This window comes from Lagenorhynchus albirostris, chromosome X, assembly GCF_949774975.1.
Source record: "Lagenorhynchus albirostris chromosome X, mLagAlb1.1, whole genome shotgun sequence".
NCBI lineage: Eukaryota > Metazoa > Chordata > Mammalia > Artiodactyla > Delphinidae > Lagenorhynchus > Lagenorhynchus albirostris.
The window spans coordinates 132,113,671-132,254,443 of NC_083116.1; the positions used below are offsets into that span (position 1 = coordinate 132,113,671).

The 140,773-nt window shown below is 56.2% G+C and overlaps 2 protein-coding genes and 1 pseudogene across 6 annotated transcripts; all 3 read left to right on the plus strand.

Moving 5' to 3' along the window:
• Positions 1-51,986: 51,986 nt before the first annotated feature.
• Positions 51,987-105,047, plus strand: PPP2R3B (protein phosphatase 2 regulatory subunit B''beta). 5 transcript variants are annotated; one of them, XM_060138821.1, is made up of 13 exons: positions 51,987-52,697; positions 75,444-75,629; positions 89,801-89,904; positions 90,143-90,245; positions 90,964-91,038; positions 92,555-92,641; positions 93,754-93,952; positions 98,244-98,292; positions 98,832-98,921; positions 99,875-100,050; positions 100,684-100,802; positions 100,890-100,996; positions 104,272-105,047. In XM_060138821.1, exons 1-13 carry the CDS (start codon positions 52,365-52,367, stop codon positions 104,420-104,422), a joined length of 1,779 nt encoding a protein of 592 aa, XP_059994804.1. In that variant the 5' UTR covers positions 51,987-52,364; the 3' UTR covers positions 104,423-105,047. The 5 variants fall into 5 exon arrangements, with proteins under 5 accessions (XP_059994804.1, XP_059994805.1, XP_059994806.1 ...); XM_060138822.1 differs by having other exon boundaries at positions 51,989-52,697; positions 93,796-93,952; XM_060138823.1 differs by lacking the exon at positions 51,987-52,697 and adding an exon at positions 67,801-68,060.
• Positions 105,048-123,438: 18,391 nt separating this feature from the next.
• Positions 123,439-136,361, plus strand: GTPBP6 (GTP binding protein 6 (putative)). Its single transcript, XM_060137422.1, has 10 exons — positions 123,439-123,799; positions 128,976-129,113; positions 129,669-129,739; positions 129,867-129,997; positions 130,324-130,394; positions 131,535-131,693; positions 133,107-133,315; positions 135,049-135,197; positions 135,516-135,668; positions 135,965-136,361. Exons 1-10 carry the CDS (start codon positions 123,439-123,441, stop codon positions 136,086-136,088), a joined length of 1,566 nt encoding a protein of 521 aa, XP_059993405.1. The 3' UTR covers positions 136,089-136,361.
• Positions 136,362-138,383: 2,022 nt separating this feature from the next.
• The window catches only part of LOC132513233 (phosphoethanolamine/phosphocholine phosphatase-like), a 3,877-nt pseudogene continuing 1,487 nt past the window's right edge, over positions 138,384-140,773 (plus strand).

Consider the following 140,773-nt stretch of genomic DNA (forward strand, 5'->3'; position numbering starts at 1 on the left):
CAGACATTTATTTCCCACAGTCCTGGAGGCTGGACGTCCAACATCCCAGCGAGGGCAGATTTAGTGTCTGGTGAGGACCCTCTTCCTGTTTCCTAGATGGGCATCTTCTTGCTGTGTCTTTACCTGATGGAAGGGGATACGGGAGCTCCCTGGGTTCTCTTTTAGAAGGACAGTCATCCCATCATGGGTTCTCTTTTAGAAGGACACTTATCCCATCATGGGTTCTCTTTTAGAAGGACACTTATCCCGTCATGGGTTCTCTTTTAGAAGGACACTTATCCCGTCATGGGTTCTCTTTTAGAAGGACACTTATCCCGTCATGGGTTCTCTTTTAGAAGGACACTTATCCCGTCATGGGTTCTCTTTTAGAAGGACACTTATCCCATCATGGGTTCTCTTTTAGAAGGACACTTATCCTGTCATGGGTTCTCTTTTAGAAGGACACTTATCCCGTCATGGGTTCTCTTTTAGAAGGACACTTATCCCGTCATGGGTTCTCTTTCAGAAGGACACTTATCCCGTCATGGGTTCTCTTTTAGAAGGACAGTTATCCCGTCATGGGTTCTCTTTTAGAAGGACAGTTATCCCGTCATGGGTTCTCTTTTAGAAGGACACTTATCCCGTCATGGGTTCTCTTTTAGAAGGACAGTTATCCCGTCATGGGTTCTCTTTTAGAAGGACACTTATCCCACCATGGGTTCTCTTTTAGAAGGACACTTATCCCATCATGGGTTCTCTTTTAGAAGGACACTTATCCCGTCATGGGGGCTCCACCCTCATGACCTCATCACCTCCCCAAAGCCCCACCTCCTGATACCATCACCTTGGGGGTTACCTTTCAGCATAAGCTTTTTGGGGGCACACGGACAGCCTGTCCATACCAGGGAAACACATTTCAACCCACCCACAGTGTCCACTTTCTACAGGCCTGGCTGATGGGGAGGGATCCCTTGTGACTTTTTTGTTTGTGAATTCCCTTTTAAGTCACTTTGGGGATAATCTGTGGACTCCAGGTACCTGCCTCAGCTCATAGCCATGTGGGATTGGCCCTAATCATCTTCAATGCCTGGGCCAAGCTGCCTCAATGGAGGAAAAGAAATGAAATTTCGAGCAGGTGAATAACAAACACGGCGTGTGTGCTCCCAAAATCTGTGTGTCGTGCACACGACCCCATCTTTCTCTCGATCACAGATCCTCAGAAGCAACAGTGTAAGCAGGTTTTCCATGGGATGTAGTTGTACCCAATCAATCCATGACCCAAACCTTCTACCAATCAACCCAAATGGGTCCCTGACAATTAGCAATTAGTGCGTTTTCCCAACTTTGCTACAGTAATTCTCTCTACATGTTCCAGAAAGACTCATACACGCCTGAGAAGAAAAATGTTGAAAATGCATTTCTGAATTGGAAATATTAACATTGCCTCATCGTCCGATGGCCTATGTAGCTGGTGGGTTTTCTTTAAAAGGCTCCCCCTCCTGATTTCTCCCTGTTTCCACCTGTTACTGAGAGGAAGGGGAAGATGGACCCTGTTTCCACCCAAGTTGCCCCCTTTGGGTGCCCCAGAGATGAACACTCACTCACCCTTCCTTCCTCCTTTCCTTCCTTCCTTCCTCCCTCCCTCCTCCCTTCCTCCTCCCTTCCTTCCTTCCTTCCCTCCTCCCTTCCGTCCTTCCTTCTTCCCTCTTTCCTCCTCCCTCCCCCTAAGCTCCATCTCCTGCTCCACCAGAAGCCCCTCCAGAAACTTCGTTTGAGGTCCTGGAGAAGTGGCTCCATCTCCACCCTTTTTCAGCAAAGTTGCCAACATGATCAACTCTTTCCCCAACTTGATTCCTGTATGAACCCCTTTAAAGGAAGGGGTTTCCTTAACCCTCCGGGACCAGAAAGTAATGTTGACGGTAACATGTAACACGAGTTAGATCTGCACAAACATGAAAACAACCACCTACGTCTGACACTGATAACGGCCCAGGCATGGCAGGTGGACAGAGCATGTCTTCTTATTTTCTGGATCCTGGATGCTCTGGAGTCTTCGGACCTTGATGATTCAGGGACTGTTTGCAACTTCCTAGAGCGCACCTTTGACTTGCAAACAACCCACCCAGCGCCCACACCCTGTGACCCCTATGAGGAACCTTCACGCTCTGGGCCTCCATCCACCTGCCCTCATCCCCCCAGGGCCAGGTACAGACAACTGGAGCCAGCCCTGCACCCCAGCATCTGCAGAAATATCCCCGCCAGCCAACCCCACCCTTCTCAGCTTCCTCACCCGGCCTCCCCATCCCTCCCATGGACGGACAACCATGTCCCACCTGCAATGCCTCCTCCCTGGCACTCCCCCGAGGGGCCCTGCACAGCAGGCCTCCCATTTCCGGGGGACTGTGAATTCTTTCCCGAGCATCACCTCTGCATTCGTGTGTCTCACTGGGTACAATGACAGCGACCCCCCGATCCCTGGTCACGGTCACGGCTCCCTTGCAGATGCATGAAGCTGCCCAGATTCTGGACCTGCCCTGGGGGGGGTCGCCGGGCACTCAGCGGCCCAGGCCCTGTGTGGTGTGGACAGGACCCTGGGCGCCCCCCATGGGCTGCAGCAGACACCTACTGGACCCCCGGTGGGTGCCGGCCCTGGGCATCTCGGGCATGTCCGCCGCCCCTTCAGAGGAGCCGGCTGCGTGCCTATGAAGCCAGCCAGCCCATCGCCCGGAGTCGGTCCTGACGTCCAAGCCTAATTAGTGCTGCTTACTGACCTCCACGTGTCCCCTTACCAGGCGGCCGCAGCCTGGCTGACGCACCCGGAGCCCAGACCAGACAGGCCCAAGCTGGGGAATACTAATCAGTGTTAATTACCAGCACTGAGGCTATTGGGCCCCATGCTGGCGGCCCCCCGGGGCCCCTTGGGCTGCTCAGACTCCAAGGCCCAGAAGCCGATCCCTCACCCTGCCTGCAGACCCTGCCCCATGGCCATCCCACGCTGGTCCAGGCAGGAATCGGGCATCCCGTGCACAGCTGGTCCCCGCCCTTCTGAACACACAGGTGTGCACACCCAGATGTCCACTCTGCCCAGCCCCAGGAGGGGTCCGGGCCCAGGGCCCTCCCCATGTAACCTGCCCCTCCGTCTCCCCAGGACACCCTGATCACCTTCCCTCCAGACATCATGGCTCATACAGTGTTGGTGTCATGAGCTCCAGTCTCCCCTGGCACCCACGGTTGCCAAGGCCACGTCCCTGCCAGCCACGCAGATCCCCTGACTCCTGCCATGCACTGGTCCAGGGCTGTGGTCACCTTGTACTGAAGTGGGGGCCATGTTCCCCCAGAGGCTGTCAATTTCATTTTTACTCTTTGGTCCTGAGACGGGGTATGAGGACTGTATGTTCCTGTAATGGGCTGAAAAATGTCCCCAAAATTCATATGTAGAATCCCTGACCCCCAAGACCTCAAGATGTGATGTATTTGAAGACACGGTCTTTAAAGAGGGGATGAAGGCAAAATGAGGTCATTAGGGTGGGTCCTGATCCCAAAGGTCAGGTTTCCTTATAAGAAGAGGAGATCAGGACACAGACACACACAGAGGGACGACCCTGTGAGGACACAGGGAGGAGAGGGCCGTCTACACAGCCAGGAGCGAGGCCTCAGGAGGAAACAGCCCTGCCCATACCTGGATCTCAGATTCTAGCCTCCAGGACTGGAGAAAATCAACGTCTGCTGTTTGAGCTACCCCGTCTGTGGTATTCCAGCATCAGGAAAGTACTACAGCCCCTTGTAACCACTGGCAAATTACTTTACTGTTTCTCAAATGATTACAGACGTAAAAATAATCATATACGCTTCATGCTTAGAGTTCTGAGACGTTGCAAATATGAAAACAAATTTGCAGATTGAACCCCAGCCAAACAAGAAAGGCTTTCAAGTCCACATTCCCCCTCGAGGTCAGAGCCCCTCCTCCCACAAGTGGGGGAGACTCCAGCTTCCCGGGAGGCCGTCCCATGATTCTTATTCCTCCAGAGACCTTTCCATGCTTGCGTCCTGTGTCAAATTTCTGTTGTGTTTTTTGAATTTCCCCAGTCAGAAGCTATGTCCCAAAGCATTCATGGAGCAAAATAAAGGGAATTATTTCTGCATTGCGTATTTTGGGTATACTCACTCTGATGGGGTCAGAGTGACTATCCTGGCAAAGCAAAGGAAATCAGAGTTTGGATTCCCACACAGGACATGCTTGGGCCAAGCCAAGTCCGAGGCAAGATGGTGGACCCGACACACACAGCTGGGGCCAGTTCTTCCAGACCCAACACAAGTTCTGCATGGAGGCCCTGCACGGTCTGAGAATGTCCAGGAGTGGAAAGAAGGATCTTGTATCTATCACATGGTGTAGGGTGGGGAGTAAGCCATCTACAAATGAGGTGAGGGGGCAAGGGGTGGATCTCCAGGCTGAGGAAGTGAAACTCCCCTACAAAAGAAAACAGATGCCCAAGATGGCAGCCCAGACCACCGTGGTGCTATCGTCCATCTTAAACATTTTCTTGGTGAAAGTTTCAACATAATCAACTGTTTCTCCAATTGATTGATGGATAAACCCTTTTTTAAGAAAGAGTTATCGTGACCCCCTGGAGCTAGTAAACTTTTTTTCCTGTCATGTCACTTAAGCACAAATGTAAAAATAATCACACGTGGCATTCTGATACATCAGTGATCGCCTATGCAAATTGATAAATTGAATCCCAGCAAAGCAATGAACCCTTGACATTCAAACCTAACACACCCATTTATTGTAACCAGCGATGTTGATTCAATGTCAGGTTTGCTGGAGAAATATTCATCTTCAAACTTCCATATTGAATCTACTTTGGTATTTTTATATCAGTGGTCTTCCTACAGAAAATGCCTTTTTGAATAAACATGTAAAATCAGTACCTGACTGTCAAGATTTGGTTTGCCAGCCCAGAAGAGGGAGACCTCACAGGTCAGAAAGACTGAAGTGCTCACGTCAAGGCCGTGGGGACTCGGAGGCCCTGGGAAGGCTTGGCCGAGGAGGGGTTTATCCAGTGGGGACATAGCTCCACCTGTGCAGTGACCTGTCACGGGAAATGCCGTTCACTTTGTCCCAACTGTGTGGAAATAAAGGTATGGTGTAAAGGACAAGCTGGCCATCAATGCCGTATTTTCTTCCAATGTTTATATTTGTGAAAAGCAATGAGCAGTAGGCAAATGCATACACATGCACGTCTAGGAATGTGTATAGTGACATCGGAACATGTAGGAACCCGCCGTGCCCCGTCTGCATGTATTTATTTGACAGGAACTGTGTTCAATGTATGGGTTTCCTGGGGCAGCTGTAACAAATGACCCCAAACCAGGTGGCTTAAACAACACGAATCCATCCCCTCCCAGCCTGAAGTCAAGATGTCTGAGATCAAGGTGTCCCAGGGCTAAGCTCCCTCCAGAGGCTCCAGAGGAGGGTCCTTCCTGCCTCTTCCAGCTCCTGGGGGCTCCAGGCGTCCCTGGGCTTGTGGCTGCATCCCTCCTGTCTCTGCCTCTGTCTTCATGTGGCTTCTCCTCTGTGTCTGTGTCTCTCCTCTTCTGTCTCATAGAAGGACCCTGACATTGGGCCAGGGCCACCGTCCTCCAGGGGGACCTCATCCATCGCTCAACTTCTGGCCTCTGAAACAGTGATAAAATAAATTTCTGTTGCTTGAAGACACTGGGTTGGGTGACTTGTTACAGCAGCCCCCAGACACTCAGATGCACCGTTATGGGGTCTACCTGGGGGTTGCCACTTGCAATTTCCTGAGGCCCCTGTTCTCCCGTGGAAGGTATTTTTTATTTTCTGGGCCCCCCATGGCCCCCATCCCTGCAGTTTTGACCCCATGCTCCCCCATAAATTTTGCCCCTCGCTTGGGACTCACCAGAACCATAGCCCAAGCCCATGGCCCCGTCCACTCCCTCCCCGCAGCACCCATTTTGCAGACCGCAGCCTGGTTTCTACCACTGGCAGACTAGACAGTGCAGGGTGGACCCTTGTGCCCACACACGCACACCCAGGGGAGTGGGTATCTCGGAGCAGCCTGGATTCTCACTCATCTTAGACAGCCCCCAGACGCCCAGTCATCCAGCAGAGCCCCATCCGGCATTCTGGGGGCGGGGGGGGGAGGTGTCTGGAAGCATTTCCTCCACCAAGAAGGTCTCAGGAAATCGCTTCTTTCATTAGATATTTGATCCGCAAATCCCCTTCCCCATTCACGGTTGGATGGAGAGGTTTTTTCCCCTCATCCAGCCCTAATTTATTTATCTTAAGGCTGGCGATGCACTGTAATTCCATCATGAAGGGCTCCCAATCAAAGTTTACCTTATCCAGAGGTAATTAATACAAAGATTGTTGAATTAAAGATGTGAGTCTTGACACTTTGGCAGGGGGTTAGGGACATGGTCTCCAGGGCCCACATTATGCCTGAGACAGACCAATTAACACCATGCATCTTCTTTTATGTTAACTCCAATTAAGGTTTCTTAAAAATTTTAAAGTTATTTTCTTCCTCACCGTCTCCGAGTGTCAGACAGTACATCAAAGGCCGTTGGTGGAACACTGCAGGTAATGCTGATTGGCAGGCAGATCTGGAGGGGACCGGCTCTCAGCGCCCGGGTGTGAGGCACAGCAGGCTCTGTGTCTGGGCATCAAGGGGCTTGGGAAAGAGCCGTTCCCGTGAGGGCCTGGGGTCAGGTTACTCTCACAACCCAGATTCCAACCAGCAAGGGCTCTGGGGGTACCTGCAGCTCAGGCTTGTTCTGCCCTCGAGGTCGGCAGGAATAGCAACCTTCTTTCCCTGCATGGTTGTATCCTATCCGAGAACTAAGGCTGTCCATCCAGGGAGCAGTTGAGGGCCTAGGAGGACCTGGGGCTGGTTGCAGCCTGTGTGAGTCTCCTGAGGCTGAAGTAACAAAGAACCACAGCCTGGGGACTTAAAACTCCAGAAATGCATCCTCCCCCATCCTGGAGACCAGACCCCTAAGGTCAAGGTGACCCAGGGCTGAGCTCCCTCCAGAGGTTCCAGGGGAGGGTCCTTCCTGCCTCTTCCAGCTTCTGGGGGCTCCAGGCATCCCTGGGCTCGTGGCCGCCTCCCTCCCATCTCTGCCTCTTGTCTTCACCGGGCTTCTCCTCTGTGTCTGTGTTTCTCCTCTTCTGTGTCTTAGAAGGACCCTGTTATTGAACGTAGGGCCACCCTCATCCAGGAGAACCTCATCTCAGACCCTTCACTTCATCACATCTGCAAAGGCCCTGTTTCCAAATAAGGTCCCGTTCCCAGATTCCTGGTGGACGTGAATTTGGGGGGATACAGTCACCCCCTAGGTGGGCTTTTTGCTCCCATGGTAGTCTCTTGTCCTGCAAGATCAGGAAAAGACTTGTCCCCTCCCTTCTCACAGGGAGGGGCAGGGGTTCCCACGAAAGTGCAAAAAGAGGGGACACCCTGGGTGTCTCGGCCTCAGGAACAGAAACACTGGAAAGAACTCTTCTCCACGTCAAGGCCGAGGTAGGAGACTGGGGTCCGTGGGGGTCTCGGTGGAGACACGGCACCAGGATTGACTGCAGGGTCTGTCCTGGTTTCCACCAGGATCTGCACAGACAAACAGGCTCCTCTGAGGAGAGCTGAGTGGGGCAGACCACCCGTCATCCAGTCTGTGGGCGACCAGACTCGGAGTCAGCTGGACAGGCTATCCCTGTTGACACTGCAGCCTGGGGTCCTGGGGGAGGTCACTCGAGGGACCTTGGTGAGATGTGACAGCAGGTGCACCTCCGTGCACAGCGACCGGGCACAAGACTGCTCTCCGGGGGTCCTCTTCCCACTGTTCCTTCACCCTCCACGACTGACCGGGGTGGGCCGTGAGCTGTGAGCTGTGGGGCAGGAGCAAGATGGAGAGAGAGAGAGAGAGAGGGGACAGGTAACGTGTACACGGATAGACACGATAGGGAGATGATTGATAGATGGATTGATAGATTGATCGATAGATGAATTGATCGATAGATGATTAGACAGACATAGGTGAGAGATACATGTTGATAAAAATGGATGACATATAGATACATAAATAGATATGTCAACGGATTGATAGATGATTAGATAGATATAGATAATAGATATGATTGGTAGATTGATGATAGAGGGATACATAGATATAAATAGATGATAGATCAAAAGTGAACAGATGTGATATAGATAGATTCTAGATAGACAGATAAATAGATTCTAGATAGAAAGAAATACATGACAGATATATAGGTAGATACAGAAATGGATAGAGGCATAGACTGATTGATAGATAATCAACGATCAGATATGGATGTTAGGTTAATAGATATGATAGATAGATTAATGATAGATGGATACATAGATATAGATAGATGATAAAGTTAGTTTGATATTAGCTAGATACGCTAGATGGATGAATATATTTTTTGGTTCATGACAGACAGATAGACAGAGATTTTCACACTGTCGGATGACGACCGACAGCAGCTCTGATCTGGAAGAGAATGATTTGTGTAGGGTTTGTCACCCTCGCACTGTGGGCACCTGGGGCTGGACGACTCTCGGATTCCACAGAGCGTGCCCCATGTCCGTCTTTGAGCAGACAGCCCGGAGGGACACAGTGCCACGAGTCTGGGCTGGGATCCGATGACACACCCTGCGGAGAACTTGTCTCTCCAACCACTGCTGGCCACGTGGACCGATGTCTGCAGGTTTACCCCCCTTCACACAGGTAACTCTAGGTTTCCACAAAATGCGTGTTAGGGGACAAAAATTCTCTTTGCACAACACATGCAGCGTGTAACACGTCTGGAATCAGCAAACTGTGTCTTGAGTACAATTGAATCTCGAATTATGTGGCTCCCGTGGGGATCTCGACACAGCAGACAGACCAACAGAAAGGGTTGAAGGTGGCATTGGTGGGTCTGATGAGCTCCACAACCTACCTGTGGCCTGTTTGGAGAACCTTCCAGGTGTACGTACAATAGGTCTCCATCCCTGACTCAAAACTGGATGCCAAACTGTTGCCTACAGAGTAGCCATGTGACCCAGCAATTCCACTCCTAAGTATGTGCCCAAAAGAGGTGACAACAGGGTCTCAAACACACGCGTTCACAGCAGCGCTACTCAAAACAGCCAAAGGTGGGAATACCCCAAGTGACCGTGGATGGACAGATGGATGGACAGGTGGATGGATGGATACACAGCATGGGGTCCATCCACACAGTGGAATATGACTCAGCCAGGACAAGGAGTGAAGCTCTGACACAGGCTACCACGTGGATGGACCTTGAACACAGGATGCTCAGTGAGAGAAGCAGACACAGGAGGACACACAGTGTGTGATTCCATTGATAGGAAACGTCCAGAACATGCAAATCCATAGAGACAGAAAGTGGGTTCGTGGTGCCAGGGGCTGGGGAGGGGGATGGGGTGTGACGGCTCATGGGGTTGGGGTCTCCTCTGCAGAATGGGAAGGTCCTGGAACCAGATAGAGGTGGCGGTCAGACAACATTGTGCTAATGTTAGCACATCGTGAAGATGCTAAATGCCCCTGAAGTGCCCACTTTAACATGGTTGGTTTTACGTAGCGTAAACTTTACCTCAATCTACGGAAACAAGGCTCTTTTCTGAAAGCCACGTCACCTCTAAAAACGTAATGAGTCTTCTGGAAGCTCTTTATAAACTGTAATGTTAGCTGTTATCACCCGCATAGTAAAACATCCCTCTAATTCCAGCCAAGTGTCTGGCATCTGAGGATTTATAACAAAGGCACCTACAACAGGGGATAAACTCTCCACAAGGGTAACTCGTGACTACATCCCTCTAAGATTTTAAACCAACAGAAGAAACACCTCCCGCCAGCAAAGGCGTCTCTCATACCTTTGAAAATGATTCATCCAGAGAAACCCTCTTCTAGCATCTTGCTAGTTCCCTCTCCACCTGAGATGATAAATATAACATCAGCCTGACCCTGCGTTCCCACATAGCAGACCCTCAACCTCTTGGCCCAAGGATGGAGACAGATCCTCTGGGTCCTGAGACAGTGCTTCGCACCGTCCCAGGGATCCCACTCAGAACATTTATCAAAGATTTCCAGCATCACGTTTGCTGTCTCCGCCTCACGCTTTGTTTTCATTAAAAAAACCTGAAAACCCACGGTGTTTTCTAGACTGAAAGAAAAACAGGAGAATCAAAGGAGAAAAGGGAGGGGTAAGTCAACGTCCTAGGGAAGCCGAGCACGCGCCCCACCCGCGCGGCCTCATCACCTAGGCATCCGGCTAGCTGCAGAAGACGGCGTGATCAACCTGACCTCTGATCCGCAGCACTGGACTTTGACCTCAGGCCTGTGACTCTGTGTTGCCTTCAGTCAGCCTGGTGCTGGGAGAGTCAGAGGAGGCCAGAGCAGGAAGAAGACCACAGAGGACTCTGCATCCTTCCCTTTTCAGGGTCAAGCCTCCTTCCTTCTGATGAGCAAATGCACCACAATCACCACGGACGAGCCAGCTCCCAAAGAGCATCGCCCCAGGAACTCAAGACAAGCACTGGAAACAAGATCAGTCTGTCCGGTCGCCTGTCCTCTTCCCTCTGAGAAAATCGATGCTCCACCCTTGGTGTGATCAGGCATGAAGGTGGGATGTGGCTCCACAGAGAACGTTTCTGCATCTCTCCACGCGGGCAATGCGGGGAGGCACCACACCAGCATCACCCCCGAAACACACCTTAGGGTCAGCTCAACTATCATAACGAAGATTCGCCTCAACTTCAGCACAAAGGAATCAACACAACAGCTCAAGGTTACACCCCAGCTTAGCGGGCGGCGGGGCGGTCGTTCGGGGATGCTGGCTGCCTGGGCTGTGCTCCCCGCCGCACGTGGCCTCCCAGGTTGAGTCCACTTGAGCTGGAATGGGGAAGAGCTCAGGCTTGTAAGCAAGTAATGTGGTAGGTGCTCAAGTCCGCTGGCTGGGGTGTAGACCCTCTGCCCCACCAGGCTACAGAGGGTCTAGGAAATAGAGCCCCAGGCTGGTCACCCACCTCCACACACACGGCCAGTACAACGGGAGAAGGGAGAAAGGATTTACATGGGCAGCTAGCAGCCCCCTTGCCATGAGCCAAGTTCCCACATGGGTCCCTACCACCGTCTGACTTCTGCTCGCTGCCTTGTGGCTCTTCTCCTGGTTCAAAACCACACAAAAGGCTGCTCGTGTGGAAGAATAATCATCAAAGTACTTAAAGAGGAATTGTTTTCAGCAGGGATAAATAAGACTGCAAATGGATAAGCAGAATGGGGTCCATGCACACAGTGGAATATTATGCGGCCATGAAAAGGAGTGAAGCTCTGATACAGGCTACAACGTGGATGGACCTTGAATACACAATGCTCAATGAGAGAAGCAGACACAGAAGGACACACAGTGTGTGATTCCATTGACAGCAAACGTCCAGAACAGGCAAATCCACAGAGACAGAGGCAGATTTGTGGGGCATTGGCCACCTTGACCTTGAGGGTCCTTGGAGACATCCAGGTGACCCTCTTAGGGAGGATTTGGGGAATGTGAGAGCAGGGCGAGGATGAGTCTCAGGTTCAGGAATGCGGGGCGCACGATGCACAGGTCCTAACAGAGCCAAGGGCGTGCAGGGGAGTGTGTGGGGGAGGGACCAGGCAGACGTCCACGGCCAGAGAGAGGAGGACGTGCCAGGCCTGGAGAGGGAGGCACACCTGGATGGTGCAGGTGAGACCCTGGGGGAGGGCGCAGCACAGAAGACGGGGGGAGTCCACCCCAAGCAGAAACACTGAGGAGATCCACGAAGTGTTGGTTTTATGCTTAAAAACAGCTCACGTAAGTAATAATTTCCCAAGATAAATAAGAGCACAGGGAAACAGAAGTCACGTGAACACCGGCAGAAGCATCATCTTTAAAACAATCCTGAATGAAGGATGGGCGGGCGGTGACGCTGACAGGCAGGCGTGAATAGACCAGCCTTGTGCCCTTTATTGCCTCCTATTCAGTTGTTTTCCAGCGTGCCATAGGTGAGTAGACTTTCTCCCAGAACGTGTCCCTGACCCCGAGAAGGCTGGGGTGCCCGAGGTGGAAGGGACAGTGGTGCTTGCGGTGGAGGCCGCGGTGGAGGCAGTGGTGGTGGACATGATGCTGGCGGGGCTGTCAGGTGAGTTGAGCTGGTTCCTGTCTGTGTACCTTACTCCAGGGGGTCTGGCTCCTCGATCCCAATAGAAGCTACACTGGGATGTCATCTTTCCAAGCAGCCTCGACAGCTGGACTTTTAAATTTCACGAAGAGTTACCGGGGCCAAGATGACGACCTTGAACCTCTCCGTTCACGGCTTTCTAGGGTCCGTTGAAAGACTGGAGAGAGTCCCCTTTGCTTGCTGCTTTCCCTGCCACCTGCTGCCACACCAGGCCCCCGCTCCTGCCCCAAATGCCCCGTCCCTCCCCTCACCCATCCCGGGCTGGGAGCTGGGCGCAGAAGTGGCCTCTTTGCAGCCCAGCCTTCCTCGCCCACCAGCACATCAGAGCGTCTCAACATCCCCGCAGAACCACTCCCCCTCCGAGGCCCTGGCTACACGGGGCTACTTTGCAGAAGTTGTTCCAATGCTTCATCATCACCTCCCCGACGTGTGTCAAAACCCAGGAGCTGCTGCGTGCGGAATTGTTGCAGGGCCTGCAGAAAAGGGAGTGCCCAGCCAGCAGGACAAGAGCAGGTAATAACGGACCAGACCTCTGAGGTCATGGTCTCCATGGCAGTAGGAGACCCTTCCCCAACCATGTGACAGGCAGCTTCGGGCTGGCCCATCAGTGGGCCCCTGAACTCCTAGAACCACCAGTGGGCAGCCATCGGCGGCCCTCACGGCTGTTTAAACGGGGGGTCTGCGCACCTCACGTCAGTTCTGGACAAGCCTCTTCGTGCATCTGATCCTAGTGCAAACGAACCACAAAGGACGCCCCACTTCCAGAAACTTCCATTCATTCTTCTTAGAAATTAGAAGAGCAGGATCTGTCTAAACACCAAGAAATCCCGGTTGTGACCCTAAATAATTTACACGGGCATCAAGAGATCCTTACGCACCCACAGAACGTGAGTCTCCACGGAGGATGACAGCAGGGCATTTCATGCACTTTTGTTGGCTCTTAAAAGATTTCTGCCAAAAGAAAAATTTCTCAGGGAAACTCCAAAAGGCTGACAGTTCCCGGCGAAGCTGCTGGGAAAGCAGTGTTTCCAGGGCAAGGCTGGGTAAGACCGTCTCCAGCAGGGAGGCCAGGGGACACCCACACACTCAGCCGTGCCCGTGGCCATCAGCGGCCCGCGTGTGAATGGGGTGACGTGAGAACAGCGCCGGACGCCCTGCACATGTCTGGAAGCAGTGAGAACTCTGCTCAGCGTGTTCTGGACAATTTCACGCCACCCGGGTTTTTGACGTTTTCTTCTCTGGGACCACTGGCTGGCCGGCGCAGACACGGGGCCTTAAGGGAACCTGTCTTCCCCGTCGGTTTTCATCAGATCTGCACCATGACCCTTAAATGCAGAGAAGCCGGGAGAAGTCAGAAAGGTGGCCGAGGGGATGGGTTTGTTAGCAGCAGCCTGCAGGCATGCCAACGTCAGTTCTGAATTAGTCGGTTTGCAGTGTATCCTGGACCAAGTTAGGAACCCCCGTCGGGATGGGGGAGGGTTGATGCTGGTTTATAATGAACTTCAAAAAACAACCCGGAAACACCAGCCTCCTTAAACACAGAAACGTGGGGAAGGCTCCCGCTGGTCAGCAGAGAAAAATTTAAAAGCCTTTCGTAAAGGAAATAAGTATTTCAAAACTCTGCAGAAGCCAGGAAGGCTCTGCATTTCCGTGGGTGACAGCGCCATCGTGTGGCTTCACGGGGAACGGGCACCCAGATTCTGGGCTCTGACCCAGAGTCAGTGGCACCTGCCTTCCTGCCGGCCCAGGGAGCGCCCTTCAGGACAGGCCGCCTCGCAGGCCTCCACACGAACCTGGATGGGGGAGAAGCTAACACGCCGCGCATCTGGCGGGGAGAACTGTAGGTACTGGAATACGAGCTGGAGTCCTGCGTTTAGGGGATGGTTAATTATCTTAGAGGTCCTGGGGACTTGTTTTTGGGAGATGCATCCTGGAACATTCGAGCCATGTTGTGTGTTTTGCCATCCAGCTCCACAGACAGACAGAAGGCCCCGGCCCCAAGATCCCAGGACCTGCGTGCCCCGGCTGCAGGCTCCTTGACCCCCCTCTGTTCTCTCCCCACTCCTGCAGGCTTGTGAGTCTGTGTCCTACATTTCCACGGGTTGAAAACAGCCTCAGCAAACGATACCTGAGTGATGGCTCTTCTGCCCTGTATGGGTCTCATAATTGCCCCATTTTACAGATGAGGAAACTGAGGCACAGAGAGAGCAAGACACCTGCCCTTGGTCACACAGCTGACAGTGGCCGGGCTCCGGCTTTTGTGCTCCAGACACCTTGTTATGAAACAAAAGCCTCTGAATGGCCCTAGGAAGCCAGGAGCGGTACGGCCCTGTCCCCACCACGCTAGCACAGACCTTTGCCCCCCTCGCACTGCCCAGGTGGCCCCCACGAGTCCAGGGCTCCCCAGCCCCCAAGCTATTGCCTGAGCTGCTCCCGCCCCCCCCAGGCCCTTCCTCATCCCTTCTCTGCAGACATCGGCCCCCCCCCCCCACCTGCCCTGCTCGCTCCCGTCAGCGGCCCCTGCCTCTTACAGTCGGTCTGATGTCCTGGGTCACCTTGTCCACCAAGCAGCATGGTCCCCGGGGGCAGGCTGCCTGCGATCGGTGCTGCTAGGAGAGAGAGCCCGGGGTTGTGAGCCTCCCAGGGTGCCTGGGGCTGTCTCCTGAGAGAGATGAAGAGGTGAGGAAAGAAGGAAGGAAGGAGGGAGGGAGGGAGGGAGGGAGACCCTTGCCTTCTGTCTATGCCCTTCAGGCTGACTCCATTGTAGGCGGAGTCCAGGAAATCACCGTGTATGATCCCTCCATGCACACAGACACCCCCAGCCCTGCCAGCCTCCTCGGGAGCCCCCATCTCCCCTTCCCTGTGGTCCCCAGAGCCTCAGGAAGCAGAGGGTCCCAGGTCTCCATCTACACCAGCCGACCGTGTGTGGCCATCAGCCGTCCAAATGCTTGCTAATTCTGCTGGAAGGGGGCTGAGGCCACCCCCACTTCTCCGAATCCCACCACGAGCATCCCCTTTCAGATGGCTGACTGGCCTCCGTCCCCAGTACTGCCGTGCAGGTAAACTGAGTCACAGCAGAGGAAACTCAGGAGCCATGCACAACCTGTTGTCCTCTAGGGTATCCCAATAGTGCCTGGTGCCCAGAAAGCCATCCAGCCCCTGGGACCCCAGTAGCACAAAGCTCTGCAGGAAAGCATCTGTAGGGCTCCCCTGGGGTGGACACCGGGGCACCTGGAGGGACTATGCTGTCTGGGTGCTGGGGGACCATGTGCTGATGCCTGGGCTCCTCTCTGGGAGGGGGGATGAGGCCACTGGCAGACCTCAGCCCCAGGGTTTCATCCACAGTGGAGCAAAGGGACCAGTGTAGGTGCCATGCAGGTGAGAGTCACCCACACACCTGGGCACACAGGTGAGTCCACAGCAGAGAAGGGAAAATGGTTTGGTGGTTTGTCAATCAGTGAAACAGGATTACTATACAACCCAGCAATTCTGCTTCCAGGTATGTCCCCAAAATAACTGGAAACAAGTGTTCAAACAAATACTTGTACCTGAACGCTCACGGTAGCACTATTCACAGCAGCCAAGTGTCCACAGATGGATGGATAAATGAATGGTTGGATGGATGGTTGGAATGAGTGGATGGATGGATGGATCCTTGGATGGATGGGTGGAATGAGTAGATGGATGGATGGATGGAAGGACGGACAGACAGATGGATGATGGATAAACAGAATGTGGTCCATCCACACAGTGGAATATGACTCAACCATGAAAAGGTGTGAAACTCTGACAGGCTACAGAGTGGATGGACTTTGAATACATGATGCTCAGTGAGAGAAGCAGGTTTAGAAGGCCGCTTATTGTATGATTCTATTTATAGGAAACGTGCAGAGCAGACAAATCCACAGACGCAGGATGTAGACTAGTGATTGTGGGGTTGCAGGGAAGAAGGCCTGGACGGATTGAGATTCACCTCTGAGGATAGGGTTACTTCCATTCTCTCACGACCTTCCACATGGTGGGCTGCACAGCCCCAAGAGAACCCTGTGTGGGCGTGAGAAGCTGGACTCTGGGTCTGAGAGCCTTGAGTGGGTCAGAGCGACGGGACACAGCTGGACACCAACACCTTCTTCTGCTTCCCTTTGTCCTTTGAGTGGACTCTGGGCCCCTCACCAGGCCTGCAAGCCTCCATGACAGGGTCTCTGACTGCCTGTAAACACCCCCAACCCCCAGGAATTCTCCCCGTGGCCCTTAGACCACCCTGACGGCCTTGAGATCTCAGGACACGCCAGGCTCCTTCCCAGTTCACACCCTGACGGCCTTGAGATCTCAGGACACGCCAAGCTCCTTCCCAGTTCACACCCTGACGGCCTTGAGATCTCAGGACACGCCAGGCTCCTTCCCAGTTCACACCCTGACGGCCTTGAGATCTCAGGACACGCCAGGCTCCTTCCCAGTTCACACCCTGACGGCCTTGAGATCTCAGGACACGCCAGGCTCCTTCCCAGTTCACACCCTGACAGCCTTGAGATCTCAGGACACGCCAAGCTCCTTCCCAGTTCATAGTCTTTGCACACGCTGATGCCTCTGCCTGCTTGCTGTTCCCTGCACATGGCTGGCTTCTCCTGGCCCTTTAGGTGTTGGTTTACATGTTGTTCCCTCTTCCTGGGCAGCTCTATCACCAGCCTGAGTTGACATCTTCACTCTTCCCTTCTGCACACCCTGCGAGGTCACTTCCCCCCAGGGAACTCCCCACAAGCAGCAGTTATATATTATTTTGTTTGTCTATGCACTTTTAGTGTTCATAGCGGATGCTCAGCCAGCATCTACTAAGGTGAATTCACGGGCAGCCCTGGGTTGTCTGCTTGGTGGGTGTTCGCGGCCCTTCTGTGTTGGCTCCTGTGTTGGCCTCCCTGCCCACACATAGGCTGCTCAGATGTAGGGGGCAGTGGGTTTGAGTTCAGTCTTGGTGGTACTCACAGATTTCCTCCTAAAACCACCCTCTGGGCGCTGGCGTCCACACTGACGAAGATGGCCGGGAAGGAGGGTCTCTTCGGACCTCACTGAACCCACTCTATGTTGGGGAGCAGCTTCTCCTCTGTGTCAGGCACAGTGCTTTATTCGGTGGACATTTGATACCAGATGGATGGGCAGTTGGTCAGGTAAAGCAGAGCGTTCAAGATAAGCTAGGGGCTGGGGACAGAGGTCGAGAGCAGCAGGACAGAATCAGACGTCGGCACAAGTGCGCGTGGTCTACAAACCTAAGTCCCAGCGTCTGGGTCTGTGGGTAAATGCCGGCTCTTCCCCAACCGGACGCTTCCTTTTGCCTCAAGAAAAGGCAACCCCCCCAATGAGACATCACCTCACACCCAGCAGGACGGCGATGATCATGAAGCAGAACTTCGCGGCTGGTGAGGATGCGGACAGAGGGGAGCCCAGGGATGCCGAAGGTGGGAATGCGCAATGGGGCAGCCACGCTGGAAAACAGTGCGGCAGTTCCTCAAAATACTAAACATTGAATTCGCATATTATCCAGAAATTCTCCTCTGAAATTCCCCCCAAATCATGGAAAGCAGGGACTCAAAGAGACAGTTGTACACCCAGGTTCACAGCAGCATTATTCACAAACGGCTAAGAGGTCAACATACCCGAAGTCCATGGATGGATGGATGGATGGACAGACGGATACACGAAATGGGGTCCATCCACACAGTGGAAAATGACTCAGCCATTAGAAAGGAGTGAAGCTCTGACACAGGCTGCCACGTGGAAGGACCTTGGGGCCATTACACTAAGTGACATAAGCCAGACCCAGGACAAATACTGTGATTCCACCAGTAGGAGGTGCCTAGAGGAGTGAAATCCACAGAGGCAGAGAGCAAGAGGGTGGGGCCAGGGGCTGGGTTGGGGGGGGAGTGAGTGTTTCAAGGAGACAGAGTCTCAGTTTGGGAAGATGAGAAAGTTCTGGAGACGGACGGTGGGGATGGCTGTACAACGTGAACGTACTGGAGCTGTGCATTTAAAATAGTTAAAAACCAGGGAATTCCATGCCGGTCCAGTGGTTAGGACTCAGCTCTTTCACTGCCATGGGCCCAGGTTCAACCCCTGCTCAGGGAACTAAGATCCCACAGCACGTGCAGCATGGCCCCCCCAAAATAGTTACAATAGAAAATGTTATGTTATGTATATTTTACCACAATCAACAAAGGATAAACAGCGTTAGTTAACCAGCCGCACGTGCAGACCTGGCCCACCTCACGGACCTCGATTCCTTTGTGTAATTACTTTCAGCCAGATGCTTCCGACGCCCAAAAACTAGGTACTTGGTGTGAGATGTGCGTGAATTTGTGCTACCGGGGGCGCCCAGATCCTGAGCTGCAAAAATAATTAGAGACAATTGCTGACCTCTCTTTATCTGTGTCTGATCCTAACGAAAGGTCTGCAGCACCCAGGGTCAAAGTTAACACGCATGGGCTCTGGGTCATATTCTAATGATGCTCGCTAACACGCGCCAAGGTTCAATAAATAAAGCAGGTGGAATGTTTTGTAACGCTGGGATTTTTTTTAATTCAATAAGGGAAGTTTCATTTCTTTCAATTAAATGCTTTTAAAAAGTCCATCCCTTTCATTGCTGGGCAAGGTATAGTAAAAAAAGTACCAATGTTATTTCTACTTGTAATAAACTCAAAAAAGTAAAGAAAACCTCAAAACTGGTGAAATGCTCTGGCAGGCTTGTACAAAATTAAGTTTCTACGTAAACGTCAATCATGTCCTATTACATCTCAAAACACAGAGCATAAGACTGTAGACAAAAATCATTTGCTATTTGAATGATGTGTAAATGGATATCCTTTTCCAGCTACGGTTAATTATATAACATCTGCTAATGTAACGTTTAAGAAACTGTGGGAAACCCCAAAGCAATTATGATCACTGTCAAGAAAGTTAACCCTTCACGGAAAGCAGTTTTTTTTATTGTTCACGATCTTGTTGCTTTTCAAACCTGTGCCATAAAGATCTCCGGTCCAAACACATAAATTGGTAAACTTGGGGTGATTCTCTTAAAAAGTAAAACAAAGGGTATTACACGCCACCCTGGCATGAAGGCAGAGACCCGTGTAATCCACAAACCTACACTCAAAACCACCCACATGTCCAGAGGTGCCCCCCACGGCTCTTAACTCCCTTGACGTTTATTTTTTGCAGAAAAAAAAAACCCCAAACTGTCACAGGTGGGTTGTGTCCCCCAAATGAGGTATGTTGAAGCCCTTACCCCCAGGACCCCATCATGAGACTGTATTTGGAAATAGGGTCTTTACAGAGGTGGGTAGGATGAGGTGCTTGGGGGTGGCGGTGACGCCCATGTACTTACAGGACAGGGTGGTGACATGGGACCGTCTCTCCAGTGGCTGCGCAGGGAGGCCTCATCTTCATTTTTCACCCTGAAGCGTAGGAGCGCCATTTCCTTTCTGGATAACATTTCTGATTATAATGCAGACGTTCACGGGTGAAACACTTGAGCTGAGCTGGAAACTGGGTGGGGCTGTGACCCCAGTAAGTTAGGACCTCAGCTTAGTAAAGAGACTCCCTCCCTGACCCCAGATGATTGAAAACTTACCCTTCTTACCTGCAGTCCCGGAGCAACTAGAGGACTGGACCCCATCTGTACAGCAAAGCAGAGGAGCCAGCAAGGGAACAGGGCCCCTGCCCCCTCCTGGGCCTCCCTCAAGCCCTGGGCGACGGGCGAGTCAGCCATACATACGGGGACACGCCTCTGTTTGCAAATGATCGTGCTTCCATCGCTGTGCTGTGTCTACTCTCTCGAAGGCCCACCGTACTGTTACTGGGGAGAACGCATTTGAGCGCCAGCTCCTGGATCAGACAGGAGACCCAGCCCTGGGTAGGATCTGAATCTCAAAGGCACGTCTCATTGCCCAGGGTCTAGAGGAGGACCTCTTTGCCCGGATCACCGAGGTTCTCCATCCTGAAGCAGAGTGCTCCGAGGACCTCACTCTCAGCCATCGTGGGACAGAGGAGACCGGCCCGGGCGGCCCCGGACGTCCGCCCCGCCTCCAGCAGGTGGTGATGAATGTCCGCCTGTCTTCATCCAATGCGCCCCGGCCCTGGGCAGCTGCAGACCTGAGCTGACGGGCCCGCGGCCTGGACCACATCCTCAGCAGAGACTCCTCCGCGGTCAGACGTGCAAACCCCCCGCCCCCGCAGGCCCCCAGCTCTGCCCCTGCGGCGGTCCTTCTGCGACAACCTCACGTTCCGGGAGCCGGGGGCCGTCCAGAGCCCCCCACACTGTCCTCTTATGCATACGTTTACACCCGATAGACAAACAACACTTTCCCAGGGCCTCTGTGGCTCGCGGACGCAGGGGGACGGGCCTTCACCAGCACGGAGAGGAATGAGGACCCCCAGCCGGTGCGTAGAGCCATCCGGGCTTATAAGCGCGGCAGACCTGGATGTCTGGTCCGCATGGTCATATTTCACTGTAAGGCTTATAGATGGTCCGACCTCCGACGAGGCAGCTTGCGCTCAGCCCCAGGACAGCGTTCCGGGGGGGGGGGGCGGAGAAGAGGGGGACAGTACAGCCCCGTGAGCTGCCGGCGGTCTTGGGTCCCCAGGGCAGCAGAGTCAGCCCTTCCAGTCCCGTTTCACAGGAAAGGAAAGGGAGGGAGCAGGTATTACAGGCTGATGTCTGTGAGGGAGATGGTGCCTCTGGGACATCATGAGGTCATGAGTGTGGTCGTAAGGGTTAGTGTCCTTATGAAAGAGACCCCAGCTTCCTGGCCACCTGGGAAAGGGACCTTATGTGGAAACAGGGTCCTTGCAGATGAGATGAAGTGAAGGTCTGAGATGAGGTCCCCCTGGATGAGGGTGGCCCTACATCCAATGACAGGGTCCTTCTAAGACACAGAAGAGGAGAGACACAGACACAGAGGAGAAGCCCCGTGAAGACAGAAGCAGAGACGGGAGGGATGCGGCCACGAGCCCAGGGACGCCTGGAGCCCCCAGAAGCTGGAAGGGGCGGGAAGGACCCTCCCCTGGAGCATCTGAGGGAAGCGCGGCCCTGGAACATCTTGACCTCAGACGTCTGGTCTCCAGGATGCGGGAGGATGGATTCCTGTGCTTTTAAATTCCCGGTTGGTGTCATTTGTTACGAAAAACCCCAGGAAACTCACCACCCGAATTTAGTCCTGACCAAGCCGAGGAGGCTTGGTTGCCATGACCCTTTGCAGGAAAAGCCGTAAATTGTGGCCTGTTAGGGCCACCCGTTCCACCATACACGGCACCTCCATACCCCCATTCCCTCTCATTTTGGAAACATGAAGCAGCAATTCTGGACTGTTTTGCGGCGTGGCTAGTCTGACCGTCGGCACCACCGATGCGTGAAGTTCTGTGGCCGGTGGACTCCCGATGAGCAGGGACCCTCAGGTCCAGCCTGGAGTCCCCCAGCCCCGGGGAGCACTCCAGGCCCCGGCAAGTGGTGGGGTTCCTTCTGGGCTCCTTATACAGCGTCCCAATTCCCATCCCAGCTTTGCCTAACCCTGACATGGGGCGTCTCCACCCTCCGTGGCCCCAACAGCGCCACACGCCGGTGGTCCCGCGTCCTCCTCCCCGAAACGAGGGCACCATCACCTGAGCCGGGGCGAGCGCGCTCCTGGAGGTGAGGATGCCGACGGCTGATCCGACCCGACGGGTCAGCGTCCTGCAGCAGACGCGCCAGCTTTGCGAGAAGGACAAGACCACATGCCCTGGGTGGGGGGCAGCGTCCCCTCCGGAGCACTCACCCAGCCCTGCTGGACGGGTCCCTGGGGGCAGCACAGCTGCATTCTTTCTCCTGGGGCCTTAGTTACTCCAGGGCCACGTCCCATTCTGCAGGACAGGGGCCTGGTCGTTGCAACCTCGGCGCCAGGGAGACTCAGAGGGGTTGGGGTCCCCCCAGGATCCTTGGGGTGATGGGCAGGGATGGCAGCTCCTCCCCTTTGCACAAAGCCCCCAGTGCCTCCCAGGTGACGTTTCAGGGTTGATTTCCCCCCCTTTCCACACCCACGTCCACTGCTCTCGAACAAACGCCCCGATGACCGGACTCTCGAGAGGTCCCTCTTACCGTCTTCAGGTTTTCTCTGAACTCCTCCACTTCCTACCCGACACCCTCCAGCTCATAAGCATCCGTATCTCCTAGAATTCAGACTTTGGGAAATCCTGTGTGCTTTTCAAAGGACACTGAAGCTGCTTCATTCACGCAGGCAACACTGCAGAAAAAGACAGAGATCTTCTCTGAAGCCACGGTGCACGCCCGGGGGTCGGCCCGCCTGTGAGTTGCTCCTGCAAAGACAACCAGGCAGCAGAGGCGGGCGCCTGACCCCTCCGGGCTGGTGCCGTATCTTGGGCAAAGTGACTCAAAACTGTGTGTCCTAAAAGCAGCATAGACCTCGCCAGCCAGACCCCTGCCCGTGTTTCTGAAAACGGAGATCAGACAAGGAAGCGTTTGGCCCTCACACCCTGGGGTCCGCAGAGCTGCTGTCACTGTGTGCGCGCGGCATCACGAAGCCCCGGCGCAATCTGTGAAGGCGCCGTGTCCCCCGTGACCCACCGCATCGAGAGGCCAGGCCCGGCTGTCCCTGTTTACAGCAGCCTGTCCTGGCGGCCCACGCCTGGCTTTGACCCTGGCTGACCCCCTATTTATAACCCTGCACGTCCCAGCAACCACACAGACACAGCCCCCGTGACAGCTGAGGGGCAAAGGCGCGGCCCCGAGGCCTTAGGTGCACAGATCCTGTTACACGGGCCCAGAAAAGACCTGAGCCCAAGGCGTCCGGGGTCCCCACCCCTGAGCTGACCCCCCAGCACGGGGGCGGCTGGATTCTCTGCGTGAGCCCAGCTGCCAGCCAGGACCCGGAGGGGGAGAGGCTGTGACATCTCCCCAACGTGTGGGTTCAGGTCTTCTCTCACTCGGAGGGAGGGGGCCATGGTCCCCAAGGCTGAGGGCAGTGCTGGCCGGGCTCGGGCCGGAGGGTGTGGCATGGATGGGGCCACAGCCAGGGAAGGCATTCATGGAGATTTGCGAGCCCAGGTGCCTCTAGGTCTGAGCCGCTCTGGGTGCCTTTAAAGGAGAGTGACCACATGGATGGACCTAGAGGGCATAATGCCAGGTGAAATGAGTCAGAGAAAGACAAATACTGTGTGATCTCACTTACATGTGGAATAGAAAAGACAAACGCACAAATACAACAAAACAGAGGCAGACTCACAGATATAGAGGACAAACTCGTGGTGACCAGTGGGGAGAGGGAAGGGGGGAGGGGCAAGATAGGGGGAGGGGAGTAACAGATACAAACTACTAGGCGTAAACTAAAGAAGCTACTAAATTCCCTGGGTACAGCACAGGGAATACGGCGAAAATTGTATAACCACTGTAAATGGAATACAGTCTTTAAAAATAGTAAAGACTATTCATGTTTTTAAAGACTATTTACCTATGTTGTACACCTGAAACTAATACAATATTGTAAATCAACTATACTTTAATTTAAAAAGAGGAATCAGGGGCTTTCCTGGTGGCACAGTGGTTGAGAGTCCGCCTGCCGATGCAGGGGACACGGGTTCGTGCCCCGGTCCGGGAAGATCCCATGTGCCGCGGAGCGGCTGGGCCCGTGAGCCATGGCCGCTGAGCCTGCGTGTCCAGAGCCTGTGCTCCGCAACGGGAGAGGCCACAACAGTGAGAGGTCCGCATACCGCAAAAAAAAAAAAAGAAAGAAAAAAAAAAGAAAAGAAAAATCACCAAAAAGGTACATTATTTTATAAGTGTGCTTTATTGTACAGTTTTCATATTTTTAGAATCGCATTATTTTTATACAGTTTACCCTTTTAAGGAAAAGAAAAAGATGTTGCTTACTGAACATAATGGTTATATTTGGTCATATCATTTAAAACCATGATTTATTGTTAGGCTATTTAACTTGAGTGCAATGCTTCCTTCCCACAGACAGATAGGTAGGTGTCTGGACCCAACAGCCCACAGCCTGGGAGAATGAGCTCGGTATCTCCGTACCCCAGCCCCCCACTTCCAAACATTTCACCCCCGAGCTCCCTGACCAAGCCCCTCAACCTCCCTCCCATCCCCTGGCATCCCTTTCCTCCAGCAGGTCCAGAGTGGGGAGGTCTTCTGGGAGAGGGAGGGCGTCCAGTCATCCCTGCAGGATAGAAAGCCCACTCCCCTGGGGGACAAGGCAGGAAATGTCACACTGGGCGGCCATAGCGACGCACACGGAGACGGAGACGGGTAAACAGACCCGCCAGCCCTGCCAAGCGGAAGGAGGCCACCTCGCCAGGCAGGAGGCCATGCCCAGCTGTCCCCCTCCCCCAGCGGCAGCTGCTCACCCCCGCCCCCGAGGCCGCGACCAGGCGAAGGATGGCCGTGTGACATGGAACAGACACACCAGAGAGGGGGCCACGTCCCAGCTTACGGTTCTGGATAAACTGACATGCGGGGCAGGGTTTGCAGAGACCAGCATTTCCGTGCTGTCAGGCAAGGTTTGGGCTCCTGTGTGCGGCGAGGCTTCCGTGTTCAAGCCGAGAACCCTTGAAGACCTTGTTGCGAGAAGAGGTTGGAAGGGCTCGGCCGCGATAGTCATTTCCCTCTGGCCCACCAGGTGGCGCGAATCGCCACCAGCCTCCGCTTTAGAACGCATTGATTCCCAGCACAGATATAGGTTGGGGCCATATTTTCACCCCTAGCAGATCCCACGTCCCCAGAGCTCCCAGGAAATCAAGTGAGATAATGTATAAGTCACACACCGCGTGAAATACCCACAAATACACGTGACACAAAAAAAGAAGCCTGCAGTCCCGCAATTGTTAACAGAACTTTTCACGGGGAAGGTTTATCCGTGTTGGTGGGAATGTAAATTGGTGCAGCTGCTGCGGAAAAAATTAACATAGATCTACCATGTGACCCAGCAATCCCACTTCTGGGGGTTTGCCCCAAAGAACTGAAAGCAGGGTCTCAAAGACATATTTGCACAGCCATGCTCACAGGGGCACTGGGTGTAAACCCAAGTGTCCACGGATGGATGGATGGATAAACAACAGTAGAATATTATTCAGCGTTAAAAAGGAAAGGAATTCGGACACATGGTACAACCCAGACAGACCTTGAGGACATGATGCTGAGTGAAAAAAGCCAGACACAAAAGGACAAATAGTGCGTGAGTCTCCTCATATGAGGTCCCTGGAGGAGTCCGATTCCTAGAGTCGGAAGGTAGAAGGGTGGTTTCCAGGGACTGGGCAGGGGGATGGGGAGTGAGTGTTTAACCACAGCAGAGTCTCAGTGCGGGAAGATGGAGTGGTTCTGGGAATGCTGCTGCAGACGCTTGCATGACCCCATGAGTGTGCTTAATGCCCCAAAGCGTGTACTTAAACATGCTTAAGATGGTCATGTTCACGTGATGTGTAGTTTACCACAATTTTTAAAAGTCTTACTACATGTTTTCTTTCTACAATAAAGTTCATCGAACTATACGAAACTGTAAAGACTTCAGAAACCATAGCAAAAAAAAGTCGAGTGCGGGTCTCTACCCAGGAGCCCTACGCCAGCTCCACCGGGCACATGCCTCCCGGAGAGGCGGATCGCCCCTTCTCCTGACCTTCGGCAGAAGCTGAGCTTCAGGCCCCAAATCCCAAAGACAACCCCATCTTCCTCTGCAGAATGCCCCGGTGTCACCCACCCCACCCACAAACCTGCGGGTGTGTGAGGGAGGGTCTCAAAGATGGTCTGCCCTGCAACTTCCCACCCTCTCTGTAAGCCTCCCCGAAGCGAGCCTTTGGAGAAGGTTCTCTAAAATCCAAAAGGTGATTCACCTCCGAGGGTCATCTCTGTAGGACATTTACACTCAATATAGCTGCACAGCTGCCCACCGGTGTGAGGCCGGGTCCAGGACAGTCTTAGGAGGAATGACCACGGACCACGGCTTGGGTATCTTTGTTTTTTTGGCTGTACCACGAGGCATGCGGGACCTTAGTTCCCCAACCAGGGATGGGACCCGTGCCCCTGCAGTGGAAGTCTTAAGCACTGGGCCAGCAAGGAGTTCCCTGGGGAAGCTTTTAAAAATCCCAAGAGGTACATCTGAGTTCCATAGTTTTGCCAAGTAGGTGGACCCCAGCAGCGGCTCCGATCCCATTTTTTCAGGGATTAACTAACCAGCACACGGTCCCCTGGTTACGCAGATGGCAGCTATGCCAACCTCAGCCCCAGATTCCAACTCAGGGCCGGTTCTGGCCTGAACAAGTACAAGACAAGCATCGGTTAATAAGGTGGGACCAGGAAATACAGGACAGAGGAAGAGGGACCCCTCCGTCCTGGCCGGGGTGGGTTACGTATGCCGAGGATGAGGGGTCTGCTCTCTGTGAGAGGGAGCTTTCCAGGCAGATACTCCTCCACCGTGCAGCCCGTGGGCTGGACTCTGAACCACCACCCACCCAGACCCCACAGTTGTGGCCTGTCTGAGGGGTGCGTCATTCATTAGAATGCAAATGAGATGAGACGGCTTTTTCTGAAGACACCCTTTTCCATAATTTTCACAAGCATTTGGTACCAAGGCAATGTCCCCCCAAAGGACTAAATCACAGCACCGCCAGTTCCTTTATCTCCTTTCTGTCTTATTTCTGCCCACCGTCGCTGAGGAAAGGTCCTTCTGGAATCTTCTGGAATCAGCAGGGAGACAGCTGTGTGCTCTTCAGCCAGCTCACCGGTGTCTCTTTGTTCTGTGTGGGGCTTTCCTCTTCCTCGGCGTCTCGTGTTCATTTCTACGAGCTGCTCCCGGGACTCGGCCACACCAGGACCCGCATCAGCTGGAGCTAGAGCTGCAAGAGTCCTTCCGTTTGTGTTGAGATGATGGTGCTGATTTGGGGACCCCAGAGGAGCAAAGAGGTGGGTTTGCCGCATCCAAGGGTCATAATTACGCTCTTCACACCAAGATTGCCTACTTTTCACACCTCGCCAAACGCGGCTCCATGACAAGCCTTAGTACAACTGCCTTAGTGTCCTTACATCACATTTATGCGTCTGGATAGAAGGCACCTTGGCCAACTGAGTCAGCAGATTTCCAGATAAAAAATTCGGGCCCAGAGCTCTCTTCCAGAGATCAACATGGAGCCAGTTCTGATGCCTGCAACCCCCCGCCTGCCAGATACTCACACCCACAACCAAGACGGCGCCCTGGGTCTGAGGGCTGTGGATTCTCCAGGTGTGCCAATCGTCTGTCCCATGGTGGTTCTTCCCAGCAAACCCTCGGGGACCCTCTCCCATCAGTCCAGCTGCTGTGGTACAGAGGGCAGGATGTGTCCCTGAGGCCACTGCAGCGACAGCAAAGCCGATTCTTGGATAAAGGACACCTAGGTGCCTTGTTCTCAACAGTCTGGAGACCCCTACTCAGGGCCCTGCATACAAGTTAGCTGGTACCCAAAAGAATCGAAACCAGGTTTACAAAACTTTGTACACGCATGTTCATAGCAGCACAAGTCACAATCAGCAAAAGGTGGAAACAACCCAAGTGTCCACAGATGGATGGATGGATGGATGGATGGATGGATGGATGGATGGATGGATAAACAGCATGGGGTCCATCCACACGTGGAATATGACTCAGCCGTGAAAAGGAGTGAAGCTCTGACACAGGCTACCACATGGATGGACCTTGAACACAGGATGCTCAGTGAGAGAAGCAGACACAGAAGGACACACAGTGTGTGATTCCATTGATAGGAAACGTCCAGAACACGCAAATCCACAGACACAGAAAGTGGGTTAGTGGTGCTGTTACAGAGTCCAGGCTCACTTTGCTTGCCGCACGACAGGTCAATAAATCAGAGACGAGGTGTTGAGGCAGGGAATATGACTTTATTTGGAAAGCCTGAGAAGATGGCAGACTAATGCCTCAAAATAACCATCTTGTCGGGGTTTGGATGCCAGCTTCTTTTATAGCACAGAGAGGGGCAGGAGATGAGGAAGTAAAGTAAAAAGGCCGTAAGCTTTGCAAATATCCCCTAGAATGGCCAGCCTCGGGGAGGGGATGTGTTAATTTCTTCTTTCTTGCAGCCGTGCACAGGTGGACAGAGTCTGGATGCTTCCCTGAACAAAGACACTTTGGTTTAACATTCAGGCAGAGCGGCAGGGTTCCCTGAGGCAGACCACTGTGTATAGACAGTATCCTTTTCGTGAGAAAAGCAGTGGGAAGCAAAGGTTATGGTGAAAGAAACAGATCCAATGTGGAGTCAGAATTGGCTCTTCCCTCTTACAGTGCCAAGGGCTGGGGTATTGGGGGAGGGTTTGGGGTTCATAGCAAAGGGATGTGGAGTTTTTTCCTAAGGTGATGAAAATGGTCTAAAATTGACTGGGGTGATGACTGTCCACTCTGAACACATTAAAACAGCCCTGAATAGAACAGTTTAAATGGGTCAATTGTGTTATGTGAACTATATCTCAATAAAGCCCCTTTTTTACAAAATCAATCCATGTCATCCGCTATATGAATAGGATAAAGGACCAAAAAAACACACGATCATCGCAATGGATGCAGAAAAAGCATTTAAAAAAAAAATCCAACACCTTTCATGATAAAAACTCAATACACGAGGAACAGAAAGATCTTCCTTAACCTGATTAAGGGCGGAAAAACGTTTCTGTGACTTTTACCTCAATTTGAAAACAAAAGCTTGATGGGAAAAAAAAACTCTCAAGGCCAAAGGAAACATAGACCTTCAATGTCTGAGTTTACCAAACACCAGGGAAAGAGCAGGGACGGGACGGGAGGGGTCGCAGTGGACCCCCAATCTGGCGCCCTACCCAGCCTGGCGTGGCCCAGAAAGACGAGGAGACTTTGGCAGGTACCCAGCCTCAGGAGCATCCTTCACTCCCCCTCCCAGGAAGAGCGGAGACAGCCCACAAAGGAGGTGGCACAGGCAGTGACACAAAACTACGGTTTATTTAAAAATAGGTAACAAAGCAAATGTTCCAACAGACTATTTACAACCAAGCACTCTTTTGTTCCTTTGAAAAAGAGATTACCCGGCCGCATCGTTTGAGATCAAAGGTGCACATACATGCATAAATGTCGGTGAACGGTTTGGGGTTTTCTTCTTATTTTTTGGTAGAACTTTTTTGCATTAAAACGGTGACGTTTTGTCCAGAATTATTACCTGCTTGAACAAAAAGCCCATTTTTTTTTTGTCTGGGGAAGAGAAAACAATTATGCTATTCAATTAGTGGCTCCAACAATGTACTGTCATATGAAGTAATAAAAGAAAAAAAAATACAAAGTAAGAGTTTAGATTAAATTACCCCACAGAAACCTGAGGGAAGGAAGGAAGTCTAATCCTACGAGCATGTAATCAATAATGGAGTTTATGCACCCCGTCTTATGACTTGATTAAAAAATTCTTCCATTTATAAAATAAGTCCACATCCTTTTGAGAAGTCATGAAACAGCTGCCGCGGATCTAGGGCTGTTTTCTTCAGAGAACGGTCAGCGCTCCGCGCGACCCTCCTGCTTTTCTCTTTAGACTCTGATGACTCAGGGTTGTCTCAGAGATGACTTAAGTCCATCAGCACTTACTGTGTATGAAGGATGGGGGTCATGGAGGAGGGGTTTCTGCCAGAAGTCGGAGTCCTGCGTCCTCCAAAACGTGTCGTTTCTGGAATGAAATCGCAGGCTATGATTGAGGGCAGTTTTTGTCTCCAAACTGGAGGAAAATAACAAAGAGCTTTAATAACAGGGAGTCGATATCTGAGCTGGGAGCCTCTGGGACAGGAGGTCCGAACTGAGCCCTGATCCCCCAACTGGAATATGCTCATCTTGCTTTTTTTTTTTTTTTTTTGAAGTGGCCAAAGGCATGATGCCCTCAGGTGGTTCCTGCCCTGCAGTGCACATGGGGCTTTCAGAGTGAACGGCGGGTGCAAGTTGGAAGGTACAAGAGGGGGAGTGTCCATCTGCCCGCGAGTCGTCTCGGCTCCGCCGCGCGTACCCCAACTCCGTGGTGCCCCAGGTCCCTCTGCTTTAAACGGAGAAGGATGACACCCCCACACACAAAGAAGTGCATCGTCCATTCAAGTGTCAGGTGTCCACCAGGTGGAGAAAACCCTGCTGCTACCTCCTGCCTGACCCCCTCGCGTCCTGCCCTTCACGCCCCCTCCTGAGCATGGAGGCAGAGAAGAAGGGGCAGGAAGGAAGTTCACTCCCCCCACCCCCGTGTCATGGCCCGTTCCTGCCAGCCTCAGCAACCACACACACACACACACACACACACACACACACACACACACACACACACACCCCATCTCTCCACAGATATTTTATTCCTAAATCGCGGTTGCAGACACACAGCAGTGCTGAGCAATGGGATTCTGGGGTGATATTTCCCCAACTAGGAAAATACTGACGCCCAAAACATCAGGCCCACGACTCACCCCCTCCCTTTCCTGCCCAAGGGGGCAGGGCTTTGTTCTGACAGCTCCACCTAGCATCGGAATATTCCACAATGCTCAGAACTACATCCTGTAATAGAAGTTCCTTAATATTCACGGGCGAGGACACGGCGAAAAACATGCTGCGTTAACTTGTGAACAAACCTCCCTTTTTCTCCAACTCACCGCTACTCCAAACTGATGTAGCGTAAAGGAATAGTAAGGGGTGGGATCCACAGTGTTGGTTTTCAGCACTGAAAAGCACGCCTATTCCCTGTGCAAACAGCTTCGATGGGGCATGGTGTCCGTGCTCTTCTGAGACAGGGAGGGGGGCTGCTAGAGAAACCCCACCTAAGCTCATCTTTTCTCATTCTCAACAGAACATGCTGTCTCACCAGCTCATCCACTCGTGTACTGATCACACAAACCTTATGTAGACACCGACCCAGTGCCAGGCAAGATCTAGGAGCTGGGGGTCCCCGCGATGGGTGAAACAGACTTGTTCCCTGTCCTCAGGGGTATATGTTCTAATGGGGCCTGGGGGCTGCTCCAATGGGGACATGACATCCAGACAGTCCAAAAGCAGCTTATTTTATGTCACAGCATCAACATCCTTCCCTATAAAATCTTCCCCCGGGACTTGAAACATGAAGGCCAAAACCAAAGATGTTTCAGGGGCAGGACCACGGAAAGAATTTATCTCTAGCTCATCCACATTCCAGAAACATTAAAGGACTTCCTTCAGGCAGAAGGAAAATGGCATCAGGGGGAAATAAGGATCTAGTTGAAGGAATTCAGAGTTTCAGAAATGTCAGTGATTTTGGTGATTACATATCCCACATTCTTATTATTTAAATCTCTTTAAAACTTTCACTAGCATAGCTGTAATGGACTGAGTGTATCCCCCCAAAATTCATATGTTGAAGCCTCGACCCCCAATGGGAAGGTGTTAGGAGGCAGGGCCTTTGGGGGGTGATTAAGGTTAGATGAGGTCATGGAGGGTGGGACCCCCAAGATGGGATTAGTGTCCTTTTAGGAAGAGGAATAGACCAGAGCTCTCTCTCTATCATGTGAGGACACAGCAAGAAGGTGGTTGTCTGCAAACCAGGAAGAGAGCCTCACCAGGAACTACATCTGCCCACACCATGATCTCAGACTCCCAGTCTCCAGGACTGCGAGAAACAAATGTCTGTTGTTTAAGCCCCCAGCCTGGGGTATTTTGTTACAGCAGTCCCAGCAGACTAAGACAATGGCTTTAAAACAAATCTGGGAGAAAATAAGTGATCAAAAGAAGAACTTTTCTCAGCACCTCTCTTTTCTCTGAAGTTGTTAGCGCGCAGTAAGACGGCCGCCAAATCTGTCCGAAACGTGAGAATCAAATGTCAGGCGTAAATAAAAGAGCCAGGGCTGACTCATTCCTGGTCAGGAGTATGACATACGTGGTGGATTTGCCAGGAGCGGGACGTGTTCCCTGGAGCGCTCCCAGCAAGGGGCTGTCACTGGCCATTTCTGGGTTTGCCTGGTCCTTTCATGGTGTCCCCACAGATGCTTCATTCAGCGCCCCTGCCCCGTGCGGCTCTGTATGAGTGTCCTGGGGCTGGTCTAACAAAGTGCTGCTAACTGAGGGGCTTAAAGAGCAGGAGTCTATCCTCTCTCAGTTCTGGAGACCAGAGGTCTGAGGTCAGGGCTGGTTCCTCCTAGGCGCTCTGAGCGAGAAGCTGCTCAGGCCCCAGGGTCTTTTCATACAGGCCCCAGGCGTAGCGGATCCTGCCCCGTCTGAACAACCTCATCTTAACTGATTATCTCTATAAAGATCCCCATCTCCAAACACAGTCAGACTTTGAGGTCCTGGGGGTCACGGATGAGTTTGGGGGACACAATTCAGCTCATCACAGGTGTCAGCCACACCGGCCTCCCACTTCCTGCTTCTCTTCTGTCTGGGAGGCCCTCACCTTGCTCCCCAATCCCCCAGGCTCCCTCACCCACCTTCTCCAGCCCCCCACCCTGAAGGCACATCTCACCCACTGCCGCAACCTCAGGACTCAGCACACAGCACCCGAGCCATGGGAGTATCCAGATGCCTTGAGACCACAGCCAGCTATGGGGTCATCTTATTCCTTTATGACAAGGAAGAAGGTTCACGCACGCTTCCCTTAAACAAGCCAGCCTCTGAGAACCCAGGAGGCTAGCTCCTAGGGGTGTTGGGGGGATGGATTCAATACACAAGGAAGGAGGGCAGGGAGTAGTGGGATCCTTGAGGCTTCATATTTAAAAATCATACACTTGGGACTTCCCTGAAGGTCCAGTGGTTAAGACTCCGAGCTTCCAGTGCGGGGGGCACGGGTTTGATCCCCAGCTGGAGAACTAAGATTCCGCATGCCGCATGGCACGGCCAAAAAAAATAATATAAGAAAAAAATTTTAATTAAGAAACTAAAAATCATACACTGCTGCAGGAAAAGAAGACTATGCACAACAACCCCTCCACTGCCCTGCTTGTCCCAGGGAAGCTGCTCCCTGCTCTTGCTTGGATTTGCTTTCCTGGGGCTTCAGCCAAAATGTAAGTGCGTCTCTGAAATCCCGTTGGGGCCACCACAGAGCTGCAGGGAGACCAGGAGGAGAATCTAGACCCACAGAGGGAAGCTTGTGTGGGGAACTGCAGGCCATCAGAAGCACCAGCTGTGCTATCAACCTGGAGAACCTGGACCACGAGTTCCTGCAGAGCCAAAGGCTTGCAGACGCGAGTGGGGGAATTAACTACGAACATAGGGTCAGGCTCCACGAGACGCACTGAATGACAAAAAGGGTGCCCCCCAAAAGCGAGCTGGCATGGCAGGAAAAGCGTGAGAACCCGCCGCCGCAAGGCACAGCCTTTGCAACCAAGAGGGCAAACCTCTAATCTCTGCCACGAGACAGAGCACCCCATCGCAGACACCCTGTTGAGGCTGTCACTCCCTGCTGGGGCTGTCGTTCCCTGCTGAGGCTGTCATTCCCTCCTGGCCCCCAAGCCCTTCATTCGGATGTTTCAACCCCTCTTTCATAAGCTGAGTGGAGGAAGCCCAAAGAATAAAAATGTTAGCCAGGCTAGGAATCCCTCGGTCGTCCCCCACCCCACACGGTTTCATCCTTCCTGCAGCTGCCCTCCAAAAATAGAGCTGCCCAGGACGCCCGGTATCAGGTGTCGGGTGGAGAGGTATGCGGACAGATGGCCCCTGCAAACTCGCAGGGATGTTTTTAGAGTGTCGGAATCTAGTCCACTTGTGCTGTGGCCAGAAATAAACTCTCCCACTCCGGCGGGTCAGGCGTCCAGGAGACGCGGGCCTGGCGACATCTGGTCTACTTCCCTGCTCTGCAGAGATGGCCCAGGAGGAGCCCGGAGAGACCATCCTGGTCCCGCGGGCTCCCGTCCACGCCTTGACGTTCGCTGGCTCACCCCGAGGATTCACGCTAGCGCTGTCCTTGCTTAGAATACACAGTGTTCTCTCTCCGGGTCCTCACTCTGGTTGTGTACCTGTGTCTCCACCACACTCCTATTCACGAGCTAAAGTACCAGCCCAGGCGTCCTCCTGGCTCTTGGCGTCTGTCTGGGGGGTCCCTCCTCCGAGCTGTAACAACACAGTCAGCTTGGATCGCGCCCTCAGTGGCTCCATAACTGTGCGTTATTGACCTACAGCCGCGGCCAGGCGAGCAGCTCTGAGCTGCAGGGGGCGTTTGGCTGACACCTCCACTGGGGCGTTTATCCCATCCAAGGGGACACGGCTATGCCTCCCCAAGGGATGGGTGGGGGGACACAGAGTCTTCCCTGTGCATGCAGACCCTACAGGTCGGGGTCCATCAAGGGCTTGTGGGTGCAGCCTTCTAAAAGCGTGAGCGGATGATGGACCCTGCCTACGAGGGATGGATTCCAGCTTTTAATGAGAAAACCTAACTGCTAATAAAAGAGGTGAACACACAAACCTATTAACAGAGGAGCCTGGCTCCCAGCCTTGCACAGCCCCCAGGTGTGGGGTGGAAGATCCCAGGCACATAGGGTGAGAGGTCGTGGGGATCTTCCCCAGGTGCATGGGGTGGCAGTTCCCAGGGACACTCCCTGAGGTCATGGGGTGACAGGTCTTGCGGACCCTCCCTGGGCACATGGGGTGACAGGTTGTGACCTGAGCCCGTAGCCTCTGAAGTCGGTACTCCCCCCACCCCGGCCAGCTGAGGCCTGTGACCCCTCAGCTGCTGTAAGGTCAGGTCCGCTCTCCCACACCTAGAGATGGGGCACAGCCAGCACTTTAAGTCTACAGGCTCAAGGGGGAAAGAGAAAGATGGGAAACCTGCCCACAGGTGAGTTCTGTGGACCTCAGTGCTCGTGGCGCACCAGTGTGGGTAAGCTGCTCTGGCATCCAGGCGGGGGGACCTGGGCCACGCCTGACAGCAGGTGAGAAGCGCAGCTGGGGACCCGCAGCCTCTGGGACCCAGGCCATCCAGGCAGGGGCTGTCCTGAATCCCTGTCTGGCCAGACACAGATCTGACCCCAGTGGGAAGGCAGCACCTGTCCACAAAACCCCACCGCACGGCTGCCCTGGGGAGGTTCCAGGTAGGAAGACTCCAGAGAATTCACTCCGGGGGGTGGACACAAGGTTGGAATCCATGTGTAAAACTTCAAAGCCATCTTAATAATTTGATGCAAAAAAGAAGTCAAATTATATATAATATAGCATACTACTGTATTGTATAATAAGATATGCACGCGCCATGTGCATATGAAACGTATAGTGTATAGTGTTATTATACTGCACTATGTTAATTATATAACATATATACTATGTAATAATATAAAGCATCTAATACTATATTGTTATATGATATGTACACAAATTAAAGTTATGTTACATAAGATGTATACATATGTATTATATGTATGTAATAGATGACTACGTATTGTACAATTTTACATGATACACATTGTATGCATATTATAGAATACTATAGACTATAATATATAATTTTATAATTTTAATACACATTATATATATATTCATGTATCTCATAAACTCTTTGTTTATTTCCAAGTGGCATATGTGTATGTATCTTAAAGGAAATACATATCACCTATCTATCTATCATCTACATATCATCGCCTATCCATCACCTATCTATCCATCCATCTATCTATCTGGCATCTATCTACCAATCTAACCTAATCTAATCTAGCTATCATTTATCTACTTACCTATTTATCATCTGCCTGTCTATCTAATCTATACATCCATCTAATTGAATCTAATCTATCTATCTATCTACTGTCTATTTCCCTTTCATCACATGTCTAGAAGGAAACTGAAGCTCAATACGTGAGTTACTTTTCAAAGCGTCAAGTGTCCACCCTCTCAGTGCATTTGCACAGAAAGAATTTAATTGGCTTGGGCAACACGATGAGGTTTGGGTTTAAAGTGGGTCAGAAACAAATCCCCAGTGAATAAACCACTTCCTCCCTGAAACCCAGTTCTGACTCTGCCACGCTCCCTGTGGCCAGAACACGGCAATTCAGCAGAGAAGTTCAGACACCGCAGAAGCAAGAGCTGTCTGACCCTTCGCATTCCTGACCATGGTGGGGGACTTTCTTCAGGTCCCACTGACGGTGTTTGCTCTGTTTGAACATCAGAACAGCCACCAGCCTGGGACTTTCCTGGTGGTCCAGTGGTAGAGACTCCGCCTTCCAATGCAGGGGACGTGCGTTCGATCCCTGGTCAGGGAACTAAGATCCCACATGCCGCGGGGCAACTAAGCCTGCACGCCACAACTACTGAGCTCGCGCGCCTCAACTAGAGAGCCCACGTGCCGCAAACTACAGAGTGCCCTGGAGCCCGCAGGCCACAATTAGAGAAGAGAAAACCTGCACGCCACAACTAGAGTGGAGCCCGCGTGCCGCAACAAAGGATCCCACATGCCTCAACGAAGAGCCTGCACGCCACAACTAAGACCCGACGCAGCCGGAAAAAAATAAGGAAAATAAATAAAATAAATATATATTTTAAAAAAATTTTAAAAAACCAAAGAACTGCCACCAGCCCTGTGAGAGCGTGCCTGTGACGTCACCAGAAAAGCCCATCAGAAGGTGGACGAAGGCTCTTCTTGTTGCTATGGAACAATCCTGTCCCATCCCAACACCCAGTCCCGTGCACGCAGCACCAACTACCACGCCCGCCGAACCCACACGGGTTCTGCATCCCCTCCATCCAGCGAAAGCCCACCGCTCAGTGTGTCTCTGTCCTTGAAGAGCCTGACCGAGGTCACCGCTGAGGTTTAGAAGCTAATGACATTCTTCAGATTCCAGGGCCGGACAGTAATGCAGCCTTAATGCCATGCGTGGCTGTGATTTCCTGAGATTTGCTGAACGTAACCCCTGGGGCATGAACGAGAGCCCTTAAAATAACCCGAGTTATGTGCTGCCAACACAAGCCTGTGCTCAGCTGTCGCCACGAGGAAATGCCTTTCCCGAGGCTCCTGGGGGGATGTGGCGCACGGCCAGAGCAGCTGAGCGTGTGGCCTCTTCAACCTTGGGGGCAGTGGCCAGAGACAGAGCATGGTGTCGGGGCAGCCTCGTTTGAATGGTTTGTCACGAGATGCCACCCTGTGCTGTTTAAGATGGTCATCGGGACTTCTGCCCACACCCAGGCACCAGGCTGACAGGCTGTGCTCAGTTTCCGATGTCTCCCACTCTGTGGGTTCCTAAAGGTGGCAGATGACTGCAAAGTGGGGGGTTTAAAAGCACAGACATTCATCCTCCCCCAGTCCTGGGGACCAGACGTCTGAGGTCAGGGTGTCCCAGGACTGCGCTCCCTCCAGAGGCTCCAGGGGAGGGTCCCTCCTGCCTCTTCCAGCTTCTGGGGGCTCCGGGCTTCCCTGGGCTTGTGGCCGCGTCCCTCCCGTCTCTGCCTCTGTCTTCTCGGAGCTTCTCCTCTGTGTCTGTGTCTCTCCTATTCCGTGTCTTAGAAGGACCCTGTCACTGGATGTAGGGCCACCTTCCTCCAGGAGGACCTCATCTCAGACCCTTCACTGCATCACATCTGCAGAGATCCCATTTCCAAATAACGTCCCGTTCACAAGTCCCAGGGGTGAGGATGCAGATGCATCTCCTAGAGATGCAATTCAGCCCACGATACCCACTTGGCCTTCAGTAACATTCATTAATTAGGTCTTGACCAGGTGAAGATGCATAGACACACACACACACACACACACACACAGAGCTAAGTGACCCCCCCCCCGGGGACTCAAGCACTGACCTCACATCAGTCGTTCCGTCCGTCCACGGCCTTGAGTGACTCATACACACTCATTCGTGCTGTATTCATGGAACCCTACACCCTGGCTCAAATCACAAGGTTGGGGTGATCCAAGATCCCTTTGTTCCTCTTTCAGTGACCCTGAGCCCAGCATGCACTGTCCCCTGGTCCCCTCCCCGTGACAACTCCGTGTCCCAGGCCACCGCCCCCTTCCCAGGACCCCTACAGCCGCCTCCTTGCCCCCTACCCATCCCCATTTCTCCGCCCAGCAGCTCTCGTCCCCTCGTTTTCTGGTGTCTTTCTTTAGTGGCTTTACTGAGATGTTAATTCACATCCTATACAATTTATCTACTTAAAGTGTATAATTAGGTGGCTTTTAGTGTTTTCACAGAGTTGTGCAATCACCGCTGAGTTTGTTTTAAAGCATTTCATCCCCAAAAGAGAAACCCCACACCCATCAGCTATCATGTCCGTGTAAACCCCTGAGAAATCACGAACCCACTTTCTGTCTGTGGATTTGTCTGTTCTGGATGTTTCCTGTCAATGGAATCACACACTGTGTGTCCTTCTGGGTCTGCTTCTCTCACTGAGCATCGTGTGTTCAAGGTCCATCCACGTTGTAGCCTGTGTCAGAGCTTCACTCCTTTTCATGGCTGAGTCATATTCTACTGTATGGATGGACCCCGTGCTGTTTATCCAACACCCATCCACCCATCCACCCACCCATCCATCCATCCATCCATCCATCCGTCCATCCATCCAAGGATCCGTCCATCCATCCATCCATCCACCCACCCATCCATCCATCCATCCATCCATCCATCCATCCATCCACCCACCCACCACCCATGCATCCATCCATGGACACTTGGGTTATTTCCACCTTTTGTCTGTTGTGAATCCCGCTGCTGTGAGCACTGCGTGTGAGGTTTTCTGTGGATGGCTGTTTTCTTCTCTCTCGGGTACACGCCCAGGAGTGGAATTGCAGGGTCACATGGTCACCCTGTGTTTAACCCTTGGAGGAATGGCCGGACCGTTTCTCGACCCCTCTGTACGCAGCAGACAGTGCCCCCTTGTGTAAGACCTCCCTCCCGGTGGCTGGCTGTGACTCCAGGACCTGCTGGCTGGCCCTGGTCACCCACTGCCATCAGCTCAGCTCAGCACCCATGGCCCATGGGCTCCAGCTGGGCCTTGGTCCCCCTGGACACACGCAGCTTCTCCCTGCCCTGGGACCCTCACCCTGGGTGTTTTCTCTGCCCAGGACCCTTCCCCACATTTGCAGGGCTGACTCCAGTGCCTGTGTCTCCCGACCATGAAGCTGAGAGGGGACACCAGGACCCTCTCAAACACACAACACGGATCCCCGTTCTCTGCAGAACCCTTCTGACCACCCATGTGGGCATCGGCCTTCTCCCCAAGAAAGGGGAGCCCCATTACCACCTTCACGAGGGTACAGTTACCTGTCCTCCTGAGCATGGCCATCCACACCTGGACCCAGAGGCACGTGCACACACTGGGTCCACTCTGTGTGGGTGGGATGATGACCCTCAAGTTCTGTGTTCTTTATATTTTCCTTAGATTTCCCCATGTTCTCCCATCGCTACCTATCACTTTTACGGTCATAAATATAACCAGATGTCTGGAATATGGTGATCTAAATCACTAACCTTGGCCCTCAGAAATACAGCCCCATATCATTTAGAAAAGTGTGCACTCTACACTCCGAGTCAAATGTACATCTTGAACAGGAAAAAAACTAGTTTCTATCACCAGCATCCTTAAAATTGTGCTCACTGAAAGAAAAGAATATCACATCTGAGTTTCCACCTGCTTTAAGTTCAGGGGAAAGTGTATGTCATAGCAGAAGAGCTATAGCTAAGGCTTTCGTTAACCAAAGAAGCATCCAGAAAACATCCTCTTTCTCTCCTTAAAGAAGAATTTGTGAGTGATTTTCTAGAGCCACACATTCCTGGGAACAGTACAACTGTTCTCTCTTCCATTATCACCTAAGCTTTTTTATAGCCTTGCGCTTCCCAGAAATAATTCCAACACGCATGTAATTTTAACGCATGTGGGTCTCACTATTTGAAATTTGGAAGATAGAGGAAATATTTTTAAGTCACTTATTATCCACATCTGTTTAACAAGCATGAGTTTCCTTTTGTGTATTCCTTCCCCGTCCTCTTCAAGGCTCCTTTTACAGAAAGTGCATCCTGCTTCACGTGTAGCTCTTTCTGCTGACGTGACAGGCGCACTCACTGCGGTCCTCGTTCGTCGCGGCCTTCTGTTGACCATGCGCAGTGCTGCCCAGTATCTTGAGGAAATGCGCCGTGACTTACGGGTCCCTCCTGCTGTTCTTGGGCATGGAGACAGCTTTCATGTTTCCGTTTTTGTGGGTCTTGCAGGGATGAAGATCTGTGCTTGCTTTGGGAGACTGTTTTCTTTTTCTTTTTTAAATTGAGGTATAACTCATTTACAATATTATATTAGTTGAAGGTGTACAACATAGCGATTCAAAATTTTTACAGTTTATACTCCATTGTAGCTTATTACAAGATAATGGCTATATTCCCTGTGTTGCACAACATATCCTTGTAGATTACTTATCTTATACATAGTAACTTGTACCTCTTAATCCCCTACCCCTATCTTGCCCCTCTCCCCACTGGTAACCACTAGTTTGTTCTCTTTATCTGTGAGCCTGCTTCTGTTTTGTTATATTCACCAGCTTGTTGCATTTTTTAGATTCCACAGATAAGTGATAAAATACTGTATTTGTCTTTCTCTGTCTGACTTATTTCACTTAGCATCATGCCCTCCAAGTCCATCCATGTTGCTGCAAATGGCATTATTTCCTTCTTTTTTACGGCTGAGTAGTATTCCATTGTACATATGTACCACATCTTAATCCATTCATTTGTTGATGGACATTTATGTTGCTTGCATGTCTTCAGTATTGTAAATAGTGCTGCTGTGAACACTGGGGTCTACATACCTTTCAAATTAATGTTTTCATTTTCTTTGACTTAAGGGATCTACCAAAAGAGCCCCAGGGGTCCAGAGCAGTGTCTCTTGTCTTCTCAGGGGGACGAAGGGCCGCAGGTGATGGTCAGTGGGGGCTGTGGGTCTGCAGCCCGCGGCCCCGTGGAGGCGGTGGTATGCCAGTGCCCTGGGGTGGCCGCCAGGTGGCCACCAACCAGGGGCGTCAAACATCTCAAACCCGCCCTCCCCGTCCCGGAGACCGGACGTGTGAGGTCAGGGTGTCCCAGGGCCGCGCCCCCTCCAGAGGCTCCCGGGGAGGGTCCTTCCCGCCCCTTCCAGCTTCCGGGGGCTCCGGGCGTCCCTGGGCTCGTGGCCGCGTCCCTCCCGTCTCTGCCTCCGTCTTCCCGGGACTTCTCCTCTGTGTCTGTGTCTCTCCTCTTCTGTCTCTTAGAAGGACCCTGTCATTGTGTAGGGCCACCCTCCTCCAGGAGGACCTCAGCTCAGACCCTTCACTGCATCACCTCTGCAGAGACCCTGTTTCCACATAAGGCCTCATTCCCATATTTGGGGGTCAGGGCATGCACATATCTTTTTGGGGCCACTGTTCAGCCCATAACCATGGTCTGTGCCCGGTGGGGGCAGGGCAGGGTCTGTGTGGGTGTCCGAACGTGGGCAGGGCTCGCGTGACCCCAGCGAGGGCCACACCGCATCCCCAGCCCTCGTTGCGAGGTTCCAGAATGGCTCCGAGTGCCTCTCCCACATCAGCTCATCTAATGTGTGTCAGAATCTGCCAGGTGAGGGCTGTGATGGAGGCGACGCTGCCAAGGAGGCAACTGAGGGTCAGAGTGGGTGAGTCGATGCTCTGGTCCCCGAGTAAACCTCAGTGACACAGCGAATGGTAAACATTTTCCCTTACAACATGAAGGCTTTCTAGCATTACGACAGATAGCAGGTACGAAGCAGAAACCACCCAAGTGTCCATGGATGGATGGATGATGGATGGGTGGATGGATTGATGGATGGATGGATGGACAGATGGATACACAGAATGGGGTCCATCCACACAGTGGAATATGACTCAGCCGTGAAAAGGAGTGAAGCTCTGACACAGGCTATAACGCAGTTGGACCTTGAACACAGGATGCTCAGTGAGAGAAGTCAGACACAGAAGGACACACAGTGTGATCCCATTGATAGGAAACGTCCAGAACAGGCAAATCCACAGACAGAAAGTGGGTTCATGGTTGTCAGGGGCTGGGGGAAGGGGATGGGCAGTGACAGCTGATGGGGACGGGGTCTCCTTGGGGGGATGAGAAGAAGATAGAGGTGGTGGTTGTGCAACACGGTGAATGTGCTAAATGCCACCGACTTGCCCACTTTCCAATGGTTAATTTTATGTTATTTCACCTGAATAAATTAAAAACTAAATTTTATAAAATGGAACAGTTGTGTGCAGGCATGTGACATTCTGGATCATAGACCAAAGGAAGGGGTTCCGGTAGCTCTGGGAACCACCAGAGCGACAGAGCGGCTCTGCCAGGTGACCATCGGAGACCACCTGGTTCCCCCAGCAGCGGGGCTGGGGGCGCGGCCAGGGGCTGGACAGAGCCTCCTACAGCAGGGCCCTCTGCACAGCCCCACTCCCTGCTCTACTGCCCATGAGTCAAGCCCAGGAGATCAGTGTGATGGGCAGGGCGGGGCCACCTGGATTCCCACCTGTGCCCAGGTGAGGAGGGGCTGGCGAAGTGGTGACCTGAGAGAAAAAAAGTGGGTGTAGCTGGGGTCACTGGGGTCATCCAAGGACAGGGCCCACATCCAGGTCATGCCTGAGAGCAGACCAGGGGATGGCTCAGTCACAGAGATTACCTGGGGGATGGCGACGTCAAGGTCACCCAGAGGATGGTGAGGTCACAGGGGTCACCTAGGATGACGTCTATGTCCAGGGCACTGTGAGGTCGTGTCTGTGACAGATCAGGGATGGTGGGGTCTCAGAGGTCTCCCAGGGGATGGTTTTGGGGTCATGGATGTCACTCTGACATGTCAGTCCCCTAGGCCCTGCTGGTCCAGCCCCGTGTCTAGGCATCTAACGATCGGCTTCACCGTCCAGTCCACACAAGGACGGTGCTGAGCCCCTTCTTGTATCTGGGACCCTGTGGAAATCGCACGTGTCTCACGGGGACTTTGACGGGAAGGCAGAGTCTTCCTCCCCTAAATACTTTCCAGGAAGACATGTCCCCACCCTAAGGCCCCCGAATCTCCCTCTACAACGTCCCTGCCTTGGTGACCAAGGAAGAAACAAAGTAAACACCTAACGTTCGCAGCATAAATAGAAGACAGAAAACACATTCCCCATGCGCTCCTCATGGGCACGTCTCATTGGACCACGGTGACTATGACCACACTCCCCACCAAAGCAGGCTGAGTGACAGGGGCGCCTGGGGCAGCAAGGAACATTCCCGTACGTGCTTTTCCAGAACATTAAAGCACAGGGCCCAGCAGCCTAGGACCTGGGCTGCTCCTTCCAGGCTCCAAATCTCTTCATTTTCAGCCTGATTTCTCACCCCGAAGCACCTCTATGCCCGAGAACCCCAGTCCTGCCTCTGGTGTTGGGATGGGCCAGGGCTCGACCTTCCAGGCTGTCCGTCCTGTGAATTCCCATGCTCGTCTCTAACGAGGTGCTTCCAATTCTCTGCAGCCCCCGCAGATTCATCTTCTCCTTTGAATCCTTCGGAAACGCGTCAAGGTCTGGCGAGACCCACAGCTTCTGTTCATTTCCCGCGAGGACACCTGTCCTTCCCCACGAACGCGGTGGCAGGCGGCTGCTGCCTTGCCCAGCCCAGCAGATGCATTTCCATGTGCTCTCATACATTAAGTCCTAATTTGTGACCTACCATTTTTTCCCCTGTGACAGAGCTGTTATTGGTACAGTAATAGGAGGACGCGGGCTCTCGCAGTGTAATGTGCATTTTTGCACTTTGCGGGGATATTCAATCGACTTCATTATTTCCAGCACTCCCGCCGTGCATTCTCCCATTTGATTACCTGCCCCAGAAGCATTTCCATATGCCATCCATCACCCTGACCCGTGCAGAGTGCTGCATATTCAGATTAAATTGGAGCTTTTTCCCCATGAATAAGGAATTTGATTCTATTCTATCATACACATCGTCTCCAGGGACGGGAAATTGAGTTGAAGGTGGCGGAAGGCAAGTCAGAAAATTTTATTATCCAAATACGAGATTCTTTCCCTTATCATCAAAACCTTGAAATGGCGCCGTGGGGAACTGGGGGGTCAGGGAGAGAATTCAATTAGACGTGAAAGTGGAAAAGGAGCCTTTTTCAACGGACCTTTTATGTTGCCAAACAAGTGGCAGTGAGAGGGCCCAGGACAAAGAGGTGTTTGTCAGGGTCTCCTTGCGATGGATCAGGACACAGGCCTGAGAAGTTATAGGGGAGGGAGAAGCCACCTCTGTGCTCTCTTGTGAGACGCGGTGCCGGCCATTCTTGGCTTCTTCTGCTTCTTCTTTTTCCTCTCCTCTGACTTGAGACACGCAAAATTGACACAGTGTACTTATTAGAGTTTCACAGAGCATCTCGGACAAAGGGGCTGGATTAAAGCTCAGATTTCTGGACTTTCCCTCCAGGACCACCCCATTTTCACAAGGACCCAGAGTGTGAATGTCCCGGGGCTGCCGTAACACATCACCCAAAACTGGGGGCCTTAAAACCACGGGAATTCATCCTCCCCCAGTCCTGGAGACCAGACATCTGAGGTCAGGGTGTGGACAGGGCTGCGCTTCCTCCAGAGGCTCCAGGGGAGGGTCCTTCCCGCCTCTTCCAGCTTCTGGGGGCTCCAGGAGTCCCTGGGCTTGTGGCCGCCTCCCTCCCGTCTCTGCCTCTGTCTTCCAGGGGCTTCTCCTCTGTGTCTGTGTCTCTTCTCTTCTGTGCCTTAGAAGGACCCTGTCACTGGATGTAGGGCCAGCCTCCTCCAGGAGGACCTCATCTCAGACCCTTCACTTCATCACACCTGCAAAGACCCTGTTTCCTAATGAGGTCCCATTCATAGGTTCTGGGGTCAAGATGAGGGCATAACTTTTGGGGGCCCCCTTTGAATCACTTACACCGGGGTGATGAGGGAATAGTCATCTCCATCAGAACAGGGTTTCCCTTTTCAGAGGCCACACGAAGCTTGGGATGACTTTGCCGGGTTTTCGTTCTCCAAACTTCTCCCGCCACTGGTCAACTTGCTTCAAATGCCTCCGTCAGTTACACACGGCTGGCTAATCAGACCTACATCACCAAGCGGTTTTAAGGCAAAACGAGAAGCAGCGCTTGCCTTAGTGCTGAGTCTGCTCGGAAGCCTCAAGTATTCAGGGGACGGCAGAGGAAGCACTCCACCACGTCTAGTCTTCCGGCTCCTGACCTGGGATCCCTCTCTGGGCTGTTTCTCGGTTTTTCTCTACCTGTGTGCTTTCTTTTCTTTTCTCTTTTTTAAATTAAGGTGAAATTCACATGATATAAAAATGAGCATTTAAACTGGACAACTCAGTGACATTAAGCCCATTCACAATATTGTGCAACCACCACTTCTGTCTGGTTCCAGAACATTCTATCATGCCAAAAGGAGACCCCGTCCCCATGAGCTGTCACTCTCCGTCCCCCTCCACCAGCCCCTGGCAACCACTGATCTGCCTTCTGTCTCCATGGATTTGCCCGTTCTGGACATCTCACGTAAAAGGAATCACACAGTATGTGCCCAGACATTGCACGCACTCAACAGACTTTATTTTGTTGTTGTTTTGTTTGCCTGCTTGTTGTTGGCCATGGCGCATGGCTTGTTGGATCTTAGGTCCCCGACCAGGGATTGAACCCGAACCCCCTGCAGTGGAAGCACGGAGTTCTAACCACTGGACCGCCAGGGAAATCCCCAACAGACTTTAAATGGATGCTTAAAATAAGCTCAAAGAGCTAAAGGAGACCAAGAGAATTTCAATAAAGAGACAGAAATTATAAAGAGGAAGCGAGAAGAAGCAGTCTTTTCTCTGCTTCTGAGTTCTTTGCTGCTTTTTGGACAGGTGAGGGTCCCAGGCAATAGTCATGGCTACCGTTCACGATGTCTCATGTTCCCAAGGCCCCTCCCCAGCCCACCCTTTCACCTGTTACGGGCTGAACCGTGTCATCGAAATTCCTATGTTGAAGTCTTGACCCCCAGGACCTCAGAATGGGGCTGTATTTGGAGATGTTGTCTTTAAAGACGTGATTAAGGTAAAATGAAGTCTCTAGGGTGGGTCCTGATCCCATAGGACTTCTGTCCTTATAAGAAGAGGAGATCAGGACCCAGACACACACACAGGGATGACCCCGTGAAGACACAGGGAGGAGATGGCCATCTACACGCCCAGGAGAGAGGCCTCAGTAGGGACCAGCCCTGCCCACACCTGGATCTCAGATTCCAGCCTCTAGGACTGGGAAATACATGTCTGTTGTTTAAGCCTCCAGCTGTGCTACTTCCTTATGGCAGCCCCAGGAAATTAACACCAGTGGTAAAAGTGACTTCGCAGATGTCATAAAATCAATGGTGTTGAGATGGGAGGTGATTCTGGATTATCTGGGTGGCCCCAATGCCACCACAAGTGTCCGTTTTGGAGGAGGCAGCAGGAAATTTGAAGGCAGAAGAGGTGAAGGCTGTGCGACTACAGCAACAGAGATTGGAGTGATGAGATTTGAGGCTGGAGCTAGGGGCCACGGGCCCAGGAAGCCAGCTGTCTCCAGAAGCTGGAAAAGACACGGTGCAGATTCTCCCCTGGAGACCCCAGAAGGAACCAGCCCTTGACTGCGGCCAGTGAAACTGATTTTGGACTTCTGACCTCCACAACCATGAGAGAGGACATTTGGGTTGTTTTTAGCCACTGAGTTTGTGGCTTTTTGTTACAGCCGACCTAGGCAACTAATGCACCCACTAAAATCCCTTACAGCCTTGGAATCGTTGTCTAGATTCCCATGCCTGTAACTCATCTTCCTCCTCGCTGTCAGAGTTAAAGGCCTCAGACATACTGGATCATTTCAATCCCTGCCTTTTGCGTTTCAACGGTCTGCCTTTTGTGTATCAGGCAGTTAGTCGTGTGTAATGACCATCCCCAAACTCCGTGGTTACAATAACATCATTTCTTCTCCCTTGTGCATCTGTATCCATGGCTGGGAGTTGGCTGACATGGGCTGGCCCTTCTCTCTAAACTCAGTGACAAGGATTCTGGGCTCTTTCTCAGAGTCCTCCACCCCCAATTTGCTCGCTCTAGTTCTTTCAAGTCTTCATAAAGGGAATCAAACCTGCATTAGGTCTTTTCTCCAAGGTTGTGTTATAGTGGACACACTTCTGATTGGATGAAAGAAAATGGGTTCAATTTCTAACCTGGCAATTTGGGGGCTTGCCCTTATTCTCTGTCAAATTCTGGTGGCAAATTGGCCCATTCTTTTCTTTTCTTTCATGTAGAAATTGATGGAATATAGTTGGTCACAACCAGCCTGCAGTCTTGTTTTCAGATGGTTTCCCAGAGCTGCCGGTGTACAAGGCACATGTTTTGCCTCCCAGGTTAATGCAAGTCATGGTTTTACCAACTACCCCACCATAACTTAACATGATCACTATGTTTCCTCATGGTTTTACCAACTACCCCACCATAACTTAACATGATCACTATTTTCCCAGCCTCCTAATTTAAGGTATTTGTGCATGAGAACGTCCAAAGTCTCTGCCTGGCACAGAAGCCCCTCATGACAGACCCTCAAACAATGGTTCCAGCTTCAATTCTTGTGTGTTCTTTCCACGCAGCCTGCTTTCCACTATTAATTATCCTTAACAACTCTGCTTAAATAGCACTCCCCTCGACCCCCTGCAAGCCTGTCCTGTCTCCCCACGTTCACTTTTCTATCATCCTTCTGCATCATACTGTATAATTGAATGTTGAATTATCTAATTAAATAATTCCCCTCTCCCACCTCATTCCGCTTCCGGATCTCTGAGATCATGAGTTGTATTTATCTATGTCCTCAGGCGTATCGCACACACTCAGATGACCCAATACTAACCCGTTTAATTATGCTGCGTCCCAGCATAACAAATAAATTGTTAGTAAATTAAAAGACAAGGGATTGATAGAGGCGGGCGAGCTGATGTCATGAAGTTACAGCAGATCACAACAATTACAGCTGACAGCCGGACAAATGCAACAAAAAATGGGGCAGAGTCAAAGGTCATTTAGAGGATGGGGTCCTGAGCCAGCATTTAGAACTGGGATGTTGAATCAAGACCATCAGTGGATGTCTGGAAAGTTTCGTTATAAACTGTGCAAAACCATATGCACATACACAACTTCTGTAAAACTCTTTCTTGTGGATAAAAGGGCATATTATATGCATACTCCCCATTTTTTTTCTTTTTAGTTTTTATTGGAGTATAGTTGATTTACAATGTTGTGTTAGTTTCAGGTGTACAGCAAAGTGAATCAGTTTTATATATACACTTTTTTTTTCATATTCTTTTCCCATATAGGCCATGACAGAGTATTGAGTAGAGTTCCCTGTGCTATACAGTAGGTTCTTATTAGTTATCTATTTGATGTATAGTACTGTGTGTATGTCAATCCCAATCTCCCAATTTATCCCTCCCCCCTCCAATCTTTAAAATTTTTTTTTTTTAGCATTTGAGATTTTTCAGTTCTCTTTAGTTTGCTTAGAACTGCTATGAATTCGTTTCATTTTCCCTCTTTTGTTCAACATTCTTATTCTTTGAAAGCTTATCAAAATGAGTGCTAACAAAAAAAAATTTTTTTTTAACTATCAGGTCCATATCGCATTTTACCTAAAATGCTACTACTTATATAGGAAACGTTCAATGGATTTCCCCCTCCTTTTTGTCCTGGCTGCAGGAAAACCTTAGCACATAAGGAATGCTGAAAAAATGTTCAAAGGCCATTTGACTCCTGGTTCTGTGTCTGGAAACCTTTCCCCGAAACCACTTTGCTTTCAATGGAGGGAAACTCGGGGGCACTGGGTCCGGGGTTTGTCTGAGTCCCACAAGTTAGAGGGTGCAGGGGTGAGCGAGGTTCACAGGAAGAAAATGGTTCCTCGACAATCAGGGAATGTGCAGTATTCCCGTAACGGGATGTGTCTGCCGGGGCTGCCCCACAGTGATGGGATGCACCAGCCACTTCCTCCACTTTCACATGGTCTGAAAGGAAGTCTTATCCAGCAAGAAACCAAGGCTGAAAAGGAAATCAGCCGGGAATAAAGCAAAGCAAATAAAGACAAGGAAGGGAAAAGACAGAGATGGAAAAGACACGCCAGTCAGAAAAGAGCCCCCACTGTACTTGATGGAACTCCCCATTAAGTACTTTGAGAGGAAGTCACTTGAAATCAAACACATGTACCCTCATGGCTGTTCAGGAGTCCTTTCTCACGAGAAAGACAAAGACCAAAAAAAAAAAAAGAAAGAAAGAAAGAGAGAGAGAGAGGGAGGGAGGGAGGAAGAGAGGAAGATGGAAGGAGAGAAAGAAAGGAAGAAAGGCAGGAGGGAAGAAAGAAGAAACTCAGGTGGAACAGCCGTGGCAGATATCAACTTGATCACTCCGACCTCTAGCTGCACAGAACACGTATATTTGGAGCTCAGGGTCAGCCCAGGACCAGTGAGACTGACCACATAGGACACTCTGTCCAGGGCATCTTCATGCCTCACGCCTGAGTATGCAATCAACCACCCGACCTGGGCTTTGGTGATAGGCAGGTGTGACTCAGAGCCACAGGGTGTTCTGAGCGCCTGCCTTTCCGAGCAGCTCTACCTGGGGCTGAAGCTGGTGTGTCCCACCGGCTTTGAGTTGATGGCCACAGAAGGGCCCTGGGCTCCTGTGGACGAAGGAAGGACTGCCCTCCCTCCCACTCGCCTGGATAAGCTCCGCCCTCCCACATGGGGAGCATGCGCAGTGCATGCCCTCCCACAGGGGGCCCTCTGGGATCTTCCTCTCCACTTGCACGCTGTCCACACACACCCCCACACCCCGCCCCACCGCCCTGAAACCTCCGCCACCCCTGGAAGGCAGATGCAGCCAGCAGTGCTTCCATTCCTGCCATCAGCAGAGTCCTGCCTCTGTTCAGGGGTGGGCGGTGCACATCCCAGGCCCCTCCGGCCTCTGCCCCGCCGTCCTCGGGCCACACAGCACCTCTCTGTCCTCTGCGGCAGGATCCACCGCACAGACTGAAGGAGGTTCTGTTTCATTCCCGGAGCTTGTTGCTGTCCCGTTGGCAGACGCACAGACCTTTCTTTAGGCCCCGCCGAGCCCCGGCGTATAAAGCCGTCTTGTGCAGGGACTCAAAAAGACCATTCCCCTCCCACCCCCCACCCAAAACCACGTGGATGAATGGCAGCTCGTTTACAGACCCCGAGTGAAAAGCACATTTGTTCTTGGACAAGATGTCTGTATGTGATAAACTCAGAGACGTGTATTAATATTTACTTCTCTCCAGAAGTCACAGCCTGTGCACACAAGCATTAGCTTCCCAATGAATAGAAATAACCGCACAGACTTCCTGCATTATGGCCCTGTCCTGACACAGGATACTCGGATTTTTATCTTCAAGCCATATCAGTAAACAAAGGATATTGCATCCATCAAGCTCTCAGCCACTGCAGGCACCCTGGACTGTGCACCCTGGGGGGACTCAGGATGGAGAAAAGCAGGATACTGGTCCCAGATAGCTACGGTGCATATCAAAAGAGTGATTTCCTATCTTTAGCATCTTCCCATCCATAGAAAAGTGCTAAATTCATTAACTTGAGATGTCTGTTTTTCTTTCATTAACAGTAACCTTCCAACTATCTTATTTTTTGTTGCAAAAAAGGCCTCTGTACTCTGGCTCCTCCCTGACCTCTTGGAAGAAGTCCCTCAGAGCCATCTGAGAGGCTACCTCCCTGGCTTAAGTCCTCAGCAAGTCCACGGAATAAAACATAATTCTCAACTCTCAGGCTGTGCATTTTCCTTCAGTCAACAAACACAAATGAAGTTTGAAATCATTGTAGGCACAAAATAAAACCATAGTTTAAGAGTTATTTAGTGAGTCTAGCTATATTTATACTCCTGAGAAATAGGAGAGCCCAGCTCATAAGACCTCGAAATTACCTCCTAAAAGAGAGCAAACCCAAGTGAAACCTCATAATGTTAAGAGAAAAAAAAAAACTTAGAAAAGAAAAAAGAAATCAAGGCATTAAAAAAAAAGAGGTGCACGTGTGCTGTGTGGATGATTTATCGACACTATTAAAAGGATAAACTGAAATAAGCTAGTCATGGGGCCAAAGTCATTTAAGTAATTACTTCCACTTCCATCAAAATAAACTTATTATTTTTGCAATTACAAAAGCAATTCATTCTCAGCCTGAAAGGCCAGCTTTAAAGCAGCTGCACGCCTCCAACCCGTCACTATCATTTAACAAATTTAAGGCAACCGCGACCATTGCGGTCTGAAGGGGCCCCGTTTTATCTAAAATGTGCATTTCCCCGCAACCGCCGCCACGCCCGCCTCCCGCTCGCTCCAGCGGTCGGCGGGCACGCACTGCGCATACTCCTCCCCTGTACCGCGCCCTCTCCGCGCACAATGTCCGGCCTCCGACTAGCTCCCGGCGGGCACGCACTGCTCATGCTCCACCGACGGGCCTCCCGAGCGTCGCCACTACAGGCATGCACTGCGAATGCCCAACAGACCGGCCAACTAACCCCGCCCATCCCGGCGAGATGGCACCGCGCATGCTTGCACTTCCGCGGACAAAAGGGCACGTCGCTGGTGCGGGCCGCACCCCAAGAAAGCCTAAAAGCTGAAAGACATGGGGTGGGGTGCCCGCCATCCCCCGCCCCCGTCCCCACTCCAGCTCCTGAGCGCTGTCCAGCCCACTGAAACGCCCCGGCACAGCCACGGCTGGAGTCGTGGGCGCCGACGGGCGGCGCCGTGATGACGCCACGTGTCACGGTGACGCACGACATAGGCGACCTTCTTTGGGAGCGCAGCCGGCGCGCCCGTTTTGAAGCTTCCCTGAGCTGGGCGGGCCCCGCCGCGGTCCGGCCTTCCGCCTCCGCCGAGCCCCCGAGTCCGCGCAGCCCCTGGGCGGGGCGCCGCCCTACCCCTGACCCATGACCCCGGGCCAGCGACGCCCGCCGGGCAGTTGACTCCACACCGGACCCCGGGCCCGCGACGCCCGCCGGGCCGGCCGCCTTCACCCGGGACCACGAGTCCGGGACCCCCGTGGGGCTCGTCCCCTCTGGCGGCCGTCGCCTACTACGCGGAGGTCCTTTCAGGCCGGACTTCGGTCCCGGCTCCAGGCACCTGTGCAGGAGGAAGGAGTCCCCCTGGAAGGTGGGTCCGAGCCCTGGAGATGCCGCCCGGCAAAGTCCTGCAGCCCGTCCTGAAGATGAAGGTGGACGAACTCTTCCTATGCTGGCTTAGCGAGTCCAGCACGCAGGCAATGCTCCAAGACTGCTTGCAGAGGATCAAGATGCCCGGGGGGCCCGAGGGGGTCGGGGGAGACGCAGGGCAGCCCGGGCCCCCGTTCGCAGCCCCGGCCCTTGCCTGCAGGCCGCGCGGGTTGGATAGCCCAGGGGCGCCCAGCCCGTCCCCCGCGTCCACCGCTCTCCCCCTGGGAGCCGCCTCTAGTGCCCGGAGTGGACCACCTGTTCGAGGGCCTCGTCGATCCGCAGGGACGAGAGTAGTAAGTTACTCTTCCTTCTAACGCCTGCGGAGGTAACTCGGGTCGCCTACCGACGTGTAGCTGAGGGTGGCTGAAGATGCTGGAGGAGGGTCAGGCATGAAAGCGCTTGCATGGCTAGCCTCTTCCCTCTGCAAAGTCTCGCACACAGAAAAATGTTGTCTTTGACACATTCCCAAGTTGGGCGTCATTCTGGGACAGCAGTATATTTAATTTTTACAAAAGGTGCTTTTTGATTTTTAATACTGTGTCGGTTAAAAGTAATAAAGCGTCTCCAGGTGTTACGGGAAAACGTATGGTTGGTGCATATCGTACCCCTAGCATACGCCTAAGCCTGAAGGAGTGTGACTGTTCCGTTGGGACTTGATGATAACATTGGAGTGTTTTCGGTTGAGCCCGCATCCATCCCATCAACAGCACTGAGCATATCAGGAGGAGGGACTTCCCCCATCACTTAGTCTGCTGGTTCCCAGCCACGAAGGGGAGGGTGAGAGGTGGATGTCAGTCCGGAAGGAACTCGTCTGGTTCCAAGTGATTGGAGGGTGTCTGACATGTTCTCACAGATCAAGGATATTTTCCAGAAAGTGAGCCTCCAAGGAGGATGGGAGGTAGACCCAGAGGCAGCTTGGGAGACCGTGTAGAAACGCCCCGAAGGAGGCTTATTTGGATCTGCAGGAACGTGTGTCCTGGGACCCATCCCTGAGTTTGACCGTCTGCAGTGCCCCCACTGACCTGCAGAACCACAGTGTTCCAGAAGGCCTGCCTGAGCCCCCATTGAACTGAGGAGGTGGGTACGTGAGGAGGGCCAGGGCTCAGCAAGATCTCTCTAGCAGTGACAGCCCCCTGCCCGTCCACCCTCAGGCACTCTTCCGCCCTGGGATCCCTCAGGCCTTCTGTGGGGAGCTCCCCACTTTGCCACTAAGTGTGCTCCGGTGACACAGCCTGGCGGACACCGCTGGAAGATGAATTCTTGTGTTTCGTGACCCCATGACTTGGTGTGAGTCCCCTTAGGTCTGGAGATGTCTACAAAAGGTCAGCTCGTGCAAGGAGGGTGACTTGGATGCATGTGAAGAGAATGTGTTTCTGCGAAGCAAGTAGGAAGTCACAGACCTGTGGAAGTTAAGTTCTGTAGGCGTTCACAGCAGGGAGAGGCCATTCCTCTCCGTCTGGAGGGATGGGGCGTGGAGGAAGTGAGCTGTGGGACTAGGGGGTGCCCTGAATTGGGGGAGGGCGCCTGGGGGGGGAGGGGACGTGGGGGGGTGGCTATGTTCCAAGTGTGAGGACCAGATGTTTATGCTCAGAGCCGCCGCACGGCAGGCTGCTGCATCTGGGCCGCGCCAGCCGGATTGGGATTGAGCCAGAAGCAGAGCTCAGGGCTGGGTAATCTCTCTGCCTCTGTGGCCGGCTGCTGGGCTTTCCGAGGGCAGCGACATGGCGGGAGTGGTGTTTCCCCAACACCACGTTATCGCATTGCCCTGCGCTGCATGGGGCCGGCAGAGAGAGGAGCTTCTGCCTGGAGGGGTGGGGCGTGGCCTGGGGGGCGTGGCCAGGATGGAAAGGGGGTGAATGAAAGGAAGTGCTGACGGAGGTGGGGTGAGACTGAAGACCCCTCCTCTGGCCTGTGGTTTTCATGACCAGATACAGCAAGTCAGCACGAGAAACCGGTTTTGAGGGAAAACAGAATGACTTTCTCTTAGTCGTCCCAAGAGTGTTCAAAAAGTGATGATGGACCTTGCCTGGTACTTGAAGGTGACTTTAAGCACATCTCGGTGTATTTGGAATTTATGGCGCGCTTCACTTGGATTTCGAGAAGCGAGTAACCCAAAAGGATGTTTCTCATTCGGACAAAATGATAAGAGCTCTTTTGCCCCAAGAAGTGGATAATTAATTTCAGAAAAACGTTCATAGGTAAAGTGCTGTGAGGAAAGCTCTGAACCTTTTTTTCTTTAACAACTAATAGGAAGCAAGTAAGACTCACGTGAGGCCCTCACCCATGGGAGCGGTGGGGAGGAGGCTGGGTCCTGACGCTCCTCGCAGAGCCCAGGACACCTCAGAGTCCTGGGAGTGACAGGCAACAATCCACCCTCCCCCATCCTGGAGACCAGATGTCTGAGGTCAAGGTGTCCCAGGAACGCGCTCCCTCCAGAAGCTCCAGGGGAGGGTCACTCCTGCCTCTTCCAGCTTCTGGGGGCTCCAGGCTTCCCTGGGCTTGTGGCCGCGTCCCTCCCGTCTCTGCCTCTGTCTTCACGGGGCTTCTCCTCTGTGTCTGGGTCTCTCGCCTTCTGTGTCTTAGAAGGACCCTGTCATTGGATGTAGGGCCACCCTCCTCCAGGAGGACCTCAGCTCAGATCTTTGACTTTATCCCATCTGCAAAGACCCTGGGCACTGTCCCTCCCCCTTCACTGCTGTGCCTCCTCTCCCCACTTGCCATCGCCATCGGAAGCGAAGGGCTCTGTTTTATCTCTCTGCCGCCTGCTGCGTCCCGGGTGCCTGGACACACTCAGACCTCCACGGTGGGTTTGCTGAGGGGTGCGCGTGTCGGCTGACCCCCCAGCCCAGCGGCAGCTGAGCCCCTCCCTGAGTGTGGAAGTAGAGGTGTCAGGGAAAGGGAGGGGCTTGTCCTTAACCCTTGATTTTTGAAAAGTCCAGTTTGTGGGGGGTTAGTTTACATACAGCGAATGGTGCCTATAGGTGTGCGGGACGGTCGTCACACTCACTCACGTGTGAGCACGCCGAGGAGCAGAGCGCTTCCTGCCCCCAGGCCCCGTGCCCCTCGCCCCAGGCAGCCACTCCCGCTCCCAGGATCTGTCTGAGGTGCTGCGCAGCCTGCGCTTCCCTCTCCCTGCCGAGTAGGATCCCGTTGCGTGAATGGACCACAGCCTGATTGTCACTTCAGCACTGGGGGTCACTCGAGCTGTTTCTGTGTGTGCTTCTCATGAATGAAGCTGCTGAGAACCTCGTGTGGACAGGTGTTTGCGTCTCTCTCGGATGAATGACCTTGGAGTGGAGTTGCTGGGCTGTGTGCTGTGTGTGTGTTTAACTTAAAAAACAGAACAAAACTGAAAAGCCTCCAAAGCCCCTACACTGTTCTGAGGCAGGTGTCACGTCCCGTTTCCCTAGCCATGCGTGCGGGTCCTCGTCCACGCCTCCCCGGCACTGGCTGTCCTTAGACTTCTACTTCAGCCGTCCCGGCGGGCGTGTTGTGTGTCATGGTTTTACCTGCATTTCCCTGTTTTCTGGTGACAGCGAGCATCTTTTCATGACTTATCAGCCATTGTGCGCCGCCTGTCCAAATCTTCTGCCCATTTTGAAAACTGGGTATTTCTCTGTCGTTGAGTCGTAAGGGCTCTTTATGTGGAATCTGGATGCAGCTCCTTTATGAGACACGTTTCCACATATTTCTCTTCAGTCTGTGGCCTGTTTTGTCATTTGTTTAACATGTGTTTTGAAAGCAAAAGCTGTTACTTTTTTGATTCTTTCAATTTTATTCTTTTATGGTTCTTATTTATTACATCCAATCTACGAAATATGTGCCTATCCCAAGCTTTCAGGGTTATCTGCTCTTTTCCTTCTAAAAGCTTCCTGGTTTTCACTTTTGCATTTAAACTTCTGATCCGGTTCATAAGTTTCTGCATGTGGTGTAAGATATCCAGGAACACAGCAGTTTTGAAATCTCTCCTTTTCCCATTGAGTTGCATTGTCTGAAATCAATTGGCCGTATGCGTCTGGGTCTATTTTCTCATCCCTAACCCACTGATCTGTGTTTGTGTTCTCACTCTGGGGCGCTTTGTAGACTAACATGTGGAAAGTGGGTGGTGTACGGCCAACTCTGTTCTTTTAAAACAGCTCTAGCTATGCTGACATTCGCATTTCCACCTAACATTGAGAATCAGCTTATGAACTTGTACAGAAAGGGCCTATTGGCATTTTGATCGGGATTACATTGAATCTGTAGATCAGCTGGGTGTAACTGATGCCCCCGAACAGCTGAGTTTTCCAGCCCGTGAACTCTGGGTGTTTCTCCGTTTACTTACGTGCCCCATAGTTTCTCTCAGCAATGTTGTGTGCACACAGGTGTCACACCTCCTTGGTTAAATTTATTATCCATCTATTTAGATCTTTCTCTGCAGCTATTTTGTAGTTTTGGGGGTATCCAGTTAACCGTTGATTCCCTCAGGACATGTGACCATGTTCTAGGTTAGAAGTGTGTTCCTTGGAGACACGCTCGTGTGTATGTGCAGATGCGTGTACACAGAGCAATCACGTGTGTTTACTTTGACGCATCCTTAGATTTTCCTGCAGATGTGTTGGAGACAGAAAGGGCCTGGAAGTCCTCGGAGCAGAAGGTCAGGATCCTGAGAGCGTTTCTGACGGGAGCCTTGAGTTTGCCCAGTGACCGTGACTTCACAGAGGGGCTGAGCTTGGCCATGTTCCATTCTGTGGATCTCTTAGTGAAGAACGATTTCTGGTTTTCGTAGTTGGCATCAACGAGAATCTTTGTGCAGGAAGGAGGGGAAATACTGAGAACTTTTTATCACTGGTCAGGAGTTTGCCACATTGAAGTGGCACGAAGCTAGACGCCCTCCGTTCTCTTCCTGATGAGTGGAACCAGGAGGTTTCTCAGGATCGTGGTGGGGTGTGTGTGAGTGCTCTTGTCCTGTCCCCTCGGGCCTCCCAAACAGGGCCCCGCGCCCGCAGCCTGCATGCGCCACCAACGGCGCCTCACTCTGGTACCCGGCGTCCACCGGGCGCTGCCTGGGCCGCCACAGACAGGGCTGCGTGAGGAGCCTGAGGGCCCTGAGATGCAGATTGGCCACAGCCCACCCCCAGCGATGGTGGGTATCACCTCGCCCCCAAGTCCTCAGCTTCCCCAAAGCTGCCTGTGGGCCCCCCGTGGACCAGCTTCCCCAGGCCTTGTCCAGGCTGCTGGGTCGAAAGGGGCCGACTTGAGGCTCGGCCACTGGATGGCCACTGTGGCCCGGGGGGGACACTACATGGCCGAACCCAGTCCAGGGCAGCACCGGTTCAGTCCTGGCTTAGTCCTGGTTCAGGAGCCATGTTTGATTCCTTGCTCTGGGGTCCTGGTTCAACCTGGTCCATTCCTGGTTCAGGGCCCTTGTCTGGTCGGGTTCAGGAGGCCTGGTTCAGTCCTGGTTCAGAGGCTCTGGCTTAGTCTTGGTTCAGGGGCCCTGGTTCAGTGCTGGTTCAGGGGCCCTGGTTCAGTGCTGGTTCAGGGGCCCTGGTTCAGTGCTGGTTCAGGGGCCCTGGTTCAGCCCTGGTTCAGGGTTCCTGGTTCAGCCCTGGTTCAGGGTTCCTGGTTCAGTTGCTTGTCCAGTCCTGGTCAGGAGTCCTGGATCAGTTTTGGTTTAGGAGCCCTGGTTCAAGTTCTGGTTCAGGAGATCTGGCCCAGGGCTCTGGTTCAGCCCTGGTTTGGGCCCTGCTTCAGTGGTCCTGGCTGAGTCTCGTTTCAGTCCTGGTTCAGGAGGGTGCTGGAGCTAAAGCCAGGGGTATCTCCATGGGTTCCCCATATAGCAGACCTTCAGCCTGGGTCTTTATTATCCCCAGGGCCCCACAAAAGCAGAACACGTCCATCACGTTGCCCCATGTTGGATGGGACCTTTGAATGGGGCTTGTAGGGGGGCAGAATCAGGGCCGTCCCCACCCCAGAGGACTCACCGCAGAGTCGCCGGTGGTGTGCGCCTGCAGGGGGAGTCCTCGTGGCGGCGCCTCAGAGCCCAGGGCCTCAGGAGCTGGGTTAGTGACTGTCTAGAGCAGAGCTGTGTACCACCCCTCACCCCTGTTTGTGACAGCATTGCCTAGGATTTACACTTGTTTCTTTGTTTATTTTTGTTTTTACTTTACACTTGTTTCTTTGGAGCATTCATTTTCTCAGCACTCTAGGCAGTACTGTGCGGGTCTCAGGTCAGACTCAGCGGGTCTTTCAGAGCCTTGAAGGGCAGTTTGGGAACAGGTCCACAGCAGAGAGTGCTGTGGGAGCCTCTGTGAGTGTTGTGACCTGGTGACCTGCTTGGCGGAGCTGATGACATCCTTCAGGAGGGCCCTGGGGACGGATGGATGAAGAGACAGATGAGACGGTCTTTGGGACAGGTGGACCGTGGATGGGAGAGTCCTGAGGCTGGATGGATGTGTGGGTGTCCTGGGGACAGGTGGACAGGTGGAAGGGAGGCCCGTGAAAACAGTTGCTGAGCCCTTTTCCAGAATTCCAGTTTCGGGGGCAGCGGTGGTGGTGGAATTTGTGTCTCTACCCCGTTCCAGGGTCTGCTGCTGGGAACCCCTGGGAGGACCCGTGCTCGGAGCAGTGGAGGCAGTCAGTCAGTGCAGGGGGTGGGGGTGCTCTGAGGAGGCACTTCGGACCCCGCAGCAGGGGCCCTGCCGTCTACACGGTCTTCACCTTGGCCCGGAAGCGGTGTCGCCGCGGGAAGCGCGGCTGGAGGGGCCGGCGCGTGTGACTGCGGCGGGAGCTGGGCCCACGCGTGCGCGTGTGCACCGCCTCCGGTCCGCGTGGGTCGGACGGGACCGGGGGTGCCAGACCGCGTCGGGTCGGCCGCCTGCGGGGAAGCCGCGGGGCAGGGGCTCGGCGGCCGCCTGCGGGGAAGCCGCGGGGCAGGGGCTCGGCGGCCGCCTGCGGGGAAGCCGCGGGGCAGGGGCTCGGCGGCCGCCTGCGGGGAAGCCGCGGGGCAGGGGCTCGTCGGCCGCCTGCGGGGAAGCTGCGGAGCAGGGGCTCTGGGCGCTCGGAGCCGCTGCACTCACGCCACGGGCAGGCCTGCAGGGGGGCCACGGCGGAGGCGTCCGTGCTTTCGGAAGTACGTCCGTGGTGTTCCCACGTGGGAACGTTTCTGTCCGAGTGACCCTGTGCCGTTTCTGGAGTCTGTGCTTTTCAGGATTAGGTGGAAGTTGAGCTGCCGGTGCCCCGAGACCAGCTGTGAGCACAGAGCCTGGGGGGCCAGCGAGTGTGTCGGTCTGCGGCCACAGCACCACTGCTCACCCGACGGCCGCGTGCGCCACGTTTCTGGTTGTTGCAGTTGGGGGAGGGGCCCTGGCATCTGGGGTGGAGACCAGGGCTGCCCCCGCCACCCCCTGCCCCGCAGACAGTCGTCCACCCCGCCATGCGCACAGCACCGAGGCCGAGGTCTGCTCGGGAGGCCCGCTGGCCGGTCCCTTCACGATGTCACCTCCTTGCCCCGGGCGGCAGTGTCCTGACAGCACAGAGCCAGCAGACCCTGTGGTGGGTCAGAGGTCAGACCCCGCTGTCATGGCTCCCTGTTTGCCTGCTCTTAACAGCGTGGTTAGGCTCGGGTGTCCAGGAAGGCGCAGTCCCACAGGAAGCCTGTCCACGCAAACGTGTTCCAGGGGTACGTTTGTGTGCTGAAGAACACTTCGTATCCCCACACGGGCTGTTGGTACGAACGTGTGTGTAATTAGACCGGGATGAAAGGAGGAGGTTTCGGGAGCGGCGTGGATCAGTCTTCTGGGCCGAGTTCGCGTTTCAGGGGCCGGGTGCGACCGTTCTGGGTCCCCACCAGGGGAAGGCGGCAGGGTCCCCGTGGATGCTCCCCCACACCTGCCGGGGCCAGAGTGGTGGTTGTGTCGCATGGCGGGGGTCGGGGACAGCATTTGCGCCTGGGAACTGCTCCCGGGCTGTGCTGCGTGTCCTGCCAGCCTGGCCACCCACCGTGCACCTCTTCATCCCCCGGAGCCACCTGCTTCCCGCTTCCCGACTGTCTGCGCCGCAGCCCCGGGGAGGTGATGCGGGGCCTTCCCTGCTCCTCGCCTGCTGCAGGTGCCCCATCAGTGGTCCTGGAAGAAGGAAGCACCTTTGCAAGGCCGTGCTGGAAGGGAGAGTGAGGACGCGTGGTGCACGGGTCCCCGAGGATCCCCGGGGCCCCAGGAGAAGGGACGCAGGGGGGCCCTGGAGGACGCTTGCTGGGAGGGTGGCGGAGCCCTGGGGGTGGCACCGGCACTCAGCTGGGCCCCCGGGCGGGGGTCGGGGCAACGGAACGGGGCCCCTCAGGGTACAGAGGACAGGGGCTGAGGGGAGGGTCCAGGGGCTCACGAGGACGCGGGTGCAGCGCCTCCAGGAGACGTGGGGGGCAGCTGCTGGTCCTTGGACTTGCTGGGCTGCCTGTGGCAGACAGGGGTCCTCTCAGGCCTGCAGCTGCAGGGCTCTGTTGGCGCCCTGGGTGGAGGTCCTGGACCTCCACCTCTATCTGCGTCTCCCTGGCTGTGACATGGGCTTCTCCGGCTGCCACAGAGCGGCTGGGAAGTGCCGTTCCCCATGTGTCATCTGCGTCTCCGCTGTGAAGCGGGGTGGCCTGGCGTCGGTAGCGTCCTGTGCTGAAGGCTGCTGCAGGTCACCGGGCTGTGCAGAGGTGCGACAGACCGTCCAGGGCGGTGCTGTAGTGTCCCTCTGGCTGGCCGAGAGTGGATGGCTTAGTTTTGGAGATGCGGTGCCTTCCCATTTAGGGTTCCAAGGACGTTAATAGTTGTGCACAAACCCTCTCCCGCCTTAGCCACCCCCTGAGGCAGCCAGGGCGCGCAGCACCGTCCATGCAGTCCGAGGTCTCCTCTGCAACTGCAGGCAGACTTTTACCAGCTGCGTTCTCGTGTCCTTCATCCCATAAAGCTCACCGAGTTCAAGCGCGTGCTTCTGCACCTCGTCTCCTTGCTGAGCACTGCTCCCTGAGCGGGGGTGCCTCGTGTTGTGTCTGCTGGACCCTGGGCCTGTCCCGGGCTTTGAGCTCACGGGTACTCGTGCCGAGCACATTCGCCTGTGAGTCCTCGTGAGGACCGTGTCTCCGCTCACCTTAGGGACAGGCCTAAGGAGGGATCGCTGGTTTTATGGCACCTGTGCATTTTGCTGTTTAAGAGCCCTTCAAATTGCCTTCCAAAGGGGCTGCACGGTGGCTGTTCCTGCCCCATCCTGACCAGCCCTGGCTATCGCCAGGCCCCTGACCTGCCCCGCTCTGGAATGTGGGCCTCTGGGGGCACCTCTGCGGCTTTATCTGCGTTTCCCTGGTGACGGTGATGTTGGGCTTTTTTGCTGAAGTGTCCATTCAGAGCCTCTACCATTTTCCCCACTGGGTCGTTGGTTTTCTCATTCAGTTGGTAAGTCCTGTGTGTATGCTGGATGCAACTCCTTTATCATGTACAGGATCTGCAAATTGTCTTCCTAGTGAATGACTTCTCTTATGTTCCATTTCTTCTACCTCTTTTATCAAGATATAATTGACACGCAGCACTTCATAAGTTTGTGTACAGCGTAATGATTAGACTCATGTAATCGTGAGATGCTGACCACGATAAGTATAGTTCATTATCTCATATAGATACAACATTAAAGATATATTAAAAAAAGATACCTTTTCTTTTGTTGTGCTGAGAACTCCTAGGAGTTACTCTTAACACCTCCCATATGTAGCAGTGCTAATTATTTTTACCATGTTGTGCATTGCATCCCTAGTACACATGTATCCCCTAACTGGAAGTTTGTATCTTTTGACCTCCTCATTCAATTCCCTCCTCACACCCGCACTTCCTCTAGTAAGGAACCTGATCTCTTTTGCTATGAGTGTTTGTTTTGAAGTATAATTGACCTATAAAACTATGTTCTTGTTCTACAAGATAGTGATTTGGTATTTCTATACATTTCAATGAATCTAGTAATGATATGTCGCCATACAAAGATGTTACATAGGGGCTTCCCTGGTGGCGCGGTGGTTGGGACTCCGCCTGCCGATGCAGGGGACACGGGTTCGTGCCCCGGTCTGGGAAGATCCCACGTGCCGCGGAGTGGCTGGGCCCGTGAGCCATGGCCGCTGGGCCTGCGCGTCCGGAGCCTGTGCTCTGCAACGGGAGAGGCCACAACAGTGAGAGGCCCACGTACCGCAAAAAAAAAAAAGAAAAAAAAAAAAAAAGATGTTACATAATTACTGTTTCCCACACTGTACATTTATACCCTTGACTCATTTATTTTGCAACTGGAAGTCTGTATCTCAGTCTCCTTCACCTTCTCTTATATTCTTATTAGTGTTTTCTGAAGCAGAAAAGTTTTAAATTTTGACGAGGTCCAATTTATTACTTATTTGATGTTCCCAAAAGTGTAGTCCATAATCTAAACAATCTTTGTCATACCCTGGGGCAGATAGGTGTTCTCCTGTGTCTTCTCTAGAACTTTTCCCAATTTCGCTTCTATGCTTGGACTTACGGTCTTGTTCAGGTTAATTTCTATGTGTGGTCTGAGGTAAGTTTCGAAGCGTGCTTTTTTGTATGTGATTACTCAATTGCTGCGGCGTCGCTTTCTGAAATGATTTCCCATTGAATTGTGCCGGCGCCTTTGCCAGAAGTCCCGTGTCCGCAGGTGTCTGGGTTGGTTCCTGGACCTTCTGTCCCGCGCCTGTGAGCACCTGTGTGCGCACTGCAGGTCGCCCCGCGTTCTGGTGAGCTGAAACCAGCACCCTGCCCGCCCCGGTGCACGACTGTTGGGATGGCTTTTCTGGGTGCTTTTTGCTTCCGTAGACTTTTAGAATCATGGTGCCAAGTTCTACACAAAAAGGCCACGTGGTCTGCAGACCCTGTGGGGCAGTGGCCGCCCGGCAGTGCGGGTCACCCGTCATGGAGGCTCCCGTCCTTGTCCGCAGGGTTTCTGGCTGGGAGGGCTGGTCTTACGGTGCCTCCCCTAGACGAGTCGCTGGGGCGTTTGTTCCTTGTGGTGCTGCTGGGAGTGGAACTGTCTTCCCGTCACCTCCGCATGCCGACTTCCGACAGCCGTGCACTTGAGTCCCCACCCTGTGATGTCGCTGACCCGCTGATCAGTTCTGCGGTCAGTAGATGCTCGAGGACTCTGCACCAGGGTCGTGCTGGCGTGAGGGACAGCTGTCCCGCGTCACCCCTCCCGGCCGGCGTGCCTGGGACTTTCCTTCCTGCCCGACACTTCAGCTGGGGTCTCGGGGCCTGGTCAGGGGTCAGCGCTGAGAGCGGAGGTGCTCGATTTGTCCCAGCTCAGCCAGAAAGCATCCCGTCTTCCTCAGGATGACATAGATACAGGTGTTTTCATAACGCCCTTCGCAGGTTGAGGAAGCTACCCTGTATGTTTAGTTGGTTGGGAACTGTTAACGTGAATGGGTGTTGAATCTTGTCTGATTCTTTATGATCACGTGATGTTTTCTCACTTGATCTGTGGGTGTTAACCAGCCTTGCTTCCTTGGATGAATCCACTGATCCCAGCTGATGATCTCGCACGTTGCTGGGCTCTGAGGGCTCCCATGTTGTGAGGTCAGTGTGTCTGTGGTCGGGGGACACCCGTCTCCCGTCTTCTGTGTGATGTCCTTGGCGGTGGTGTCAGGGGATGCTGGCCTCCCAAGAGGAGCTGGCAGTGGTTACGCCTTGCTCTGTTTTCTGTAAGGGTGTTCAATATCGGTATCATTTCTTCCTTAAAATGCTCTGTAGAATCTAGGCAGGGGGTGAATCTGGTCTCCGTTCCTCTTTTCTCTGGAAGCATACCTCCCTGGGTGTCGAGTCCCAGACCACAGCCCGTTTGAACAAACGTCAGCTCCTTTCCGTCCTACAGACTACACGCTGTCGTCACAGAGCAGCGTAGAGATCAGCGTTGTCAGACAAGTCCAGAAACTTAAGAGCAGACTTCCAGAAAACTCCTTTGCCAGAGGGGAAGCACCGTGAGCTGTCTGAGATCGCTCAGACCGCACGAGGAGGCTGACACTAACTCGTCTCTAGCCACCGCCGTCTGGGGGCCTCGTGTGCACGTGGCCTGGCCGCCTCTGGGCCTTTCAGGAGCCGGGGCAGGAGATGGGCCAGTGCCGAGGTGACTCTGTAGCCGGGTTGCGGAGCTGATTGTCGGGAATCGTTATTTTATATGCATCGACGCTAAATTGTGGACAGTACATCACGTCTTAGTTTTCCTGGCCAGCTTTTGGCTCCGAGCTCAGAGAATCATGGGATGAGCAACATGGGGAGGGGGTGCTGGTGGCAGGGATCAGCTGTTCTCTGCTGTCCCGGGGACTTCAGGCGTCCGCGGAGACCCGGGGCCTCAGGGGTGCCCGTGGCCTGCTGCCAGCCCCAGGGTCTGCACCGCCGGTGTTGGGCGCCGTCCATACCGGGCGTGGCTGAGAGGAGTTTTCACGGGTGTTTTGCCAGCGAGGGGCCGCCCCCGGCCCCCATGGCTCTTTCTGTTCCTCGTGACAGTGTCTCCAGCCTGGCTGGTGGCTCAGGTTCCGGAGCACCAGGGCCTGGGCTGAAGGAGGGGAAAGAGAGCCGGTGATGCTGTGTCTGCACGTGCCGAGCTCCCGCGTGGTTCTAGACGCTGCCTCGGTGGGTGTGCTGCTCTCAGAGCAGTGGCCGCGGGGGGCAGATGTTCCCCGTCTGTGGAGCGGCCCGGAGCCGCCAGTCCTGCGCAGGGTCAGCTGCCTACCTGAGCCAGGCCCACTCCACCCCGTGGCCTGCGGCCTGTTTCCTCACCTGCTCCCTCTGTCCGGGGCTGTCCTGCAGGTGAGCCCTTGCTCTGGGGCAGAAACGTTACTGAAGGTTGCTGGGGGCCTCAGCCTCCCTCTCTCCTGAGCTACATTTGAGTGTTGGAGGAGCTATGGATTTTTCCCCAGTTTACCTAGAAGTGAAGAAATGAGTAAAATATTCCTTTTTTCTACTTGGATTAAATTTCTGGTTTGTAGCCAAATTGTAACCTACTCGTGAGGGGTCTTGGGGACTCTCTCGGTGTCGGTTTCATGCCCCCTCAGCACTGCAGTTGATGCACGCGTACCAGCATCGCTACAGAAACTTAAACAGAAAAGTTGAGAGCTGACTTGGAAAGGTAGAGTCTGTATGGTCGGGAGGCCCTGCGGGCAGGGCCTGCCCAGGTGTGTAGTTCCTGTGCTGCCCCACCTGCCCTTGAGCTCATCTCTCACGCTCAGTGCAGCAGCGCCGAGCTTTGCTGTGAAAACTCACCCCTGGGCTTAGCAGCCCGTGTTCTCGGCAGTCTGTGTTCCCCAGTCTGTGCCGGCACGGGGCCTGCGGCCATCCCGTGGGCTGGTTGGCCAGGGCCAGGCACAGGGACAAGCCCAGGTCTGGGGCAGGACACATGCTCTGCCTTCCCCTGGGAGGAGCAGCATAGAAGGGGCCCCCAGTGGAGGACCTGGACAGTTTTTCAAGCTACAGGAGGAGCACCTCTTCCCTGGGGTTTGCAGGGGAGGGGGAACGAGAGTGAGCCTGCAGGTGTGGCTGTTCGTGGCAGAGACGTAGCGCGGAGTGACAGGGCTGCGCCTGGGTCCGGAAGTCTCCCTGAGCCACTGATGACCCGCTGCCGACACCGTGAAATCAGAAGTTTGTCCTGAACCTGGTCCCTGCCCGGGGCGTGGTATTGGGGGCCTTCCTGCGTGTTGTGTCCAGGTCTGGACAGGGCAGAACTTAGGCCCTGTGGCCCTACACCAGCTAGGCTGGTTCTGTGGCCGCGTTGCGGGGCACACACTGCCCCGTCTGCGTGTCTGGAGAACCAGAGGGGTCGCCAGCCAACCTCTGAATCTTTGAGGATGTTCTGGGAATGGGAAGAAGGACAAAATCGGGTAAAGAGATGGGAAAGAGGCAGAGGGGAAGGACAGGAGAGAGGGCAGCCCCCTGAACAGGAGTTTGAAGAGGAATTTGGGGCGGGGTGATGGTGCAAATGAAAGAGGAAGCGGGTCTGAGAGGCTGCAGCCCTGTGATCCCAGCTAGGGGACACGCCGGGAAGGGCAGATCCCAGCTAGGGTTAGGACAGAATACGGACACAGTAAGAAGTCAATGTTGGGGAGGGACATGAACAGGCCGGGCCCAGGGGACTCCAGGGCAGGGACCCCGCGCTGCATGATGCTGTAATGGCAGGCTGGGCCCAGGGGGCTCCAGGGCAGCGACCCTGCGCTGTGTGATGCTGTAATGGTGGACACACGTCACTGTGCGTTTGTCCAGACCCACAGAATGTGCACCACCACGATGCGCCCTAGGGGGAACCGTGGACTTCTGTTCATAGCAGCATATCAGTATGGGGTCATCCTGTGTGCTCATCGCTGTAACAGATGCAGCACCCAGTGCGGGGTGTTTGTGACAGGGAACCTGGGCTCCGCAGGGGAAGCACACGGGAGCTCTGTACTTTCTGCCCAGCGTCTCTGTAAAACAAAAGCTACCCTCCCCCCAAAAAAAGTCCATTAGAAAGACAAGGAGGAGGGTGGATGGGTGAAGTGCCTTTCGACCCCGAGGTCATCTCCCAACATCTTTGTCTGGGGCAGAGGGAAGGGGGCAGGGAAGGTCAGCTTTGGCCGGAGCAGGCGTTCCTGGGGTCCTGGGATTTCAGGGGTGGGACATGCAGGCCTGATCTAGACGGTATGTGGGGGAAAAGACCACCCAGAGGGGGGGCCTGGCTCTGCTGCTGGTTCATCCTCGTGTCAGGGGCTGAGTCGCGTGCTCTCATCCCTCACATGACACGACAGTATGCATCGTCTGTGTCGTATTCCACACCACTCACACCATCTATGTCATCTGCGTTCCACTACACCCTACACAGCCGTGTACGACAGGGCGAGAGCAGTAAGACCCTGAATTCCACCCCAACCCCGAGTTTAAACAAAGGCCGTCAGAGCATCCTCTGCCGGTTAAGTGTATCTTCTCAACTCCTGAAGGGCTGGTGGGTGCCCCCTTCGTTTGGGGCCGTTTTCCCGACGTACCAGCTCTTGGGCCGCACGTGGGCTGTTGGGCGGGCGCGGCCGGGATGCCGGCCGCGGGCTCTGTAGCAGGGTCCGCTTAGTCCTGGACAGGCTGCCCTTGTCCGGAGAGAAGGCCCACCCTCCCAGGAGCCGGCAGGCGGCGTCTCCAGGTCCGCTGCCCTTGCCGGCCTGCCTACAGGCTGAGCTGAGGGAGGCTCTCGGCGGGAGAGCAGCTCCGCGCGCAGCAGGCCAGCTCGGGGCGGGCGTCCAGCGCTCCGTCCAGCACCACGGAGCACAGCCCGGGCCACGGGAGGGGCCGCGTGTCCGCCACGCCTCCCCTGCCCCCGCCGCGTGCGCCCGCCCAGCCCCGACTGAGGAATGCGCGCGCCCGAGGCCCGGCCCCCAGAGCGCCGGCCAGCGACGCATGGAGCGCGCTGAGCCCGGCCGCCCGGACCAGCCCGACCCCGCCGGCCCCGGCCAGCCGCAGCTCCAGTCCCGCGAACGCGCCCGGCCCGGGCCCCGGCGGCCCATGCGAGCCGACATGCGGCTCCGGGACCTGTCCCTGCGCCAGGACCCCGACCTGCGGCAGGAGCTGGCCTCGCTGGCCCGCGGCTGCGACTTCGTGCTGCCCTCCCGCTTCAAGAAGAGGCTCAAGGCCTTCCAGCAGGTGCGGCGGGCGGGTCCGCTGCGTCCGCGGGCCCCTCGCCCCTCTGGCGAGGTCGGGGTGGGGGGCTGCCTGGGCTCGGGGGGCTCCACCTGCGCCCATGCGCGGCTCCCCTGGAACAGCGCCCGTGCGCGCAGAGAGCAGGTGTGCCCGTGCAGTTTGTCAGGGAAAGCGCTGTGAAGGGAGCCGCCGGCATCTCTTTTCCTGGAGTTCTAGCAGCGGATACCCCGGGCGCGGCGCGGGGCAACGTCGTGGTGCGTCTTGCGCGAGGCGGGGAGGTGTCGACCTCGGGCAGTAGGAGGCTTCGGGACTCGACCCTCCGCAGGTGCGCAGCGAGCCTCCCCGTGTCGTTGGAGCGTGTAGCGCCCTGGGTAATGACAGCACAGCGCTGTTGGAAAGGAGAGCGCGGTTTGCCGCGAGCGCCTGTGTTGTTTTAAGGGCTTTATCGCAGGCACGTACCAGCCGGAGCGCCCTTCTCCGCGGCTTCAGTGACGACTCGGCTTGTAAACATCACGGTGCTTCTCCTCAGCGCGCACAGAAGCAAACCCCGTGTCTGTGCCTCGTGTGTGCTTTGTAAATTCGTGTGAGGGGACCATGGAGTTGAAAAGCCACGGCCACCTGGGACCTTCCGGCAAGTGGAGGTTCTGCTGCCTCACGGATATTCGGCACATTAATCACTTGTATTTTCGCCCAGGCGAGGAGTGAAAGGTCATCTCGTGGCCAAAAAAAAATCACATCGAATCAAGCCAGGCTGTTTGGGGTGGGAAAAAAGACCTGCTTTCTGCTGGTAGTGTAACTGGATTTTTTTCCTGGGATCATGTCTCAACTTTTACAGGGCTTCTGGTACTTTTCTGTCTGACCTCTGTCCTTCAACTTGTGAAATTCTGTCTACAAGTGGCTGATGCATGTGTGTTTGTTGCTTGTGGAGAAGGAAAGTCTATTTAGAATCTGAACGTGGAGACCTTAAAGTGGACTCAGCTAAGGGTGATCTTCTTCAGAGAGGAGGTCTGAGGTTTGCTGGTTACCGTTTGTGTGCGTGGCGCACACAGGCTGCGCCGGGGTGTTCCCTGGATTGGGGAGCCCTTCCCTCTCCCCCCATGGCGGCTGTGACTTGATCTTGGTTGGGGGGGGGTCCTGGCTCCACGCAGAACTGTTCATGAAAGCCTGGTTGTTCCAGGATGGCTGTTGGTCTTACAGAATCACTTTTTGGGATACGCGATTCACGGTTGCCTTTAAGAGGTAGAAGTTTCACCTTACGGCAGATGTGTTCCCGTGACGTTTCCCACAAACGTCCGCACGCACTGCGTGGAGTGAGTGCTTCTTGGGGCGGGCATCGGGGGAGTGTCCGGGAGGAGAGTTTTCCTGGCTCCCTTCGCCCCTTGGTGTTTGAGTGTGGACTCGGTGCAGAGCCGTGGGTGGTCGGCAGACCTCAGGGCATGGGGAGATGGGGGGAGGGTGGAAGGAGATGGTGGGGGGCGTGGGGAGATGATGGGGCGGAGGGCAGCTGGGGAAGGTGTGGGGAGGAGGGCATGTGGAGATGGGGGTGTGGCCGGAGAGGATGGCCTGAGGGAGGTGGGGTTGGCCTTGTGGGCAGACGGGGACTGTGGAGGGATGGGGGGGTGCTTCGTACATGCCGGCCCTGCTGCCAGCTTGGGGCGTCCGCGCTGGTTTCGGGGCCAAGGGAAGGTGTGCAGCAAGGCTGTGTCATGCGTGGGAGGCTGTCCTGCCCCTGCGGCCTGTGTCCGCCTGCCTGCCCTGCCTGTGGCGCCCGTGCCTTGCGCGCTCTGAGCAGCCCCAAGGCCCCCAGGTCATCCACTGCGACGTCCCTCAGACCTCGTCACAAGCCCTCAAGGGCCCGCTATGGCCGTGCTGCCCACCCTGTCCAAGCCGGGTCCTGATGCTCCGTCCCCCGGCGCTTGACTCTCGGGCTCTGCACACGCTCTCCTTCGCTGTCACCGTGCTCTGGTCCCGCTCACGCCCGTCCAGCTGCCCCGTGGGGTCCTTCAGGTGGATGCACAGGGCACCAAGAACCCAGCGCAGCCGCCCCCGGGGGACAGTGCTGGGTGTTGACCTGATCTCTCCTCCACACGGTGACAGCCTGGCCTGGGGACTCTGACCGTCTCAGACACCGCGCGGGGTCACGGCCCCGCGCAGGGTGGGCCCTGAGTACCCCCTTGATCCATGCTCCCAGGACCCAGGGGTCGGACGTGGGCTCCCGGGTCCCTGAGCCCACGGATGTGACCCCTCACGCCGCCCCCCCGTCCCGTCCACGCCCCCAGCCCTGCCTTCCGGCCCCGTGGGGCCCCAGCGTCCTCTGGCCGGGGGTGCAGACCCAGCCGACGTCTCAGGACCCTGCCTCGTGGACGTGGAGCCCCGGCCTGTCCCCTCACGGCAGCCGCCCTGCTCGGCCCAGCTCCTCGTGGGTCTGAGACTTTGCTCTCCAGCCACCTTTTCTCCCCGGAAACCTCCGTGGCTCATGTGGCCTCTCGACGCCGGTCCCTCTCCTGTGGTGGCTAGAGGACTTATGAACAAACCCACGCGCAGGGCCAGCCGTTCTCATCTTTGTTTTGGCGCCTCTGCTTTAAACTTTCACATTTGGACTCTTGCTGTCCGTCCAGCGGGCCCTTGGCAGGTCTAGCCGGGGAGCCTGCCGCCAGCCGGTGGGGAGGGGCCCTGGGGTCGGAGGAGAAGCAGCTCCGGCCTGCAGGGCCTCCCAGCCCAGCGGTGGACTCTGGTGGGCGCCATGCCCGCCTGTGTCCCTGCGCCGCCCGCCGGGCTTGGCCGCTGCCCCTGGGTCTCGGCTCGGATGGGGCCGGCCCGCTGGATGCTGCCCCCGGGCTGTGCCGCACTTGCCCTGCATCCTGCCCTGGCAGAGTCGGAGCCACGGTCGTTTCCGCCACCCCAGCTAGTGCGTCTGCCCGACGGGGCGCTGGCCGTGCGAGACTGCGTTTAGAGAAGGCTGGCCTGGGCGCTTGCTTGTGCGGGCCCACCTCCCGGGGCCCCTGCCGCTGCGCAGGGATGGCCGTGCTTTCCCATGAGGCCGAGTTTTCAGCCCGCCTGTGTTCTGGGGGCCCCGGGCGTCTCCGTGATGTCTGGAATCGTGATGAGTCAGGCAGCGCTGGTGTCCGTGCGGGCAACAGAAATAGCTCTTTGCGAGCAGGTGTCATCTTGACCGGTGCCCGGGTGACAGCCGGGAGGCGGGCGTCAGGCGTGTCGCTGGGAGGGAAGCTGCCCTGCTCTGGGAGCCGAGTGCCCCACCTGCTGTGTTGGCTTCTGAGAGCCTTCAGCCCTGCTTGAGAATCCTCCCTGTGTGTCTGTCTGTCTCTCTCACACACACACACACACAAACACACATACACACACACACGTATTTGTGCCACGTCCGCTTTCATTGTGGACGTCCAGCCTGTACGCAGGTAGCTCAGGAAACAGCCCCCGTGGTCCCCTCCGGCTCTGCTAAGGCCTGTTTGGGGCCTGGAGGTGGCCGGCTCCCAACAGCGCCCTGTGTGCTGGAAAAGAACGTGTGTCCCGCAGCTGTGCCGGCCGCGCTCTATTTATGTCCCAGAGATTACACTGTAAATCTCTCGTGTCCGTGCCCAGCTGTTTGTTTTTCCGTCATCCGGTGGTCCGTCAGGGGTGGCGGGGGAGCGGGCCTGGCCTGCCTCTGTGCCGCGTCCCTACATTTCCCCAGCACCTTGGCTTGGTCGGCGGCGAGGCTGTGCTGGGCACCAGTCAGCTCCGGGTCGGCAGAGCTTCCCGTGATGGACGCCCAGTGTGGTGTCCTGACCATCTGTCTGTCACATCCAGACTTTCAGCCCTATCTGGGCATGAATCTGGCGATGCCAGCCTTCTTTTTGTCACTGTTGGCTGCTGTATCTTTTTCCACTTGTTAAAAGTTTTCCACTTCTGTGTCCTTATATCTTACACGTGTTTCCTGTAAGTCAGTCTTACTTTCTTTTTTCCGTCTGATCTTTGTTTTTTAATTGGAACATTTCATCCATTTACATTTATAAGGACTATTAATCCATTCTGATTTATTTTCACGGTCTTATTTATGTTTCTTTTTATGCTCTCCTTTCCCTCTTTTTTATCTTTCCCTCGCCGGAGCACTTAATACTAGCTTACTGCTCATCTTACAAGGTCAGTGACTTCGTTTCTTTAGGTACAGAGTGAGTATCTTTACCCTCCAGCTCAAAACCTTCAAACCCTTCACTGCCGGCACCCTCTCATTTCATGTTGTTGTCCTGAGAGAGTCTTTAAAGAGAGGTAAAGCAATATTCTCATTACCGATGTACGTGGAGGGCGTGTGCGTGGATTTACCCATGTAGGCACCATGTTCCTTGCCCTTCGTCCCATCCTGCAATTCAGACCTTCTATTTGGGAGCGCGTTGCTTCCTGCCTGAGCCCAGTTCTCCTGGGAGGGGCCTACGAGCTGACCGTGGGGCAGGCGCCACGGAGCTGGTGACGTGGGGAGAGCTCCCTGCTCTCAGGAGGCGAGGCTCCACTCCGCCGTGTCCTTGGCGGCTTCATTTCCCTTCGCTTCCCGGTGGCTGGTGAGGGCGGCGTCCCCATCCTGACAGCGGAGAAAATAGCGCGTGTTGTTGAGCGGCACCTTGTCTGTATGTGTCTGCGGCCGTGGCTTGGCAGGTGGGGTGCCTGCCCTGGGACCAGCCGGCCCAGCTGCTTCGGCGGTGGGCGATGGTGGCACCCGGCGCTGAGTGCCGCCGCCAGAGGCGTCAGTGCAAGCCAGCAGCCCTTTCCACAGGCGTGAGCCATGAGCTGCTACAGGTGACAGCCCAGGACATGGGGCCTGCGCTCCATCCTGCCCTCCAAACACAGGCGAGGAAAACTGAACCCGCCCAGAGGAGGGAAACCGGAGGAAACATTCCCCAGGTGAAGCCTGGGCGTCCCCAGGTGACGCGTGAACCCTCGAATCTCTCCGTCCTCGGGACCGGCGCTGGGTCTTGCTTCCCTTGCGGCTGTTCTTTGCCGCCGTAGGTGGGCATCACAGCCCAGCAGCTCTGCCCCGAAACCAAATCCCAGAGCCAGGACGTCCTAGGGCTGGGAGGAGGGGGTCAGCCTCTGTCCCTGGGCACCGACAGGGCCGAGTCTGAATGGAACGTTAGGCGTCCCGCGGCCCCTCCCGGGGCAGGGGCTCCTCCGGGGCCTGTCCTCCCGCCTCCTGCCGTCTCCCCACCCCATCCCCGTGCTGTCGCTGCCCCAGCCTGTGGCCATGCCGGTCCTCAGGGCGGCCTGCTGCGCCTCTCCTTCCCCTCCGGGCGCCTCCCGTCTCCCGCTCGCCTCTCAGGACTGAGCCAAGTCTGAACGCAGCCCCTCAGGATTGTGTTGGCCCCGTGGTGATCACAGAGCTCGTCGCCCAGTGTCCCCAGGCTGCCACACGGACCTGGTACAGCCGACTCATGACGGCTCCACCTCCTCTTGGTACGGTCACTGTCCCGTGCAAAGTCGCCAAGCACTGAACAGCTGCCTCCTCAGCTGGGGCCTCAGGAAACACAGGAGACGTGGGGCATCCGCGACGTGACAGAAGGGGACGCGGGACATCCCCTATGTGGCTGACGGGACAGGGGACGTCCCGAGGTGTGACCGAGGGGACGCGGGATGTCCCTGATGTGACTGAGGGGTCGCGGGACGTCCCGAGGTGTGACCCAGGGGACGCGGGAGGTCCCTGATGTGACTGAGGGGACGCGGGATGTCCCTGATGTGGCCGAAGGGTCGCGGGAGGTCCCGAGATGTGACTGAGGGGACACAGGAGGTCCCTGATGTGACCGAGGGGTCGTGGGACATCCCGAGGTGTGACCGAGGGGACGCGGGAGGTCCCGAGGTGTGACTGAGGGGGATGCCTGCTGTCTCCTGCTGTGTTGCGGGTGGAGAAGCGGCCTGAGTTGCAGGCTGTAGGAGTGACGTCCGCTCACAACGTTAGAATCAGTGCACAGCGTGACTCCTGAGGGCCGTGTGCTGTGTCTCGGCTGCAGGTTGGTGGCGGGGCCCCTGGTGCTTGTGGGCGTGGAGCTGTGCTGTGTGTGCCTGGTTGGGGCAGCTGGGACGGGGGCACCCCGCCGTGAGCACACCGCCACCCCGCCCCGTCCTTGGCTGTGCGGGCCTGGCTGCCCGCCCCAACCCCCTGGATGTAACCACCCCTGGAGGGGCAGTGCTACCTGTGAGCCCTCTCTCCTGCGTTTGCCTTCCATCTGCTTTTCCACGTGTGTCTCTGGATGCCCAGGGGCCGTGGGCTCCGTGTGTCCCTAGTGCCCTGGGTGCGCTGAGTTTCCCAGACCTCGTTGGCGGGCGTACCCCTCGCCGTCCCCTCTCTGGAACACCTGGTCGCTCCCCGTCCCCCGCCGGTCCCATGGCCTGAGGCCTTGGGTGCTCATCCCTCGCTCCAGTGCTTCCCACCAGGACCCTGGGCTCTTTCTGCTGCGTCACGGTGTGTCCTTGTGTCCCCAACCACAGGGAATCTGGGGTGTGTCCAGGAGGTGGGCCGTGGGCTGGACTGTGCTTCCCTGTCCCTGCCCATCAGGGATGCCCGGATGCGAGTCTCCGTGGGCATTACAGGCCGTGACTCGGGGCAGCTGTGTCTGGCGCCTAGGAGGCCTTCCCGGGCCAGCGCAGAGGCACACTGCGCATCGTGCAGGGGACAGTGCCCCACAGTCCAGGGGCAGCAAGCCTCGCCGCGCACAGCCACCCTCCCGGCCTCCCCAGACCTGCCCAGTCCCAGCAGGTGCTTCCTGAGTGGTTCCACCGACTGGTCCCGTCTACTCAGGGGCATTGGCGAACGCAACCCTCCTTTGCATGCGTGGTGCACGCTTCTGACCTGTGACTGCACCGAGCTCACGGGTCACCCCGTCGGCCGCCGGGCAGACATCCTGACGCTGCCGTTTGGAAGGCGCGGTGCGGCTCCAGGCTGGCTTCCGGGCGCTCCCTGTGCCAGGATGCTGAGCCCTCGGGCTGTGGTGCTTTCTGAGCGCCGTGCCCAGCCACGGCGCTGGCCTCACATCCCGTCCACAGGGAAGGGCGGTGTGGGGCCAGGCGGTTCCAGGCGCGAGACGCAAACGAGGGGGCAGCCCGCCTGTGCCGACCTTGGCCTCCCGGGAGGGCAGGAGGGCAGGTTCTCTCAGCAGCCGTCCTTGTCCTGAGGGGTCACACCCGAGGCAGGATCGGGGAAGCAGGGCCGTGTGTGTGGCGCTCCGCCACGGGCCCCGTCACCTCCCGTGTCTGCAGTCAGCCCGGTGATGGTCTGGGCATTCTGTCCACAGTCGGGTTCGCTGGGCTCGGGGCAGCCGCTCTGGTCCAGCCCGCCTCTGCTCAGTACGCACCGGCGGGAAGCAGGTGCTCACTGTGCTGGGTCCTCACTGCTCTCTCTCTCAGGTCCAGACGAGGAAGGAACAGCCCCTGCCGCCCGCTGCCAGCCTGAGCATCCCCACGTTCTACTTCCCCCGAGGCCGCCCGCAGGACGCGGTGAACGTAGACGCCATCATCGCCAAGATCGAGAGGACTTTCGCCCAGTTCCCGCACGAGAGGGCCACCATGGGGGACATGGGCAGAGTGGCCAAGGTGGGTGTCTGTGCGTGGGGACGTGGCCCGCGGTCCCCCTGCGGTCGTGGCCTCACACTGCCTGACATTCCCTGGGGCCTGAGGTTCTCTGTTAGTCCAGCGGTTTGGACTTGGTGCTCCTACCACAGGAGCTGAGGCCCGACCCCCGGCCTCGGAATCGGGATCCCACAAGCCACACGGCACTGAAAAAAAAAAAAAAGGCAAAGCAGGGCAATAAGAAAGAATAAAAACTAAAATAAAATTTGAAAACTAAAAATATTGTAAAATTAAAAATAAAACAACAACAACAAGGCAAAACAGAACCACGACAGCAGAAAAAAGAAAAAAGGGGCTGGAAGAGGCCTGAGGGGCGGGGCTTAGGCCCAGCACAGCGGGAGGGGCCCTGGAGGGCTGAGGGGTAGGCCCAGGACCCCGGCAGGCTCACCAGGGCCCGAGTGGTCGGGGGAGACGCCGGCCACGCTCCCCTCTGAGCCCCTGATCCCCCTGCCATGTGGGAACCCCTCCCCTCCCCGCCCCGAGGGTGCTGGTCCCATCCCACCTCCACTTTTGCTCCCCTCCTCCTTCCCCTCCACGTCCTGCCCGGTTGCTTGGGGACCCCTCCCTTCCCTCTAGACGTCTGAGGCCCCGCTGGTACCTGGCCGGCGCCCTGGTGTGAGGAGACTCGAACTCCGCCTCTTCCTGTGCGCCGCCTGGACCCCTCCTCCTCCAGGGTGTTTACTGCCCCCTCTTTAACTCGTGTCTGTTAGAATGAAGCGGTCTGTTCCGTTGTCTGTCCCTTCAGGGGAATTCTCTTGGTCTGTTAACTGCGAGTGGTTTCTCTGCTTCTTGTACTTAACGTTTCTCTTACTCTGTGAGTTTAGGAGAAACAATTACGTGTTCTAGTCTTGGGAGGCTATTTTATGTGGGACTCTGCCCCTTAATATTTTGGGCACAAGGGCAGCTTTTAGTTTGCATGCTTGCCACCTCTTTCCTCAGCGTGTGCTTGCTGTTACCCCCGTAATAGGGGTGTGCAGGGGCCGGCAGCCCGTGCGCACTCCCGGGGCCCTACCAGCAGGGGCAGTGATTGGCGCTTGCTGACAGGTCTCTCCGCAGGGGCGGTGGCCCGCGCGCGCTCCCAAGGCCCTCGCCGGGCAGGGACAGTGATTAGCACCTGCTCGCCGGTCTCTTAGGCACAGTGGCAGCCGGCCTGCTCCCAGGATGGCAGGGGCAGTGATTGTTGCCTGCTCCCTCATCTCTCGCAGCAGCGGTGGCTCACGCCCACCCCGGGGCTCGTGTAGGCGGTGTGCTGTTGCCTGAGAGCGTGCGCGCTTGGGGAGAGAAGCTTCTTCAGTGGTCCCGCTGTTCCCCTTGCACATCCCCCAACAATCGTGCCTTGCCTCTCCGGGGGGACCCAGGCTTCTTCCACGTACACCCTCCATGGCCACACTCCAGCCCCTTCAGGATGTCTCCACGCAGCCAACCCCCGTCCTCTCCCCGGGTCTGACCTCTGAAGCCCAAGCTTCAGCACCCAGCCCCCACCCGCCCCAGTGGACGGGTGTCTCAGTCTGGGGAGCACAGGGCAGCAATGACCACCGTATGTGCAGGTCACTGTCCGCGTTGCCTTTCTCAGACCTGTTGTGCTCTCTCTCAGGCCCTGAAGCTCCCCCTTGGTCCACGCTGATCTCCCTGCCGGCGAGGGCACTCTCCAGGGTGCAGGAACCTTTCCTCTTCCACAGCTCCCTCCCTGGGGCCCAGGTCCTGTCCCCATTCCTTTCTCTCTCTCTCTTTTTCTCTTCTTTGTTTTGCCCTGCCTGGTTCCATGGAGATTTTCTTGCCCTTTCTGAAGTCTGAGGTCTCCTGCCAGCGTGCAGTAGGCGTCCGGTGACAGCTGGTCCGCACGCAGGTGGGTTGTTCTTGTATTTGTGGGAGGATGTGAGTTCCATGTCCTCCTCCTCCTCCTCCGCCGTGATCGCTTTCCTCCACATTTTCCTCTTTGAGTTTTAATTTCCTTTAATGTTACTGCTTTATTCAGGGTTTTAATTTCTGGGATCACTTTTGGTCATTTATGCTTTTTTCTAAAACAATCGTTGGCATGATTATAAATGTATTATCTAAAGCTTTTCCTTATCTTCTCGTATGATTCTTTTAAAATTTTTGTTTTCTTTTGGAGTATAGTTGATATACAATGTTGTGTTAGTTTCAGGTGTACAGCAAAGTGATTCACTTATACATATATCTATTTCTATTTCAGAATTTTTTTCCCACTTAGGTTATTACACGATATTGAGTAGAGTACCCTGTGCTATACAGTAGGTCCTTGTTGATTATCTGTCTTGTATGTAGTAGGGTGTATATGTTAACTCTAGACCCCTAATTTATCCCTCCCCGTTGCCTTTCCCCTTTGGTAGCCATAAGTTTGCTTTCTAAGTTTGTGAGTCTGTTTCTGTTTTGTTAATAAGTTCATTTGTATCATTTTTTTAGATTCTACATATAAGTGATATCATATGATATTTGTCTTTCTCTGTCTGACTTACTTCACTTAGTATGATCATCTCTAGGTCCATCCATGTTGCTGCAAATGGCATGATTTCATTCTCTTTGATGGCTGAGTCATATTCCATTGTACGTATGTACCACATCTTTATCCGTTCACCTGTTGATGGACATTTAGGTTGCTTCCATGTCTTGGCTATTGTAAATAGTGCTGTAACGAACATTGGGGTGCGTTTATCTTTTCAAATTATGGTTTTCTTTGGATATATGCCCTGGAGTGGGTTAGCTGGATCACTTGGCAACTCTGTTTTTAGGTTTCTGAGGAACCTCCACACTCTTCTCCACAGTGGCTGCACCAACTTACCTTCCCACCGGCAGTGTAGGAGGGTTCCCTTTTCTCCACACCCTCCCCAGCATTTATTGCTTGTACATTTTTTAACAGTTGCCATTCTGACCAGTGTGAGGTGATACCTCATTGTAGTTTTGATTTACATTTCTCTGATAGTTAGCAGTGTTGAGCATCTTTTCATGTGCTTTTTGGCCATCTGTATGTCTTCTATGGAGAAGTGACTATTTAGATCTTCTGCCCAGTTTTCAGTTGGCTTGTTTTCTTTCATACTGAGCTGCATGAGCTGTTTGTATATTTTGGAGATAAATCCTTTGTCAGTTGCTTCGTTTGCAAATGTATTCTCCCACTCTGTGTGTTGTCTTTTTGTTTTGATGATTTCCTTTGCTATGCAAAAGCTTGTAAGTTTAATTAGGTCCCATTTGTTTATTTTTGTTTTTATTTTCATTACTCTGGGAGCTAGGTTCAAAAAGATACTGCTGTGATTTATGTCAGAGTGTCTTTGTTTTCCTGTAAGAGTTTTATAATATCCAGTCTTACATTTAGGTCTTTAATCCATTTTGAGGTTTTTTTGTGTATGGTATTACACAGTGTTCTAATTTCTTTCTTTTACATGTAGCTGTCCAACTTTCCCAGCACCGCTTATTGAAGAGACTGTCTTTTCTCCATTGTATATTCTTGCCTCCTTTGTCGTAGGTTAATTGACCATAGGTGCATGGGTTTATCTCTGGGCTTTCTATCCTGTTCCGTTGAATGTTTTTATGCCAGAACCATACTGTTATGATTACTGTAGCTTTGTAGTGTAGTCCAAAGCCAGGGAGCCTGATTACTCCAGCTCTGTTTTTCTTCTCAAGATTGCTTTGGTTATTTGGGGGTCTTTGTGTTTCCATATAAATTAAAAATTTTTTTCTTCTAGTTCTATGAAAAATGCCATTGGTAAATTGATAGGGTTTGCATTGAATCTGTAGATTGCCTTGGGTAGTATATTCATTTTGGCAGTATTGATTCTTTCAATCCAAGAACATCAAGTCTGCACATTTGACCCTTTGTCTTCGTAGGGTTATTTATCTCAGAGTCCTTTTGACTAGTCATGCTAGAGGTTAACTTATATTTTTTCAGATAAGATCTATCAACTTCATTGAGTACTTTAATTTTTTGTTTATCTCCTTCATGAACCTCTGCTTTCATTTTTGTTACTTTCTTACATTTTTTCTGTTGTCACTTCTTTCCAGCTTCTTGAATTGAACAATTATTTTTCAGTCAGCTTTATTGAGATATAATGGACGCAGAGTAACACTCCCCAGTTCTAAGTATACAGTTTGACAGAATTTGATAAAAGTTCACCCCTGTGGATCCACATCACTGGCAAGGTAGGGAACACTAATCCCCCAGGGACGTCCCTTGGCCTCCTTGATCAGTGGGTGGGGCCAGAGGGCGTGGCTTGGGCATCCGCCCACCCCCGTGGTGGTGCCGTGTACAGGGATCACGGGTGCAGGACCCTGCTCTTGCTCCTGGCACCGCAGAAGTGACAGTTAGGTTCTGCCTTTTTTGTGTCTTGTTCATAATTTGCCCAGCTGCACGCGTGTGCAGTTATTTTTAGTCCCTTGTAGTTTCTTTGTATCTGTTGCTGGACGAGATGTTTGTCCATGTGCAAGCCCTGCAGCAAAAGCGTCCCAGGTCCTGGCCTACCTCACCGTCACTCCCTGGCCCTATGGTGCCGTTGTTTTGCCTTTTCTAGAATTTCACGTGAATGGGATCATGTGGTGGTTGTCTTGGGTTTTCTGGCTCTTTCACCCAGCCTAATCGTCAATGTTCGTCCTTAGCATTTACTGCTAAGTAGCATTCTGTGCACACACGTCCCTCGGTGTATCTGTTTACTGGTGGATGAAAGGTTGTTCCCAGTTTTGTCTCATGAATAAAACTGTTGTCTGTACACGGGATTTGTGCGACACCTTTGCAAGTTCTCTGAGGTGAGAAATGCTGCAGAGTTGAATTGCTTGGTCATCTGGTGACTATATCTTTAATTTTATAAGAAGCTGTAAAACCGTCTTCCAGCGTGACTGTCCGCTATGTGTGTCCAGCCAGCAGTGTGTGAGACGCCAGTTGCTCCGTAAGCTGCCAGCACTTGGTGTTGATGCTTCTTAGCTGTAGCCGAGCTGGTGCCTGTGCAGAGGTCGCTTACTGTGGCTTCGTGTCTCATTTCCCTAATGATGATGTTCAATCCCTGGTTATGTATTTGTTTCTCATCAGCATCTTTTTCTTTTTTTGGCAGCTCTCTTGAGGTATAACTGATGTGAGGTAAACAGTAGATGTTTACTGTGTACATTTAGTGAGCTTTGATGTGTGTGAATCCCCGTGAAACTATGCAGACAGTCGAGATGAGAAGCATTTCCAGCGTCCCCCAAATCGGCTTCTTTCCAGTCCATCCTGGCCCAGCCCCAGGCCCCCACTGGTCTACTTTCTGTCACTGTGGATTAGAGTTTCCTAGAACTTCATGTAAATAGAAGTAGGTACTTATTTTTTTTAATTGTGGTAAAATTCACATAAAAATCTGTCAGCACGTTAGCCATTCTAAAATCTAAAATTTAGGGGCCCTTATTACATACACAGTGTTGCACGACCCTTACCACTGTCTAGTTACAGAGCATTCGCATCACCCCAAAAGACGCTCTGGGCCCCTTGGCATCACTGCGTTCCCCCTCCCCCAGCCCCTGACACCGCTCCTCTGCTTCTTGTCTCTGTGGATTTGCCTGTTCTAAAGCTTTCATATTAATGGAACCAATACACGAATTGTCCTGTGTCTGGCTTCTTTCCTTTACTTGGCGTCATGTCCTCAAGGTCCATCCACGTGGTAGCCCGTGTCAGAGCTTCACTCCTTTTCATGGCTGGGTCATATTCCATTAGGTGCTTGGACCCCGTTCTGCTTATTCACTCACCCATAGATGGGCGTTTGGGTGGTTTCCACCTTTTGGCTGTTGTGAGCAGTGCTACTGTGAACATTTGAGTATGAGTGTTTGTGTGAGGCCCCGTTTTCAGTTCTTTTGGCTGGGGGGCGGCGGTGGTGTGTGTGTGTGTACACATACCTAGGAGTGGAATTGCTGGGTCATGTGGTATTTCTGTGTTTGACTGACGGAGGGGCCACCCAGCTGACTTCCACGGCAGCTGCGCCATCTTGCGTCCCCACCCGCACGTGTGGGTTCCCGTCTCTCCACGTCCTCTGCACGCTTGCTTTTCTCTCTCTCACTGTAGCCATTTGTCTTGGTTCAGGCTGATGTACCAAATCCTGCAGACTGGGTGGCTTATAAACAACAGAAGTTTGCTTCTCATGGTTCTGGAGGCTGGACGTCCCAGACCAAGGTGTCAGCAGGGCTGGTTCTGTGCGGGCTGTCCTCTGGGGTACAGAAGTTTCTTGCTGTGTCCTCACCCGGAAGAAGCGGTGAGGGAGCTCTCTGGAGTCCCTTTTCTAAGGACACTAATCCCGTTCATAGGGCACCACCTTCATGACCTCATCGCCTCCCAAAGGCTCCACCTCCTAACGCCATCACCTCGGGCGGGGTGGGGGGGGACACAAACATTCAGACCACAGCTCTATCCTATTGGGTATATGGAGATAACTTGTTTTAATTTGCACATTTCTAGTGGCGGGCAGTACTGAGTGGGCATCTTTTCAATGTGCCCACTTGTCATTGCGTGCCTTCTTTGGCGACACGCCTGTTCAGATCATCTGCCCGCTTAGAAATCTGGTGTTTTCTCACTAGTGAGTCATGCGCTTTGCAAGCATTCTGGGCCCCAGCCCTTCGTCAGAGGTACGTGCAGCAGACGCTGTCTCCCCGTGCTCGCTCGTCTTTCTGCTCTCGTAGCAGTCTTTGGAATTGCAAACGTTTTTCATTTTGATTGTGTCCAGCTTTCAGATTTTTCCCCTGCTTGGTTTATGCATTTGTATCCTTGGTGAGACGTGCTGGAAAATCCAAGCCAGTAGGATCCTTCTCTTGTGTTTTCTTCTAACGGCCGATTGGGGCCGCGCTCCCCTTCAGGGCTGTGCTGCACTCTGAGTTGGGCACTGGCATGTGTGGGGTAGGAGGGAAGGTGCATCTCTGCACACGGTGCCCAGTGGCCCCAGACCCACTCGTTGGGCACCTCGTCCTCCCGCTGACTTGCCTCGGCACCTTCTTCCCACGGGAATTGCCGTGCGTGAGTCTGTCCCTGGACGCTCTTGGGTGTCGGTGACGGGTTGTCTGTCACAGCAGGACAGCACGGCCCCGCTGCTGTAGCTTCACTGCTGTGTTCGTTTCAGGCAGTGCCGATTTTCCTGCTTCTCTCTGATTCTCAAGTGCTGAGACTGTTCTGGTGTCTCTGCATTCCCACATGAACTTCAGAATCACCTTCCGCACGTCTGCGAAAGAGGCCTGCTGGGATTCGGCTTGTGATCGTCTGAGTGCGCAGGTGGATTTGGGGACAGTCCACGCCTTTCCAACATCGAGTCTGCTGGGTTATGACCCCGGCATTTCTCAGACTTCAAGTCATCGTTAATTTCTCTCAGTACCGTTTTGTCATGTTCATCTTTCATCAAACGTATGACTACTTGGGCATAACCCAGTGTTTCCTATCTTTGATGATACCGTCAGTAGCGTTATTTTACTGCAGTTGACGGCTGTTCCTTGAAGTGTACAGAAGTACTGTTGATTTTTGTGTGTTGACTTTGGACGAAACATACTCATCAGATCACTTTTTCAGGTTCCTTAGGGGTTTCTACTAGACGATCACGTCCTCCAGAGGTAAAGAGGGTGTCCCCGTTTCCTCTGTCATCTGCGGGTCTCGTATCCTCTTTCCTGCCCTGTTCACTGTGCTGGCCAGGCCTCCCTGAGGACGTTGTCTCAGGGTGTGGGAACGGCACAGCCCCCCCCCGGCCTTAGGGCGCGTCGCTCCCCGCAGGCGCAGTGTGGGGGCTGCAGCTGCCCCTGTGTCCTTTACCAGGTTGAGGAACCTAGTTTGCTGAGAGCCCTTGTACTGTGTGAAATCTCGAAGGCGTGTTGAAATTTGCCCAGTGCTTTTCTGCACGTACTGAGGGCTCCTGTGGTTTTTCTTCTTCCCTCGAGCCGTCTTGCGCCTTTGGATGAATCCCATTTCATCATAAATCCTGTCTCTTCCTGCTTACGTGCTTTTGGATCCTGATTGCTTGTGTCTTGTTAGGGTTTAAATCCAGGCTCCGGAAAGACGCCCATCTAGAGATGCCTTGTCTAGTGAGTTCTCTGGTTCGGTAGCAGGGTGGCCTGGCCTCACAGAATTGGTTGGGCTATTGCCCTCTTTTCCGGAGCCACGTGTTTAGAACTGGGCTGGTGTTCTACGTTAAACGTTGGCAGAATTCACGGTGAAGCATTGGGGTTGGACATTCTCTCCCTGGGAAGGTTGTGGACATTGCGTTTGATGGGGTAGTTCCCGTCTTTCAAGTGTGTGCCCAGCTCCCGTGACTTGGTGAGTTTATTGACACACGTTGTTGATAAGATTCCACACGTTTAGGGTCTGTACTGACTGACGTCCCTCTGCCACTTCTGATGTTGGCATTTGTGTCTTCTGTCCTTGTCCTCAGTCAGCTTGGCCAGAAGTTTTTTTATTTTCCTGATCTTTTCTGAGAACTAGCTTTTAGTTTTGCTAACTTTTTTGTAATGATTTCCTATCGCATCGATTTCCCGTCTTTATTGTTTCCTCTCTTCTGCTCCCTTTAGGGCTAACTGTTCTCCTTGCAGTTTCTTAACGAGGCAGCTTTGTGCACTCAGCCTTTCTGCTTTGCTCGCGGAAGCACTTAATGCTGTGAACTTCCTTCCGGGCGCTGCTTGACCGGCATCCCAAACATTGTTGATGTGTTGGTTTTTGGGGTTTTTTGTGGTTTTTTTTTTTTCCCTTCTCATTCAGTGCAAACTACATTTGTGTTTGTCTTGTAACTTCTCCTTTGGCTGATGTGTTATTTAGAATTTCGTTGTTTTGATTTTCAGCTCCTGCACCTTGTTTAGACATGTTTTGGTTACTGATTTCCAGTTTAGTTCTGTCGTGGGCAGGGGTGCTCTGTCTGGTCTCAGTGCTTCCAGATGTACTGAGACTTGTTTTCTGGGCTGAGGGTGGTCGTCTTGGTAAACGCGCACTTGAAGGCCGTCCAGCCCTTGAGTGTCAGCTTGCTCCCTGGGTTCCGAGCGTGTCCAGGTCCCGGCGTTCCGGCAGCTTCTGCCTGTTCCGTCGGTGAGGGTGCGGCTCCCGATGCTGAGTGACTGCGGGGTTTCCCTGGGGAGCTGTGGGCCGGGGGCCATGGCCTTTGTGCCTCTGTGGGCGGCTGTGTCGTGTGAGGACCTCCTGTCCCCAGATCAGCTCCGCCCTCACACCCCTTCTTCTCTCTCGTCATCGCGACACGGCCCTTGTTCTTGCCGGAGACATGCTTCTCGGCAGCCTGCGCGCCCGAGATCAGTGGACCCGCTTCTCTGAACACAGAAAGGGACAAACGGCTGATCCGTGAAAAGGACAGTCTCTGCTTCCTTTCCCGGCGCACGGAGGCCTCTTTGGGCACACGTGTGGGCTGTGATCTGGGCGTCCTGCAGTTCGTCCAGTTCTGAGCCCTTCTGCCTGGAGTCAGCACGGGGGGGGTGCTGAACCCACAGGGCCGCCCTTATTTCACACGCCAGGCCCGAGTCCGAGGCTGCCACCTGTGTGTCCGTCTGACCAACTCTGGATTCTGGGGGTTCCCATGACCCCCTCTCGAGTTCTGCAGTTTGCTCAGCAGCCCACGGGACTCAGGGAAACACCAGTTCATTATAAAGTGTTCCTTATGAAGGGTATGATGAGGGGTACAGGTGAGCAGCCTGGTGAAGAGGCATCAGGGTGAGGCGTCGGGGGCTCCCTAGTGCAGCAGTCTGTCCCCATGGAGTTGGGGTGCATCTCTGTCCTGGTACGGCGGATTTGTTCCCTAACTTGGAAGGCCCCTGAACCTGCTCCCTTAGGGGATGTTTCAGAGGTTTCATCCCATGGGCATGATCGAGGCTTCCCTCCACCTCTGCCCTCGCCCTCTGCAGAGAATGCCGGGGGGCTGAAAGTTCTAGCTCAGTAACCATGGCGTGGGCTCTTTAAGGACAGCCCCATCCATGACCAAACAGGCTCCCGTCCCCCCAGGAGATTCCAAGGGACTTGGGGACTCCGTGTCAGGAGCCGGGGGCAGAGGCCAAATATCAGAGCAGGAGACGCTCCTGGCACCAGGTGTTCGCGGTGGGAGCACAGCTGCTCTGGGGCTCCCTCCCTTAGGGGACCCCATGGGGCGCCTGACCGGGAACCGGGCAAGGGCCAGCGCGCACCTGCGCACGGCCTGCACACAGAGTCCTGCACGGGGGACGTCAGATGCCCTGTGCCCTGTGAGCACAGCCAGACCCCAGGCCCCGGCCAGATGCTGCCGTGCTCGGGACAGGCCGTGTGGACGGACGGGGAGCTCTGTGTGTGCGCGGGCGTCGGGGGGTGCCGTAAGGGGCGTGAGGGCGGGGATCGGGGTCACCGCAGGGCTGCTCCTGACGGGGTGACGCGGGCCTCGGCGTGTGCCCGGGTCTCCCGTCACGTACACTAGATAGACGTTACAGACCTGTAAAACCTGACCCTGTCGTGTGTTTTTCCCTTCAGGGTGGCATTTTACCATACTTTTAAACGCGTTTCTTCGTACCTCTGGATTTCAGAGTTGGTGCTTCCCGTTCCCTTAGAATGTTTGCAGACGGTCCTGAGAGGTGGCGGACGGAGGTCACAGTGAAAGCGTTAGGATGGGCTCTCCAGCTGCCTGGGGGGTGGGTAGGCTTGGAAGTGCAGGCACCGCTCGTTCTGGGGACGTGAATGCAGGCGTCACCCCGCGGGCAAGGGCACAGCTCCTGCTGTGCGGTGGACGGACGCACGGCCGTGGGACAGGACGGTGCCATCGCCCGAGTCCGCCCAGCGAGCTCTCACGTGCCCGCACGAGCACCCCAGGCAAGGTGCCCGAGGCCCCTGGCTCCCCTGTCCCTGCCGCCTGCGCCCTCCCACCCCGGGGAGCGGCCAGTGTCCTCCACGCCCTGACTCACACAGCCCCCTCGGGGCCCTGGCGCCACCATCCCTGGCAGGAGGCCTCTGCTGCCCGTCGCCCAGGACGCACGCCCGCCTGCGTGGAGTAGAGGCCTTTCAGCCCGCACTGTGCCCGAGCCTCGCCCCGTGGTCCCCGCCCCAGCGTGTGCGAGAAGCCACAGAGCGTCCAGACGCACGGCTCCCGCACAGCTGGGCAGCTCCCTCCTGGGCGCCAAGGATAAGGCGCCGGCATGTTCTGGGCCTGGCGCGATGGGCAGGAGTGGACTCCGGTGGTGTCCCCCAGGGCGGCCCCTGGCCACGGGCGTGCGTGGCCAGTGCTCGGGTCAGGGGGCGCGTCCTGCCAAACCATCTGCCGGCAGCTCCCCGACCCGCGGGCGATGCCCGTGAGCCAGGTCCTGTGAGCGCCATCGCCCATGTGGGCTTCTGTGGGGATCCGGTTTGCGCCTTTCCTCTGCCTCTCCCTCCGGAGTCCTGGCCGTGTTCACACCCTTTTCCCTGCAGGGCCTGTCGCTCTCTTGGGCCCTTTGCCTTTTTTCCTGTACCTCTGCCTTCGTTTACAGTCTGGGTGTGGCCCCTTTGTCAGGATAACGCCCTGCGAACGTTTTCCTGGTCTGCGGCTTGTTTCTGTGCTCTCGGCGACGTCTGCCCCGGAGTTCTGGTGGGGAAGCGGTTCAGTTTACCCACCTTCTCTTTCAGAGTTTTGGTGTTTGAGTCACGTTTAGGGAACCTTTGCTTCTCCAGCATCGGGACGATCTCCTGCATTTCCTTCTGGAGTTTCACCGTCCACGCTTGGGGCCGGGATCCCTCCCTCATGGTTTTGTAGAGTTGCCCCGCTGACCAGCTGGGCTCTCTCAGTAGAGACGATTGTTCCCTCGGAGCTGCCGCCAGCCTTGTCTGTGCTGAGTTGGTGGGTGGACGTGGGCGTCTGACCCTAAACTGGTCCCTTCCTCTTTGCCCTGATGCACAGCCTCACTGCTGTGACTGCACGGAAGGCTTGACAGTCGTGTGCGTTTGCCCGTGGGCTTTGAATGAGCTGGTTGATTTCTGCAAAACACACCTTGCTGGGTGTGCATTGGCTTTGCGTTGAATCTGTGGGTCGTCTGGGGAAGAGTTGACATTTTAACACATTATTGACCGGGGGATTTTTGCAGAAACTAACGCCTGTGACTGTAATGTCTCCAGTCAAAAATGTGTCAACAGCATTAAGTGTCCAGTCCAGGAATCTGTATGGTCTGTCCCTCCATTGGGGGGTCTTTGATTTCTCCCAGCCACGCTTTCTCGTTCCCTTTGTAGAGATCTCGCACTTTCAGTTACGTTTACCTGTAGGTTCATGTTTTTTATGCTGTTCATAGACGGCACTGTTACATTTTTTATTTTCTAATTGCTTGTTGCCAGTGTGTGGAAATATAATTGATTTTTGTACATTGTCCTGGGATCCCGCAGCTTTGCTGGTTTTCTGTTACAAGTAAGTCCCCTACGTACGCACCTTCAAGTTGCGAACTTTCAGAGATACGAACGTGCTTACTGTCAGCGTCAGGCACGAGTGAGAGTGACGTTGCAGCTCGCCCTCCGCCTCGTACTACTGACGACCCTTCAGCTCTACCGTCTCCCCACTCCTCTCCCTCCTCCAGGCAGTGACTCTTCTGGCCTGTTCCCTCGATGCCAGCCCCTGTGTGCCCGCTGTTGGACCGGACTGCTGTGCTTTCCAAGGGACTCTAAAAATGTTTTCTTCATCTTCTGTGTTTATTTTTTATGTATCATTTGCATGGGAAGTATTAGAAACCTGTTATAGTACAGTACTATGCAGCCGATTGTGTTAGTTGGGTACCTAGGCTGACTTTGTTGGACTTACCGACAAACTGGACTTCGGAACGTGCTCTCGGAATGGAACTCGTTCGTGTGTAGGGGACTTAGTGTAATTCTGGTATTTCGTAACCCTTTCGGAATTCTCCCTACCGTCGCGTATTTTTGCATTACCAGAGTTTCCCCTTTGTCTCTGCCCGGAGCGTCCCCTCCTCCATCTCTGCTGGTGGAGCCTGTCCCATTCCAGCTCAGGGCAGAGCCGGCCTGCGCGCGTCCCCACGTGCAGATGTGAGCCGTGGGCTCCTGTGTACGCCCCTGATTACAGTGCTGTGTTCCCTCCTCTTCTTAAGTTTCCTGGCCTGTTGTTTGTTTCACTGTGATTTTTCTTGTTTTTTCACTGCTGGATTCAATTTGCCAGCCTGGCTTTGTGTGGGATGTTGGCATCTCTGTTCCTGGGAGCTGAGGGCGCCTGATCTCCCTTTACAGGTGTCAGGGTCCAGGACGTGCAGCCTCGTAACAGGAGTTGGGAGACGTCCCTTGTTTCCATTCTCTGGAAGAGTGTGGGTACCATCCACGTGATTTCTTCCCTAAAGCTGGGCCCGGGATTTTCTCAGTGGGAAGGTTTTAAGCCACGGGTTCGGTCTCTTGAAATGTAGAACCGTCTGGATGTCCGTTGTCAGTTCTGGTTAGACACGTTCATTAGTCAAGGAGTCCGCCCTGCAGTCGTCACGTTTCCTGGCCTCCAGTTATTGGGAGTGTCCACTGCCTGTCTGTCAAGCGCTGGTGGCCTCTGCAGTGACCGCTGATGTGCGGAGCACGCGTTTCCTTTTTCTGCTTGTCCAGGAGTGTTGCTGAGGGGTGATTACTTGCTTAAAAGCTTTCCAAAGAGCTGACTCGGCCTTGTTGACTTTCTCTGTCGCGTATCTGCTCTCTTTTTCTCTTCTCTCAGCCTTTGTTGTTTCCGCCCTTCTTCTTCTGTGTTTTCGGGAGGGAAGCTCAGAGCGGGGGTTTTCCGCCTGCTTCCCGGTCAGCACCTGCGCTGACAGCTGTGGACGCCAGCCCTGCGGTCGCCTCGACCCCTGAGATGTGCCCGGGTCACAGCCTCGTCCTTGTCGCACCCCGAGTGTCTCCTGACATTCTCTGTCGTTTACGCCGTCCCGACGCGTCATCGGAGGTGCTGCACATCCAGGGCTGGAGACGTGCTCGTCGCCTCTGTACAGCTGCCGATGTGACACCTCCAGTTGGGGCGGGTGGTCTGTGCCCCAGGCTCGGGAGCGCCATTTCCGTCAGCGTCTCCGGAGTGACAGCTGGGAGAGGCTGCCCCTTCCCCTGGAGGCCCCTGGGGCTGGCGCAGGCGCTGGGCTGCGCGGTCGGGCTGTGTGCACGCGGTGCGCTCCCAGCGCCTCGGGGGCTCGGGCAGCCGGGGTGCCAGGGCGCGCTAACCCTGTGTCGTCCCCCACCCTTCCCCCCGCAGGCCTGCGGCTGCCCGCTCTACTGGAAGGGGCCGCTCTTCTGCGGCGCCGGTGGAGAGCGCACGGGCTCCGTCTCCGTGCACAAGTTCGTCGCCATGTGGAGAAAGTGAGTCCCGGGGCGGGAGTGGTGGTCCGGCCTTGCCTCTGCCTCCACTGGCCGGCGCTCCTGCGGCCGGGACTGTAAGGGACCGAGACGGATGTCCGGGGGTGCCCGGCACGTCCGTCGTGTCCCTTGCGGGGCCCCATCCGTCTGTGCCCGTCCTCACGGAGCACCCGACCCCGGAGTCTGGGGAGGGGCCTGTGGCCGCGCGTGGGGTGCAGCTGGAGTGCCCTCTGTCGCCCAGGATGCTCCAGAGCTGCCATGATGACGCGGCCAAGTTCGTCCACCTGCTCGTGAGCCCCGGCGGCAGCTCCCTGGCGCAGGAGGACTTCATCCCCTTCTTGCAGGTGCGTCGCCCCCTCCTCGCAGGCGCGCCCGTGTCTACACCCCGGAGGCGGGCGGGCTCCCCGAAGCTGGCTCCACGCAGCCCTCCAAACCCGCGTGAGAGACAGGGCGGTGCGGACAGCTCCACACCTGAGCCTGCGGAGCGTGGAGCCGGACAGGGGTTAGCACCCTCGGGGCTGGGCCGCCCACGAGAAGCCGGCCGCGGTTTGCAGAATGCTCGTTTCCAAACGCCGTTCCGGTTCATGTAAACACGGTTTTATTTAGCTCTCTATGTTCCATCTCGTAGAGGGGAATCGAAGGTGGTCCCCGGTTACCCGCGTGTTCCCCGTGAACACGGAGGAACCGAAGTTACCAAAACCATTTGAATAGAAGTGACTTAAAGGGCTCCTGGGACTGCAGTGCTCTGTTAAGTGAGGATATCGCAAATTTTCTTTCTCAGAATCTGGGATGGACTTGCACGGTGGTCTTTTATACATTTACATGTGTCAGGTTATTACCCTCGGCCGCGAGAGGTGGCCTGCTTCCTTAGCTCGTGGCCCAGATGATTCTGTGTGATCCTTTAATTTGATGTGATTTCCTGTAACCGTGTGTTTGGGGTGATGCTGCGTGAGTGGCTCTGTGGCTGGATGTGTGAACCTGGATGTTGCTGGTGGACACGTGCGTTCTTATCCCTGGGCCTGGCGGCACATCCCAGGGCCGTGTCCCATCCCCTGTGTGCAGGACGTGGTGAACACCCACCCGGGCTTGGCATTCCTGAAGGAAGCGTCAGAGTTCCACTCCCGCTACATCACCACGGTGAGTACGAGCACGTCCGCTGCCCCTGTGGCTTCCGTGGGCGCCTGAGGCCCGGGCTCCAGGCCCGCCGTGAGGGAACGGACACCCAGCCCCGGACCTGTGGCCCTTCACGGCCCGCTTTCTCACCAGGAGGCGGGCGTGGGGCTCGGGCACGGGGAGGGCTGTGTGTCCCACCTGGGTCCCCAGCTGGGCGCGCTCAGCGAGAGCCTGGGTGGTCCTGGCCGCGTGCCCCGGGGTCGGACAGGGCGGGGCAGGCGAGGGGACGTCCAGAGACCCAACGGTCTCCCTCTCTGGGCAGGAGGGGCCTCAGAGGACACCCGGGCCCCTCCTCCTGAGGGCCGGGTCTCCTCGGGTCCAGGCGAGCACGCCCAGCGAGTTGGAGCACGGCGCTCTGAGCGCTGCAGGTGGGATGCCGGCCTGGCCTGGGGACACGAGGACCCCATGGCCCATCCCCCGCCCCCGCCCTGGTCAGAGGTCACCCGGGGAGGACGGCCCTCCGGCTCTAGGTGGAGGTGGGCAGCGCGGCAGCCCCGTGGCACGCCGGCCGGGGGCACGCTTGTCGTGCGTCGCGGAGCGCATGCTCATGGCAGTCCGCGTGCCCGTGGTTCCCCAGGCCTCCCTCCACCCCCTCACCGCTCCGCATCGCCCTGAGGGCCCGTCTCCGAAGAGCGGTGCCCGGAGCCGTTCCTCATTCCAGCGGCAGCAGGGAGTGCTGCGTGTGAACGGGGCTGTGCGCCAGGTGCTCCGTTCCCATGCCCCGACCTCCCTGCGCAGACAGGACAAGGCAGGGCACGTCCGGGGGGTGGGAGGACAGCCTCCAGCAGGGACGGGGGAAGGGGATGTCTCAGATGAGGACAGGTTGGCAGGGATGCCCTGGGAGGACAGGTGAGGGGACAGCCCATGACAGGGACAGGCGAGGGGACGTCTCAGATGAGGACAGGTGAGCAGATGCCCTGGGACAGGTGAGGGGTATCACAGTTGGGGACATGCCCACCTGGGAGCGGAGCTGAGCCCCGTGGCCAAGGTGGGCCTCACCGTGCAGGGGGCAGGGGCCACTCTCTGGCTTTAAGTTAACGTTTTTCATTCAGTGGTCAGTTGAGTGTCCGCGGAAGCATTCGGGGCAGCCTCTCAAACCACCCGCAGTGTAATAAGGGCTCCTAGCCACGCAGGAACTGCGTGCCTGTGCTGTCCCAGCTCAGGTGCGGCCGCCTCACCCGGACATCCCCCCACATGTGGCAGCAGGTCCGCTTCTCCTGCCACCTGTGTCCTCCCTGCAGCTGGAGGCGGGGCTGCCCCCCCCCCCCCGCCCCGGTCTGGTGACGTGTGGGGCGGTCGCCCTCTGCTGGCGACATGGGGCCCTGCAGCCCAGGGCGCGGAGCTCCTGGTGAGGCCAGGCAGGGGCTCGTAGGCGAGGTCGCAGGCTGGGCCCCTGCAGCACCACACGTGGGGCTGCACAGTCGCGCGCAGGCCCCGCCCCCCACGCCCCGGTGCTCAGCCGACGGGCCTCCTCCTACAGGTCACACAGAGGATCTTCTACACGGTCAACAGGTCCTGGTCCGGGAGGATCACGTGCGCAGAGCTCCGGAGGAGCACGTTCCTGCAGGTGGGTGGTGGCTGGCCGAGGGGACACAGGGCCTTCTGCATGCCCCCGCCCACTCATCCGTCCTCCCCAGGTTCCACCACGACCCATCCACCCATCCCTGCACCTGGCTCGCATCGATCCCCCATCCCTCCGCCAGCCTGTCAGCGGTCAGCGCACGCGTCTACCCAGCCGTCCTCGTTACCCCACCCCGCCTCCCTCCCTCCCTTCCCCGGCGTCATCCATTTCTCGACCCACACGCCAGCAGTGCATCTTTACCCACGTACACGTCATCCGTCGGTCCACCCACCCCTCCGCCCACCCGTCGTCTCTCCCTGCACCCACCAGCCTGTCACCCGTCCCTCCATCGACTGACGCATCACCTGTTTCTCCCAGCCAGTCCACCCACCCGTCGTCCACCTTCTTGTCCATCTACCCGGCCGTTACCCATTCCTCCAGCAACCTATCACCCGTGCCTGCATCCATCCCCCACCCATCATCCACTTCTTCGTCTACCCACACTCTCGTTCGTCCCTCCAGCCCCCACCAGTAACCCGTCGCTACACCAACTCCTAGGTCATCCATCTGTCCACCCTCCCACCCTCCATCCCTCACCACCACCCCTCCCTCCCCCCTCCCATCCTCCCTCCGTCCATCCCTCCCTCCAGCACCCACCTTCTCAGCGGCCACCCCGTTCATCTGCCCACCTGTCACCATCACCCCACCCACCTGTCATCCATCCCTCATCCCCCGACTCGTCCATCATCCATTCATTTTCCTGCCTTTCATTTATCCACCCGCCCACCGTTTTTCTTCTTCCGTTCGTCTTGTACCCTTCCTTTCCCCTCATCCATCCCGGAGGCATGGCCCCACCCCCGTGCACCCGGGTTCTGTGGACGTGTGTGTGTCAACAAGCGCGGGGCTGACCCGCTCGCGTCAGGAGCCCCCGGCCACGAGAGCGTACGTGCTTGGGCTGCTCTGTGCTGCAGTCTCGCAGACCTGACCGGGCGCACCCCGACCTGGGTGCTGGGCTCCCAGCCCTCAAGCAGGTCTCCACCAGCTCTGACCCTCCGCCCTCACGACGTGAGACTCCTGGGGGGTGTCCCTCCTGCGGGAGGCCCGTCTCCACGCTGCAGCCGGAGGTTCCTGGCAGCGGTTTTCTGGGTGTGTCCTGGCAGAACGTGGCGCTCCTGGAGGACGAGGTGGACATCAACCAGCTGACGGAGTTCTTCTCCTACGAGCACTTCTACGTCATCTACTGCAAGTTCTGGGAGCTGGACACGGACCACGACCTGCTCATTGACGCGCAGGACCTGGCCCGGCACAATGACCACGGTGAGGACGCGGCCTGCGGGCGGCGGGGACACAGCACTGGGGCGGGCGCTGCCCTGCCGGGCTCCTGCGTCTCCAGGGAGGCCAGCGTGGCTGCCTCCCCTGACCCTCGAGGCCTGAACCTTGTCCTGCCTCTGGTCTCCTCCTACAGGACACACGGGAGACAGGGACACAGCACAGGACCCTGGGGACCAGGGCGGACACGGGACACGGCACAGGACGCATGGGGACCGGGGCGGACATGGGACACAGTACAGGATGCGTGGGGAACGGGGCAGACATGGGACACGGCACAGGACGCGTGGGGAAAGGGGCAGATACAGGACACGGCACAGGACGCATGGGGACCAGGGTGGACAATGGGATACGGCACAGGACGCGTAGGGAACGGGGCAGACACGGGACACGGCACAGGACGCGTGGGGACCGGGACAGACACAGGACACAGTACAGGATGCGTGGGGAACGGCGCAGACATGGGACATGGCACAGGACACATGGGGACGGGGGCGGACACGGAACACGGCACAGGACCCTGGGGACCGGGGCGGACACGGGACATGGCACAGGACCCTGGGGACTGGGGCGGACACGGGACACGGCACAGGACGCGTGGGGACTGGGGCGGACACGGGACACAGTATAGGACCCTGGGGACCGGGGCGGACACGGGACATGGTTCAGGACGCGTGGGGACTGGGGCAGACACGGGACACAGCACAGGACGCATGGGGAACGGGGCGGACACAGGACACGGCACGGGACCTGCGGGGACTGGGACAGACACGGGACACAGCACAGGACGCATGGGGAACGGCGCGGACACGGGACACGGCACGGGACGTATGGGGAACGGGGCGGACACAGGACACGGCACGGGACGCATGGGGAACGGGGTGGGCACGGGACACGGCACGAGACCTGTGGGGACCGGGACAGACACGGGACACAGCACAGGACGCATGGGGAACGGGGCGGGCACGGGACACGGCACGGGACGCACGGGGACCAGGGCGTACGCAGGTCACAGCACGGGACGCATGGGGACCGGGGCGTACGCAGGTCACAGCACGGGACGCATGGGGACCGGGGCGTACGCAGGTCACAGCACGGGACACAGCACGGGACGCACGGGGACCGGGGCGTACGCAGGTCACAGCACGGGACGCACGGGGACCGGGGCGGGCGCAGGTCACAGCACAGGACGCATGGGGACCGGGACGTACGCAGGTCACAGCACGGGACGCACGGGGACCGGGGCAGACGCAGGTCACAGCACAGGACGCACGGGGACCGGGGCGTACGCAGGTCACAGCACGGGACACACGGGGACCGGGGCGTACGCAGGTCACAGCACGGGAGGCACGGGGACCGGGATGCACAGGCCCTGCCATTGGTGGAGGCGCTCTCTGGGGGCGTGGAGCCCCGTCCTGAGTAGAGGTAGTGGCTGCCACACACAGGCCGCATCCGTCCATCCCCCCGCTCTCCCCGCCCCACCTCCCCTCCATTGGTCCTCAGGTATTTGGGGGCCACCCCACCCATCATTTCATGCCCCGTCTCCTGATGAGCCCCAGTGTGGGCCAGTCTGGGTGCCGCCCTGAGCTCCCAGCACCTGTTCCCGTAGCTGAGCAAACACCTGTTCTGCAGGTGGGGCAGCGTTCCCCTCCCTCCCTCCTCCCGCGGCTTCCTGCTCTGTGTCGGGGCCTCGAGCGCCCGTCCGTGGGGTGGACGGTGCTCTGTCTGCGTGGGCGGCTCGGGGCACCGTCCCAAGGCCAAATTCCAGCTTGGGGCCTCTCGGGCCGTGGTGGGTCGGACAGCGGTGGCCCCCCAGTAGTCGTCCTGAGGGGAGGGAGCGGCGGAGCAGAGACGCAGTTCCCTGAGAGATTTCACTTCTGGCTTCTGGGTTTGTCTGAGCTTCCCTGCGTTCTCATCGCAGAGGGGCCTGAAAAGGGGAACTCTGGCCTCCGCACAGCTCAGGAGCAGCGGGGGATCCAGTGTAAATGCTTCTGGGATAAGAGAAAATGATCATCTCCCACCTCCCGTGACAAGAAATTACATGTTCAGAGTGCAGAGTGGAACAGAATTTAAGTGCGCCGCAGGTTCTTAGTTTTAGAAACAGTTTTCTTAAGTCTGCACATTTTCACATAACGGATTTTTCATGTACCCACACGCACGACCGAATTTCTCAATCCTCCGGGCATATGTTTTGTCTTTGGTCGACGGGACCCGGACGGTCCCCTGACGTGAGCTCCCCGGCGCACCGTCTGCTTGCTGTATCTCTCTGACTGGCCTCGCGAGGGTGCCGTGAACGCTGGCGTGTGGACGCCTGAGCGGACGTGGGTCTCTCTCAACTCCGTCCCTAAATTCGACGCCTGGTCTCAACTCCAACTGCCTCTGTGATCTCGGGAATAGCTCCAGGCGCAGACCCGTGGTGGCTGGCACGTGGCCCCCCGATCGGGGGTCACCTGTCCCCGCCCGTCCCCACGACTCTCTCCTGGTGCCCACATCCCTGTGTCCACCCCGTCGAGGTCTCACGTCAGGGCATCTCGTGGGGCTGGTGTTAGGGCTTTGTCACCAGGAAAGGCTGGTGGCGTTGTGGCCTCGAGACGCGACTGACTGTGGGGACCGCGGTCTTGCGGCCAGCACAGGACCCTGGGTGGCTTCGGGCACAGCCCCCAGCTGCGGACGCGAGCGCCGTGATGCGCCCCTCCCCTTCCCGCTGCCGCTTCCTAACCTACCAGGTCCTGCACGAGAAGCGGCAGGGGTCCTCCCTACGTCATGGGAAGGAACGGGCAGGGGGGCAGAGATGACCTTTCCCGTGTCCCACGGACGAGCAGGTTCTGTTCTCAGATTGCCGGTCGTGGCAGTGAGTCTGAGTCAGCTGTCCAGTTCCCTGGGGCTCTCGTCGTGGCAGGCGGGGGGTGGGGGCGGACCCTCAAAGAACAGGAAATTATCCTCCCAGTTCTGAGGCCAGAGGTCCAAAATCAACGCATTTATGAAGGACTGTCATCCAGGAGGGGCTTCCTGAGGCGGCTGTATCGGATGACTGTATCGGGGCTTAAAATCCATCCTCCCCCAGCCCTGGGGACCAGACATCTGAAGTCAGGGTGTCCCAGGGCTGCGCTCCCTCCAGAGGCTCCAGGGGAGGGTCCTTCCCGCCTCTTCCAGCTTCTGGGGGCTCCAGGCGTCCCTGGGCTTGTGGCCGCATCCCTCCCGTCTCTGCCTCCATCTTCCCGGGGCTTCTCCTCTGTGTCTGTGTCTCTCCTCTTCTGTCTCTTAGAAGGACCTTGCCATTGGATTTAGGGTCACCCTCATCCAGGAGGACCTCATCTCAGACCCTTCACTGCATCACATCTGCAGAGACCCTGTTTCCATATAAGGTCCCGTTCACAGCCCAGGAGTGAGGACGTGGACATGTCTTTCTGAGAAACACTGGTCAGCCTCTGACACCATCCAGTCATTTCCCATTAGAGGTGACTTTCATTGAGGCAGGATGACTTGGGGGAAAAGACACTTTGTCTTTATTTCTCCATTTTTGTGGTTATAGGTCTCGGGTATGGGCTGAAAAGTGTCCCCAAAATTAACACGATGAAGCCCTGACCCCCCGGTACCTCAGGATGTGACTGGATTTGGACATGGGGTCTTTAAAGAGGGGACGAAGGTACAATGAGGTCACTAGGGTGGGTCCTGATCCCATAGCACTGGTGTCCTTATAAGAAGAGGAGGTCAAGACACACGCAGAGGGACGACCCTGTGAGGACCCAGGGAGGAGACGGCCGTCTACACGCCCAGGGGAGAGGCCTCGGGAGGGACCAGCCCTGCTGACCCTTGGATCTCAGACTCCAGCGTCCGGGACTGGGGGAGAAATAACGTGTGCTGTTGAAGCCGCCCGTCATTATGGCAGCCCCAGCCCACTAATTTGGTGTCTTTCACTCTTTATCCTCTTAGTTGCCTGGGGGTTGGATGCATTTGTGTGCTGATCACAGCAGACTGAGTGTTTGGAGGCAGAGCCTCTGCAAGGGCGGACGTGTGTGTCCTGCCTTTACCGCCCGCTCTGTCTTGGGGCCCCTGGGCCAGCTCTTCACTCTGGCTTTGCTCTGGGCTCAGGTCCTGGACTGGAACGTGCCGGGCAGCGCCCGAGGGAGGCCGGGAGCAGGAGATTGGGTCCTGAGGGTTCCGCCTGACTGGGCTTGGGTCTCGGCATTCAGACCTGAGCCCGCCCAGCCGCCTGCGAGGCTGCGACGTGGGGCCGGGAGCGGCGTGCGGGGCTCACGGCCTGCTTCCTCTTTCGCAGCCATATCTACCAAGATGATCGAGAGGATCTTCTCGGGAGCCGTGACGCGGTGAGGCCCGCCGCTCAGCTAGCTGGTCCCGTCAGCGTTTGGGCTGACGTTCCACACGCACGTCCGCGCCTGACTCGTTCGCTCCTGATGTGAGGTGGCCGTGCTCTGGGAGTGCGTGCCATCGTCACGTGAGGTCGTGGGTTAGGGACACGCGTACACACCTTTGTCACACGAGGTCACGAGTCAGGGACACGTGCCACCCACATGAGGTCACATGTAAGGGGCACGCCATTGTCACACGGGGTCGTAGCTTGGGACACATACACGCCTTTGCCACGAGGTCGTGAGTCGGGGGACACAGGCCCCTGCACCTGAGGCTGTGACCGTGGCGGCTGCTCCTGCCAGAGCTGGGCCCCAGGGACCCTCCTCCGGGTCACATGGTCTGTCTCAGGCCTTGTCCCGAGTAGGAACCAAGGGTACAGGACTGGGCCAGACGCAGGGTTCCCCACGCCCCGGGGGAGGTGGGCGGGGACCCGTCCTCAGGCTGCTTCTCCCTGACGCAGTCTTTGTCTCTCGATTCGATTCGGCCCTGAATCCAGAGGGAAAAAAGTGCAGAAAGAAGGAAAAATAAGCTACGCTGACTTTGTCTGGTTCTTGATCTCCGAGGAAGACAAGAAAACCCCGACCAGGTGAGTGTCTGGCAGCTGTCCTCTGCTCCACTTGCTAGAACACTTAGAAGCAGGGGCTACTGGTCACCCCTGAGCGAGGGCGCCCCCGCTCCGTGATCCACCTGAGCAAGGTCAGACACAGGCGGGGCTCGCACTGGGGGAGGGGTCCCCAGGGGGTGGCGCCTGTCCCAGGCGGGGCTCGCACTGGGGGAGGGGTCCCCGGGTGGTGGCGCCTGTCCCAGGCGGGGCTCACACTGGGGGAGGGGTCCCCAGGGGGTGGCGCCTGTCTCAGGCGGGGCTCACACCAGGGGAGGGGTCCCCGGGTGGTGAGGTCCGTCCCAGGCGAGGCTCACACTGGGGGAGGGGTCCCCGGGTGGTGGGGTCCGTCCCAGGCGGGGCTCACACCGGGGGAGGGGTCCCCGGGTGGTGAGGTCCGTCCCAGGCGGGGCTCGCACTGGGGGAGGGGTCCCCGGGTGGTGGCGTCTGTCCCAGGCGGGGCTCACACTGGGGGAGGGGTCCCCGGGGGGTGGCGTCTGTCCCAGGCAGGGCTCACACTGGGGGAGGGGTCCCCGGGGGGTGGCGTCTGTCCCAGGCGGGGCTCACACCGGGGGAGGGGTCCCCGGGTGGTGAGGTCCGTCCCAGGCGGGGCTCACACCGGGGGAGGGGTCCCCGGGTGGTGAGGTCCGTCCCAGGCGGGGCTCGCACTGGGGGAGGGGTCCCCGGGTGGTGGGGTCCGTCCCAGGCGGGGCTCACACCGGGGGAGGGGTCCCCGGGTGGTGAGGTCCGTCCCAGGCGGGGCTCGCACTGGGGGAGGGGTCCCCGGGTGGTGGGGTCCGTCCCAGGCGGGGCTCACACCGGGGGAGGGGTCCCCGGGTGGTGGGGTCCGTCCCAGGCGGGGCTCACACTGGGGGAGGGGTCCCCGGGTGGTGGGGTCCGTCCTGGGCGGCCATGCTGACCGTGGCCCGGTGTCACAGCATTGAGTACTGGTTCCGCTGCATGGACCTGGATGGGGACGGGGTGCTGTCCATGTTCGAGCTGGAGTACTTCTATGAGGAGCAGTGCCGCCGGCTGGACAGCATGGCCATTGAGGCCCTGCCCTTTGAGGACTGCCTGTGTCAGATGCTGGACCTGGTGAAGCCCCAAAGCGAAGGTGATGCCGGGGGGCGGGTCCCCCAGTGGCACAGGGACACCCCGGGGCAGTGGGTCCTCGGGGGCTGGGAAGGTGGTCCCCAGCCCCGTGGCCCTGTTCCTGAGCTCCTTCAGGGCCCACGTGGGGAGACCAAGCCCGGGACCCCTGGTGTGGGCACTTCAGAGGGCCTGTGCTGGGGCCCCCGGGCTGTGTTTGGTGGGTGTGGGAGCCGGGAGCCCACCAGGTGCGTCTGTCCGGGGGCGCTCAGGACACCTTCCAGGGTCAAAGGGAGGGTCTGCCCGAACCCACCCACCTTAGTCGGTGTCGTGCGTCCGTGTCCTGGACCCTGGTCTCAGGTGTCGTCACCGAGGGCCATGGTGGCCTGGGCCTTCCTGCCCTGGCTGCGGGTTCCTGCCCCGTGTCCGCGGGTCCAGGGCAGCTTGGGTCCCGCCCTCAGGTGACTGGCGGGCGGCCCTCGCTGTGTTGGGCCCTGTCTCCCGACCCCTTCCACCCCACGGGCTTCTCCCGTGGCCTGGTTCGCGGCAGGGGGTGCCGTGTCCTAAGGCGTGTCGTTACGCACGCACGCACGGAGGTGACGTGGCTCCTGGGCGTGCGTGGGAGCCGCGTGTGCTCTCGTGCCGCCCGCGCCCGCAGGGAGGATCACGCTTCACGACCTGAAGAGGTGCAAGCTGGCCAGTGTCTTCTTCGACACCTTCTTCAACATCGAGAAGTACCTGGACCACGAGCAGAGAGAGCAGATCTCCCTGTTCAGGGTGAGTAGGGGGGCGTGGAGGGGGCGCAGGGGGGCACCTCTGGGTCCCCCCCCGCCCCGTGTGACACGACGCGCATGCTTCCCGCAGGAGAGCGAGAGCGAGGGTCCCGAGCTGTCTGACTGGGAGAGGTACGCCGCTGAGGAGTACGACATCCTGGTGGCTGAGGAGGCCATGGGGGAGCCCTGGGAGGACGGGTAAGGGTGCGGCGGGCATGGGGGCCCGGGACGCGGGGACGGCCCGCTGGGGGGCGCGGGGACACTCGCCCCATGTCACGGCCTGAGGCCTGAGGCCGCAGGCAAGAGACACCTGCCCCGCTCCACGTGCCGCTGTCCCCCCGGAGGGCAGGGACCCACGGAGGCCGGGCCCTCGGCCCCCCGCCCCACTCCCCACCGCCCGGCCTCACGCCGCCCTGACCCCGGAAGGGCTTGCTGCTGAGGTAGTTCCTTCCCCGGCTCCCACGGGCTCTCCCAGGGTTCCGTCTCCTGAGCTCCCTCTGCCCTCTGCGGGTGGGACCGACAGGCGGCTGGAGGGGCGCAGACCCCACCCCTGCGGAGGGGCGGCCGGGGGAGCCGGCACGGCAGCCCCTCGTGGAGTCTCCCGTCGGGGAGCATGGCTGTAGCTCAGTGGGCACGTCTGCCGACGATGTCCCTCCTCCCCCGTGGCTGACGGGTGTGGACAGCTGAGGGGAGCGGGGCTGGGGACTGGGCGTCTCCCCCAGGGCCTTGGTCCTCAGGCTTGAAAGCAGCCTTGCAGTAGAGGAGTGTTGGGGTCCAGTGTTCATGCCTGCGTCCCTGGCGGGCTCGGACCCCCGCCCACAGCCTCCCGACCTGCCTCTTCCCCTGACGGGGCTGCTCGGCACCGGGGCCGGGGTTGGCACGGCTGCTCGTGTGGTGCATGGGGTGGCGGTGGAGCCCAGGGCCTGAGGGTCACCCTCTGCCTCTGAGGGGGGGCTTCAGTTTGCTGATAGCAGCTCTGCCTGCCCAGGGAACCATCCTGAGGGGGTTCCGAGTGGGCAGGAGGGTGAGCACGCCCGTCACCCCAGATCCCGCCCACCCTTAGGCCTTGTCTTTGGTCCAGGTGGTCCTTCTCCAGAAGGTCACAGAGGTGGAACCCCACAGCCCCTGCATGCCCGCCTTTGCTCTCAGCACGAGGCCTCCGAGAGCCCTGCGGGTCCCTGGGCGCGTCAGGAGCTGGGCCCCTTCACACCTGGCCGCGTCCTCAGCAGCGACGGACGTTGGCTTGCTGGTGTCCGTTGCTTCGGGCCTGGGCACGTGTGGCCGGCCCTGGTGTCGAGCTGTGCGAGCTGGATTTGTGGGGCTGTAAGCGCTCGTCTCCTGGCTTAGAACCTGGGCGGGGGGTTCCGGGTCACCTGGTAGACAGACGCACCTTTACCTCCACGAGCCGCCCACCCATCTTCCCACGTGGCTGCGCCACTTTGCGTCCCCGCCAGCGTTGGGCGTGCGTTCCCACGGCTGCACAGCCTTGCCGGCTCTGCCGTGGTTACGGTTGGCTTGTTTTTTAAATTGTAGCCACTCGGACGTGTGCAGCAGGATTGCACCCTGGCTTTAGCTGTTCGTGTCCTTGTTGCCCTTTTCTGGTGAATGGCTGTGTCTTCTGTCTGTTTCCCATCGTGGGTGACTTGTTTCCTTCTGATCGAGTCTCAGGGGTCCTTCACCTCTGGATACAAGTCCTTCCGGAGGGAGGGGACTTGTATTTCCCAGCGGTTTGTGGTGTATCTCTTCCTTCTCCTAACCTTGTGTATCACGGAGGAGAGACGCTGTGAACTTTGATGAACTGCCATTTGTCACTTTGTCTTTACGGGCTGGGCTTTGGTGTCGCGTGTAAGAAAGGATTGCCTAATCCAAAGCCACAGAGACCCTTCTGGAAGTTTCAGCGTTTTCCACTTTACGCTGGGTCTGTGGTCTGCTCTGAGTGACCTCCCCTGCGGGGCATGGGGTCTGGTCCGGGTTATTTCTTTATGCACGTGGATGTCCAGTTTAACGCAAGACCCCCAGGTCAGCATCTCTGTGGAGAATCAGTTGACCGTGTCTGTGGGGTCTGTCTGGGAGCTCCTTCGGTTCTGCTGACGCTCATCTGTCCAGCCAGCAGTGCAACGCCGTCTCGCCTGCCGTGGCCTCGGGGTGGGGGCAGTGGACTCACGTAGCGAGGCCTCCGACTCTGGTCTTGCCCAGAATCGTCTGGGTCACTCCAGTTGCTCTGGCTTCTGTGTGGATCATATAGAGTCGGCCTGACTGTCCGGGAAGAGCCTGGGGAACGTTTACTGGGCTGAGCCGGGTCTCTACATGGTGAGACTTGGCACCGTGACCGGGTGACCACCTGTGAGCTGGTCTCGGGACCGTCTGTCCCGTGACCGGTGTGGCTGGCCTCTTGCCGCCCCACCCCCCGGCTGTGCTTCCTGCAGCTCCGAGGTAACCCGGCCTCTGCGTGGTGAGACCCTGCACCCTTCAGCGTGGTGTTGGCTGCTCTGGTTCCTTTGTTTTGATGTGGACGCTTAGGAACAAGCTTGTCTCTACACAATATTAAGCTGAGACTCTGAGGAAGGAACGAGCGCTCTGGGTACAGCGACACCTTAGTGACATCGAGTTTCCTGATCCACAAAGCACTCTTTCCGTTTATTTAGGTCTCTGATTTCTCCTGCCAGTGTCTTGTAATTTCCAGTGTATGGATCTTACGCGTATTTTGTGAGATTTGTACTTGAGTGCGTCATCGTTTTTGGTGTTGGAAAGGTCCTGCTCAAGTCTCCGTCCCCGCAGTTCACTGGTGATGTAGAGAAATACGGTTTATTCCCCTCGTTGCGGTTCCTCCACCACCCAGCACGATGCTGAAGGAAAGTGGTGAAGGGAGACGGCCTGGCCTTGATCCACGTCAGGTGTGGAGTCCCCCGCTGCCCGGGAAGCGTGACGCTGCTGTGGGATGTTTCCGCCCACGTGCTTCCCCAGCCTGCGGACACCCCGCTTCACCGCCGTCCGCAGAGACTCTGAATCCTGCCCTTTGTCAGGTGCCTTGGCCAGATGGCTCCTCGCCTGTCGTCTGCCGATACAGATACAGCGAGGTTCTTGTGGTTGAGCCGGCCTTGCCTTCCCGTGACAAACCTGGTCACGGTTCGTGGGCCTTCTTGTTTGTCCTTGGACTGTGCTGCAGAGATTACTTGCACTTTCTTGTGACACTGTGCCCTGCTTTGGCACCGGGGTCACGCTGGCCTCCTGGCAACCATCCTGGAATCAGGGTCACGGCCTCCTGCAACAGTGAGGGTGCCTCCACTCACCCTCTGGAGGAGTTTGGGTGGAGGACGTGCCTGTTTTCCCCGCGGGCAGGACTCAGCAAGGAGGTCGTCGGCGTGGCAGTCCTGCGCTCACGCGTCGGGGGGCTGCCAGCAGCACCTCTGTCCGTAGGGGAGCACAGGTGGGGTGCGCGCCCGCCCGCATCCTCACCAAGCCCCTCCCTGCAGGTATGAGGCGGAGCTCAGCCCCGTGGACCAGAAGCTGAGCGCGCTGCGGTCTCCGCTGGCCCAGAGGCCCTTCTTCGAGGTGCCAACCGGCCTGGGCGCCGTCGAGCTATATGAGTACGAGCACGGGGGTGACGACCTGCCGCCCTCGTGACCTGTGGCCTCCGTGGGGCGTGAACGCGGCTTCTGCCTCAGGAGCAGAACTGTGTGCTTGTTGAGCCCTTTTACAGAAAGTGAAGTGCGTTTTTATGGAGAGACCTTATTTATTCAGCACAGAAGCTGGCCAGAGATGGTCACGGTCACTGAGGTGGGTCCCCACCCGCCCTGGAGGAGCTGACGCGCGTGCGAGAGCCCCAGGCCCAGCCTGGCGGTGAGGACGCACGCGCCCCAGCGTCCCCAGCGGTCAGGGTGACCTTGGCCCCACTGTCCAGCTTCCAAGTGTAGGTGTTTGCAGGCTCACGTCGTCTGGCTGAGCGGCAACCAGGCGCCGCCCCAGAAGATCTGCCTGCGGTCGTGGATGTGCGCTGACTTCGGGGAGGGGTGTGGTCGTCAGGAACATTCCAGGAGCCCCTGCGCCTCCATCCCGTGGGCGCCCCCACAGGGGCCACTGTCCCGGCCGCAGCTGCTCCCCCAGAGGGAGCGCCCACGTCAGCATATCTTTTATTGTTTTTGTGTAAATGTACAGCATATGTAAAGTTGAGTTTTATTTGCCGTGCAGAGCAGCTTAAAAACGTTTTATGAGATCACGTTTGTATTTTCAAATAAAGAATTTAAAGATTTTCAGCCCCAGGCTCACCTTGGGGCAAAAACGGACACAGCGGTCGGGGATTCCGAACTCAGGTCACAGAGGGACGTGGGGACAGACGGTGGTGTCACTGTGGGGAGACCGCAGGGTGTGGAGGCCCTCAGGGCAAGGAGCCAGGGGCGCAGGTCCCAGGCCCTGGGCCGCGGGGCTCTCACAGCCTGACCCTCTGGCCACGGTGGTGGGGCTGACACTACCCGATGGCCACTCTCGCCCACGGTCACTTCTGAACTGTGCGTGAGGGGGTGCGAGCCTTCCCTGCAGACACCACGGGGAGGCCCCGACACCCACCCTCCACGCCGCTCGGGCCACCCCCGGGTCCGCCCGGCTGAGTCGGCACCAACCTGAGACTTACAGGGAGGGCGCGGCCTGCGTGTCCAGGGGGAGGTGGCCGACGAGCCCCCTGCCCAGGCCAGGAACAGGTCGTCTAAGGTCTGGGCGCTGAGCAGACCTCAGGGAATGAGTCTGTCCACCCTGCAGCTGGGCCCGCGGCGCTGGACAGAAGACGCGCCTACGGCAGGGCCGGCGGTGAGAGGAGCCGGCCCCCGCATAGCCAGACCACGTGGGGCCACGTGACCGAGACCACATGGCCGCCCACAGGGTGGTTCCCAGTCAGTTCAAGGACAGTTTGGCAAGTCCCCAGAAAGCGGACAGGGGACCCTCACCTGCCATGGCTGTTGGGGCCGTGAAGACGGCCGGGGGCAAGGCCAGCCGCACTCCCGCCCGGAGCCCCCTCCCGGGCTGGTGCACTGACCACACGGGGTCTGCACAAGGTGCCCCGGAGAGGGGCACCTCTGCTCCTAAAGGGCCGTCCCAGGCCCATACTCACCGGGGCTCTGGCAGCACTGCCCCAGTCCGGAGTCAGGAGGGACGCCAGACCCCAGGGCACCCCCGACCCTGTGGTCTGAGCCGCGTGAACCTGGGTGCACGCCTGAGGCTCCCGAGCGAGCCCCAGTCCACACCTGGGGTATCAGAGCACCTGGGGTGGCTCAGCGGGGCCTGGGCCACCTGACAACCAGCCAGCCACTGGTGATGGTGCATGCAGTGGCCCCGGGTCACTGGGACCAGCGCCTGGATCCCTGGTGCTGACTGCACAGGGGCCCCTCCCATCCCCACACTGGGCTCAGGTCTCAGCTGGGAGACCCCAGCGGCTGCAGAGTCCCACCTGCTCCCTCGCTGCCCCCCAAGTACCCACAACGCAGGGGACGCCTCACCTGCTGGACTGGGGACCCTGCAGACGGTTCTGGGTTCCCCGCCGACCACGGAGATGCCGGCCAGGGGGTCCAGGTGGAGCTCGTCCCTGCGGGCAGCTCTGCAGTGGCAGGAGTGGTCAGCCACGGTGGCACAGCAGGGCTGCTGCTCCCCCCCACCGAGGACGCTCCCTGTTCTGAGGACGCCCGCCTCTCACGCCCCGCCCCCCTCGCCTCCCCACAGACCCCTTGGGGGCAGCAACGGGTTGTCGACAGGCTGCGCGTCCCCTCCCCAAAGGCCTGCACACCCGCGGGGATGGAGTCCCACAGGTGGGCGAGCCTGCAGCAACAGGGTACCTGGATGGGGACAGGTGAGGGGACCCCCCAGGAACCCACCTGTGCACCCTCCCCACGCTCACAGCGGCGAGGACGCCGTGCGGGGACACGGAGGCTCGGGGACGGGGGAGCGCCCTGCCCCCCAGGAATCCCCTCCGCCCTCCTCACTACGGCGCCGGCTGGGCACTCACGCTCTGCCAGGATCTTGCAGAACTGGCCGAGCAGGAGTAGGACGCCGAGGTTGGGGACGCGCTGGTGGCTGTGGTCCTCCTCTGTCCTTCCCCTGGGGCTCCGGGGCCTCGGGCCTCCGGGAAGGCGAAGGCCTACCCATCCCTGGGGGCGGGGCTCAGGGAGAGGGTGGGGCTTATACAGGGATGGACCCAGAGGAGGGGCGGGGCCAGTGTGGGTGGGGCCAGGTGTGGGCGGGGTTCGGGACTTAGAACTCAGAGAAGTGGGCGGGGCTCAGGTGGAGGGGTGAGGCTTAGAGCCAGGGTGGGTCCAGAGGAGGGGCGGGGCTTCTAGGGCGGGGCCAGAGGTGGGCGGGGCTCAGGACTTGGCAGAGCTCTGATGGGAGGAAACTGGCGCTCAGAGAAGTGGGCGGGGCTCAGGCAGAGGGGCGGGACCTAAGCAAACCTGTGCACCCGGTGGGTGGTGTGAGCACCAGGCTGTGAGCCAGCAACCCCGTGGAGTAGCAGGGGATGCAAATGAACTCAGTGGGGTCGCTGCCCAGGCTGTATGTGTCCACGGACGTGCGGGGGTGTCGGGGCCCTCCCATGTGCAGGCGTGGGCGGTGTGGGGGCACCCAATATGCCAGGGTCCGGGTGAACCTGCAGGGGTGGGAGGAGGCAGTGTCCCGGGTCTGGGGATCCGTATCTGCATGTTTTACCAAGAGAAGCCATCGCGGCCTTGACGCCCCCTTTCCTTCCAGGGGAAGGGGGTGGGTCTGCTCACCCCCAACAGAGGCTGGAAAACCTCTGTGCACCCTGGCCACACCCACAGGCCTGTGACCCAGGTCTGAGCCGGGTCACAGGGGTTCGGACCCCAGACCTGCCTGGGGCCTCCCCTGGCCCCCATACTTCAGGGGAGTGGGCCGTTGTCTGGATCAGGTTGTCAACCAAGACAGCAGGGCAGAGCCCACTCCCCAGGTGACCCAGGTTCAAGACAATCCAGAGGAGAATCCGGAGGAGCCTCCCCACCTCTGCCTCCCCCAGAGGCGAAGTAATGACAGGGTCCCGGGACAGGCGTGTGGTCAAGGGAAGGGTGACCCACAGAATGATGCTGTGCAGGTGAACGGGGACCCCTGAGGCTGGGGACACGGGGCCGGGGTGGGGGCACAGAACCACAGCAACATACACACACGGAGGCCACTGATCCACGGCTGAGATGCTGGGGGCAGGGTCTGCCCACATCCAGCTACACCCGCACCGGCCACGTCACCTCCGATCCACGACGCCCTCACAGCCTTTCAACACGACGACCCGGATGGAAACCCACTGACCAGGGGAGACGCTCACGACTTATTACCAAGAGAGGAGAGCCCGCATGGGGCCCGATGTGGCCACCAACGCCGGACGCTCGGTTCTTGGAATTTGGGGATCGTCTGGACGTTTCAGGCTACTCCACAACGAGAAAGAAACCAGGCTGTTCCCGCCCAGGAGCAAAATGCAGGAAACGTAACGTGAAACCTGAGTGTGAAGATCTCAGAATCTGCAGAAATGGGGAGGCGGGTCGCCACATCGCTGCAGGACGGGGAGGGTAAAGGGCGTCTGACGGCTGTCCAGGGAAAGCTGGGCACCTGGCCCGGGCACAGCCCTGGATCCTGAAGGACCCGTGCTGGCCGGGAACGCCTGCCCAGTGCTCACGGTCAAGAGAGGGGCTCCGTCCCGGCCCTTCCCGAGAAACCGCCGCAGCGTGCGAGGGACAGGGGTCAACCCCCGAGAGGGGAGAATCTGCAGCAGCAGCAAGAAAGCCTGGGGCCCGCGGGCTGAGACACGGTGCCAAACCCAGACGAGTGGACAAGGTGAGAACAGCACCATCTCCTCCAAGACGCTTTCGGGACCGAGATCAGGTTGGCCCCCGATTCAAGGCGGGCTCATCAGAGAATCTGCCGACACCTGTGAGTAATCCCCGATGTGAAGGCAGGGGTGTTGGTGTGGGAAACACGAGAGGAAACACAACCCAGCGTGAGACAGCCACTCGCCACACCCCAGACTCCACGATTCTGGGGTCAACTCTTCCACGAAGACGAAGAATCAGAAAACCAACCTTGCTCGCACGTCGTCATGACAACATGACAGCTCAGATGAGACAGAGGACAGACAGATGCCCACCCCGAGGGACGGGGAGACCCCTCCCCGCATCACTGTCAGCGGCACAAGTCCCCAAACTCAACACGAAGCTCACGCACGGGGCCCTCCCAGGTACCCTGTGTAAGGATGGGCCAAGGTCGGGTGTGTGGGGATGCCCAAGTGGGCGGGTCTACAGAGGGGACAGTCTGCAGCCTGACCAGAGAGCAGGCGGGTGCAAGAACTGCCCAGATGCCCCGGGGTGAGGGACCCCTGTCCCGGGAAGATGCAGAAGCACCTGTAGGCAAGTGGTGCTCTCACCTGGCCCCTGAGATGCCCTGCGGTTCCTGCAGACGGCAGGAAGCTCCCAGGCTCAGCTGGGAAAGCCGCCCCCCACCCCGGCGACAGTCCAGCCAAACACAGAACCACAGGTTACTCCCCAGCCTGGGCAACAGGGCGAGACCCCCACACACCATGTGCCACACCCGACCTGTCACATATCCCAATGACACACCGGGGCCGTTTCCTCCCATTCCCTCCTCCTGTCCTCAGGGACAGGACACAAAGGCCAACGCCCCTAAGGCGGGGCTGACTTCATAAACCACATGGGATGGACTCAGTGTGCATGTCCCCCCAAATCCACATGTGGAGGCCCTAACCCCCCAGTGGGACAGGATTAGGAGGTGAGGCCTTGGGAGGTGATCGGGGTTAATGACGTCACACGCGTGTGGCCCCACGATGTGGTCAGAGTCCTCGTAAGACTCAGGACGGAGCTTGCCCTCCGCCCTGTGCCCTGTGAGGACACGGAAGGGGCTGCCTATGACCCGGCCCCGAAGAGGCGTCTCCAGAACCTGACCCGCTGGTACCCTGGCCTCAGAGCCCAGCCTCCAGGAGAAGAGACAAAGTGACGTTACAGCCGCCATCTGCTGTAACCACTGCCCGACAGGACAGGACACCAGGATTCCCCGTGCCCACGCGCAGCCGAGGACACCCTGCAGGCCAGGGCGGGTGATTTCTACGGAGGCAGCAGGTGACCCCAGTGTGTCCCCGCCGTCCTCAGGCCCCGGCAACTCACCGTGACTGCACGCCCCGGCTGGGTGGCCGTGGGGCACCGTCAGCCCTTCCGGGCTTCCTGCTGCAGCAGAAGAGCAGGGATGGGGCGTTTCACAGCCCGTGGTTATGCTCGTCCTGGTCACCGTCTCCTCAAAGGTGTCACCAAAGTGGTGGCAATGCTGGGAGTTGCAGGAAGGGACGGTTACCACGGCAACACTAAGCACACACTGGTTGCCACTGTGTTCCAAAACTGAAAGGCACAGAGTGGAGACAGCCACCCGTGGCCCAGCCACACTGCCTGGGACCCCAGACTAACTGTGACTGCGGTGCCCTCAGCATCCCCCACCCCATCGGGCCTGGCCTTGGCCCAGCGAGGAGGTGCGTCCAACACCCACCGGGGAGGCTGGACCCCGAGCCTCGTCCTCAGGGCGAGATGCACCCTCAGCAGAGGGTCCAAGCTATGGGCGCCGTGCCGGGCCCTCAACCGGGGACGCTCCTTCCATGGAGAGGGTGGGGCCCCCGGGGCAGCGAGGGGGCCACGGTGAAGCTATACGGCCACGCTGACCAGAGCTGAGCTGAGCCACGTGCAGACGCGGCCTCCAGGGGGCACGGAAAACCCAGCAAAGGAAGGTGGAGAAAAACCCGGTAAGACTGTGCAAATCAAAACTACAATGAGGTATCACCCACGCCAGTTAGAATGGCCATTATCAAAAAAATCTAGGAACAATAAATGCTGGAGAGGGTGTGGAGAGAAGGGAACCCTCTTGCACTGTTGGTGTAAATGTAAATTGTTAGAGCCACTATGGAGAACAGTATGGAGGTTCCTTAAAAAACAAAAAATAGAATTACCATATGACCCAGCAATCCCACTACTGGGCATATACCCAAAGAAAACCATAATTCAAAAAGACACATGAATCCCAATGTTCATTGCTGCGCTATTTACAATAGCTAGGTCATGGAAGCAAGCTAAATGCCCATCGACAGACGAATGGATAAAGAAGATGTGGCACATATATACAATGGAATATACTCAGCCATGAAAAGGAACGAGATTGTGTTATTTGTAGTGAGCTGGATGGACCTAGAGTCTGTCACACAGAATGAAGTCAGAAAGAGAAAAATACTGTATGCTAACACATATATATGGAATCTAAAAAAAAGAAAATGGTTCTGAAGAACCTAGGGGCAGGACAGGAATAAAGATGCAGACGTAGAGAATGGACTTGAGGACATGGGGAGGGGGAAGGGTAAGCTGGGACAAAGTGAGAGAGTGGCATGGACATATACACACTACCAAACGTGAAATAGCTAGCTAGTGGGAAGCAGCCGCACAGCACAGGGAGATCAGCTCGGTGCTCTGTGACCTCCTAGAGGAGTGGCATAGGGACGGTGGGAGGGAGACGCAAGAGGGAGGAGATATGAGGATATATGTATATGTATAGCTGATTCACTTTGTTATAAAACGGAAAGTAACCCACCATTGTAAAGCAATTATACTCCAATAAAGATGTTTAAAAAAAAAAACAGCACAGGGTCTCACAGGAAGGAGACCCAATGAGGGGTGTCAAAACCCCTCCTGATGCCGAGTCTGGCGAGAATGAACCCCCTTGACCGGGCGTCAGGACCCCGTGAGGAAAGAGGAGGTGGCCCATCCGAGTCAGGGCTGCACTGAGCGAGTTACTCCCTGAATATTATGAGACATGAGGAATTACTGTACATACTACCTGTGTCCATTGATGGGTGAACAAAACACCAAAACATGGTCCATCCACACAAAGGAATGTCATTCAGCCTGAAAAGGAAGGGAATTCTCGCACAGGCTACAGCGTGGATGACCCTGAGGGCATGATGCTCAGCGACATGAGCCAGACACAGAAGGACAAACACTGTGTGATTCCACTCACACGAGGCCCCTGGGGCAGCAGATCCACAGAGACAGATGAGAACTTCCCCTTCCGTCGTTCTTGGGGTGTAACCTGCACTTTTAAGCAACACCCAGGGGTCCTGTGCAGAGGCTGAACGCCCAGCCCCACACGGTGCCCAGTCCCCCGTGAGACCAGAGCCCAGAAGGAAAGGTGAGACGGGCCTGCCTGTTTACAGGACCAGTGTCCTACGGTCTCATGTGAAAACACCTCGCTGGGCCACGTCCTGTGAGAGCCACTCCCCAGGGCGCCACGCGGGCAAGACCAAATGGTCAGGGCCACGGTGCTGCCTTCAGTTCAGGCCCACTCATGGTAGCCGTCTAGCTGGAAAGTGCGGAGGCTCCAGGGGAGGGTCCTTCCCGCCTCTTCCAGCTCCTGGGGGCTCCAGGCATCCCTGGGCTCGTGGCCGCCTCCCTCCCGTCTCTGTCTTCACCTTCACGTGGCTTCCCCTCTGTGTCTGTGTCTCCGCTCATCTTATAAGGATGCAGTTACACAGGGCTGGGGCCACCCTAAGGCCCCTGTCTTACCTACTTACACGACCAGGCCGTACTTCCAAATGAGGTCACGTCCTGAGGCTCTGGGGTCAGGACATGGATGTCTCTTTCCCTGGGTGGACACAGTCCCCCTTCCCTCTGAGATAACAGATAACGTTGCCCAGAAAACAAGCCAGCCCCTCCAAGGGGTCCGAGCCTGCCTGGTCTCATGGAAGCTCACTGGGCAGGAGAGTGTGCCTCATGACCCGAGTGTGAAGGACACCAAGAAGCCCCCGTGCGAGGCTCCCCTTCGCAGCTGCAGCCCTGGACTGGCTGATGAAGTCCAGCAGGGAGACTCCGACCTCGTCATAGGACTCCACCCACGTGGCCTGGGGGCGACAGGCAGCGGTGAGCTCACCTGTGAATGTGAACGATTAGGTACCCGTGACGAGACACTGGGTCTGAGGACAGGGGACAGAACACCCCATCTAGGGTCGGGGGAGGGGACACGGTCTGCAGGCAGGGCCTTAGCCGGGGTTTCTGGTCCTCCCTGGGCCCTGAGCGGAGCATCACACCCTCCGGCCTCCATGGGGGCTTCCCCGCCCTTGTCCCTGCCACAGCCTGACAGCCGGGGTCCTTGACCTGCCACCGTGGCCATGAACCACCAGCGTCCGGGGAGGCCCGTGTGCTTGCCTGGAGGGTTGGAGACCTGTCCCCGAACCCTGTCTGCAGGGTTCCAGGGCACCCATCACCCCACCCGTCAGGACCCAGGATGGAGACAGGGAACTCAGGCCAGCGACCAGGGACAGAAGTCCTGTGGGATGAGTGAGAGCACGAAACATAGGCAGGGAAGCACTCTCCCTGCGCTTCCAGGGAGGGTGCAGCCTAGTGGCCTGGCAGGAGGGGTCAAGACCACCGCAGCCTCGCGGGGCCACAGAGCCTGCAATCATGGCGGAACCCGGGGTCATGGTGGAACCTGGGGGTCACGGCAGAGCCTGGAATCATGACGGAACCCTGGGGTCATGGTGGGACCCGGGGGTCATGCCTGGAGATGGCACAACCTGGGGGTACGGTCGCGACAGCAGAAACCAGGGCTCACATGTGGACACAGCTGCCCGACAGGACTGTGGCCTTCCCCGCAGACTGTGGCCAATGTCCACGGGCTCCAGCGCTGAGCCCAGGTGGCTCCCTGCCACCAACAGCCTCATTGCGACAGGCCCCTGATCTTGCCTTAAGGAAGCGCCGCTGACTCAGTACACGGAAGGGACCTCACCTCAGCGGCATGCTCCCAAGTGTCTTCAGGAAAATAAAACAAGTGTACACACACACACACACACACACACACACACACACACACACAGGTTTAAAACATTTGGAAGTTCTTCAACACCTTGTCTGCTGCTACCTGTGCCCCCCAGCCCTGGATGTAACGTAACTCAGTTAACCACCACTCCTCCTTGGGACATTTATTGCTGTTATACATAATACTGCAGAAAATACCTTTTGTATCTCTCATTTTTAACCCACTCCTCAGAAGTTAACAGGACAAGTCGAGACCAAAGGCAAAAGTTGCTCCGTGTGGCTGGCAGGGTTGCCCTCGAGCACCGGCGAGCACTGCAGGCACCAGTCTCCTTCCTACGCAGGAGGGGATGCAGGTCCACACCTGCATGTGCACTGGGCTGAGAACAGGGCAGGGACGGCTGTTCCTACTGTGTCCCAGAGTCCTAGTCAGTGGAAGGGAGAGAAGGGAATGAAAGGCCCAATAAGACTGGGACAGAACAAATAAAGCCACCTCTATTTGCTGGTGACATGATGGGCTATGCAGAACATCCCAAAGAATGTAACCAAAAAGTCCTCAAACTCAAAACTGAATTTATTAGCAAGGCCGCAGGATACAAAGTTGGTCAGTATGAAGAAATCAGTCGTATTTCTGTAAACAAGCAATGAAAAACTGGAAACTGAAACTTAAACAGTGCCATTTAGAAGAGCGCCTAAAAAGTAAATTCTTAGGCATCAAGCTAACAAAACAGGTATAGGACCTGTGGGCTGGAAACTGCAAGCCTTTGATGAAAACATCAAGCAATATCTTAAGAAACAATGAGATATACCACGTTAATGGAATTGAAAGGAGAAACAGACAGTGCTCTACAGAAATAGTTCGTGGCTTCAATACCCTATTCTCGGGAATGGGACGACCAGACAGAATACAAGTGATGAAAAGGTAAATGAACACAACAAACCAACTAGGTTACCAAGCAAATACTGAACACACTACCCCAAAGCAACAGCACACACCTTCCACTTATGTGCACAAGGAACATTTTCCAGGATATACCATATGTTAGGCCACAAATTAAGTCTCCATAGATTTAAAAAGATAGCTATCATACAAAGTTATCTTCTCTGACAACAATGGGATAAAGTGAGAAATCAGTAACAGAAGGAAAACCAGAAAATTCACAAAACTGTGGAAATTAAACAACACACATTTAAACAATCAATGGATCAAAGAAGAAATCGCAAGGGAAATTAGAAAATATTTAGAGGTGAATTAAAATGAAAACATAAGATACCGACACTTATGAGACGCAGGGAAAGTAGTGCTAAGGGGAAATTTATAGCTGTATAATGCTTTCACTAAAAAACAAGAAAGATCTCAAGTCAACAACATAACTTTATAAGTTAAGGAATTACCAAGAAAAAATAAAATCCAGAGCTAGCAAAAAGAAGGAAATAATAAAGATTAGAGCAGAGATTAATAAAACAGACAAGAGAAAAACAACAGAAAAACAATCAATGAAACCAAAAGTTGGTTCTTCAAATAGATCAACGAAGTTGACAAACCTAAAGCTGGTGGACTAAGGAGAACAGCGTGAAGACTCAAATCACTGAAATCAGAATCATGAAAGTGGGAACATTACTACCAACTCAAAAGAAAAAAGCATTCTAAGACAGTACTAAGGATAATTGTACACCAACAAATGGAATAACCAGATGAAATGGAAAAATCCTAGAAACACAAAACCTACCAAGACTAAGTCACAAAGAAGTAGAAAATCTGAATAGCACTATAACTAATAGGAGATGAATCAGTAATCAAAAATCTCCCCAAAGGAAAGCGCTGGATCTGATGGCTTCACTGGTGAATTCTACCCAATATTTAAAGAACTAGTACCAATCCTTCTCAAACTTCTTCAAACGTATAAGAAGAAGGAACACTTCCTAACTCATTCTATGAAGGCAGCATTACCATGATTCCAAACCCAAAGACACTACAAGAAAAGGAAACTACAGACGAATATCTCTTATGAACACCGATGCAAAAATACTAGTACATCAAATTCAGCAACATCTTAAAAGAATTATACACCATGACCAAGTGAGATTTATTCCTGGATTACAAATATGGTTCAACATGCAAAATCAAAATAAGACACCACAACAACAGAATTAAGGGACAAAACCACATGATCATCTCAATCAATGCAGAAAAAGCATTCAACAAAATTCAACACCTTTTCATGATTAGAAAAAAAAAAACTAGGAATAGAAGGAAACTACCTCAACAAAATAAAAGTCAAATATGAAAAACCACAGTAGATTAAACTCAGTGGTGAAAGACTGAAAACTTCTCCTTTAAGATCAGGAATACGACAAGGATATCCACTTTTGCCACCTCTATTCAACAGAGTACTGGACTTAACTGGTTGTGCAGTGGTTAAGAATCCGCCTGCCAATGCAGGGGACATGCGTTTGAGCCCTGGTCCGGGAAGATCCCACATGCTGCAGAGCAACTACGCCCATGAGCCACAACTACTGAGCCCTGCACTGTAGAGACCACGAGCCACAACTACTGAGCCCGTGTGCCACAACTACTGAGCCCGTGTGCCACAATTACTGAAGCCCATGCGCCTAGAGCCTGTGCTCTGCAACAAGAGAAGCCACCGCAATGAGACGCCCGCACGCCGCCATGAAGAGTAGCCCCCACTTGTTGCAACTAGAGAAAGCCCTCATGCAGCAATGAAGACCCAATGCAGCCAAAAATAAATAAATAATTTTTTTTTTTTTTAAAAAGGAAACCTAAACAGAGTACTGGAAGTCCTAGCCAGAGCAAGGAGGCAAGAAAAAGGCATCCAAATTGGAAAGAAATAAGTAAAATTATCTGTTTGTAGATGATAGGATTTTATATGTAGAAACCCTAAAGATTCCACAAAAAAACTGTTGGAACTAATAAATTCAACAAAGTAGAAGGATACAAAGTCAATACAAAAATCAGTTGCATTTCTATACACAAACAATAGCAATCTGATAAGGAAATTACAAAAAAGATTCTATTTACAATAACATCAAAAAAGAATAAAATACTTAGGAACTAATCAAGGAGGAGAAAGACCATTACAAAGAAAACAACAAAACATTGCTGAAAGAAATTAAAGAAGACAAATAAATGAAACACAATCTATGTTCATGGACTGAAAGACTTAATATCATTAAAATGTCAATATTGCCCAAAGTGACCTATAGATTCAATGAAATCCCTATCAAAATCCCAATGATGTTTTCTGCACAAATAAAAAAACTCATCCTAAACTTCACATGGAATTTCAAGGGACCCCAAATAGCTAAAACTATCTTGAAAAAGAAAAACAAAGCTGGAGGACTCACACTTCCTGATTTTGAAACTTACCACAAAGCTACAGTAATCAAAACAGCGTGGCGTTGGCATTAAGACAAACATATGATCCAGCAATTCTTCTTCTACGTATATACCCAGAAGAGTTGAAAGCAGGGTCTGGAAGGGATATTTGTACACCCATGTTCATCACAACCTTATTCACAATAGCTAACCTGAAAGCAACACAGTATCCATCGACAGATGAATGGATAAGCAAGATGTAGGATATTCATACCACGGAACATTATTCCACCTTAAAAAGGAAGAAAATCCTGCAATATGCTATGACATGAGTGAACCTTGAGGACATTATACTAAGTGACATAAGCCAGTCAAAAAAGACAAATAATATATGATTCCAGGTCCTCAGAATAATCATAGAGATAGAAAGTAGAATGCTGGTTACCAGGGGCGGGGGGGGGGCAATGGTGAGTTATTATTTAATGGATGTGGAGTTTCAGTTTTACAAGATGAAGAGAGTTATGGAGATGGTTAATGATGATGGTTACACATTATAAATGTATTTAATACCACTGAAGCGTACAGTTAAGGATAGTTATGATGGTAAATTTTATGTTATGTATATTATACCACGATTAAAAACACTGGGAAAAAAAGGAAACAGTGAGATATACCGTGTTCATGGACTGGAAGAAAGAATATTGTTGAGATGTTCATTCTTCCCAAAGTGATCTGTAAATTCAATGCAATCCCAATCAAAATCTCACCACAATTTTCTGTGTATATTAACAAACCAATTCTAAAATTTATATGGAAAGAGAAAGGAACCAGAACAGGCAAAACAATTTTGGAAAAAAAAAAGACAAAGCTGGAGGACTCACACATAAAGCGACAGTAACAAAGACAGCGTGGTGTTTGTGAAGGAGGGTCCCACGGCTGGAAAAGAACGGAGTCCAGAAACTGAGGGACAGAAACGCAGTCAACTGCTTCTCACAAAACTGCACGGGCAACTCAATGCAGAAAGAATAATCTGACCTACACCTTTCACCTTAGGCAAAAATTAACCCCAAATGGGTCATGGCCCCAACGCTGAGATGTAAAACCATAAAACTTCTGGAGGAAAGAATTTTGCGATCTAGATCCATCATCAAAAAACGTAATCCACAGAAGAAACAACTGATACCTCAGACTCCATCACGATTCAAACCTCTGTTCTGTGGAGGATACTTAGGAGAGTGAACAGACAAGGCAGCGTCTGGTAGAAAATACCTGCAAAGCACATTCCTGGTAGAGGTCTTTATAAAGATGTCTCAAAACTCAACCAGAAGAAAACAAACAATTCAACAAAAAAAGGCCCAGAGACGATCCCAACAGATTCCTCAGCGAACACATGCAGATGGGAAAATCAGCACATGTCAGGACGCTGCACATCAATAGACATGAGGGAACGGAGACTGAGGCCAAAGGGAAATGCCCCTTCACAGCCATCCCAAAGGCCCACAGCGGCTGGAGAGGACGCTGGGCCACCGGGACGCAGACACCACTGATGCGAGTGTGAAACAGGGACCAGCTGGGAAAACAGTTTGGTGGGTTTGTAAAGCGTCAGGCGCGTACCTACCATATGCCCCAGCCACTCCACTCCCGGTATTTACCCAAGGGAAAGGCAGGCATATTTCCACACAAAGACGTCTCCAAAGAACACACACAGATGGCCGACAGGCACATGAAACCATGCTCAACATCGCTAATTATCAGAGCAATGCAAATCAAAACCACAATGAGGTATCACCTCACACTGGTCAGAATGGGAATCATCAAAAAGACCACAAATAACAAATGCTGGAGAGGGTGTGGAGAAAAGGGAACCTCCTGCACTGTCGGTGGGAACGTAAGTTGATGCAGCCACTACGGAGAACAGGATGGAGGTTCCTCAGAAAACTAAAAATAGAATTATTATATGACCCAGCAATCCCTCTCCTGGACATATATCCGGAAAGTGTAAAAAGTCTAATTTTAAAAGACACATGGGGAATACTTAGTAATTAGTGGAATATTTTTTGCTACTACCTTCCATGATTCTTTCAGCCTATTTGCAAACCTCCCCTGTGAAGCGCCGCCTCTTCGTCCTTTGACAGTACAAGTAATACCGGGAACCAATCACATACTTGTTTTATGTTTGGCCCCGTAGTCTACAGTACAGTTATATGTCCTTTATTAGAATTCTGTAGAATTATCCCCACATTAGTATATTTGTTCAAGTTCTCTTTTGAGTACTCTTGAAACACTGTAAAGTTTTATTCATATCTGTACATCTTTCACATTCCTTGTTAAGTTTTTTCTCTCAGAAACTTTACATATCTCTTGTATGGTAAATGAAGCTCTCTTTATTAAATCCTATCTTCAAACACACACATTTTAATAATATGCATATATAAAATTTCTCCACATTATATTGTTGTTTCCATGTGCCCTACTGAATTTTCCTAGAGTTTAAAGCAGTTTTTAGTTCTTGAATGTCTGCAGTACAACATATTTAAACAACAGTAATTTTAACTATTTGCTTTAAATATTTTTCTCACGTAATTATTTTAGATAATATACTAAAAATAGTAATATGTGCTAGTCTACATTTTTATCTTGATTTTGGCTTTAATGAGGTGGCCCTAGTGTTTCCCCAGTCAACACGATAAAGACTTTTAGACTGAGACAGATGTCCTATCATGCAACTCTTCATATTTTATAAATGTTTAAGTCAGTAATAATGTTGAGTTCTATTAAGTGGCTTACCAACATTGTAAACATGAATAGCAATTAGTATGTGAATTTTCTCCTTAAATCCATTAATTTGAAAAATTGTCACATTATTTCAATACTAAATTATCTGGACATTTTAAGAAATAAAAAAAAATTAAAAGTTAAAAATAAAAGATTCATGCACCCCAATGTTCACAGCAGCTCTATTTACAATAGCCAAGATGTGGAAACAACCTAAATGTCCGTTGACAGAGGAGTGGATAAAGAAGATGTGGTGCATGTATACAATGGAATATTACTCAGCCATAAAAAGAATGAAATTGGGCTTCCCTGGTGGCGCAGTGGTTGAGAGTCCACCTGCCGATGCAGGAGACGCGGGTTCGTGCCCCGGTCCGGGAAGATCCCACATGCCGCGGAGTGGCTGGGCCCGTGAGCCATGGCCGCTGAGCCTGCACGTCTGGAGCCTGCGCTGCGCAACGGGAGAGGCCACGGCAGTGAGAGGCCCGAGTACCGCAAAAAAAAAAAAAAAAAAAAAAAAAAGAATGAAAGCATACCATTTGCAGCAACATGGGTAGACCTAAAAATTATCATACTAAGTGAAGACAGACAGAAAAAGACAAATACCATAAGATGCCACTTATATATGGAATCTAAAAAAAAATGATACAAATGAATTTATTTACAAAACAGAAATAGACTCACAGACATAGAAAACAAACCTGTGGTTACCAAAGGGGAAAGGGGATGGGGGAGCAATAAATTAGGAGTTTGGGATTAACAGATACACACTACTATATATAAAATAGACAACCAACAAGGACCTACTGTATAGCACAGGGAACTATATTCAATATCTTGTAATAACCTATAATGGAAAAGAATCTGAAAAAGAATATATATATATATAAACGAATCACTTTGCTGTATATCTGAAACATTGTAAATCAACTATACTTCAATTAAGAAAAGAAGGTTCTCACTCACTCATGCTTAATGCCCAAATGAGAAACTCCTCGACATTTCAGTGATTTGCCCAGTACAACTATCGAAATTATAGTCGGGCTGCCGCTTATTTTCATATGAAATGCATGAGGAGTGAATAGAGAACAGTGATCTCACTACACGGCAGTCATATCCCCAGGCATACATGTAAGCCCAGTTAACATGAGGGATTAAGTAACTGATGAAATAGCCACTGAATCACATTCTACGCAGTCAAGACACAGTGCTACTTTATGTACTGAAAGTATATGCAGGATACAATTTAAGTTAAAAATTTTATAAAACAATATATATTATATGAATCCACAAACCTGTGTGTATATGTACATTAAAAAAAACTGGAAGAATAAATAACAAAATCTTAACAATAGTTATCTCTGTATGGTCATATTGTAGGTGATCTTTATTTCCTTCTGGGTTGTTTTCTGCACCTTCTAATTATCTACACAAATATGTCACCTTTTTCCATGGAGGGAAAATGCACTTTCAAGCCCAAGTAACGAACGTATATAAATTGAGCAGATTGTAATCCTGACAAAATCCCTAATAAGTAGCCTTTACACATATTCTCAGGGCCACTGCCTTTTGAGACAGACTCTGATTTCACCACAATTTGGCCAGACCTTCATCTAAGGTACAAGAAAAGTCAAGTTGCTAAATGCAGCCCTTGAAGCTGTAAGCCATGTAATGACACTGCCACCCCGACTCACTCACAGCATCTCCCAAATGTGCGGACACCCCCAAACCCTGGGGATTTTAAGTGCATAGCCCACCATTAGACTTCTTAACACCTCTTGTCAGTAGAGGGAAGCAAGTTACAAAAGGGAGCCACTGAAAAGAAACTGGCAGCACCATGGGGACAGAGGCACCACATCAAAGTCATCGTTTCCTACTGCTGCGAAGGGGGAGAGGTGACCCACCAGCTCTCCTGATTCTAAGTGCAGGATCGTCCGTGAATCAGAGACTTCTCACCGCCCCCCCCCGCCGAGCAAATCCGTGATGGCTGGGGCTTGACTGTATTTTTTTTTTTTCAGTGGTGGAGTTAGGGTTACCATGCCATTTGTAAGTTTTGCCAAGAGAATATGACTAATTACAGTCTGGATGGGAGGGGTTCTCCTTTGGAATCAGCCTGCCTCCCACCTTCTGTGATGCCGTGGAGTCTGCTATCATGAACCAAGCTCCATCTGCCAGCTGGATTCGGACCCTCAGGGCAGGGCCTGAGACCGCTAGCATGACTCACACCCTCAAGGCTGCACTCAGGCTACCATCGCAGACTTTGGAACACCCCCTTGTCCTATTGGGAAGCCGCGACCAGCATTTGGGACTCCTGCAGGAGGACAGCATCGGACACTCATGGCAAAGTCAGGGGCCCCTGGGGATGGGCTTGGACTCCCATGGCAGGGTCTGGGACCCAAAGGGCGGCACTTCAACCCCCCCAAAGTAGAGGCTGGGAATGCACTGTCACAGACTTGGGCCTGCAAGGCAAGGCTGAGGAGTCCCAGGGCTGCACTCAGATCCCGTAAAGCAGGGTCTGGGATCCCCAAGGATCGAGTGGAACCCCCAAGACAGGGTTCGAGACCTCCAGGGATAGGATGGGATCCCCAAAGCAGGGTTCATGACCCCTGGAGTCCCACTAGGACACCCCACCCCTGCCGGCAAGGCAGGGTCTTGGGGCCCAGGGCTGCATTCCCACACTCGGGCTACCAACACGGAGTTCATCCTGCCAGGGCCAGACAGGAGACTCCAAGCCCAAGTTTGTGACCTCTGGGCCAGACACACAGCCCCAAGGCAGAGTTTAGGATCCACCGCGACTTGCCTGGACCCCCAGGGCCACAGTCAAGCTACCACCATAGACTTCAGATCCCCGGACTTGGATTTGAAACCCCCAAGCAGTGTTTGCAATACCCGTCTAGTCCAGACTCCAGACCCCAAGGTAAAGTCTGGGACCTCCAGGGATGGGACTGGATCCCCAAGGCAGGGTCTAGGACCGCCGGGGCCGCACCCGGACACCTAAGGTAGGATCCGGGACCCCTCCCCAAGGCATGGTCTGAAACCCAGGCTGAACCGGGACCCCTAAGGCAGAGTTCTGGGCCCTCAGGGCTGCACTCAGACTCCCCCTAAGGCAGGGTCTAGGACCCGGGTCCGCATTTGTACGCCTAGGGCAGGGCCTGGGACACTCAGAAATGCACTTGAACCCCCAAGGCAGGATCTGGGACTCCTGTGACACACTAAGAGCCCTAAGGCAGGACCTGGGACCCCAGGGCTGCACTCGGACCATTAAGGCAGCGTTTGGGGCTCCGGGGGCCGCCCTCGGACCTCCACCAAGGCAGGGTCTGGGACCCCTGGAGCCACACTCGGATCCACCAAGGCAGAGTTCGGGGTTCCGGAGGACGGGACTGATCCCCAGGACCGCACCCCGACCCTGCGCAGAGGCCTGACCGGGGTGCGGGGAGGTGGCGAGCGTGGGGGAGCGCCCACTGGGTTGGGTGCCCGGTCTGGCCCTGCTCCGGCACTACGTGCCTTGGGAAGCCGCCGAGAGCATCCGCAGCAGAGAGAAGCGTGTGCCCAGGCTGCGGTGTCCCAGACCGGCCTCCCGGCCCGGACCGCGCGCACCAATCAGGCGGCGGCGAGCACGTGACCCGGACGGCCAATGGGCAGCCTGCACGGGAGCACGCCCCTGAGGCCCCGCCCTGTTGCGTAGGAGCGCTTGCGGTATGTGGGCCGTGCGAGCCGCCGTCCGCCCGGGGTCCTGGCTCTTTCGCGTGGCTCGCGGCTGCGGGGCTCCGAGGGCCGCGCCGCCGCTGTCGCCCTGCCCCGAGCGCGCGCTCGCCGCCTTCCGAGGGGGCCTGGGGTGTCCGGAGGGGCGAGGGGGTGGGGGGCGGGGACCACGTGCAGATGGCCGGAGAAGTCGGACTGGAGGAAAGGAGGGTGAGGAGGAACCAGAAGCTGCGGAGGAGGAGGAAGAGGAGGAGGAGCTGCTGAGGAGGGACCCTTTGCTGCCGGCGGGGACCCAGCGCGTGTGCTTGGTTCACCCTGACGTCAAGTGGGGGCCCGGGAAGCCGCCGGGGACCCGAGGTGACCGTGACCGTGGCCGCGGACTGATGGGGGGGAGAGCCGTGAAGAGCGCCGAGTCCCGGAACTTAAAGGGCGGGGACGCCGGGGGCGGGTTTCGAGTTCTGGCGCTCTGGGCTGAGCTGCCGAAGGGCGGGGCTTCTGAATGGGCGGGCCGAAGGGGCGTGGTTTTGGGGGGCGTGGCTCTGAGGGCTGGAGCCCTTATGGCGTGGCTTCTGGGAGCGGGACTCCGAGAGCTGGACTGCCTCCACCCGACCCGCTCCCGGCAGCCGCACCCCTGCAGCGGGCCTGGAAATCCTAATTCTGGGCTGGGGCGCCTTCCCGCGTGCACATAGCGGGTCCGGGGCCCCTTCCCCTTTCGGACGCGCCCCAGGTTGTCGCTCGGCCCTTCTGCCCCGCGCAGCCTCCCCATCTGTAAAGGAAGAGAATCCAACAACTAACGCCGGTTTGCACGGGGTGTGTCGCTCAGCTTTAAGCCCTTGACCCGCTTTCACTGTGTAACGCTGAGTACTACGCCCGAAGGTTGTGCACAAGCGTGTCCACACGCCCTTTGTAGCAGAAACCGTGAACCCGGCTGAGCCCCTGAGACGCCTGGGACCTGCCTCCATGGTCCTCGGGCATCAGCAACCCCACTGTACCCGCCCCGGTCGTGCTGGGAGGACAGCAGACACGCCGGGCAGGAGCCCGCCGCCTGACCTGAGTGCTGTGTTCAGAACCCAGCAGGAAGGCGGACGGACGGGGGCGGGGACGCGGCCGTCTCACCAGGGTGGTCCTGGATGGCCTGGGGAGACGGACCCCACGGATGAATAGGGACAGTGTCCAGGGTTAGGGCTCCTGAGGGAGCACGTCCTGGGCCCTCCTGGGACCACTGCCCCTCGGCTGTTTAGGGGCTGTCAGAGCCAAGTCACTGCAGTGGTGCAGCCATGCAAGGAGTCAGGTCATCGCAGGTACTCTGGGTTGAGCGGAGCAGTGACGCGATTGCGGGTTGGGGGTGGCGTTCTCCTTATTCCTTTACTCCTCTTAGACCTTTATTGAGATACACTTAGCAGAGCACGAGATCAAGCGCTGTGGAGGGCGGCGCTGTGGAGGGTGGCGCCGTGGAGGGCGGCGCCGTGGAGGGCGGCGCCGTGGAGGGCGGTGCCGTGGAGGGCAGCGCCGTGGAGGGCAGCGCTCGGGCAGCGCTGTGGAGGGCGGCGCCGTGGAGGGCGGCGCCGTGGAGGGCGGCGCCGTGGGGGGCGGCGCCGTGGGGGGCAGCGCTCGGGCAGCGCTGTGGAGGGCGGTGCTGTGGAGGGCGGCGCTGTGGAGGGCGGCGCCGTGGGGGGCGGCGCCGTGGGGGGCGGCGCCGTGGAGGGCAGCGCCGTGGAGGGCAGCGCTCGGGCAGCGCTGTGGAGGGCGGCGCCGTGGAGGGCGGCGCCGTGGGGGGCAGCGCCGTGGAGGGCAGCGCTCGGGCAGCGCTGTGGAGGGCGGCGCCGTGGGGGGCGGCGCCGTGGGGGGCGGCGCCGTGGAGGGCGGTGCCGTGGGGGGCGGCGCTGTGGAGGGCGGCGCCGTGGAGGGCAGCGCTCGGGCAGCGCCGTGGGGGGCGGCGCCGTGGGGGGCGGCGCCGTGGGGGGCGGCGCCGTGGGGGGCGGTGCCGTGGGGGGCGGCGCCGTGGAGGGCGGCGCCGTGGAGGGCAGCGCTCGGGCAGCGCCGTGGAGGGCGGCGCCGTGGGGGGCGGCGCCGTGGGGGGCGGTGCCGTGGGGGGCGGCGCCGTGGGGGGCGGCGCCCGGGCAGCTGGGGCGTTCACGGTCTTGTGCAGCCACCACCTCTGTCTGGTTCCACAACATTCTCACCCCCGGAGGAGACCCTGTACCCCCAGTGGTAGGCCTCCCCCTTGCTTCTCCCCCACCCAACCCCCGGCAAGCAGGAGTCGGCCTTCTGTCCCCGTGGACTTGCCCGTCCTGGACATTTCCTGTGCGTGACAGGTGGCCCTCCGTGTCTGGCTTCTCACTGAGCACCATGTTTCTGAGGCGTACATATGTTGTAGCCTGTGTCAGCGCTCGTTCCTTTTTTTTCTTAAAAACTTGTTTTTAGGGTGAATTTAGTTTCACAGCAAAATTGGGGGGAACGTAGGGAGACTTTTCACATATACTCGCTGCCCTCACCAACGGGTGGCCTCTGCCGTTTTCAGCATCCCCACCAGACGGTGAATTTGTTATAACTGACGAGCCATAACATCGTCACCCCAAGTCCACGGTTTACGTTAATTAGGGTTCACTCCTGGTCTTGTACATTCTGTGGGTTTGGGCAAATGTATGATGATGTGTATCCACCATTATAGCATCATACAGAGTAGTTTCACTGCCCTAAAAATCCTCTGTGCCCACGCATTCATCCCTCCCTCCCCGTCTTAAACCCCTGACAAACACTGGGCCTTTTACTGTCTCCATTGTTGTGCCTTTTCCAGAGTGTCATAGACTTGGAACCACACAGTCTGTAGCCTTTTCTCACTGGCTTCTTTCACTTAGTCATATGCATTTAAGGTTCCTCCATGTGTTTTCATGGCCTGACAGCTCATTTCATCTTAGCGCTGAATAATACTCTATTGTCTGGATGGACCACAGTTTATTTATTTATCTAGTCATGTACTAAAGGACACCTTTGTTGCTTCCGTTTTGACAATTATGAATAAAGCTGCTATAAACATCGATGTGCAGGTTTTTGTGTGGATGTAAGTTTTCACATCCTTTGGGCAGATGCCAAGGAGTATGATTGCCGGATTGTATGGTAAGACTATCTTTAGCGTTATGAGAAGCTGCCAGAGCATCTTCCGAAGAGGCCGTACCATTTTGCTTCCCTCCCAGCAGTGAGTGGGAGGGGTGCTGCACACACTTGTCAGCATTTCGTGTTGTCAGGATTGTGGATTTTGGCTCTTCTGATAGGTGTGTAGTGGTGTCTCATTGCTGTTTTAGTTTGCATTTCCCTGATGGCAGAGGATGTGGACCATCTTGTCCTATGTTCATTTGCCATCTGTATATCTTTTTGGTGAGGTGTCTGTTATGGTGTCTGGCCCATTTTTTAGTAGGTTGTTTTCTTATTGCTGAACTTTAAGAATTGTTTTTATATTTTGGATACCAGCGCTTATGGATGTGTTTTTTGCACATATTTTCTCCCAGGTCTGTGGCTTAACTTCTCAGTCCGCTGATGACGTCATTTGCAGAGCAGACATTTTTAATTTTCCATGTTGTCATATGCTTGAACTCCAGGGTCCTTTCTCTGCCAAGTCCAGTCTACCAGCAGGCCCACGTGAGGCGCTCGTCATTTCTGCCAGAGCGCTTGTGATCTCTAGCAGTTCTTTTTGGTTCTTTCTTGGGATTTCCATCTCTCTGCTTGCCTTGCCTGTCCGTTCTTGCATGCTGTCTACTAAATCCATTAGAGCTCTTGGCATGTTAATCATAGTTGTTTTAAATTCCTGGTTCAGGAATTCCAACACCCCTGCCACGTCTGGTTCTGATGCTCGCTCTGTCTCTTCGGATTGCCTTTTGGTGCGCCTGGTAATTTTTTTTTGATAGCTAGACGTGATGCACAAGGTGAAAGGAACCGCTGTAAATAGACCTTAGTGGTGAGGGGCTGACGTGTGGGGGAGGGGAAGCCTTCTGTGGTCCTGGGATCAGGGTTCGGTCTCTTATGGTGCCTGTGCCCCTGGGCTGTGACCCGCACTAGTGCTTCTCCGTTTCCGTCCCCACCGAATGCTAACCCTGGCCTTCAGGGTGGGCTTGCGGGGTGCCAGACCCCCAGGCAGGCAGCTGTGCAGCGCAGCAGGAGGGAGGCCACTGGCGCCCGCGCAGGCTCTACCACGGAGCTGGCGCTGTGGCCCCTGCGATCAGGAGAGACAGCACCTGCAGGGCTTACTGCTGGGTCAGACCTGGAGTTGAAGGACGAGGTCAGGCGTGACCAAGCACCTGCTGACCTGAGCGACCAGCAGGTGCAGGAGGTGGGACAAGCTGGCGGGCCCATGGGGCGTCACACCCAAGAAGACCACCTCCCCTTGGCCTAGAGAATGGGGGACCCCGCCCCCCATGTCCCAGAAGATGGGGCCCCCGCACAGCCCAGAGGATGAGGGCCACGGTCCAGAGAAGGGAGGGACCCTGATCTGTGGCCTCAGACCCTGCCTGGCCCCTACTCCCCAGCCTCTGGCCTGTGTCCTGGCTGTGCCCTGAGGAGGGTCAGGTGACCCCAGAGACAGCAGCACCCAGGTGTCCGGGGAGTGGGGACAGCGAAGCAGCGGTGCCACAGAGGGGCCACGGCTCTGAGATTCTGTGCAAGGGTGGCCTCCCAGGGGGCGGGGGCACAGGCGCGGGATGGGGGGCCAGCCTCCCATGGGGCTTGGGGTACACGCTCCACATCTCACAGAACACGCCCGGGGCCCCGCAGAGCTGTCCTCCAGGCCACCGCCCCTCCAGACCTGAGTCAGCCCCGTCCACCCTGTCCGGCCCAGCCCCGGGACACGTTGGCATCACTGCCCATCTGCCTGCTGTCCCTCAGGGGAGAGTCTCGGCTATCCCATGCCCCCTTCCTGCTCGGGAAGGACCGTCAGGAGGAGAGCCTAGGGCGGGGCGGCCCCCGACAGCCCTCCATCCACGGCCTGTGCCCTCGGTGTCCTGGGCTCCTGCCCTGGCTGGGCCCTGCCTCTCCCGACACAGACACAGACACACACACACACACACACACACACACACACGCCCTCACCGTTCACGGCCGGGGCCCTGGGTGGGCGCTGCCTTTCTTGGGCCAGGCTCGGCAAGGGCCCCACCCCGCAGGCAGGGCGGCAGGTTTTATGGGCCCTTGGGAGCCTCACAGGGGATGCTGTCCAGTGGGTCACAAGGGACCATGAGTCCCCACGGGGCAGACGTCCCAGATTCCAACACGGGGCGTGGGGGCATCCCCGCGTCCCTGCTCGGCTCAGGGCCCTGCTCCCCTTCCCGGTCCTGTGTCCACCCCTCCTGATCATCTACCCAGAAGAACAGAGCTGCATTTCGAGCAAACGCTGATTGGGTCGCTTTCTCGGGACCGTTGTGTAGGCAGGAAGCAGGAAGCCGTCCCAGCCTGGGGCACGTGGCCCAGGTCCCTGGGCAGGGCTGGACACGGCCCGGGGCTGACCCAGCCGTAAATGACCCTCACACTGGCCTGTCTCTCCCCAAAGCTGAGTGGCAGGTGGTGGAGGCACAGGCGCTGGTGCACACGCTGGATGGCTGGTCGGTGGTGGACACGGTGGTGGTGCCCACCAAAACGCCAGACAGGAAGCTCGTCTTCGGCAGAGGGACCTTGGAGCGCCTGACAGGTGAGTCCAGCACACGTGTCCCCGTCACCCTCCCAGAAACAAAGCAATCATGGCCGTCCCTCTGGGCCTCACAGGAACTTGGATCAGATGGCAAAAGCCACCACGCCGGTGTCAGAATTCAAACGAGGCCCCAGGACACAGGCGGGACCTTTGAGAGTCGGGCGCACGCCAGCCCTGCGCCCCAGCCCAGCCCACCCCCCTCCCCAGTGCCCTGCGGAGGGGATCCTGCGTGTGACCCCTGCCCTCCATGGACCGCAACGTCCCCGTCCCAAAGCCATGTCTAGCTCACAGCTCAGAGCGGGAGACATGCCAAGGGGGGGCGCTCACCGCCCATCTGTGTCTAACGGGCACTCAGTCCCCACGGGGTCACGGGACCCCCCATGTGTGTGAGATCTACTCCCCTGAAGATGGACCCGGTCCGGTCCTTCCCGACCCACACTTGACAAATACTGTGCTCAGAGACTCGGGGTGTCCGGCGAACACGGCCAAAGTGCAGGGTCCCCAGACAGACACCATGGGCGTGCAGACCTCTGAGAGGCCAACCTCTTTTCCTAGAGAAAATCAGAGGGTCCCCGGAAATCACCGCCGTCTTCCTGAATGTGGAGAGGATGGCTGCACCCACCAAGGTACCTCAGAAGCTCGCTGTTTCCCGCCCACGGCGGCTGAGCGAGTGGGTTAGTGTCCCCGTGAGAACACAGGTCTCCACGGGCCTGGGGTCACCACAGGTCCCCTCCCTCGCGCTCCATCTTCTAGAAAGAACTGGAAGCCGCCTGGGGTGTGCAGGTGTTCGACCGATTCACGGTGGTTCTTCATATTTTCCGCTGCAACGCCCGCACCAAGGAGGCCCGGCTACAGGTGGCGCTGGCCGAGCTCCCCCTGCTCAGGTACCTCCAGAGCCCGGGCTCGGGGCAGATGGAACCCTCCTTGGACCCCTTCTTGCTTTTCTATACCCCGACTGTTGCCAGGGTGGTGAGGGTGGAATGTGGCCAGTGGGGACGTGTCCAAGCAACCCACCTACTAGGGCACGTGGCCCACTGGAGAGCCACCCAGCAAGGGACCCTCTGTCCCCTCCCGTGAAGGCCCACACGGCGGGGAGGCCCCCAGCGAGCCTGTTCTTCCTGTCCAGATGCCCACTCCCCACCCAGGGCTCTGTCCCAGCCTCCCACGGGCACATGCTTCCATCTCCTGAGCCGACCCATTTCCACGCCAGGTCCCACCTGAAAAACAACGTTGCCCACCTGGGTGGACGAGGACGGGACTCTCGCCACATCATGGGGTCAGGTACCGTGTCTGACGTCTTGTCACCGCGAGCTCAGAAGGGGGGCGTGTCGTGGCCACCACCCCTACAAAGGGGAAGACGTTCCTCAGAGGTCCTGATGGGGCCTCGTCCATGGTCACAGTCAAAGGGAGGGTATCAAGGTGTTTCCCTGGTGCGGCCGTAACGAGGGACCACGAACCGGTGCCTTAAAACCACAGACATTCATCCTCCCCGAATCCTGCAGACCAGATCAAGGAGTTAGAAGGGCTGGTTCCTTCTGGAGGCTCCAGGGGAGGGTCCTTCCCGCCCCTTCCAGCTTCTGAGGGCTCCGGGCATCCCTGGGCTTGTGGCCGCGTCCCTCCCATCTCTGCCTCCGTCTTCACGGGGCTTCTCCTCTGTGTCTGTGTCTCTCCTCTTCTGTGTCTTAGAAGGACCCTGTCATTGGATGTAGGGCCACCCTCCTCCAGGAGGACCTCAGCTCAGACCCTTCACTGCATCACATCTGCAGAGACCTTTTGTCCAAATAAGGTCCTGTTCTGAGGTCAAGGTGTCCCAGGGCTGTGGTCCCTCCAGAGGCTCCAGGGGAGGGTCCTTCCCGCCTCTTCCAGCTTCTGGGGGCTCCAGGCGTCCCTGGGCTTGTGGCCGCGTCCCTCCCGTCTCTGCCGCCATCTTCACGGGGCTTCTCTGTGTCTGGGTCCCTCCTCTTCTGTGTCTTAGAAGGACCTTGTCATTGGATGTAGGGCCACCCTCCTCCAGGAGACCTCATCTCAGACCCTTCACTGCATCACATCTGCAGAGACCCTGTTTCTTAATAAGGCCCCATCTGTAGGTCCTGGGGGTCAGGGTGTGGACACATCTTTGGGGCACCACTCAGCCCACTGTGGGTATCATGGGGGCCCTTCTGAGGCTCTCCCCTTGGCCTCTTCCTCCTGGGTAAAGGGGAGCCCAGGAGACCTCAGAGGGCAGAAGTGCAAGGCCACCTCGCGCCGGGCAGAGCTGTCTCAGAACAGAAGGTGTTGGGGCCAAGTGTACAGGGGAGCAGGCTGGGTGGGGGAGGGGGTCCCTGCAGCCCCACGCGTGAGCCTGTCCGCGTCCCCCGCAGGCACCCCGTGGCTCTTGCCCCTTTTGTGTCTGCTCCTGACTCACCATCTCGGTGCTTCTAGGAGAGTCCTTCATGCAGGTGCAAGAGCGCCTCCTGAAAGATAAGGAAGCGAAGATTCGAAAGGCCCTGGACAGACTCCGCCGGAAGAGGCTTCTCCTGGGGCAGCAGCGGAGGCGGCGGGAGTTCCCTGTGGTCTCCGTGGTTGGATACACGAACTGCGGTGAGAAGTGGGCCCTCCCCGGGGCCGGGCAGGTGTACGCTAGGGGGACCCACTTGCCAACCCAGCAAGACTGAGTATTCATGGAGGGCTAGCCCGCAGTGAGAAGGGCTGCACTCGGGCCCCGTCCCGGGGCGGCCCCCCATGTGACTGCCGTGGGCTGACGCCCCTCTTAGTGGATGTCCTCCAGACTCTGAGAACGAGGAAGTAGTGACAGTTTTAAATCCGTTGAGAGTGGACAGGGTCTTGCAGGGATCAGAGTGGTTCAGATGTTGCCAAGGAAAACTTCACAGTCTGTCCTCAGCTTTGTCTGCACGAGCACATCAAGTGGACTCCACGTGGGGAACAGAGTGTAGGGCGTCCTTTAGGGTCACAGGTGCCCTGAGATAAGTGGAAAGCACCCAGTTCCCTCCACAGTGGGGATTCAGTCCACAACACTTGCTGGGCTCCCCTGAGGCCCGGCCCCGCCACGTGCTCGGGAAGCACCGCCGTGACGGGCCCATCCCTTTATCAGGCGCTCACGGTCTGCGTCCAGAGGAGGGAGGGAATGTCCCACAAACGTGCACAGGAAGCTGTGGGGTGGGTGTCCAGGCTTGAAAAGTCGTAAATGTCTACAGGTAAGATCACCCGTGTCAGGAAATCCCAACTGCCCCTCCTGGCTGCATCCCCAGAGGGTGCCGTGTCCTCCGCTAACTGTCACAGGATCCAGTGAGTGTTGGCTTGATCCCGACTCTCACTGACCGGGAGTTCAGGGTCCTGCACTGAGCAGGGGCGTCCAGGCCGAGCCCCGCCATCCAGTTACTCGACGGCAGGACCCCTCACCACCTCCTGGTGGGCCATCGGCGGGACTTACAGGCGTAGCCAGGGGTGTCCCTGGGCTGGACGGTTACTGCTGCTGCCCCTGAACCTGGGCTCGGTGGAGAAAGTGTCCACGTTGTCAGGAAAGGCTGTGGAGGAGGGTGTTCTAGGACCCCCTCAGGTACACACAGCACTGTCTACACCCTCACTACCTCTCTGCACACACTGCACCCCCCTACTCCACCATTCCCTCGTCTACACGGACACCACACCACAGCTCGGTTACTCCACGGGACCATCCCTCCGCCTGTTTGGACGCCTGCCCACCTCACATGCACGTCACCACTGTCTTTGTCTACGCCGTCTCCCGTCTACACCAGCACTCTTGCCCTGGCCCTGGTCCACTTTACCCTGAAGGCTAGACAGTGGCAGCTGAGTCGTTGCACAGCCCGCACAGCGTCCCATGGGTCCTGCGGAGAGTTCCGAGCGCACAGACCTCCTGCCCCTGCCCATCCTCCAGCGCCCTGTGATCAGTGTGGGGCAGCCCCGAGGTCCACAGTGGTCGGTGGGGGACCGGAGGGGTCTGAGACGCATGGTCCCCTTTTGCCCGACGTGCAGGAAAGACCACGTTGATCAAGGCCCTGACAGGGGACGCCGCCATCCAGCCCCGGGACCAGCTGTTTGCCACGCTGGACGTCACAGCCCACGCGGGGTGGCTGCCCTCCCGGCTGACTGTCATCTACATGGACACCATTGGCTTCCTCTCCCAGCTGCCCCACAGCCTGGTCGAGTCCTTCTCGGCCACCCTGGAGGACGTGGGCCATTCGGTGAGTGTGGAGGGCCAGGTCGCCTCAAATACCCACCAACAGGAGGCAGGTCCCCTCATCCCAACATCACGGGCCTGGGTCCCCTCATCACAACATCACGAGCCTGGGTCCACTCATCACAGCATCACGGGACAGGGTCCCCTCATCACAGCATCCCAGGGCAGGGTCCCCTTACCGCAGCATCACGGGGCAGGGTCCCCTCATCACAGCATCACGGGCCTGGGTCCCCTCATCACAGCATCACGGGGCAGGGTCCCCTCATCACAGCATCCCGGGGCAGGGTCCCCTTATCGCAGCATCACGGGACAGGGTCCCCTCATCACAGCATCACGGGGCAGGGTCCCCTCATCACAGTATCACGGGACAGGGTCCCCTCATCACAGCATCCCAGGGCAGGGTCCCCTCATCGCAGCATCACGGGGCAGGGTCCCCACATCACAGCATCACTGGACAGGGTCCCCTCATCACAGCATCACGGGGCAGGGTCCCCTCATCACAGCATCACGGGCCTGGGTCCCCTCATCACAGCATCACGGGGCAGGGTCCCCTCATCACAGCATCACGGGACAGGGTCCCCTCATCACAGCATCACGGGACAGGGTCCCCTCATCACAGCATCACGGGGCAGGGTCCCCTCATCACAGCATCACGGGCCTGGGTCCCCTCATCACAACATCCCGGGGCAGGGTCCCCTCATCACTGCGTCACGGGCCTGGGTCCCCTAATCACAGCTTCACAGGCCTTGGTCCCCTCATCCCAACATCACGGGGCAGGGTCCCCTCATCACAGCATCACGGGGCAGGGTCCCCTCATCACAGCATCCCGGGGCAGGGTCACATTACACAAAACTTCACGATGACTGGATCCCCCCCATCCCTGGCCCTCAGCGAGCTGTGCTCTGTACGAGTGTAAGTGCTGTGAAGGCAATGCTAATGAAGAAGGGGTTCTCTGCACCTTTTGGCTGCACTGGGGCCCCGAGCCAGTGAACCCTGGCATTTACTCAGGGTGCAGGGGCTGCGGGGCCCTCCGGGTGACAGATGCCCCAGCACCTTCGAGGTCACAGCAGCTGAGCCTGAGGGCCACGTGCAGCTGCCAGCACCGTCCTCAAAAGTGTCTGAAAATCTAGAACTGAACTGAAACGCTGATTAAAAGAAAATTTAAGTTCATCCAAAAAAAGAGACAACCCAGAAGCGAACCCCCCAAATCGTGAAGAGCACGTCCTTCCTGTGGCAGAATTACTACCCTCAGCTGCTCTTTCTCCTTTTCTGTCTCTTCTGAATTTTGCATAAGGTACCTGCCTGTAAAACGTGTGGAATAGGGGTGGAAGCCTTTTTAGAACGTGAGCTTGGTTTCACAGAACAGTGGAGCGGCCCGGAGCCTCGAGCACAGCACCCGCCGGGTGGGGGGTTGGTGACGGGGCAAGTGGCCGCACGCAGGCGTAGGGCCAGCACCTGCGGGGCGGGGACACGAGGCGGCCCCTCAGTCCGGGTGCACCTGGAGCGGCAGCCTGGCCCGGAACGAGGGGCACTGGGGGGCTCCGTGCACGGCAGAGCGGCTCTGTGGCCTCAGGTCCCACCTGCCCCCTTGGGGCACAAGCCTCCGTGGGGCGGCCGCACCCACCTCCCACGGAGAGCGGTGCGCAGCCCCCATCGTGGACCTGGCGGGTCCTCCCGAGCGGGGCCAGGCGCCGCTGGCCCCGAGCTCTCCGACTGCCCAGCCCCTCTGGTCCTCAGGATCTGATCGTCCACGTGCGAGACGTGAGCCACCCCGAGACAGAGCTGCAGAAGGCCAGCGTCCTGTCGGCCCTGCGGACCCTGCAGCTGCCGCGCCCGCTGCTGGACTGCATGGTGGAAGTGCCCAACAAGGTGGACCTGGTGCCCGGGTGAGCGCCTGCCGCCCCACCGCCGCCGGACCCCTCGCGCTGGCGACCAGGGCGCACGCGGGTCTCCCGCCGGCGGGGCGGCCGCCTCCCCGCTCCTGGTTTCAGGCGTGCCCTGACACGCCTGCTGCCGCTCGAGCGGCGCGCTTGGACCCGCCACCCCGCGGGCCCGGATCGCACCCCAGACCCACGCACGTCCTTCCTCTCACCTTCCGGCGGGGCCGCGTCCTCGCCCGGCACAATCTGAGCCCGTCACGGCTGGGCCTGCGGGCGGGGTCCCCGCTCCGGCCCCCCTCGCTGAGCCGTCGGCCGCCCCTACAGGTACATACCCGCCGAACCCGGCGCGGTGGCCGTGTCAGCGCTCCTGGGGCTCGGGCTGGAAGAGCTGAAAGCCAGGCTGGAGGAAGCAGTTCTGAAAGCCACGGGCAGACGGGTCCTCACGCTGCGAGTGGGGCTGGCGGGGCCGCAGCTGAGGTGCGTCGGGCCGGCCCGGCGGGGGGTGGGGTACGGGGGTCCCACCAGTCGCTGCGCGGGGCGGGGCCCTGGGCCTGGGCGGGGAAGGCGGCGCCAGGTGGGGTCCGGGTGCGACGCGGGGGCAGCCGCATCCCCCGCAGCCGGTCTGGCTGCTCAGGCGGTGAGCAGGTGCCCGGCCGCTTACCCGCAGGCCGGGGCCGTGGGCGATGCCACCCGCCGAGAAGCGGGACGCCTCGCTGGGGACTTAGGGGCTCTGTCGGGGCCGCCCGTTACCACCAAACGCGTCTTCCTCCCAGCTGGCTGCATCAGGAGGCCACGGTGCAGGCGGTGGACGTGAGGCCTGAGGCCGGGGTGGCCGATGTCAAGGTCATCATAAGCGACTCAGCTTACGGCAGGTTCAGGAAGCTCTTTCCAGGTTGAAAGGAAGCCCAAGGGTGGGGATGCTCCCCGAGGATTGGGGGGGGGCTCCCCGGGGGCCGGGGGGCTGCAACGTTCCCGCCTCAGAGAGAAGCGGGCTCCCTGTGTGGGCCCTACACCCCCGTGAGCCTGGCGGGAGGGCCGGTGGGGCTGGGAGCTGGCGTCGATGGTGGCGCTCCGAGTGGTTCCTGTTGACCGTCGGGCGTCTGGAGAGCTGACGTCCCGTCCAGGGTGCTTGAGCCGTGAGACAGTAAAAGCTTTGCGTGTGTTCGTGAACCAGCCTTTCCGGTTCTTACGTGCCGGCCGCCCGGCAGAAGCCCTGCGAACGCTGGCCGTGAAGGAGGCAGGTCCGGCTTCTCCGTCCGCTCTGCGTCCACGTGTTCACGGCTGCCAGTCCTCGCCCTTCCCCACGGTAGCGTCAGGGGTGTAATTAAAATGTCTCCCGACAGCCCAGCAAGCAGGAAGAATCTCCCCGTGTACTGGGCCAGGCGGCCGGGACCACCCATCACACACCCGTTAGTTGTCTTTACCCAAAGGAAAAACTACAACTTTGGGCATCTTGTCGACAAGCAGGGAATCACATCCTGGGGCCAAACTCCCTCAGGGTTAGGCAGGACCCCCTTCCCGATGTTCACTTTGCAGAGGCTCCAGGGCCCCCAGACAGACGTTCCTGGGATGCAAACAGGCCGGGGGTCCAGCTTAAAGAGAGTCACACACATCTCAGGGAGACGGGACACTATGCTGCAGATTTTCTAAAGGGAAAGCGAATGAGAAGGGCGCTCCCTTGCCCTTTTGGCACCAGGAAAGGCTTTTTTTCCTTACCTCTGTATTCAGCATTATAGGACCGTTTCCTGAGTTGTCGCAGGCTTTCAGCTCAGCTGGAAAAAGTCTCTGCGCTTCTCCTAAGCGTGTGGATGCAGGGTGTCCGTGTGAGCTCTCCTTGTTTTCTGAGACTCGGTTGTGCACACGCGGCTCTACAGGCTCCCCAGCTCGGTCCTTGGTGCGCCCAGACCCTCCACGCCTGCTTCTGTAACTGCCATTCTGTGGAGTTTCCGCCTGGGGCAGTGTGGCAGGCGGAATCGTGTCCTCTACAACGTCCACGTCCTAATTCCAGAGACAATCCCCGCCCTCGAGGCCCCCCGGTGAACCTACCAAGCCCCCTCCCCGTGGGTCCCCGTGAACAGGAGGCAGAAGTGAGAGTCGGGGCAGGTGTGAGGACAGAACTGGAGTTTGGGCTCAGAGGAAACTGCCTCTGCGGAGATGCTGCTGTGAGGTGCAGAGAGGGGTCCCGACCCCAGCAATCCGTGGCTGCAGAGCTGGGAAGGGGACGAAACAGTCTTCCCTGGAGCCTCCAGAAGGACGAGCCCTGCCCGTCCTGGCGTCTGCCTGGGGGGCCACGTGCGACTGCTGCCTGTAGGATGGGGACGATTAATCTGTGTTTGCAGCTGCCATCTGGGCGCCTGTGGCAGCGTGTACAGGACCCACCTGGGACCCCGGGGTGGGGGGGACCACCCGCATGTTATCGTGGGGCACGGGACAGTCGGGATGCGAGCCCCTGAGCCTACGTGTGCAGGACAGTCTCCCCGATCCGAGAGGAGCTGGCTCCAGGGACCCCGCAGGCCGAGTGCAGAGCGGGACCAGGTCCTGCTCCGGGACCACAGCCCCATCCGGTCCTCTTGCACGGGGTGCAGGAGGAGGGGCTGCAGGGTGGCCCCTGGGAGCAGAGTCTCCTTTCTGACGGAGGACCAGGCCAGGGGGTCAGCCAGCCAGGGCCTCACGACAGCTGTTCTGCTGGCCTGTCCCCGTCCTTCTGCTCAGCCCCTGCGGGTCTCGTTCCTACAGGGTCCTTGAGGCAGGGGAGGCTTTGCATAGACCCTGGTGGGTGGGGAGCATCCAGGCTCCCCGGGTCCAGCCCACGCGTTTGTCAGGCTGGGGTTGCCCACGTGGTCCCAGGGGCTCCGTCAGCCAGGGACCCCTGGGCTTGGCCGCCCAGCTCCTCCCAGGTCCAGCCTCCCGGCTCGAGTCTGGTCCATCCAACTCCCTGGCGGCAAGACACAAGCAAGGGCTGTAGGGGGTCGGTTCTGGCCTCTGGCCCCCTCTCCTGGTGCTCCTCACCTGCTGCCTGGGGTCCCCCCCACCCACGGAAGCCCCCTCCCCAAGGACTGAGGAGGCGAGCTCAGCCCGCGGCTGCCTCGGGCGCTGGCGAGGTGCTGCGGTGTCAGACACGCCCCCGCGGGAGCTGAGCGAGCGCACCCCAGGCAGGAGCACGAGGCGGGGCCTCACGGGGCCTGGGGGAGGGCAAGGGTCTCGGGGGGCCCGGAGGGGTGGATCAGGCTCGTGTAGGGTGGAAACAGGTGTAAGGCCACCCCTCCCCCCAGTACCCAGACCCTCCTACGACCCTTCTGCAGAGACGGTCTCCACCTCTCCGCACTCCAACCTCCTGGACGCTTTGGTTCCCCATCTGACTCCCGACCCCTCCAGCTGGCTGGGGAGAGGCAGCCTCATGAGACGGTGTGCACAGAGCTTTCTGGCCGGGCCGTGAGGATGGGGACCGGGTCCCACCTGTGCCAAGGAAGCAGGCGTCTCACCCGGATTTGCCTCTGGGCTCTTGAAGGTGGACTGAAGGTCAGACAGTCCAGAGGCCAAGGGCCCCCGAGGCGGGGGGTGTGGGCGCAGGTAGACCAGGAGCAGCTGCCCGTCTGGTCAGGAGAGTCCAACAGCCCAGGGCTTTCTGGTTGCTGGGGGGAGGAGAGGGCGGAGGCCGTGGGGCCCAAAGACAGGTCCTGCTTCACCTCTGGATGGAGCCACTCAGCTGAGGCCAGGGTTGGAGGGATTAGGGTTAAAAGGTGCAGGCTAGACGGTCAGGGTTAGAGGGTTAGGTTAGATGGTCTGAGTCAAGGTCAGGGTAAGGGTTAGGAGTCTACAGGTCAAGGTCGAGTACCTAGGGGCTAGGGGTTAGGAGTATTAGGGTTTAGGTTTAGAGATTAGGAGGTTAGGGTTAGGGAGTTAACAGTAGAGGTTTGGGCGTTAGGGTTGGTGGGTCAGTGTTAAGCATAACTGGCCCATGACCCCCCTAACCCCACACCTCTGAGTCCTCTAGGATGGACAGGACTTGCCCTGGGTCACTCATGAGTGGGGTTCACCTGGACCGCTGGTTATCTACCCCCCGTCCTGGAACCTGAGAGCAGAAGAATGAAATGTCTGCTCCAGTCACTGACTGTTTCAAATCCAACTCAACCTCAGTCAGCGGTTGTTAGGGCCTCGGAAGTCCACAGGGTTTCCTCCTCCCATCTGAACTGGAAAGAGTAGTGCTGGCCCCACTTGGCCTGGGCAGCCCCGGTCCAGCACAGGCCTGGCTGAGGTCACTGCATGGACATGTTATGAATTTATACAGAACTTGGTGCAGCGACCTACCAGCCCCCAGGTGCTGCCTCCTGAGGGCTGGTGGGGCCCTCCTGGGACTGCAGGCATCCTTTGTCCCATCTGAGTGGGCATCAACGGACATCAAGTCTCAGAACAGCCCTTGACCTCTCGCCACCCAGGCAGGCATCTGTGGTCCTCCAGCTCAGGCCAGTCTGGTCCCCGTCAAGCCTCTGTGGCCAATTACTGAGCTGACCATGCTGCTGGGCAATTGAATCTGCCGCTTTCCCCAAGCCAGCATCTGTTCTCATGCCAAGGTCCAGAACCTCAGCTTTCCTTTGGGAACTTCTTACCTGTTTCCAGTCCAAACAGTTCCAGAGGGCTGATGCTACGTTCCACCCACCTTGAGGATGGGCATATGATCCACATCTAGCCAATCCCATGGTACACCTTATGGGTGCTCTGATGGGTTCAAGGGCGATGCTATGACCCAAAACCAGGCCAATGACGTTTATTTTATTTTATTTTTTGGCCATGCTGTGCAAGCGGGATTTTAGTTCCCCTGCCAAGGATCGAACCTGTGCCCCCTACATTGGGAGCGCAGAGTCTTAACCACTGGACCACCAGGGAAGTCCCATCCCCTCATTTTCAAAACTGCTATGGATTTAAAGCACACAAGATGATTGCGATATGAGTGGCCTTTTCAGTATGACTTCTTTGACTTAGAATGTTTTCAATGTTTATCCATGTTGTAACATGATTATCAGTGCTTCATTCATTTTTTTTATTGTGGTTAAAAATGCATAACATGGGGATGGGGGGCAAGTGGAGGGAACGGCCCAGATGCACATCGTTCACGGACCCTCTGGACTGGAGGGACTCGTGAGAGCCGGAGCCCAGAAATCCGGGGATGGATAAGACACAGCGTCCCCTCCAATCCCCGTAAGCACCCCTTGCTCCATCCTGCGCCCAAATACCTCAGCTAGGCGCTCTCCCCACTCTTTACACTCCAAACTCAGCCGGGACAGACCTCTGCAGCCGCCGCTCCCCACCCTACAGGAGAAGCTCAGAGGTCCTGTCCCCCTTTCCTCTGAAGGACTATTTTTGGTGACCACAAAAGGATTAGATCGCTCAGGACAAAGCTGGTAGAGGACAGCGGGATGGCTGCGCCGGGCGCGCCGCTCTTCCTCCTGACCTTCAACTTTGACGAGACTATCGTGGACGAAAACAGTGACGACTGCGTCGTGCGCGCGCCGCGGCGGGCAAGCGGCTGCCTGAGAGCCTGCGTGCCACTTAGCGCGAGGGCTTCTACAGGAGTACATGCAGCG

Excerpts from the sequence above, each read along its gene's own strand:
- PPP2R3B (XM_060138821.1), top strand. The coding sequence starts at position 52,365 with ATGCCGCCCGGCAAAGTCCTGCAGCCCGTCCTGAAGATGAAGGTGGAC. Across the intron at positions 52,698-75,443 it reads GATCCGCAGGGACGAGAGTA|GTCCAGACGAGGAAGGAACA; the intron begins GTAAGTTACTCT and ends TCTCTCTCTCAG. Across the intron at positions 75,630-89,800 it reads ACATGGGCAGAGTGGCCAAG|GCCTGCGGCTGCCCGCTCTA; the intron begins GTGGGTGTCTGT and ends TTCCCCCCGCAG.
- GTPBP6 (XM_060137422.1), top strand. The coding sequence starts at position 123,439 with ATGTGGGCCGTGCGAGCCGCCGTCCGCCCGGGGTCCTGGCTCTTTCGC. Across the intron at positions 129,998-130,323 it reads GCCGAGCTCCCCCTGCTCAG|GTCCCACCTGAAAAACAACG; the intron begins GTACCTCCAGAG and ends TTTCCACGCCAG. Across the intron at positions 130,395-131,534 it reads TCGCCACATCATGGGGTCAG|GAGAGTCCTTCATGCAGGTG; the intron begins GTACCGTGTCTG and ends CGGTGCTTCTAG.